Source organism: Strongylocentrotus purpuratus, unplaced genomic scaffold, assembly GCF_000002235.5.
Source record: "Strongylocentrotus purpuratus isolate Spur 01 unplaced genomic scaffold, Spur_5.0 spur5_scaffold_5, whole genome shotgun sequence".
Classification (NCBI taxonomy): Eukaryota; Metazoa; Echinodermata; class Echinoidea; order Camarodonta; family Strongylocentrotidae; genus Strongylocentrotus; species Strongylocentrotus purpuratus.
In genome coordinates this window covers 28,475,682-28,613,414 of record NW_022145611.1, presented here as the reverse complement: position 1 = coordinate 28,613,414, position 137,733 = coordinate 28,475,682, and the positions used below count along the sequence as shown (strand labels likewise).

The following is a 137,733-nucleotide window of genomic DNA, read 5'->3' as shown; positions in this document are numbered from 1 at the left end:
CAAAATCCTCGGGGATCCGTGTAAATTCATTTATATTCCAGTCATAATCGTCATTAAGAAATCAATACTATTAATATAAATATTCATTTACAAATTAGATATGATATAATTAAAAATTGATTACAAAATTCACTGCCATAAACACAAAGAAATTTCCCCTTACAATTCTATGTGAAAGATAAAAATGAATAGGAATTTATGTCTGAACGTCCGTTTGATATGTGCCATTCAGATCTGTATTCATCTAGAGACATATTTATTTTGTTCCGCAATGTAATTTCTTTTTAATTTGGAATTCCTTTTTAGATCCGGGTTAATCAAAGCAAACAAGTTTCTTATGTATAGTTAATACTCTGTTTAGAGTCGATCACATAGGAGAAGGATAGTGGCGTCCTTTCCCTATGCATATGAATGAAATTTTCAGGAAAGTCAACAAAATTGCAGAGCATGTGATCCGGGTATCTGGGCTAGAATAAAAAATACATTATCAAATCGATTCATGCTTGGAGAAACACTAATTGTGTCACACCACATTCAATGGACCAAACACCACCATACCAAGACACCTCCAAAAATAAAAATTGAATTGAGCAAAAATATATATAAATGTATAGACCTATATTTTACTAAAGGCGTCATTAGAGGGACATTTGGATTGAAGAAATTAGTCATTAAGTAGACATTGTCATTAGGAGGACAATTTGGTGTCCTCTTAACGTTGTTTACGTTTTATTTCTCATAGAAGGCCCAATTTTGTTATATATCTCTCTCTATATATGTAATTTTAGTAATGGCGTCATTGGAAGGACATTGGGAGTGAAAAAATGAGTCATTAAGTAGACATCAGGGTTAGGGTTAGGGTTAGGGTTAGGTTTAGGGTTAGGGTTAGGGTTAGGTTTAGGGTTAGGGTTAGGTTTAGGTTTAGGTTTAGGGTTAGGTCTTAGGGTTAGGGTTAGGGTTAGGATTTTTATGATGTCCACTTAATGTACCATGTAGGGTAATATATATATATATATATATATATATATATATATATATATATATATATAGGACCTATATCAATAAATAAATGATAAACAGGCATTCCAAACAAATAAACAAACAACGAAATTCAAAATAGGATTAACTAAACGTTTAGTTATTGAAGAGGTAACTCGATTGCAAAGTTCATTCCCCACCCACTATGTGTTCTGTCCATTTAGGCGTTCCTTTATCATGTTTGCAGACGTAGGAGTTGCGTTTACGATTGACACGAGATGATGAATAAGTGTTATCGTACACAAAGTCGATGCAAGATAAACCGTGGAAAACAATTTGTACAACCTGATTTGGCAAACATCACATATTTCTTGTTATATTCTATTTTGTGCCATTTTTGTACCTAATACGAGTTCTTGAAGCCAATACCCTCATCACCCCCAGAAGCTGAATAAGATTATATCTCTTCTTATCGTGGCATTCAAGTTGTATCCCACCCAACTCTCTTTCAGTGTCGGAACAAAGGATTTCAATGGCTCTCAGATTCCTTGCCGCAAGCCTATTAAACAAAATTAATGTTCCATTCTTCATCTTTGACCCATAATGTGATTTAAAATGTATTACTCACAGGCATAGTCATTTTGTTGTTGAGGGGTAACAATTCCTCGTCCCTGTTTTGGTTGTGGTTATGCTTCCATTCCTGGTTTTAAAAGCAAATCCAATTTTATTCTTAAATGCAAATCAAAATCGACCACGAACATGTTAGACCGTTACAAATCCTATAGATCAACAGCCTGGGACCCGCAATACCGGTCTTATTAATCCTCATAAAAGATGAGAGAAGTTGCACAATACCGACACATTGGTCTCTATAGGCCGTCGGTCTTGCGAACACTCCGGTAACTAATCAAAATGCCCATAGATCTGACATTGTCGTTCTCGTTAGCTGCCGGTCTCTTGGGCCGTCTGTCTTTTGGATAGCAAGCTAAAGGATTACCTGGCAAAATCTTATTCACACCGCTAAATTGACTTTATATATACCGACTACAAACCGACCCATTCTTTGAGATAATTACCAATTGTTGGAATGGTCTTGGTGTCGGTGTAGTTTCGGTCTTTTGGTGTGACTGGATTATAATATCCAATTCACACCGCCGAACCGACTACAAAGCGACAGATTCTTTGAGATAGTTTATGATTGTTGGATGGGTCTTGGTGTCGGTGTAGTTCCGGCGGGTTGGTGTGACCAGGGAGGTGAGACTGGTGTGACTGGAATATAATATCTAATTCACACATCCAAACCGACTACAAACCGACAGGATCTTTGAGATTTTTACAAAATATAATCGTTGGATCGGTCCCGTTGGTGTGCCTGGGGGTAGAAAAGCCTCTTCATTCTATTCATACCTAAGTTACACCAGTGTGACAGACACCCGATCGGCACAAGATCGATAACAAATATCTGCATTAGCCAGAATAGCCAAGAATCGGTCGGCTTGGAGTCGATTTTTGCAGGGTTACTAAGGTATTCCTTTAAAACACGTTGTACATGACGTTACGATAAATTCGTGATAGATGTCAAGGTATCTCGGACACGAAAGACAGTTTTCCTTGACAGTTTTCATTTCTATGAGAGAGAAGACGGTCTAAAGTCCGTATTGCTTCGGGGTGTTTTTCTTTATTACGGACAATGAAGGATGTCAACACATCAGATTTTTATAATAGCAAAAGAGATCACATTGGACTTTTTTTATGTTGGCTTTATTGATCTTTATGAATCAGGAATTTAATTCTAAATGACTGAAACAGGATATTGATTTCTTGTAAAAGACAATTTTAAGTAACATAATGTTAGGCTTTTGTTCTCACAATGACGCAAGTCGTTTTCTATAAGGAGGAGAAAATGCATCCACATTATTTTTTTGGTTTGTATGATAATAAAGTATCGTGAAGTAGAAAGAAGATTCAGTTTGTCTATATTTTATTAGTTCAACATACGGCATCTCTCTTATGCAGGTCATAGCTTTTTAAATTAAATTTATGTAATTTTATTTCATTCAACGATATGTTTGACATAATAACCAAAGAAGAGAAGGTTACTTTGCATTTCAGGAAAAGGTTATCATTGATAATTAAAATGACAAAGTAGCATTTTCCTATTGGACGAATTCGTAAAGTGGACAATCATTGCTCTGGGTATATTGCAAGAGTTCAAAGACTTATATATAATGAAGCATAACTTCCAATGACTTGGGCTAAGCTTTAAAGAAGTAAGTACATCCTTATATGTTAAAGTACTTGTAATAAAAGCAGATAAATGAGAGGGAAAATAAGACGATGCGTGGAAAATCTGATTGAAGTTAAGAAAGATGAATGTTTGTATAGTTGTAATCGGTAAAATGTAAATTGGCAACTCCACAACTGACCTTTCAGTCATCATTTCCGTTTGCATTACGGCATTTTCATTTTCTTGGCTGTTGGTGAAGGATAAGATTTATTTCATAAAGGGCTGGTGTGAAAATAATTATGTGCAATGGATATAATTAGGGCGCATGTGGGTCCTCTGGTGGCTGAAATGTAAGAAAGACCAAGTTTTTGGATTGTTACTATTACCGGTGTTGTGCCTTTGGTCTTTCTTACTGCTCGTTTGACATCTCGAAGCTTCTTAATTATTTTCCCCTTCTTAACAATGGTCTCCATTTAGATCTGTCAGCAGCAGTACAGTCCCAAGTCTGGTAACTGATGCCGAAATCACCCAGACTTCTTGAAGCATCATGGTATTGAGAACATAAACTGACATCAAAGTATTGTTTCACATTACATTTTGTCTGATCCAGGCTTTATTAGGACTACTATTACAGAAATACAAAAACCTTAAATACATTCGGTAACGTAATGGATAAATTAACTTGTCTAGGTATCGTATTGCCAATATATTATTCACGACTCTTTCATGATATAACTTCTTGTCGTTTGAACTTGACTTTCTTTATGTCAGAAGGGAATACGATTCATAAGTGTCACTCTCATTTTGTTATAACTATCATCGATATATTATGTGAAAACATAATATATCGATGATAGTTATAACAAAATGAGAGTGACACTTATGAATCGTATTCCCTTCTGACATAAAGAAAGTCAAGTATGAAAATATGAAATTCATATTTTAATTTATTTTGACGCATGTATAGCATTATTTAGCTGTATCCTATCCGGTTCGTCATAAATTGAAGAATAGTGGTCTTACTATACAGTATATGGCATGTCTTTCTTGCCTAAACTTATCTCCACCGAGACTCATTTACCATTACATAATCCATGTGACATATCTGTTTCAATCATACTCTATTCAGTACATATTATATTCTTGCAAAAATATTAATTAATTAAAACCATTACAAAAAATCTATATACATGTCAGGCACTGTGTTGTCCTTTTTTGTTATAATGGTATATAATTATTAACTTTTAATCATATCTCATTTTAGGTCGGCCACTTATAATGGTCAATCTCATTTTTTGCTGCTACATGCCAGGCAATAGTTTATGCTTTTCGTACTAATTCATTTTTTTTTGTATCAAGTATACATTTCTTGAATTTTTTTTCTTTCTATTTTCTTGTAGTTTTGGAAAAATAATAATACTACTTATTAATAATAACTTTGTTCACCAGTCTTAGTCGTATTATACCCGATTGGCCCCGATCGAGTCAGGCCACGGGAAAGACACGTAGTCTCGCCATGCTACACCCCTTTAAGAGCAAACATTGTGATTCAATCTAAATTTCGAGGATATGTTTTATTTCTAACCTTGAAATCCGTGAAATCATACCCATTCATTAAAAATGAATTTGTCGCAGAACGTGTTATCTATTGCAAATGCAAGTTTCCAAAATTCACAGTTTTCTTTTGGAATGCTCTTTTCCATTTATCGTGAGAAAAATAAAAGCAGAGATAATTTATAGGGATAAAACCACGCCATTGTACTCAACATTGAACAAGGTCTGTATATTTTCTTCAGTAAACTATAATTTAAGCACTTGTTCGGCTTTCATTTATTTAAAAATGTTATATAATGCGGAGCACAATGTGACACATCAAGTAGGACATAATGAACTAAAACTAATCTGGACTGCAATGCTTATGTTGACACACCTCAGCTGTCATCTAGAGAAAAGTATTGTGTAAGAAGAGAGTTTCATTAAACTGCATCGGGAGAATTTACAGCCGACAACACCTACTGAGATAACAAAATTAATGGCCTAGGTATAAAGGCGAAAAAAGGAAAAAGAAACCCGAAAAGGATTAAGGAGAAAAAAAGTATTTTTTAAAAAGATGATTAAAAACAGGGAGAGAGAAATGGGTCGTGTAGGGATATTTATCATAGCAAATTCCATTGTTATTCTCGTTTGCTTTGTAGTGTTTCTCCAATCGTTGTGTTTATTTCTCCATCGGTCTACACTTTTTTTGTTGTTGGGGGGGGGGGGGGGTCTAAAGTTTTGTCTTTGAAGGCAATATTGTTGGCTGATATAAAAGGAGACTAAAAGCATGTGTAAAGGACCCCTCAAAGTGGCCGTAGTTATAAAGGTAACTATATCTCTCTACCTAATTCTCTTATAGTTTGTGAGGTAAAATGTATTCATGTTGCACGTCGTTTCTATGTGGTCAAATTCAAATTTCTGTTTGCATGCCTACTATCCCTTTTTAATCGTAGAGGTTGTGCCTACCCCGCGGTAATAGAAATGAAGATCTCTTTCAATGCGTTATAAGGTAGAGTCCAATCAGAGGGGAAAATTGATTTCAAGGTTTGGCCCGAATCATGCAGAACTGGCTTATCAAATTCCTTTAGTCATAGAACAATGCTATTCACAATGTTTACAGAAGGATCAGCTCCGAAATAGCTTGAACAAAAAAATACTTCATGTCGGTTCCGCGGATATTCATATAAGTTGCAATGAAAACTATCAGCTCACGATTCAGTATTTATATTAATTACGTCATAATAAGAATGATGAACTATAATAGTAGTTTACAACATGTACGGGAATACACCTGCAAAGATCAAATGTACAAACAAAAGCGTAATAGAAAGCACTTCAAACATGTCAAACCTTACACATGAGTGATCCTAACATATTTCTCCCTTTAGATAAATTTCCATGAACTAAATGACATGTTTTCCCCTTGCAATTAATTTTCTCTGAGCAAATAGGATGACAGGTTTCAGTTTGTAACAGCAAAATAACTTCAAAACTCTTATTCAGTTATTCTAATGATCTCTATCAAATGTAATTGGGAATGCTCCCGACTTTTTCGAGAAATACAATAAGGCACTGAAATTGCAATCGTGTTATCCTTAATAATAAAAATGTGCGTTCGATATTTTAAGAAGTTACACATTTAAATAAAAGCAAATAACAACACTTTATAATTATTGACACAATGATTTATATAATGTATATGGTTTATTGATTACATTGTGGTTCAAACAAAAAGATAGATTGTCTTGCTAATGACTCACTAAGGTGTCCTTTAAAAGAACACATAAACTTGTATCAGAAACTAACGAGTCACACATAAAAGTGTGAGGTTATTCATGTACTTGCTCATTTAAAGCCCTCTTTCTTACTCAAGTTCATTATTACATCAATCCCTTTTTTAGACTGTGATTACCTTCGAAAATGAATGTCCTCAGTTTTTGGTATGCCTCGAAGAAATTAACTCTTGTTCGAAACCTGTTTTATCCCTGTGGTTAATGAAAAAAAAATACAGTGACCAAATATTTATTTATTTACCCTTTTGTAAATTAACAGTGAACAAATAATAATAAGTTCAATCTCACTACGTACACAAATATCAGTAGAAGTGAAACCTCGCTAATAGGGACTTTTCGATTTGGGTGGACGTGTGACTTCCTTTTAAGGCACTGGCAGTCACGAGTGACGTCCTTTTAAGGCACTGGCAGTGCCTTAAAGGGATCGTGTAACAATGTTAAATCTGAGATACACGGCCCGACGTGTTATCAGTGTCTGTGATATGGTGTAATATTGAAGCCCTAAAAATATTGCGCTTCAAAATGATCAAGAAGTGCCTCAAAAAAGTAAAAATCTTTCAGTGACCGGTTTTACCATACTCGTTTTCCCCAATAGACTGTAGTGTTATGAAAACCGTCAGGCGAACGGTTTTCAAACTTTGTAATTCCAATCATAAATATCTTTATAATCAGGCAGGCGATCGGCTTGTAAAAGTCATGGGGTTCCTGACTGACCTAAAGGTTTATAATTATCATTGCATCATGAGCTAAATCCAGAATTTTGTTTCAGAATCTGAGACAAAGTTAGTGAAGTTACCGGATCCCTTTAAAGGGATTTCACACGTTGCAGTCCACGTTCTCGTCGTGCAAATCGGAAAATCCCTAGACTAAGGATTACTAACGTTTTAGGCTTAGGATTGTAACAGTTTCAAGGACCAAATGTGGAATTTATTTACTATTTTGGTGGGTAATTGTTGAAAAAAGCTTTGAACCTCCTAGCTTTTGGACCTCGACAGTTTCCCTGATAGAGAAAATCCTGATCATAGTGGGCGCTGTTGAAATTAGGCACATTGTGTTCATGGATTACAATAAAAGATTTGTGTAAGATTGTAAGATTTTATTGACTCCATCGAACCCCTCTCGGGGTATGAGAGTACAAACATTTTTACAACATAGTATCAGTATAACAATAGTATAACAATGATAAACATGTGATAACATGAACAATGATAAACATGTGATAATATGAACAATAACAAACATATGATGATATGAACAATGGTAAACATGTGATGATATGAACAAATAAACATATTTAAAAATCAAGGCGAACTAGGCAATTCACCCTCCCACCGCTACGAGTGTGCTTAGGAACATTGCTTACTTGTGAGCTATCATTTATAGTATTACCATCAACCCTTGGCCCTTTTGAAAAATGTGACATCATTATTCTAATACATTTTGCTTATTTTTTTAGCTGGCAAGCATGAGCTGTATTAATAACTCATTCATGTGCAACGCACTTGGTCTTAAGCTACTACCACACAATTTATTTGATACATACGTTTTTCTCTCGTTTTGAAAGAATGGACATACAAAAATATGATGAAAATCATCACCAATATCTGTTGATGTACGAAGTGGGCACTGCAAATCACGTACTACATTTGCATAAAATCTGCCTTTATTAATTGGTTATTTATGTGTTCGTCATTTAAATTTACTTAAAGTTATTGCTTCCTTCTAACATAATATCTGCAGGTACTTTTCTTTCCATGAATCAACTTATTCTTAAACATCCTATAGTCCGTGCAAATACGATTTGACCAGAAAGCTGCGCTCCATTACTGAATAGACATGTCAGAAAGCCCGGTTTTCATAGTATTCATAATCCAGGCAGCACTATATCCTTCTCCTTGAGCTCGCCAGTCCTACATAATCAAAACTGTCTGCAAGAAACTCAATCCATTGTGACTTTATATTAATTAAACTTTGTGCTTCACTTTGCAACTGGAATAGAAATATAAACAGAACCAATGAATACTTTGATTGCTTCCCTTTAACTAATCTAACCCAATATCAAATCATTCTATACTTAATTTTATCCAATATTTTACCCCGTCCAGTTTCACCATGAACCATGCAGTCAGGTTTGCAATTATTTACAAACAATATTGTTCTTAAAACATGTCTTTGGAAAACCTCAAGTTGATCTATATACACTCATAGCCCCAGACCTCAGCATCATATAATAGAATTGGCAAAACTAAGGGATCAACTAAACGACATTGTGTATCAACAGATAAATACAACCTTTTTGCCTTTACTAACATATATTGCCATTCTAGCTTTTGCGACCTGTTTGGCAATTGCCATTATAATTAAACGTTACTTCTAAATATACTAAGTCATAAACAACTTCCAGAACACCACCATCATAAACGAATTCTGGAATTCTTCTAACTTTCCCACGTGAAAAAACAACAATTTTCATTTTGCTGGCATTAACAGTTAAGTGCCAAGAATCACAAAAATCTTTTACTGCGTTTAGGGCATCAGAAAAAACATCCATCAAAGACAACAACATTAAACTAGATTTGTAATACTTGTTTGGAACAAGTATAGGTGGGCTGATCCAACAAAAAATTGAGACAAAATAAAGGGTACATTTGAAATAGCTTTTTGTCTCAGCTACAACATATTCGGAGTTCAGCGTAAATGAAGCTAAAACGACGTAGATATTGCTCGCGAAAGACGGGAATGTAGAATCAAGTTTTGAGAAAAAGTCATGTCCCATAGAGAATACACGCAAAATGTGAAAAAATTAGCTTGCCTCCTTTAATCGCAAAAATACGCCATGATGCCTTTGTCAAAATGAAAAATTGTGACAACTGGATTTGTAGAGAATTGTCTCAGCTAGAACATATCAAAATTTTAAAGAAAATTAATCAATTTTTAGAAAGATACAATCAATTTTCCAAAAAAATGCTGACGTCATAATAGGCAAATTGAAATTTTGAGTTCGGAGGCCATTATGATGACGTCATGAGTTAATTGAGGGTCAAATGAGACATGAAATCATATCTCTGATTCATACTCGCTCAAAATATGAAAAAAAAATTGGGGTCACCTTGCATCCTAAAGAGCTATAATGGATTTTGCATAGGCATGTTTTTGCCCATATATGCTATGTATTACAAGAGCTCGCGCGCATTGAAATTTATGTTAAACGGTCGATTATTCAATTATTTATAGTCATAAAGAGACAAACATGGTATCAATTTGTTTGTAAGAATATGTGGAATATTATGAAAGAAAAAAAATGGCGATTCTATGGTGTCTAATAGTTTTACGCGCGAAAACGCGCGCGCATGCGCGTGTGCGCGATTTTTAAAAAAATGCTTAGAATGGCCTAAAACGTATGCAAAATGATTTTGAGACGATTTTGAGCATTTCAAAATTTTGCGCGCGCATTGACGCGCGGACGTACGCGCACGCGCGCGTTATTTGACCTGAAATTGACCGGACGGATATTGACCCTGATCATGATAAATATGAATCAGAAATACCTTTTGGTTATGAAGATATGATCAGGAGTTGATTTTCGTAAAATTTTACAAAATGGCGCCTAGATGACGTCATCAGTGAAGGTCAATGTTGAAAACGTTATTGTGCTTTGTACATATGCCTATACATATGTGTGCCAAATTTCAAATTATTTGATTGAGCCATTTCCAAGTTATCTTGCCAACAAAAAAGTGGTTAGAAATAAGAAAAATATACTAGATTTGTAATACTTGTTTGGAACAAGTATAGGTGGGCTGATCCAACAAAAAATTGAGACAAAATAAAGGGTACATTTGAAATAGCTTTTTGTCTCAGCTACAACATATTCGGAGTTCAGCGTAAATGAAGCTAAAACGACGTAGATATTGCTCGCGAAAGACGGGAATGTAGAATCAAGTTTTGAGAAAAAGTCATGTCCCATAGAGAATACACGCAAAATGTGAAAAAATTAGCTTGCCTCCTTTAATCGCAAAAATACGCCATGATGCCTTTGTCAAAATGAAAAATTGTGACAACTGGATTTGTAGAGAATTGTCTCAGCTAGAACATATCAAAATTTTAAAGAAAATTAATCAATTTTTAGAAAGATACAATCAATTTTCCAAAAAAATGCTGACGTCATAATAGGCAAATTGAAATTTTGAGTTCGGAGGCCATTATGATGACGTCATGAGTTAATTGAGGGTCAAATGAGACATGAAATCATATCTCTGATTCATACTCGCTCAAAATATGAAAAAAAAATTGGGGTCACCTTGCATCCTAAAGAGCTATAATGGATTTTGCATAGGCATGTTTTTGCCCATATATGCTATGTATTACAAGAGCTCGCGCGCATTGAAATTTATGTTAAACGGTCGATTATTCAATTATTTATAGTCATAAAGAGACAAACATGGTATCAATTTGTTTGTAAGAATATGTGGAATATTATGAAAGAAAAAAAATGGCGATTCTATGGTGTCTAATAGTTTTACGCGCGAAAACGCGCGCGCATGCGCGTGTGCGCGATTTTTAAAAAAATGCTTAGAATGGCCTAAAACGTATGCAAAATGATTTTGAGACGATTTTGAGCATTTCAAAATTTTGCGCGCGCATTGACGCGCGGACGTACGCGCACGCGCGCGTTATTTGACCTGAAATTGACCGGACGGATATTGACCCTGATCATGATAAATATGAATCAGAAATACCTTTTGGTTATGAAGATATGATCAGGAGTTGATTTTCGTAAAATTTTACAAAATGGCGCCTAGATGACGTCATCAGTGAAGGTCAATGTTGAAAACATTATTGTACTTTGTACATATGCCTATACATATGTGTGCCAAATTTCAAATTATTTGATTGAGCCATTTCCAAGTTATCTTGCCAACAAAAAAGTGGTTAGAAATAAGAAAAATATACTAGATTTGTAATACTTGTTTGGAACAAGTATAGGTGGGCTGATCCAACAAAAAATTGAGACAAAATAAAGGGTACATTTGAAATAGCTTTTTGTTTAAGCTACAACATATTCGGAGTTCAGCGTAAATGAAGCTAACACGACGTAGATATTGCTCGCGAAAGACGGGAATGTAGGATCAAGTTTTGAGAAAAAATCATGTCCCATAGAGAATACACGCAAAATGTGAAAAAATTGGCATGCCTCCTTTAATCGCAAAAATACGCCATGATGCCTTTGTCAAAATGAAAAATTGTGACAATTGGATTTGTAGAGAATTGTCTCAGCTAGAACATATCAAAATTTTGAAGAAAATTAATCAATTTTTAGAAAGATACAATCAATTTTCCAAAAAAATGCTGACGTCATAATAGGCAAATTGAAATTTTGAGTTCGGAGGCCATTATGATGACGTCATGAGTTAATTGAGGGTCAAATGAGACATGAAATCATATCTCTGATTTATACTCGCTCAAAATATGAAAAAAAATTGGGGTCACCTTGCATCCTAAAGAGCTATAATGGATTTTGCATAGGCATGTTTTTGCCCATATATGCTATGTATTACAAGAGCTCGCGCGCATTGAAATTTATGTTAAACGGTCGATTATTCAATTATTTATAGTCATAAAGAGACAAACATGGTATCAATTTGTTTGTAAGAATATGTGGAATATTATGAAAGAAAAAAAATGTCGATTCTATGGTGTCTAATAGTTTTACGCGCGAAAACGCGCGCGCATGCGCGTGTGCGCGATTTTTTAAAAAATGCTTAGAATGACCTCAAACGTATGCAAAATGATTTTGAGACGATTTTGAGCATTTTAAAATTTTGCGCGCGCATTGACGCGCGGACGTACGCGCACGCGCGCGTTCTTTGACCTGAAATTGACCGGACGGATATTGACCTTGATCATGATAAATATGAATCAGAAATACCTTTTGGTTATGAAGATATGATCAGGAGTTGATTTTCGTAAAATTTTACAAAATGGCGCCTAGATGACGTCATCAGTGAAGGTCAATGTTGAAAACGTTATTGTGCTTTGTACATATGCCTATACATATGTGTGCCAAATTTCAAATTATTTGATTGAGCCATTTCCAAGTTATCTTGCCAACAAAAAAGTGGTTAGAAATAAGAAAAATATATAATAAATAATAAATAATAAATAAAGGCAATTCTAACGAAATTATAAGGTGGTCTGTACGTTATACAGCCCACCTGATAATAAATAATAAATAATAAATAAAGGCAATTCTAACGAAATTATAAGGTGGTCTGTACGTTATACAGCCCACCTGATTATTGTACTAATGGAAATAATCGTTTTGAAATAAAAGCATAATCAACAGTGCTACGACCACCATTCTTATCAAAACAGATAACAACTTTCCAATAGTAGGATCACTACCTGTTCTACCATTCACAATCCTTAAATCAAAACTTTGGCACATTTCAATGACTTTCTTGCCATTATTTTTAACAACTGTGTCATTAGTAGAACAAGGAATTAGAATATCTGTATCATGAATGTCCAAGTCATCAACACAAGCTCCTAGGCTGGACTGGTCCATACAAAAAAAATCATCAATTAATCCTGTTCTAGCATTAAGGTCCCGTAATAAACAAAATGGCGCATTATGTTTACTCTTAATATCAACAATGTCATTACATAAATCATCAAACACTTCATGAGAATAATGAATGGATCCCTCTCATGGTAAGTAAATAACACCAAGAATGAACGGAAAGCCTAGAAACTCACTCCTGACCTTTACCCATATGACGGATTCTGAGAGAGTAGGCTGAATTCGTGTTGAACATTCAACAATAGAATTTTTCATTAAAATACACATACCATGATAACCACCAAACTTCCGCTTATTTGAGCTCTTTTGAATGCTATGATGTTTATATTCGGATAACTAAGTACTTAAAAGATCGGGTGTATCCACTTTGTGTTGTGATTGTACGTTTGTCGTATATTGAGAGGGGGTGGGGTTCTTATAAGCTAAGTCCACTCCAAAAATGACTTGCTTTTAATAGTTGCAGAAAAACAGGAGAAACAGAGTAAAAAGGGATTGAGGAAAAATTGGATCACTAATAAGTAATAAGGAAGTTATGCTTCTTTTTTTAAGTATGAAACAATATGGAACAAAGAAAATCACTTACACAAATTGCCAATTTGGGTATCAGTTTGTGACGTCATTTCCTTACTACTTATCAATTGCTTTATATATGTTTATCCCGTTAATTTCCCTTTTTATTCCCAAGAACTTGATTTCCCCATGCCTTTGCCCAGGTTATATGATTCGTATCATATTGCGTGCATGACATTTTACAAAATCTTTTTTGAACTTTGGAGAAATGATACTGGAAGTATGGTTTTTCTGAATATTGTATATCTATAATCATTGATTTTTATATAAATAGTTGATAAGAATTCACAATTTAGCAGGTTAACAGAATTCAAGATTTCTTTCAATGCGACCGACCTTTCGACTTTTAACATCTTAACGCCTGAAAAACTCTATTTCTAATACAATTACCCCTTTGTATTGTGGACGCATTATCTTTAAGGATCGTGACTTATCTTCCCTTCCTCCCTTCTTCTTTCTCTCTATTGCTTTTTCTTTAACCCTTCAAGTGTCCCCCTGCCCCCTCCCAACCTTAGATACGTCACTGCTCCGTTTCGACTATTCTTCCACTGGCGTGCAAGGCATGGCGGGGGAGAAGGGTTGTAGCCCCTGCAAAATAGTGAAATAACCAATATTCATAATTTATCACATACATGTAATACGGCCTATTTGTATTTTTGATTTTGAAGTGGAAATATCATAGTGGTACTATAAGGGAAGGGGGGGGGGCAAGGATAATGTCAGCTATGAAGCCCCATGAAAAGGACCGATTTCGTCGGCAAGTGACGAATCATGAAGATAAATGGGTGGTCTGCTTGAAATAGAATCGGATTGTCATGTTCTCTTGGTAGGGCGTAACTACTCAACACATCATAAGCCGTTGCAGCAGCTGCCTCACTCCCTTCTTCATTGACATCAACAAAGGCCTTGTGGATGACGGCAGAGATGCACAACTCTCTATCACCTGAGATGCCTTCGAAGTTTGCCCTATTCTCATCAAAAGCGTCGGACATTCCCATTCGTTTCAAAACCTCCTTCAGTTGGAATTCTGCTTCTAGTTTGAACTTTGGTAATAGTACGTCCACTTCTCTCCATTCGAGCCCTGCGTCCCAGGATTGCAGGACGTCCACAGAGAGCTTCGTCTCAAGTTGACCAAGGCCATCATCTTTGACCGGAAGAGCAATCAATAGACTCAGATTGCGGCCTTGATAAGGCATCTCTAGCACAAGACAGTCATTGGTTTTGTCAACAGCCAAATCAAATTCATCCTCTTGACTCATAAGACTCACCGGAACCTTCTTTCTCTCATCGAAAACCTTGAATGTTTCCTGTGTAGTATTTTCGACACGAAATTTTGATTCCCAGTTCCCCTTGAAATAGATGGCATTCACCAGGACAAGGCGTGTGAGATCATTTAGGATTCCAGGAGCAATCAAGTTTGTGATTTTATCTTCGGTCTGCTTTGAGACCCAATCATTGATTGATTGAGTGGCAATTGGAGCTGCAAAGTTATCTACTGCCTCTATGGTTGCTCCGTAATATGAAGCAGTTCCTTCAAGAAAAGACTGAACAAAGTTATAGCCAGCTTTGCTATAGAGCCTGTTGACGGCATGAAGTTTGTAACCGCAATCTGTTTGGTAAAGCAAGTTGTTCAGCTCTTTGAATGTTCCATGAAGTTGATCTTGGTCAACCTGATTGAAACGGAAGACATCAGCGATTTGAGTCGCTGTATCCCCACATGCTCCTAGCTGTGTCATAGCCAGAGCGGTCGATATGCTGAGAGGGGAGAAGAACAGATTTGTACCTCTCTGTTCATCTTGAAGAGTTTGATAAAGATGGAGAGCGAATCAAGTGTTAGCACTTGAAAGCTGGACCAGTTGCTCAGATATATCTGACCTGTGGATAATCAAAATATTAATGGATCATTGAAATTGATTAATTTAGTGCTTGTATTTTACTAAATTGTTTTACTTAATTAAATATGTCAATTAATGGAGAATTGAATCAGAGAAGTACGACAATCGTTTGAATGTCAAATACTAGTCCATTGCATAACAAGCCTATCCCCATTTATTTCCAAATAAAACAGCTGCAAAATCACTCTAGTCATTTCAGTCAAGCTACATTACCAAATGTATTAAAATCAACAGACACGGTGGATGGACAAAAAAAGAAGAAAAAGAAATAGCGAGTCGGTAGCATGACTTGATATGCAAATCCCATGCACACAAAGAGTATTATATATATATATATATATCTATGCATGTACCTTATATAGCTATAAACGCGTTGTTCGAAACGATCTTGAGATCTTGAGTAGATCAATATGGATGCCCATGATACCGACCCAGACCCAGGGGCGTCGCTAGACTTTTTTCAGTGGGAGGGGGGTGGGGGGGGGGGGGTGTAGAGGCCAACGATTACCGACAAAACTAGCCACCAATTACCGACAAAATTAAATGTCCCAATATCTACAAATTTAACCCTACAAATCCGGGGCCGAAGCCTAAATTGTTTTTCCTATGAACTATCTATAATACTTGCATATGCGCAAATGGTCATTTTCCTCGACGACATAAATACACGAATTATTTCGTCAACTTAGTCAGCATCATAGCTATATATTTTAATGCAGGCGCCGGTGGGTGAAAGGTCTCCCACGCGAAGCGTGGAAGCTTTGACGTTTCATTAAGTTATTAGAGAAATTAGACGATTCGTTGTACCGTTCTTGACTCTTAATCCTTGTCTGAATTCAGTTTCCCACCTCCAGCGCTAAGCGCGAAAGATTTGACGTTTCCTTAGAATATTAGAGTAAGAAGACGAATCGTTGTACCGTTCTCGACTCTTAATCCTTGTCTGTATTCAGCGCGTAAGCTTTGACGTTTCATTGAATTATAATAGAAAGAAGACGACTCGTTGTACCGTTCGCGACTCTTAACCCTAATTTTTTTAATTGATTTCCCCTTACCCACGCAAAGCGCGGAAGCTTTGACATTTCCTTAAATTATGAGAGAAAGCAGACGATTTGTTGTACCGTTCTCGACTCTTTATCCTTGTCTGAATTCAGTTTCCCCTTCTCGCGCGAAGCGCAAAAGCTTTGACGTTTCCCTAGAATATTAGAGAAAGCAGACGATTCGTTCTACTATTCTCGACTCTTAATCCTTGTCTGAATTCAGTTTTCCCCCTTTTCCACGCGAAGCGTGGAAGCTTTGACATTTCATTTCATTATTATAGAAAGAAGACGATTCGTTGTACCGTTCCTGACTATCAGTCCTTGTTTGAATTCAGTTTCCTCTCCCGCGCGAAGCGCGTAAGCTTTGACGTTTCCTTAAATTGTACCTTTTTCGACTCTTAATCATTGTCTAAATGAAGTTTCCCCCTCCCGCGCGAAGCGCGGAAGCTTTGGCATTTCATCAAAATATTAGAGAAAGCAAGACGATTCGTTGTATATCGTTGTTGACTCTTATTCCTTGTTTGAATTTAGTTTTCCCGAAAATGTTGAACCTCTGATTTCTTTAGCTGATATATTATAGGAAAGTGAAACTTCGAGAAAATACAAGTATTGTAGTTGTAGTCACTCTCGAAGTCGTCACAGCGGATAAAAAGTCACAGTTCGTAGGGGAAAAAAACTTGTCGGCCGACCGACATTATCCATCTCACCGACTTCAAACTTCTGCATTGATATAGTACACGAGGATCGAGCAAGAATACCGACACAGCTGTCCCGACACAGCAACATATTTACGTGTATGCGTGTCTTTCTTGCTCCCTCGGTGAGACGACTGCACCCAACAACCCCCATCTCTCTGTTACTCCCACTCCTCCTCTCTCAGGCTCTTACCTCCCCCTTTCTCTCCTCTCTTTCATCCCCCGTATCTTTTGTTTCCCTTTTCTGTTTTTTCCCCTTTTATTTCTTTTTTTTTCTTTTCCTTTCTTTCCTCTCCCCCCTCTTTTTTTTGTCCTTTCTAATAATAATAATAATAGCTAGTTCTTATATAGCGCTTTTCTATTTCTTTCTTCTCTTTTCTTTCTTTCTTTCCTTTCTTTTCCTTTCTTTCCTTTCTTTTCCTTTCTTTCCTTTCTTTTCCTTTCTTTCCTTTCTTTTCCTTTTTTCCTTTCTTTTCCTTTCTTTCCTTTCTTTTCCTTTCTTTCCCTTTCCTCTTTTTTTTCCCTCCCCTTTTTCTCTTTTTTCCCGACGGCAGTGCAATTTTACCGAAAATATCCTGACAGGTGGGGGGTGTCGCACCCCCCACACCCCCCCCCCATTTGGAGACGCCCCTGTTCATATGAAGGATATACGCTTTAAGCCAGTGTGTTTGGTTAACGTAATGATCTTGAATGCATTACGTGTATTAACTTGAACAGCAGCTTCATAAGCCCAATACTCAAAGAGAACCTTACTAACATAATGTACATGAAATCAAGGAAACATCAGTACGACGAACATTACCACCATCACCACCACCATCACCATCATCATCATCATCATCAGCGTCGTCGCCATCATTAACGTCATCATCCTAATCATCACCACCATCATCATCATTATCATCATCGTTTTCCATCATCAGTACAATACTGAGTCAATTTCATGAATATGTCGAAGATCCAACGATGGAAATGACCGTTCTTTCTCACTTCAATTCCTTGCACGAAGATTTATGGGCCACCATCGAGACTCTCCAGACAGTCTATTTCTGTATTTCACTCCCCATATCCCAGGCCATTAATGTCGACTGAAATGAGTATTTCGTGACGAATGTGGAAAACCACACTCAAATAATATCATGGCCCCCTCCGAACCCTCCTTCCCACTTCCTCCCCAAGATTTAAGGGAAGTGATAGAAACGACAAGCGAATAAAACAAATCATTTGTCATTCCTTACGAGGCTTTTTATATTAGTTCAACGAGTAGACATATCAATTATTAACATCATTGGCTTAATTATTATATTCATTATTAGATGTACTCTAGATAAGGATAACTCTCTTCTACCCTCCAAAATATTTTTTTTTAATTTTCTTACCCCGAGGCAGTGAATGATCTGTCAGTACAATTTATACGATACAAGGAAAAGATTAAAGGTGAAATTCAAAGAAAATCACAAATATGTCAACTAATGTATGACTAGAAACTGGTAATCTAACAGATGGCCATCGTACAAGTTATAGATCATCTATATATCGGGTGATTTATAAAAAATACAAATACAACCAACTCCATAGCAGCTGGGATATACCAGAGATTCGCCGGAAAAATAACGATGTTTTAATGACGTCACTATATGGACCAACACTGCCCAAGCAGACGACATCCCATAGCGAATGAACATAATTGCAAAGCTATTATTTCTCAAATTATAATGAGTTTAGTGTATATAAATGTAATGGCATGTCAAACCATTCAAAAGGGGATATGACCCGATTCTAATAACTAATATCTTTTGCTTGTAAATACACAGGATAGGGGGTAATTAACAATCAAAGAAACCAGACTTTCAAATTGAAAACCCCCTGGAATGATATTAAGGACGGCATTTGTTCCCTCTTGAAACGCCGAACATACCCCGGTGTGTGCAGCTGAATATACAATGGCGTCTTATTTTGTTTACAAGCGACAGATTCCTTTATTTTTGTATCGCTGCATTTGTCATCAAAATAAATCCATGCGCGGGGTTAAGAGTGAGGCAATAGATTATACATTTAGCCTGACGGTAGTGAAGTAAGACAAAGAACTCAAGAAAAGATGAAAACACAGGCACTGAAAATGTGTGAGATGTCATGGGGCATCGTCTGCTTGTGCAAGTCATGTCCATACTGTGATCTCACACATCTCAGCAGCGTTCGGAGAGCTCTTCCGGTGCTATGCCGGGGCTGTATTTAAGCGTTTTGTAATTTATAATAATCATTACTTCGAATGTTTTCAAGCATTGAATTTTGATAACCTTGTCGAATCAAAGTTTCAACTTTGCAATAATGAAAATAAATTTAGTTTTTAAAATCAATGAATATCACCTTTAACATTTTCTTGTCAGAGTAAAATTACATTACTGTGATAAGATAACCAAACCATACTCCATGTTTTCCCGCTTGTATAAACCAAAGAGATTCAAATTTTACAGCTTTTTGTAGTAATTGAATATACCCACTGCTTTTCAAATGCAGAATTATTATGCGATGTGGCTGCCACTGCGTTCAGCAGCTTCTGACATACCCCGTGCTCCTTATCGAAGCATGCGCGTTCAAGTCAGGTTCGAGTCCTTTGAGACAGTGCGGAAACGTGCAGAGTGACTTACCTCCGCGCAACATGACAAGTTTCGACGGATTTGCGACAGTCGTCTGCAAGATATGTGCCTGAGTGAGATGGCGGGAAGAAATAAGACTTTTGACATGAACGACTGAATTGCAAGCCTCTTCTCAAACCTCTTGCCTTTTCTGTATCGATGCAAATGATAACGTATAGAAAAGGAAAAACTGAAAATGGCTAGACATGTACATTTATTAAAGTGCTGTCTCCCTAAAGTATTTCATTTTCATTTATACAAGGACCCATGGTAACGTATGTTACATTGTGAGGCTGGTTTTTATTGAAATAAAGCAGGTGCACATGTGGAGACGCCTAATACAAGTACATGTACGTTCAGAGACAATGGGAAAACTATAAAACTATAAAACAATACAAAATGAAGGTAAAATAGCAGTTAATCATAATAAATCATACCTACTCCTATATCTACATCTACTACACCTACTCCTGCTTCCACTTCTACTTATGTCATTACATACATCCCTACTTCCATTTTTCTTCCGTCTTAAAGATGTAGACTTTTATATAATACCATCTTCTGCTTGTATCTTTAACCTTACTGATCATTTTCAAATTTATATTTCCATGTCTACCTAATACTTCTACTACAGCTCTACATCTACTACTGCTATTAGGTAATCTAGTTCTGATACTGATCCTACTTCTACTTCTACTTCCCCTTCCACTTCTACTTCCACTTCCACTTCCACTTCTACATCTTATTCTACTTCTACTACTTCTACTTCTTCTACTACTACTTCTACTTCTACTTCTACTTCGACTTTAAATTTGACTCTTACTTCTACCTTTACTTCTACTTCTATTACTTTTACTACTTTTACTTCTACCTTCATTTCTGCTTTCACTTCTATTTCTACTTCTATTTCTACTTCTACTACTTCTACTACTTCTACTACTACTTCTACTATTTCTATTACTTCTACTACTTCTACTACTTCTACTACTTCTACTACTGCTACTACTTCTACTACTTCTACTACTTCTACTTCTACCTTACTTCGACCACTATACTCCAACTACTCATACTACTACATGTATTTATATTACTGTTGCTGTTTCTGATACTATTATGCTAGTGAATTAGAGTTTGTAACAATTTTCCTTCAGCCTGCAATGATTTATATTTTCCCTCTCTACGGTAAATGAGCTTCAGAATACTAAATCCCTTTACTCCATAGCTTTAGCATAATGTTCTGTAGTCACGTAACGTTGCAGGATATTATTGGAACCAAGGTGCGAGCGAAAGGGTAATAAATTTTAGCATGACTGCCGAAGAATAAACCATAAAATATCGCTAGCAATTTATTTTGTTTATTTGCATTAATAGCATGTCATAAATAATGCCATGGAATTATGATGAGAGACGTGACATATCATCAATTTAGATAGGGATATTAGAAAGCTATTTTCCTTTATTATTTCCTCTTATCAAATAAGTTCTGTATTGTTTTTAGAATCTGAAAACAAAACTGTATAGATGACTCTCTTAAAATTTCACAAATATGAAAGCAAATGACAATCATTATCATGATTATGGGTATACTTTGCTGACAGTCATATCGTCATTATCCATCGCAGTAAATGCAATACCCAACATAGACAAAGTGGGGATACGAATCAACCTATTTACAAAAAATTGCAGACGGATAATTGTGACTCGAGCATGACATAAATGTAATTTTCCCGTTTGAAATGTCATGAACGTGGGAGGAGTATAGTGTGATGGGTATGGTTTTCTATGAATCTTCAAATCATTTGTGATGGGTATCGGTGAGAAGCATCCTATTATCCCGCAGAGCCTTGCCATTTTTCTGCTCACGAACACACACACACACACACACCCACGCACGCACACACGCACACACACGCATACACACACACACACACACACACACACTCTCTCTCTCTCTCTCTCTCTCTTCTCTTTGTTACGCCCCCCCCCTCCTTAGCGTACATGCCTGGCAAAAATAAGAGCTCTTCAAAACGGCGATCTTCATAAATGCAAACTTTTTACAATGTTTGCAGAGCACTTCTTATGTGGCTGTATTTCTCCCTCCGTATTAATTTCTTTCGTAGGCTGCCTGGTTTCTGTTGTAGGGGAAATCAATTACTAGATCGTGGTGGAACTATAAAGATTGCCCTGATCTTCATGTTTAATCGGATTGCTGTCTGTCCTGGTAATAACCGGCGTGGACTGGAAATACAGAAACTTGAGGAGATAATGAAGGGAAACTGTCAGGAATGATATGAGAAAGGCGAATGTGTTTGAGCAAAGGATTATTTCGATAAGACATTGAGTACATGGAAGGGTGACCCTGTATGAAAATAGGGGCGGAGGAAGACAACTAATGATTAATGAGAATGTTTATGACAAGCACATAAAAGCCTGGAGAAAAGAATAAGCAGAGAAATACTTCACCGTTCAAATTATATTGCTATATGGGTGACGATTATGCAGACGACACAAAACGTAATGTTTAATCCGTATACGTAAGTGATTGTCGTACATCAGTAGAAATAGGCTTACAACAAAAAAGCAAAATCAAAGTTAAAGATCTTATATATTAGAATTGTAATTCTCGAAATTATTAACCTAAAAAGAATAAGCATTATTCTCTCTTGCATACGGATACTTTTAATTAATCACAATTTCGCCATTACAATTATCATAATCCTAGATGTAAAGGGAATATCACGATTCAATCAGAGCCTTGCATGAAGATGGAGAATCAAAACGTAGATTGTAAAAATGAAAAAGGGCGGGAAACTATTTCTATATCCTGCTCACGAATGTGATGTTCATGTCGCCTTTCTGTAGCGCGAATGTTATCGGAGAAGAGAGATACTGGGGCTCATCCATGCAGCGCCATGTTTATGTTAGGAGTTGATGACCTTCTGTTGTATCGTGATGTTTACACGAGATGTCTACATCCATCTAGGCACGAATCGAGATAAGCAGGGGATAGTCAAGAAACTATCTTCAGTGACTTCTCTACAGACGTATGCACTGCAGGATTGGGCGTCGGTACCGAGGGATAGGGACAGTATTTACCCCCTCCAATTACTGCATTAATGACATATCATAATGTAATGTACCTCCTGCCATCCTGAACATTGATTATACAACTTTATAAATGTTTCTAGTTTTGCTTTGAACAAGTATATTATAGATGTTGGTACGTAGATGTTCAATTTATATGTTGAGAAGAAAGTATGAATACATGACTTAGCGCTAATTTAATTTATATTCAGCCCTCTTAATATACCTGTTCATATCTATCTATCTATCCATCTATCCATCATCTATCTATCTATCTATCTAGATATCTATATATCTAAAAATCTGCCTCTTCACCAGGGGCGTCGCTAGACCTTTTTCAGTGGGGGGGGGGGGGGGGGGGGGGGGGGGGGGGGGGTGTAGAGGCCAACGATTACCGACAAAACTAGCCATCAATTACCAACAAAATTGAATGTCCCAATATCTACAAATTTAACCCTACAAATCCGGGGCCGAAGGCTAAATTGTTTTTCCTATGGACTATATATAGTACTTGCGTATGCGCAAATGGTCATTTTCCTCGACGACATAAATATAGAAATTATTTCGTCAACTTAGTAAGCATCATAGCTATTTATTTTAATGCAGGCGCGGAGCTAGGATCTTATTTTAGGGAGCGGCGGTAGTGAGCAAGCGAATCACTTAAAGAACGCGCGAAGCGCGGAAGCTTAGACGTTTCCTTAAATTATTAGGAAAAGAAGACGATTTATTGTACCGTTCTCGACTGTTAATCCTTGTCTGAATGAAGTTTCCCCCTCCCAGTTCCCGCGCGAAGCACGAAAGCTTTGACGTTTCACTAAATTTGTTATAAAAGAAGACGATGTGCTGTACCGTTCTCGACTGTTAATCCTTTTCTGAATTCAGTTTCCCCCTTCCCGCGCAAAGCCCGGAAGATTTGACGTTTCATTAAATTATAAGAAAAAGCAGAAGATTCGGTGTACTGTTCTCGACTCTTAATCCTTATCTGAATTCAGTTCTCCCCCTCGCGCGAAGCGCAGAAGTTATTTTTATTTATTTATTTGAACATATTTCATCAGGATAACAAGATCAGAAAGGACTGGTTTACATCCTGGTCCTGAATATTAAAAGCTTACACTAAAACATCAAAACAGAATAATCATACATATATAATGAGAATTGTTAAAATACTCATGAAGTCATGATAAAAATATATAGTGACCATAATCTTGAGTAAAAACCAAGTCAAAGATACATGATATTTAATTAAATATATAAAAACACAATAATGGAATCAAGTAATCAACTAATCTATTCAAAATCAAAACTCTATCACACTACAAAATGAACTTATATCATGAAGTACCAATTTAAACTTAAAGCAAAAAGAGCAAAAACAACGATGATATTATTCATAATTTGCTGAAATAGGTTTTTTTATACATGTTTTTAAAACAGTCGATGGATTGTGCATTTTGTAGGTTAGAGGGTAAATTATTCCATACTTTGCCGCCTTCGTTACGTAAACTATTCTTGAAAATTTCAATACTAGGCTTGGGAAGGACAACACTCATTGAGTTAGCCAATCTCGTATTCATTGGATGCCGTTCAAAAACCATATCAATAGCATTGCACAAACGTAATGGAGCGTAACCATAGATACATTTATACATTATACAAGCAAGGAAATAGTTACGTCTTTCTTCTAAAACCTGCCATTTCAATCTTTTAACAATATCAAGACCACTTTCATTAAAATCAAAATTCCGTTCAACTATACTTGCTGCTCTTTTTTGTAATCTAAAAATAATGTTCTTGTTGTAAACAGAACAATTCCCCCATATCGAGCATGCATAATCTGATATAGGTTGGATTATACATTTATAAATTTTATTCAACACATTCGTATCGGTGAAATTACTGACCTTTTTCAAAGAAAATATTTTATAAGCTAACGATTTACTGAGCTTCTTTACATGGATATTCCAGGTTAGGTTTTCGTCCAATTCAATTCCTAAGTACCTAATGTTTTTTTCTTGTTTGATTTTATTTCCATCCAAAGAAATGTTTAAATCCTGACTATTTTGCGAGTTGCGTTTCAATAACATACTGTAAGTTTTTTCAGTATTAACTTTTAGTTTATTTCTTTTATACCACTTACTAATTCCCTCTAGATCAGCCTGCAGCTTATCCCTAATAACTTCGATATTCTTATCAGAAATATATATAACAACGTCATCAGCATATATATTGCATGAACATGATCTTAGACATTCACTTATATCATTAATAAAAACAAGAAAAAGTAAAGGACCCAGTGCACTGCCCTGGGGTATTCCAATAGACAGACTCTTAAAATTAGACAGTTTCTCATGACAATAAACAGTTTGTTTTCTACCAGACAAGTAGTTTGAAAACCATATCAACTCATTATTCTGAACACCATATCTTTCCAATTTTTGCAGTAATAACTTATTATCGATACAGTCAAAACATTTCGATATATCGAGGAAACAAGTACCAACCATTTCACGTTCATTAAAAGAATCATACCAATCATCTAAAATCTTATGTAAACATGTTGTTGTCGAGTGGTTCGGTAAAAAAGCATATTGATCAATATTTATAAAGTTGTGTTTTTGAAGATATAAAAGTAATTGACTCTGAATTTCTTTTTCCAGTAATTTAGCTAAGTGACATACCACCGAGATGGGCCTATAATTAGTCATATCACCCAAATCCCCTTTACCCTTATAAATGGGAGTGGTCCGAGCAATCTTCCAGTCTTCCGGTATTAATCCGCTTAACAGACTTTCATTAAACAATACACTCAGAGAGGTACTTATATAAGGCGATGCTATTCTAAGTAGTTTGGTATCAAAATTTAAAATATCAAGACTTGAGTCACTCGATAGCTGGGAAAGGATCTTTCTAACCTTTTCAACTGTAACTGATTGGAATCCGAAAGTGTATGTGCTATCAGGATGATTCCATATAAAAACTTCATTTAGAAATGAATCAGAAATTTGCTTTCCTATATTTACAAAATATTCATTAAAATCATCACCATTCAAATTATTAGGGATATCTGTATTGGTAGATTTCCGTCCTATAAACTTATTTATTTCTTTCCATAATTTCTTACTATCACCTTTATACTTCTCTGTAACAGTACTGAAATATTTTCGTTTTTTATTTTTAATAACTTTAGTAACATTATTCCGCGTCCGACGATACTCAGACAAAATATGAGGTAGTTTGAGCTTGTCACATTTCTTTTTTAAATAATCTCTCTTATACAAAAGTTTTACAACATCAGAAGTAATCCATGGATTGTGACGATCCTTAACTCTACATTCTGTCATAGGAGCATGATTATTGCAAACTTCATCGAAAGAGGTTTTCCATTTGGTCCACATTTCATTTACAGATAAATTGCTGGTAAGTATATCATTAAGGTTTAAACAGTTTTTCAAGTCTTGAATGAAGGTTTTCTCATCAAAATTCTGGTAGTCTCGAAAACGAACTACTTTATGTTTAACTTTCACTTCTTTTTGTAAATTGATACATGTATAAATCAAATAGTGATCACTTAGGGCTATTTTAGCAACATCACTAATTAAGTGCTTGTCCGGTATAGAACTAAGAATGTGATCTAAGCATTTCGATGAGGTACTTGTTACTCTTGTAGGTTTTAAAATCATTTGTCGTAAAGAGAACAAGTTTTCCAGTAGGTTAATAGTATTATCGTCATCGATTTTATAGTCATAGTTAAGATCCCCTAATACAACTATATCGTAATTATCCATACTAGCTTTTTCAAAGATATCAAGCATGCTGTTAAAATAATTCATATCTGAATTTGGTGGTCGATACACACAACCAATCGTAATTTTTTCAGATTTTAGTGATAAATCTATCCATTTTGCTTCTAGTAAATCATTGTTCAAATCACATCTTTCAGCAAAAAATAAAGTATCGCGGATAAATTGACATACACCTCCGCCTCTTTTACCATTACCTCTATCTCTTCTTACCAGAACATAGCCATCAATTTTCACTTCAGTATTACTGATCTTTTCATGTAACCAGGTTTCGGTTAAACAAAGTATGTCAAAGTTAATCTTTTTTATCAAAAAACGTATCTCATCTATTTTATCACTTAAGCTACGAACATTAAGGTGACCAATTTTTAGTCCACTGTATTTGGATAAACGAAAGGCACATTTACAGTATTCACTTTGAGGAGACTTTCCTGAGTTCACTTTCTCTTGTCCATCGACAGCATTTAAGTCAATGGCACACTCTTCTTGGCCATCGACTTAGTATTGACACATTTTCTCTTTGTGGCCAAATTCAAAACATCGTCGGCACTGAAGTTGTATTCCATGTCTACATTTGTGTTCGCGGTGATTCGGTTCACCGCAGAATCTACAGCTTGCTGGAAATTCGTAGAAAGTGGGCGGGGCTCGGACTACTGAAGCATACGACTGTTGTTGATTGCCAAAGTATGGATCTAGGTACGCATTTGTTGTTCCCTGATTGCTCTGTGAGTTGGGGTTAAAGGGTCTTGGTTGAAGAGATGGAGGGGCCTGAGTGCCGTTATGCGACTGGTAGTATGACAATGGAGGTTGCATACGTGCATGAGAGTTGTATTGTGTAGGTCGATATTGAGGAGGGGGTCGAACTGGTCGAGGGGGTGGGGGGTTCGTGTAGCCACTCGTGTGATTCATTGGGCGGGCAGGTAAGACTGGAAAGCTATCCTGTGAACGGGCGATATCCGGTGGAACCTGACTTCTATTTTGTTGTGTCGATGGGCGATTGCTTTGTTGATATTGCTGGGGTGGGTTGATCTGAGCATTCCGAGGATTGTCTATTAATGCTTCTACTGCGTGCTGGACCTTACGTAACTCCAGAGATAACTAATCGATGCGATGATTCATACCCTTACATCGTATGCAAATATGCTCCTTCGCTCTACACTGAGCGCCACATATATGGCATTCTTCGGGCAATGCATCGTTGTCCGGTATTTCGTCAGGTGGTGGAACATTTTCCATTGTAGAATCATTGTAGGGCGGTGACGGTACTTCGTAGTCGGCTTCTTCGACACCTTCGGCATCTTCCGTGTTAGTTCGGATAACAGCAAAATGGCGACAAATATCAGGGTTTAAATGGGGATAAATCTTAGTTAGTTCATCATGTGCAGCATCAATAGGAACATGACCTTCAGGTATTCTTTTTCGTGCACATTCAATTAAGTCTAGGGCATGTAAAATGCATTTCATAGTCAGTCCTTTCGGTAGTTTGTATTTAAAGGAGGATGAACCAGGTTCTCCCTTATACCTGTTTGTCCTAATTCCGTGAGCCATTGGTGGGACTGTGATAAAATGTCGAGTTGATCTTTGCAGGTAAACTTTATTTTAACAGTCCTAAAACATGAGAAGAATCAGTCCGCAAAACTCACCAATTGGTCCAGGCGTCAAATGTATACGTATCCACACAATTATCGTTCACAATATAAAATCCACCATATAGTTCCAATGAAAATATCCGATATTAGTTCTTGAAAATCTGCTCAACCTTTCCGTTTATTCCGTGTATAATTGCATTGTACGTTTCATTAAATTATTAGAGAAAGTAGACGATTCGTTGAACCGTGCTCGACTCTTAATCCTTTTCTGATTTCAGTTTCTCCCCCTCCCGCGCGAAGCGCGAAAGCTTTGACGTTTCAGTGAGAAAAAGCAGACGATTCGGTGCACTGTTCTCGACTCTTAATCCTTATCTGAATTCAGTTCTCTCCTTCCCGCGCGAAGCGCGGAAGTTTGGCGTTTTCGACTCTTAATGAGCCCTATTTGTCTGAATTCAGTTTCCCCCTCTTGCGCGAAGCGCGAAAGCTTTGACGTTCCCCTAAATTATTACAGAAAGCAGACGATTCATTGTACCGTTCGCGGCTCTTAACCCTAATTGTCTGAATTCAGTTTCCCCCCTCTCGCGCGAAGCGCGGAAGTTTGGCGTTTTCGACTCTTAATAAGCCCTATTTGTCTGAATTCAGTTTCCCCCTCTTGCGCGAAGCGCGGAAGCTTTGACGTTCCCCTAAATTATTACAGAAAGCAGACGATTCGTTGTACCGTTCGCGGCTACGTACTGTGTTCATGACAACTCTTGTTCACACGTTCATGCCCCGATAACGCTTAAGAGAAGGCTCTCAGAAGTTTGGTGATTGATTCAATTTGATAAATTTCTCCTACAGAACGCGCAATGGTTACAAAGACTATCTTGAAGTTCATCAATCTCACTAGTGGATAACTGCTCTACAGAGGATATACTAGATCTTCCCTTACTTCCTTTACTCACACTCTCTTACGCGGCTCTTGATCTGTGAAAAACGCTCAAACTTCTGCTCTCATATTTATGAAAGTACTCTACTTAGAAGCCATCTTTATTCTAGGATTCTATGCAATACCCGCCTGAACCATGGCTCTTTGACTCCTCTTAAAAAAAAGTATCTTTCTTTGAAATATCACGTAACAAATGAAGGGCCCTCCCCTCACTATCAGTTGGGACTGATTGCTCCATACGCGCATAATTATTAGTATCAAAATGACTCCCCGGGTACTTCAGGGGGTCCTTTGAATTTCTATACAAAAAATAATGAAACACTTCTCATGAAAGTTAAGGCAGGCCCTTTGGAAATCTGCATCCGAGGAATGCGATGAAGCTCTCCTAACACTCTTGATACACAGTGTAAACTGTCATTGTGCCTAACACTCAACGTTTCCCAAGTTTGACCCCTAATGCCTGGATTACATTTGGCCTGCGATTAGTCTACGGAGCCCGTACCCTGCCCGTATCCCCTTTTCCGTGCGGCCTCCGTACGAAGGCAGGAGGCGGGCGTGAGATTTTCGTACGCGGATTCACGAGCTCCGCGGGGCTCTGCGGCCTTTACGATTTTGTTTCGCTGAAAATTATATAAATTTGAAAAATCGTAAGCCCGTAGTCCGTAAACATGTCGTAGGTATCATTGCACATTCCCCGCATGGGCACCACGCGGAGGACTCGCGCAGATCGTGCAGCAAACGCGCGATTTTTCGGTGAACATGGAGGCAAAAAACGCTTTAAAACGGCACGGCGGCTGCACGGTCACGGCGAAACATTTGCACGGAAGCTGTACGGCCTCCAAATGATTTACGTCCGGAGGCTGCGTAGACTGCACGGCTACTGCATTGAAATTGTACGGATTTCCCCGGCCTGCCCCCTAGGGCCAATAAAAGAAATGGCACGATGCTCGTAGATAATGTAAACACAAACATCGTAGCCTGTAGCCTTCTACGATGCTCCCCAAATCGCATGAAAAATCGTAGACTAATTTATCGTACGGCGCCCGGGGCAAATGTAATCCAGGCAGTGGGGTACGCAGGATTTTTTCAACGGGGGGGGGGGGGGGGGTTAACATTTTGAAATCGGGCCGAAAATTTCGCAACGACTCAGCCAGTCGCTGAATAAGCGGGGGGGGGGTAAGAGGACAAAAAAAAAAAAAAAAAAAAAACAAACAAAAGGGGGGTTTAGGGGGGTTTTAGGCAAAAATACATACTTAAAAATACCAAGGAGGGGTTCAACCCCCTAACCCCCCCCCCCTGCGTACGCGCCTGAATCCAGGCATAATATAAGAAAGCACTGTTTGCTGATTGGTATTGCTACCGTCCAAGGGAACCTGTGTTTTCAAATCCCGAACACGTGAAATCATGGAATCATGAATTGCCAAAAATATATTATTGTATCACCGATTTGGTTCTTAAGAACAAATACAATCAAGTACATGTAGCCCAAAGGCAATGTGTAACAATCTATACTTGCGTGCTGAAAATTTAATACTGAAACTGACAAGATTAAACAATTGAGATCATGACGTCAGATATGTACCACCCTCTAACAATAATTATGTGACATTTTGGAATGACAAATATTCATGATGATACACTCCCTTTATCTTTACAGTATATAAGCGAATATAACATTCGAATATTTACCCAAATACGACAGCACAACTCCGCTTCAATCTGTATGACTCATAATATATTTACAAAATTATATATGATATATAACAGGATATCAGGACCACCGGATCATGTCACCTTCCTGTCAAACCGCACAAAAACACACGCACAAAGTACACACAAGCACAAACCCCCACACCCACGCACAAACACAGACAATTACCAATAATGTGAATGTAAAATGGACATTGTTGCACTTTTGATTTGCATTATTCGTTATCATACGATTCCTGATATGTACTGGCTAAGGCTGAAGGGAGGGTTCGAGTGAGCGATATGAGCTAGCGCCTTTATTATGTTATTTTTGTCATACTGCTTACAGAGCTCATAACGCCCCTCTAGGTTTTTTGACTTTTACGTAGTACACCTTCAACTTATCTCCTCTGTCATGCTATTTCTTATTATGCTTTGATAGTTAATGATTACCTATTTATCAATACGATTCACTGAGAATTAAGACACGATAGGCACTTTTTTGTATAGGGTTCTCTCTGGCATATTGTGATTTGAAAGGACGACGTTTATTTCGTCATTTCTGAAATTCACAAGTATATATTTTCCTAATAGTAAACATCGACATTTTTCCTAGAAACTTTCTTTTACACGTTTACATTCTACTTTATTCTATGTTGCTTCTCTTTGATTATTATGAATTCTTAATACATCCCAATAAACAAAACACTAAAAAGTAACCTCTTTTGGGAGTGTATTTTAAGTGATTTTAAAGTATGGTGCCTTTTGAACTAGATTTAAACGTTATCGACACGTGCCTTCATTTAAACAAAAAAAGGTACTCCTGTTCACGTTTTCATCTAACCTAAAAACCACCAATTTATCACGTGACTGGAGTAACGTGATTCCACTTACCTCTGTAAATCAAGTGTTTATGACCAAATAACCACTTGACCAAGCAAAGAGTTTTGTGCCCGTTAACCGATGGTGGTGATAAATACGTAATTATTTGGTCTTTTAAGCACCTTTATCGATAGGTTTCACAGGTTATCCAAGGTTGATGGTAATAATCACGTTACTTACACCGGCTAATCGTCTTATTGTTCTGTCCGTGAATTTCTGGTTATATTAAATTAGTAATTCTGAGGTGTCTTACACACCTCTTTAAATGGGTTCAAAGTTACCATAAATTACGCAGGGGGGGGGGGTTAGGAGGTTAAACCCCCCCTTTGGTAATTTTTTGTGTGTAAACCCCCCCCAAAAAAAAAAAAAAAAAAAAAAAAAAAACCTAAAACCCCCCCCCCCCCCCCCCTTTTGGATTTTTTTTTTATTTTTTTTAAATTATTTATTTAAAAAAAATTAAAAAAAAAAAAATATTCCCATGGCCGACCTAAACAAGGTGACCTTACTTACCCCCCCCCCCAACGGGTCAAATGTCAAATTTCCAAATTTCGAGACCAAAAAAAAAAAAAAAATGTGTCCTCTTACTCTTAATAAGGGAAACATTAACTATGAACTAAATAATTTCAATAAAATACAAGTATATGAAAAATTTTCGATTAATTAAATTATGTAAGTCAACTTATTACCAATGCCTTTACATTGGAAATACAGACGTACCAGTATTGAAGTGTTGTTGCTGTTCAACTTGTTGGAAGTTTTACGAAATGGTTCTAATGGCTCAGCTAGACCAGCTGAATTCTAACTGGTCTGGATCAACTGGATCATTTAGCCCATTTCAATTTCCAGGGTTACCAGTTGGCATTAACTGGTTCATCAACTGGACCAGTTGCAACTAGCTTTCTCTTCTGGGATGTTTGCAACCCCCCCCCCCCCCCCATCCCCTCTAATCCCAAACTGCTTCCGGCGCGCCTGGACGTAATTATGGAAGATCCAAGACACGATGTTCAGAAACGGGATGAGAACGTCATTATTTTGGTTCATTTATTGTGTAACATTTGCGTAATTATTGGGTTGAACGCGGGTTACAGTAACATATTTCCTCTTCGAGTTAAATTTCACGTGAATGAAGAACATGATTCATGTCAAGTCAGCCTCGATATATTCACGTGAATTTCACGCAGATATTTTGACTAAAACTATCACTAACGCTTCACGTGTTTCTGTGACGCGATAATTTCGTTTATGAAGATGTAATTTCATAACCAAACAAACACGGGAGTATTAGGTTTACAAACCATGGTCTCCTAGAAAGGGATAATCACGTTATTATAATGGTGATATTGCAGTGACAATTGCGTGATTTAGTGTACGTGTGTTTTAAGTTACCTAGTGCAATAAACGTATTAACACATTTACGTAAATGTCCGGTGTTTGAAGAACGTAACTCTCCTCAAGTCGATACCTTGATATTGACGTGATTTTCACGTGATTTTGTTTATTGGGATGTATACTTTTCTTTCGGTTTCTGAGTACATACTTGACCGGGGAGAAGGACCATATCTGTTACGGATGGCTCACTTCTTCTCCAGCAGTAAAATGTTGCTCTCAAATACCTGTTTATAACAAAAAGTTCCCGATTGAATAATATCAATAAATCCATTACTAAGTGGAGCAGAGCAATCCCCCCCCCCCCCCACTAACATCGTAGGGAGGATGACTCAGATTGCAAGAGATAAAGAAATTGTTTCGACGCGAGTTTTCATATTATTTTTTACATTCTATCCTGGCAGTGGCATGAAGGTCAAATAGAGGGCGAGATCAGAAGAATAGGGAAAATTGATTGGGGTTTTTCCAGTCTTTTTTCTTTCTCTCTCTCTCTCTCTTTCCCTCTCTCTCTCTCTCTCTCTCTCTGTCTCTAAGTTGTTCGATTAGTAAACATCTACTGTTATTTTTTCTTCATGCTTTTCGTCATTTTTTAAAATGAGAAGCGGGAACCAAAGATATCGTCGCTGGGAAGTTGCCACCAAGAGGATAGGTCTGTTAATTGGGTTCCTTATGCAGTGTATTATTCGGAGATTTTTTGCCCACTCCCCGCGCAAAAATCATGTACATTTAATTGCAACATAAGAATTTAGTACAGCGGATAAGCTCCCAATATAATGAAAATTGTGCACTTTTTGACAAAAGCATGAAACTTCTAGCATAGTTAGTTTAGACCATAAGATATATTTTCAGATGTGAAGGGAAGTCAGATTTGACCTCTGATGACCCTGAGAGGTCAAATCCAAAATGGCCGTCAGTCCGTATGGTCTAATGTACAAACACGCTTAACTTTTGAACCAATAGTCCAGAAAAACGTTTAAGGTGTCATTTCCAACTAACTTGGGGATGCCAATTCATTTGGTAATACTTTTGAGATCGCCTGAACTCAGGGTTTTGCATTTAGGTCAAGGTCAAGGTCAAAATTGATTTAGAATAGCAAGTTTTGAATGGTTACAAATGAGATTTGTCATTTGTTCTCAAATTTCTTTAGGAATGGTTCCCCTGCATAGTCCTCCACCTTAATCCTTTTCAGGTAGTTAATTTCACATTTTGTTTTGACCTCTGATGACCCTGAAAGGTCAAATCCAAAATGGCCGCCAGTCCGCATGGTCTAATGTACAAACACGCTTAACTTTTGAACCAAATAGTCCAGAAAAACGTTTTAGGTGTCATTTCAAACTAACTTGGGGATGCCAATTCATTTGGGAATACTTTTGAGTACGCCAGAACTCAGGGCTTTGCATTAAGTCAAGGTCAAGGTCAAAATTGACAAAAAATAGCAAGTTTTGAACGGTTACATACAGTTTTTCCATTTATTTGTCCCCCTATATAATGTTCTCAAATTTCTGTAGGCAGGCGCGGATCCAGGATTTCTTAGGGGGGGGCCCAAATTTGAAATTATGCGAGCCAAATATTGGTACGTAATGATGACCAACAGTGACGTAATGCGGGGGGGGGGTCGGTGCAGGGGAGGGGGGGGGGGGCGAGTTTCCCCCTCCGAAACGCGGAAGCTTTGACGTTTCATTTAATTATTAGAAAAAGAAGACGGTTCGTTGTACCGTTGTCGAAAATAATCCTCGTCTGAATTTAGTTTTTTCCCCTCTCGCGCGAAGCGCGGAAAATTTTAGGATATATTAAATTATTAGTGAAAGAAGACGATTCGTTGTACAGTTCTCGACTCTAAATTCTCGTCTGAATTCAGGTTCCCCCTCCCCTACCGCGCGAAGCGCGAAAGCTTTTAAGTTTCCTTAAATCATTAGAGAAAAAAGACGATTCGTTGTACCGTTTTCGAAAATAATCCTCGTCTGAATTTAGAATCTCCCCCCCTCCCGCGCGAAGCGCGGAAGCTTTTAAGTTTCATTAAATCATTAGAGAAACAAAACGATTCGTTGTACAGTTCTCGACTCTTACTCCTCGTCTGAATTCAGTTTACCCCTTCCGCACGAAGCGTAAAAGCTTTTAATATTCATTAAATCATTAGAGAAAGAAGACGATTCGTTGTACCGCTCTCGAAAATAATCCTCGTCGGAATTAAGTTGCCCCCCTCCATCCCGCGCGAAGCGCGGAAGCTTTTACGTTTCATTAAATCATAAAAGATTGGTATTACCGTTCTCGCCTCTGAATTCTTGTCTGAATTCAGGTTCCCCCTCCCGCGCGAAGCGCGGAAGCTTCACGATTCATAAGATTATGAGAGAAAGAAGACGATTCGCTGTACCGTTCTCGATTGTTAATCCTTGTCCGGGGCGGCGGCGAAGCCGGCCCCGGAAGCTCAGAGGTTTTAGGCGTTTAATTAAGGTCATGATTATGAGCATATTTTTTTTTGTATACCTTATTATATCGTGACACTGGCAGATAACTATTTGGCGTTGGGTCCAGGGGGCGGAGCCCAGTGGCGGATCCAGGGGGGGGGGCCCGGGGGGCCCGGGCCCCCCCCCTTGAGAAAAAATCATGTAAAATCACGTGATTTTTACCTTTTTTGGGGGTGGGCCCCCCCCCCTGGCGCTCAAGGGGGGGGGTGCAAATTGAAATTTTTTAGAGGATCAAAAAAAAAAATGTGCTCACTACCCCCCCCCCCCCCCCCCCCCCCCCCCCCCCCCCCCCCCCCCACTGAGCGAATTTTTGGCCGGCGCGTTTTTCAAATTTTCGGGAGCAAAAAAAAAAAAAAAAAAAAAAAAAAAAAAAAAAAAAAATTGTGCTCTGTACCCCCCCCCCCCCCCCCCCCTGAGCGACTTTTCGGCCGGCGCGATTTTCAAATTTTCGGGAGCAAAAAAAAAAAAAAGTTGGGCCCCCTCCCCTAAGAAATCCTGGATCCGCGCCTGGCGGAGCCCCTCCCAAAATCAGGGGTTTTGGGCATTAAATTACCGTCAGATGAGCATCTAAGGGCCCGCCGTAGGGCTCTAGGTGGGATCTAGGGGGCAGAGCCCACGGAAGCTTAGGGGTTTTAGGCATTTAATCACGGTCAGATGAGCATATTTTGATGCCTCATTATTTGTTAACACTGGCAGTTAACTATTCTTTCTTTCTTGCTCTCATTCTATTTTATTTCTCTTTAATACACTCTCTCCAAAAAAGTGGGGTGGGGGTGGGGGGGGGGGGGTAGGGAGCTCGAGGCTCCCGATCCCCGGCGTACTTCGGGCCCTGACATGTATGAATCTCAAGAATCATATTTCTTACCTTGCTGCAAATTTAGGAATTTGTCATTTTCCAACAAACACATACAAACGTATAATTTACTAAAAAGTGAGGAAAAATCTTGGAAATGATGTCATTTCAGTATTATTTGTAATCCACCGTTGTAGAATTAGAAATAAACCACGTTTGAATTTGATTTCCACTAAGCCTCCCCCCCCCTATCAGTACGCCAGTATCTCCTCTTTTCCTTTCCCTTTCCTTCCTTCTTTTTTTTTATGGGGGGGGGGGTGGGTCAACAGCCTGGGAGGCAAGGCCCTTTCGGCCCCCCGATCTCCTTCTTCCCCCTTTTCTTTTCTTCTTCCTCTTCTTTCTTTCCCTTTCTCTCCTCTTTCCCTTTCCCTTCTTTTCCTTTCTTCTCTCTTTTTTTTTTTTTTTTTTTTTTGCGGGGGGGGGGGGGGGGCCAAGGCCCGCTCGGCCCCCCCCCCCCCCTGGATCCGCGCCTGCTTCATGACACTAGTTTCCGTAGGTCGGCGACAAAGATATGACTGTTATGGAGTTGGTTTCATGAAATGGCCCCCTGAGTACCTGACCCCAGATGATTTCCAGTGTGATAAGTAAGCCTATATCATAGAGATATTAGTAGTATATAGCTCTATGGCCTATATATACCTGAGTCCAGGGGGCCGTTTCATGAAACCAACTCCATGATAGTCATATCTTTGTCGCCGACCTACGGAGATGTCATGAAGTGGATAAACCGTTTCACAAAGCCATGACAGACATTATATCGATATATCGCAATACTAGCAGCTTAAGAACATAGTCTTTGTCACGATCCATTTGATTTATCACGAATAACCCAAAACAAGTTTTAGGGCTAAAATTGTTCAAAAAGAAACATAATAATATAAATTATCCTAAAATAAATAATACATAGTGTCATTATCAAATGTAGATCATCAAACGATTTGCATATTTCTGTAAAGATTCTTAAATTGAAGAAAAACCGGTGAGTTTTTTTTCCTCGACAATCCAATCAAAGGGTAGTTGAAGGATACCGTAATGTGATAGTTTATCAATACGTACTTTTTTGTTTATTGTGACGAGAAAGTTGAGGCAAAATACCTTTTCTCAGCCAGTTTTTATTCTAGAGTCTCATAAATACTCGTTATATAATTAATTTGATATTGAAAATCTAATTTGGAAGAAGTTATTAGTGAGGGAATAATAATGCACATAGGCCCCAAAGGTATGATGGTATCCTACAACGGTGTGTAACATTCTTATCTCTTTTATTTATATGTTATAGTTTAATGATTTGTGATTTAATGTTTATATTCAGCTTTTTAAAATGTCTGTATAATTTGTATTATCACTTCTTTACATTTTCATTTCATCTCCCTGTTTCGCTCACTATATTCTCTCTTTTTCCTTCCCACTCTCTCACTTCTACCTCCTACCCCTCGGGATCGCCCCCCCCCACCCCCCCCCCCCTCTCTCTCTCCTCCCCAATCATATGTCATTTTCAGGAGCTCTTCTCGCTAACCATCCGTCACATCCAAATTATCGCAAATTTTGGGCATAAAAATTATGTTGTACTTTCAATCTATTTTTTTTTTTTTTTTTCAATTCCAAGTTCCTTTAGTGATAGATAATCGCTCTTCTTCAAGAAACCACTTCTATCGGCCAGCCGTTCATATATGGGAAATTTTAATAATTCAAGGTTCATTCTCATTAAGCATTTCATGTATTTTTTTGTATTTGTATTTATTAAACATCATTGATGTACATCAATATTCTGTTTATAGACATAGTTATAATCACTTTACAATGTAATGCAACAATCGATATATAAAACATAATATAAAACATTTACAACACCTTTCTAAATAAACAATAAGTCATGCAATACGAAATATGTAAATGAGAACTAAAACAAAAGCATAAGATTGTACACGACTACTTTGTTATAACATATAGTATCTAAAAATTACCCCTCATTGCAATTATGTTTTTGGTGAACAAAGAAAACCTATCTATTACAACTTCATTATCTAATCTCATTATAAATATGAATTTTTCTTGACTATCCAAATTACAAACATTTTCTTCCAGATTACTAATTGTTTCTATAAAATCTACTCGTAAATCTTTATACTTGTCACATTTCATAATTATATGGAATTCATCTCCTACAAGATTCATATTACAGTCTTCACAGAATCGTAGATTCGGGGGAGTTTTTTCTGGTCTTTTATACCTTCCTGTTTCTATGGGTAAGTTGTGCGCGCTTAGACGTAGTTTGGTGATATTTTTTCTTAAATTTATATTTGGTATATGAGATAAATACTTTTCTTGCTTGATTGAGTTTTTAAATTGTCTGAGGGTTCTGAGTTTATTTCTTTTACGGGTATCCCTATCATCAAATAAGTCTAGTTTTAATTGTTCATCAAATCTCCTTTCCAAACAAAGTTTACATAACTCGACAAAATCTTTATGAGAAATTTGTATATTTTCAGGGTCCAATACGGTCTCATTTCCATTATTACAAATATTTAGTGAACTAAAGATATCCCGAATTGACATTAACCAACAGCTTTGTTCGTTATTTACTAATTTTTTGTTTTCTTCAAAAGATTTATAGACAAGGCCATTTTCATCCAAACTCCGTATTCGTATCCAATATTTGAGCATGTTTATTGCAATTTGAATAAGTTGAGGATGCCTTCCAATTTCAGCTGAAACTGCTAAATTGCTGCATTTGCGGTTTACCCCTAAGATATTTTTACAACACTGAATGTGTACTTTCTCAAAATCGTTTTTATAATACAGTCCTGTTTTCCCTGTTTCTATTTGAAGAATTTTCTTCATGTCTATTGCACTAGCACCCCAAATTTCGGATCCATAAAGCAAAATTGGTTGTACAGTTGCATCAAACAGGTGTAATAAGGTTTTAATACTGGGCGTATAATTGCCGAAAGATTTATAAAGTTTAAATAATGCTCTCCTGGCTTTATCCGCTAAGTCCCTTGTCGCCATTTTGAACGATCCATTATTACTAAAAACAATGCCTAAATATTTCATTTCCTTTACCGAGGTAAGTTTTTCCCCGTTTATTTCAAAATCACTCTTATCATTCAACCTGCCTGACTTATTACATATCATTATTTTAGTTTTGGTGACATTAACATTCAACATCCAAGAGTTACAATATTGAGTGAATTTATCTAAACAGTATTGCATTCCTTGAGGGGATCTAGAAATAATTGCTAGATCGTCTGCATACATTATGCAGTTCAAGTCCTTGTCATGTAGCGTTACTGGTTCACTAACTGAGGTATCAAAAATATCTACAACATCATTTAAAAACATATTGAATAATGTCGGGCTAATGACACACCCTTGTTTTACTCCGGTATTCGTATTGAAACACGAGGTGACGCCCTCGTCTAGTTTTATGGATACTTTACATTTTAAATACATGTCATGTAGCACTCTCAGAAAATTACCACCAATACCTTGTTTTAACATTTTATACCAAAGACCATCCCTCCAAACATTGTCAAAGGCTTTCCTTAAATCTATAAAACATATATATAAACCTTTCTTATCATTCTTTGCCCGGCCTCTTACATATTTATCTATTATTGTTTTTAGAACAAACATGTGGTCAGACGTTCTGTAGCCCGCTCTGAACGCAATTTGATTGGGTTTATACAGTTCATTGTCTTCAAGGAACTGTACTAAACGTCGGTTTAAAACCGAACAAAATAATTTGCCAAGACAGCTGGATAGGCATATTCCTCGATAGTTTGAGGGGTCACATACAGACCCACTTTTATAAAGCGGTTTTAGAAGGCTCACTGACCAGTTTTCAGGGAAACAACCACTAATTAAGATTAAGTTAAATATCTTTGCTAAAATCGGTGTCAAAACAAATCGGCTTGCCTTTAGCATTTCGTTTAAAATTGAATCATTTCCTGGGGCCTTATTTCTTTTCAATTTTTCAATACATCCTAGAACTTCATTTGGAGTTATCCTAAAATCTAAAGATGAGAAGTTTTTTTGCAGTATTGCGTCGTCCGTAAAGTTTTTAATTTCTTTTTGTTCTTTTGACAGTTTTGGATTCTTGTTCATAAGGTTCTTGAAATAGTCAAACCACATGTTTGGTTGTATACTGTTTCCAGGTCTTTTCTTTTCAGTGTGTAAATTTTCTAGATCCTTTATCAGATTCCAATATTCCTTAGGGTTTTCACTATACAGAGTATCCAATTTGTCTATGATCTGATTTCTCTCTTTGCGTACTATATCTCTCAACTTCTGTTTTAACATTTTTTTCTTAGCGTAATACAGTTGTCTAAGGCCTCGATCAAAAGGGTTTCTACACACTTGTTTGCACAGCGTCTTTACACGACGCCCTAGGGCGTAACATTCGGCACTTAGTATTCTTCTTCTTTTCTTCCGTTTCTTTCTTACTCTGTGTATTTTTTGCCTTATTCTAGCTTTATCGGCAATTGTTAAAATACAGTTTGTAAAGTCATTCACTGCGCTTTCGATACCTTGACTATTTGGCTCATAAACCATTTCTTTTATTTCTTTTATTTTATCTAATACGAGGGGTATTCCCAGAGCTTTTATAAAAGCTTCGTCGCTTATATGGGGCTCCCATATGTAGGCTTTCGGGTGTGGTTTTAACACCTGGTTTTCAACTCTACATGAATTAGTATTTGTATAGATACTCGATTTAAGGGTTGTAACAATGGGGCAATGATCTGAGAAAATATTCAGGTCTTTCACATAAAAGAAAAGAATATCGTCCATAGCTTCAATTTCAGCTAAAACGTAATCTATTACGCTCGGTATTTTGGCGTTTGACTCGTAGCATGTGAACTTTCCAGTCAGGTCACCCAATTTACGTCCATTGACAATTCTTAGATCACAAGCTTTACAAAATTGGATTACATCTTTTCCTCTTTTGTTTACGGGCCTGGTGTCTTGGTTGCTCCTTGTCATAGACTCAGGACAACTCAATGAATTTGGTAAAGGTAGTGTTTTACTGTCGTCCATTGAGTCGAACTCATTTGCATCAGCTATGGTATTGGTATGTGCATTTAGATCACCAATAACCATGCACTTTCCTTGATTTTTATATTTTGCGATGTCTTTCATTATTGCATCGATTATATCTATGTTTGAAGAAAAGGTAGAATTTTCTGGGCTTATGTAGGCGAAACAAATATATAAATCATCTGATGTACCAGATTTATTTTTATGTAGTTTTATCCAGCAATATTCGCTAGAGGTATTATTGATAATAGCGACGCGATGTTTAATAGCCTGTTTAACATATAAGGCCAAGCCACCAGAGTCCGATTTCGCATTTTTATGCCTCTTTCTGCAAATGATCTTTTCGGTATATCCTTGTAACGACATATTTTCCTTCGGTCCAATTTTCGTTTCTGCCAAACAGATGATGTCAAATTGATTAAAAACGTTCACGAAATCTTGTTCGTCAAGTTTTGAGGAAGATTTTGCCCCATCCCATATTTTGTAAATCCCATTTACATTCCAATAACATATTTCTATGTTTTTTTGTTCAGACATATTTTGTTATTGTATTTCTTCGCATTTCTTTTCAGGTTATGACAGGAGAGACCACCTCCGATAGTAATCTTTGTTTTAATTGGACCGTGTGGCAAATATGTCTTCTCAAAGATCCTTTCACGTTTTGCAATACAATTTATACAATGAATTATCTTATTCGTATGGAACAAAATCTTAACAGTTCTCTTTAAAATACATGTTCTTACAAATACACTTTCCAGTTTTGCAATACAATTCTTACAATACATTATTTGAATCGTTTCGAACGAAATTTTACCATTTCTCTTGAATATTGAGGACAATATGAACCATTCATCGTTTGTTTCGTGCATAACTCCTTTCTACTGCACATCGAAGGTTTCCTGCTAGTACCCTTGTTCCATCCTTATTGAGATGGTAACGGTCATCCTTAAATAGATTACTGTTAATTGTTCCTCGATAAAGTAGGTTTCTATGATGGACAGTTTTCACCCTTCTGTCATATAATGCTTCTGCCATCAACATATTGTTCACAATGTCTACACGTTGCTGGAACATAGGATTATCATCTCGGGGTGTGCCCAATGACACCACGATTTTACATTCTTTGAAAGTCACTTTAATCAAGCCAATAAGCTCGCGCATTCTATTTGCACAATCCAGTGCGCTGGACCTTTTAACGTCATTTGTTATTTCGTGGATGATCACAGTTTCCGCAATTGACATCATTTGTTTTGCTTCCTTTGATTGTATCCACTCCTCAACGTCCTCAATTCTATATTTGGTGACTTTATGTAATTTCACATTTTGAGAAAATTTATCTGGATCTATACCACTTGTCTGAGAGTTTCCTATGATAACTACGTTCTTAATTTTCCTGTCATTACTATCACTATTATACTCTTTTCTCTCTTTGTCCACCGTTTGCTCTCTGTCTCCTTCATTTCTGACGTGTCTTTCGCGTCTTCTTGTTTCGTTGTGTTCATTCATCCTCTCGTGTCTTTCGCTATTTCTTGATTTCGTGTGCTCCTTCCTCTTCTCGCTTCTTTCGTTGCTCCTAAATGGCGATTGCTCTCTCCTCCGTTCAGTGTTCCTCGCCCGGTCAGATGGATGGTCAACGGGGCTTGTGGCGGTGGCCTCGCTATATCTCCTTTGTTCTCTCCACTCTCCCGCTCCTTCACTAGCTTGCCATAGACGTTTGATGTTTATCTTTTCTTCCTTTACTTTATCAGTTTCTTGTTTTGCAATATTCAATTCCTCAGTTGTCTTCTCAAGTTCAATTTGAAGTTTGTTCGCCATCCTTTCTGCATTTTCTTGATATTTCTGATGCATAGCCACATCTTTCTCCTTGTTTTTTACTATCATTCTTTGTTCTTTGAGCAACAACTCATATTCAGTTGCTCGAAGATTCATTTCTGTCTTCAGTTGATGTATGTTTTCCTTCAACATAAATTATGTATCTTCTGTCGTTGTCTGTTTTCTGTTGCTTTCAGTTGATCTTTCTCTGCAGTATTTCTAGTATCATTTCGTTGCTCATGGATATCCCTTATACAGTTTATTATCTCTTTCTCCATATTTTCTATTGCGTCTTTCAGTGGGGTTATATCGCTTTCACCTCCATTTCTATGATTATCTGTTGGGGTTCTTTTAGTGTGTTCGTCACTGGTATTTTCCTCTGATTCATTATTTGTAGATGTATATGTCGTTTCCAATGCTTGGATAATATCATCATCAGCAAGTTCACATTCAGTGCATATATATTTTGCCCCACTTACACGTCTTATATAAGTCAGCATATGTGCGGGCATTCCTGTGCAGGCAAAATGGTAGAAAGACTTGCACTTTTTACTGCTGCATTTTATCATAGCAGTCAACTCGCTCTCTTCGTCGCACGCTTTACAAACTTTCATATCTGTGGTGTTATCATGACTGTCCTGGGAGATTGTTTGAAAGTCTGATGGGGTTTGAAATAGGTCATTTTCGGTCTCATCGTTGATATCCTCCATTGGTCCAAAGGTGCAGTGTAATCAGTATATAGAAGAACCAGTAATGGGATTACTGCTATATACAATAGTCAAGTTAATCAGATTAAAGCATCACAATACATGGTTCTCCAGATGGTTGCACTCGAATAAGGCACGAAAGTACAGCGAAAGTCAACAGAGCTGGTATATAGAATATACCGACTCAAAAGTAAGCGGATGGGACCTAAGTATCCAACAGTATGTTTCACTCAGAATGATCTTCAAAAATAACAATCATATTCCAGAAAATGCATGATATATCCAGCTGAACATACCTTCACAAACTGATCCAGTCCTTTTCCTTAATATTCTCTTGGCAATATCACATTCGAAATATCAGGGTATATATAGTAAAATGATGATGACTGGAGTACATTAATTGGGTCAGTCCATGTCCAATATATTTCGTGAAAACTTGTATATATGTATATATCACTATTTTGTTTTTTATCCTTCCATTCTGTATTTGTATGTTTTAAATGTGTTTATGAAGAGTATTGAATACACTTTGAATTTGAATTGATCAATTGTAAGCTTTGTTTAGCAGAAATGATATGGATACAAAAAACAATACATTGCTGATTGCAATTGGGTACTTTAATTGGTACTTTAATTGGTTTGCTTACAATAATTATGGTTTGAATGGAAGAAGAAAATGGGACTTAAATTTCAAAATTTCTAAGAAAAGTCCACAATATATCTTTTAAGCCTATCCATAAAGTCTACACGTACATGGCTAATTTGGTTTCAACCACCCCTCCCCAAAGATGATAAGATAAGGCAATGATGAGGTCACCTATCGAATATTATTGGAACTAAAATGACAGACAAGTGAACAGCATGAGCCTCGTGGTAGATCAATGCTAATTAGGGAATCATGCTTTATAAAGAATGAGCATCCAAGAGAATTACGTATACCGGAATCATGTATATCTTTCCCACAATGATATTGAAACTAATCGTACATTTCGCGGCCCATGGAATAGCAACAAACTGACTTGTGGTGGCGCTTTACAGCATTAAAAAAGATATGACGGGTTCGGAGCAGTGACAACTCATTGTCGCTGAAGTTGTCGCTCATCTTGGCAAAGACGGCTTCGTGAAACACTTAGCTGACAAGTTGCGCGACAGTGTCGAGATGTCGTTGATCTTGTAGTTATGACGGTTTCGAGAAACAGCCCCCAGATGTATCTTGAAAGACAGTGCTATAAAAGCGTGCCTATCCTATGGAGAAACGGGATTTATAGGACACAAAGTCTGCTCATTTATTTATTTACCCCTATAAAGAAGAAATAATACAATTTATATCGATTGATATAGCCTAGGTCTATATACAAATCAGAGGAACAAAGTTCCCATAAGATAGACTGCTAATATAAAAAATATATTGTTATGTAGAGCTCGTTTTCACTTTTTCTCGAAAGCAGAAGTGTTTTAGGGGCTAAATTTTCTCGTGGTTACAATACATCCACAGGGGCATCCAAATATATCAAAACTGTAAAGAATTACTATCCACCCAATTTTCAAAATTTCCCAAAACTTTGTATTACCGTTAATAATATTAGCTTCCTTATGCTGTGTATCATTCGAACATTTTTTGCCCACTCCCCGCGCAAAAATCATATACATTTGAGTGCAAAAAAAGAATTGAGAGAGTATGTAAAAGGTACTATGTCCCATTTGCAGGCCAAAAAAAAATAAAAGGCTAGATTCCAATGTCATCTTAAAGACAATACTAAATTAGAACGTCCCTCTAAACGAAACGGCTTGAAAATGACTTTTTCTTCTTCTTCTTCTTCTTCTTCACTATAAGTACAGGCCACCGTCGGGTGTATTCTCGTACTGATGTAGGTGCTGTGCAGGTGTAATATATACATGTAGTGTCTCAATAAAAGGTCTACAATGAGCTATGTGCAGTTATAAAAAGACATCCGTAGCTGGATCTTGAGTACCTCTCTCTTAAAGTTTAGCAGAGAGGTACATGTGACGACGGCCTGCGGTAGTGAGTTCCAGAGCCTGGTGGCATCTGGAAAGAAGCTCCTTTGAAGAACTTGTGTCCGAGCATAAATATGGCACTTGGAGTTTCTGGTCGTGGCCTCTTAGCAAAGCAGGTAGTGATGGAGTCAGAACTGTCTGGGGGCTACCAGCGAGTTCTTGAAACTGAACATCATCGCTACCTTCGCCTGGGCTCTCCTTTCTTGCAGAGATGGCCATTGTAGTTGGTCGAGCATGGCTGTGACACTGCTTTTAGTGAGAAAATAACGACCATTAGTTGTCAAATCGACTTAAGTGATTGCAATCACCTTAGTAATAGTCTGATTTTCAGACCATTTTACTGAATGATCGCAAAGTTTTGTGCTGCAAAACGATTCAATCAGTTTAATTTTGGCCATTACAAGAAGTGGGATATTGATGTAGACAAATGCTCATGTACCTGTACATCTCATTTTATGTATGTTATTACCACCAAAAAAAAAATGTTAGTCGATTACTGAATAGTGTCTGACAGTGAAGTCTAGATGGTTTGTTTGCATAACTTGAATACTTGGACACTGCTAATGTTTAAATAACATACATGACATATTCATAATTCCTGCAAAGTTGTACAGAATTTGATGTTGGCTGTAAAAGGGACATAATTAATTAATGTCTACCAATGTACATTATTAATACATGTACTATAATAAACATACCTATGCAAATATAAGACACCAATAATAGTTTCCATAAATGAAGAAGAAAATGTTAAATATTTCACGTATCTATTTATACGATAGCCAGCATTAAACTCCGTAGAACTCTGTAAAGCCGAGTGATATACATGACTTGTGTATATGAGTATATTTATGAATTTTGAGTAATGTCCGCTTTCTCCTACAACATCAATAGGTGATCTTTGTGTAAAGTTCACAATCGAAATAAATAATTTACCCTTTATGAACACGGTGTGTTTGCAACACAAACTGAATTAGACTCACTATTTAAAGTTCAAAAGAAATGTTTAAGAATAGCTACCAATTCTCATTATCTAGCACCATCCGCACCTTTGTTTAAGAAGCTATCGTTATTAAATATACATGATATAAATAAGCAAGAAATCGCATCGTTCATGTACAAATATAAAAACAAGTTGTTACCTGCCCCCTTTTCAGACCTCTTTCAATATAATAATCAAATTCATAATTATAATACACGGCTTTCCAACAAATTTCATTTATGGTCTGTTAAGTCTAGTTATGAAGCTAAATCAATGAGTTATCTAGGTCCTAAACAGTGGAATATGATTCCCCAAGTAATAACGAAATCACAATTCATATCTTCCTTTAGAAAACAATATAAAATCTTACTACCAAATAATTATTAATCAGCACAGTTGTTGATATTTTTTTTCTTTCAAATTTTATATCTGAACCCTCTTTCATTGTTTTCCTTTCCTTTATTTTCCCCCTTTATATATTGTTTTTCTTCTCTCTATTTTACTTTCTCTTGTCTTATAGGAAGTTGAAGTGTTTGTACTTTGCTTATTTTACTTAATTTATTGTTGTATGCTTATAATATTTCTTTTTGGATTGTTTTTCAATCTTTAATAGGCGTTCCAACTTCACAGGTTTTCGCAACCTTCATGGAAAGCCCCGCATATAACCTTTGTAAACATAGATAAAATTTACTGTTACTTTGTATATTTTGATTTTAATATTGCGAAATAAAATTGAATTGAATTGAATTGAATATTACAATCGATATGAATCGCGTCATTTTCTTTTGTTTGGATATTTGCGTCTGGGTTACGTCAGCTGAGAGGGATACTGAAACAATTTTGCATTGTATTCATTGGTTTAGCATAATACAGACCTATTGCCAGCATGCAATACTGCAAACATCGACATGCTCTACGATCCTCGCCAAATGCATACCAATGAAAGATTAAGAGAAAGAGAGAAAGTTATGGAGGAAAAAGGTATAAAAAAAGAAAACACAGAAAGAAACCCTGATGAAATAAATAAAAGAAATAAGAAAGAATGGCAGAGACAATGTTCATGATAGTGTAAGGTTTCGAAAGGGAAAGATACAGAGGGACATTTTGTAGAGACAAATTTTCATTTTAAAAGTACAGTTTATTACATTCAAGATAGACAATAACATTACATTGAATTATCAATCAAATATTCACCAGTAGTTCAATTGAATTCAATTGATTCGATTTTATTCAGTACATATTGCTTTTATTTTACAAGCTAGCGTACAAGGCTTTTATATTAGGGACTTTTAGATTTGCACGACGACATAGTGGACTGCTACGCGTGACGTCCTTATAAGGCGCTGCCGGTGCCTTTAAAGGGCATAACAGTGCATTATAAGGACGTCACACGTAATAGTCCACTATGTCGTCATGCAAATCTAAAAGTCCCTTTTACTAAACAGTCGGGTCGTTGCACAGCTGTGTTTCAGGTATGTTGAATCAGGGGGGGGGGGGTTATAAACGTGTTCCTCATGGGATGTGTTTCCCGATTCCAGGTGCCACCACCCGACTGTTTAGTAGAAGCATACAAGACAGAAGTCTGAAGACTTGCAGGCACATTTTGACGATACAAAAACATAAACTAGTTAATGAATATACGAACATCTTTGTTACGGTTTATCTACATGTACATGCTGAGTCTTCTTACTTCCAAGCTATATATTTTAAGATATATAATTTAAAATTCGATATTTTTCAGTGGGTACAAGGTTATATGATCATACCGTTCAAACATTTACAAACATAATAAATTCTGTATAATGAGCAATGATATGTATTTAAGATATATACATGTAGTTTACTTCAATAGTTTGGATACAAAGATATATGATCATACTGTTAGAATATGTCACAGACACAGTAAATCCTATAATTAGCAATAACGTATCAAATTCAACAAACTACTTATGTAACTGGAGTTTTCAGATAATTACTTGTTAAATTTTAGTCATGTACCTATACTTAGTTTTTTTTATAATAATAATAATAATAATAGCTAGTTCTTATATAGCGCTTTTCAAGACCGAAGGCCCTCTCAAAGCGCTTTACAGATATATATATATTATTACCCCAGTCATAGGATTCAGGCTTACCCGCACACAATGTATACACATTCTCCACTCCCTGGGGAGCATTCCATTCCATTATCACCCATTCTTTAAATTAAAGTTCCATGAGCTGGCTAATTTGAAATAAATGGAGTACCATATATTAGTAATCTATTACCCACAATAATAGGAAATATCACACTACACTGTAAGTATAGAAGTCAATGATTAATTAGTTTGCTCTGCACCTGCAATGTAACCACATAGTTTTTAAATTTCAGACATTGTTTTGTTTTGTTTTTTCAATCACTCCCATGTTTTTTTAATCCTACGCATTTGCATCAATACTGTTGAATAATTTAAATTCTGGGTTCTACGTTAAGTGTGTTGTATAGCAGTAATTTATACCAGTATAACCAGGCAGTGACAATTAGCATACGATTGTAGTGATCTCTACCCATCAACGATAACTTGAGCCTCGCCTGAAGAAAACAAGACAGTGGGTATCAAAACGCAAGAAACATTTATATTGTGTCATGAACTGATTATCAAGCTTACATAGGTTATTCCAAACACATTTTGATTCAACTGCCGAAAGAGAAAATGTAATTTTTGTTAAAGCGTGGACATGGCGGTCCAAATCTAGGAGGGATCCATCATTCGTCCCATGAAAAGGACCGATTTCGTCGGCCGGTGACGAATCATGAAGATAAATGGGTGGTCTGCTCGAAACAGAGTCGGCTTCTCAGGTTCTCTTGGTCGAGCGCATCCCAACTTCACTGCAACAGCCGTTGCAGCAGCTGCCTCACTCCCTTCCTCATTGATATCAACAAAGGCCTTGTGGATGACGGCAGAGATGTACAACTCTCTATCACCTGAGATGCCTTCGAAGTTAGCCTTGCCATCATTAAAAGCGTCGGGCATTCCCATTCGTTTCAAAACCTCCTTCAATTGGAATTCTGCTTCTAATTTGAACTTTGGTAATAGTACGTTCACTTGTCTTGATTTGAGCCCTGCGTCCCAGGATCGAAGGATGTCTGCAGAGAGCTTCGTCTGAAGGTTACCAAGGCCATCATCTTTGACAGGAAGAGCAATCAAAAGACTCAGATTGCGGCCTTGATATGGCATCTCTAGCACAAGACAGTCATTGGTTTTGTCAACAGCCAAAGCAAATTTACCCTTTTGGATCATAAGACTCACCGGAACCTTCTTTCTCTCATCTAAAACCTTGAATGTTTCTTGTGTAGTATTTTCGGCACGAAATTTTGATTCCCAGTTCCCCTTGAAATAGATGGCATTCACCAGGACAAGGCGTGTGAGATCATTTAGGATTCCAGGAGGGATCAGGTTTGTGATTTTATCTTCGGTCTGCTTTGAGACCCAATCATTGATTGAGTGAGTGGCAGTTGGAGCTGCAAAGTTATCCACTGCCTCTATGGCTGCTCCATAATAAGAAGCAGTTCCTTCAAGAAATGACTGAACGAAGTTGTAGCCAGATTTTCCATAGAGCCTGTTGGCAGCATGAAGTTTGTAACCGGAATTTGTTTGGTAAAGCAAGTTGTTCAGCTCTTTGAATGTTCCGTGAAGTTGGTCTTGGTCAACCTGATTGAAACGGAAGACATCAGCTATTTGAGTCGCTGTATCACCACATGCTCCTAGCTGTGTCATAGCTAGAGCGGTCGATATGCTGAGAGGGGAGAAAAACAGATTTGTACCTCTCCGTTCATCTTGAAATGTTTGATAAAGATCTAGGGCGAATCTGGTGTTAGCACTTGAAAGCTGGACCAGTTGCTCAGATATATCTTGCTGCTTATAGAATGCCATGTTTCTGATGTATTCTGACCTGTGGATAATCAAATGGATCATTGACATTAATTAATATAGTGCTTGTATTTCACCAAATTGTTTTACTTAATTAATGTTTCAATTAATCATAGAAGTATGACAATCGTTTGAATGTCAAATACTAGTCCATAGCACAATAAGTCTACCCCCATTAAAATGTCATTGTGACTAACACTCAACGTCTCCCAAGTTTAACCCCTTTAACAGAGAAAGTATGCACGGTTTGTGGCAGGCGTCTAGCGGAACCTGTGTTATCAAATCCCAAAAGTGTGAAATTGAGTAATCAAGCTTGCCAACAACATTCATGATGATGCACTCCCTTTATCTTTACAGTTAATAAGTGAATATAATATTCGAATATTTACTCACATACGACAGCACAATTCCGCTTTAGACTGTAATGGGGAAGTTCTGATGCAGTCACAGTAAGTATACTTCTAAATGGCTCAACTACGTGCGTGATTCATAATACAGTGTTTATTGGATTTCCGGACCACCGGACCATGTCCCCTTCCTGTCAAACCATACAAAAATACACGCACAAAGTACACACACCTTCAAACCCCACACCCACGCACAATCACAGACAATTACCAATAAAGTGGATGTAAAATGGATATTTTTTATTTGCTTTTGATTTGCATTGCTCGTTATCATATCATTCGTGATATGTACTGGCTAAGGCTTATAAGGGAGGGCCCGAGTGAGCAAAATGAGCTAGCGCCTTTATTCTTTTTTTGTCATACTGCTTACAGAGTTCATAACGCCCCTCTAGGTTTGTTTACCTTTACGCAGTACACCTCCAACTTAATATCTCCTCTCTCATGCTATTTCTTATTATGCTGTGATAGATAATGATTACCCATTCACCAATACGAGTCACTGAGAAATGAGACACGAGAGGCACCTTTTATAGGGTTCAATTTCTCTGACATATTGGGATTTGAATAATACAATTAAAAGTTTATTTCGTAATATCTGAAATTCACAAGAATATTGTTCTTTCTTTTTCCTAATAGTAAACATTGACATTGTTCACGTTTACACATTCACATTCTACTTTATTCTATGTTGCTTCTCTGTGAATATTTATGGATTCTAAATACATAACGGTGTCTTCATGATGTATACTTTTCTTCCGGTTTCTGAGTACAATAGTACAATACTTTGTAGGGGAGAAGGACCATATGGGTTACGGAAGGTTCACTTCTTCTCCAGCAGTCAAATGTTGCACTCAGAAAGCTGTTTATAAAAAAAAAAAATCCCGATTGAATAATATCAATAAATCCACAACTCAGTGGAGTAGAGCACACCCCCACCCCCCCCCCCCCCATTTACATGAGGATGACTCAGATTGCAAGAGATAAAGAAATTGTTTCGACGCGATTTTTCATATTATTTTTATTTGAAATCTATAGAAGACACCAATAATATTGATGCAGTGGCATCAAGGTCAAATAGCGTGCAAGATCAGAAGAATAGGGAAAATTTATTGGGTTTTTTCCAGTCTTTGTTTCTTCTCTCTCTCTCTCTCTCTCTCTCTGTGTCTGTCTCTAAGTTGTTCGATTAGTTAACTTCTACTATTATTTTCTCTTCAAACTGTGTGGGAAGTTCACAGTCCCGGTCACCGGTTAGTGAGTTCGGCTTTATGTACACAGTGTGAAATGAATATTACAGTCGATATAATTATGAATCGTGGTATTTTTGTATTATTGTATTATTGTCAGTGGCGGATCCAGGAATTTCTTATCGGGGGGGGGGCACAAAATCGCATGGGGTGAAATATATGAAAAACGATGGAGCGAGACGTCAGCGGCGAGGGAGCGGAGCCACCAAGCGGGGGTGGGTCTGGGAGGGGGTCAGAACCCCCTCCCTGAGTAGGAAGCATTTGCAATTTTAGATCCACATTAGGTGCATTTTCAGGCATTTCCTGGAGTGATATGACGTAAAATTGCCTTTCCTACCCCCTCAAAGAGTAGGGATCCAGGGGCGGATGATGGGATCTGGCTATTTGCTAAGAGGGAGGGAGATTGACCCAATGACGACACGGAGCATCGTCCACGAGCCGCGAAGCGGCGAGGCGATTTTTGTTGTTGTTGTTGTTGCTTTTTTTTAACCCCCGTAAGTGATGTTTTCCTGGCATCTACTGACACAATGGAGACAATAAAAAGCATTGCATGATAATTATGTCTTTTTTAAATCAAGTAACAGTTTAAGGGGGGTCGACCCAAAGACGATGCAGAGCATTGTCCACGAGCCGCGTAGCGGCGAGGCGATTTTTTGGGGGTGCTATTTTGAACCTCCGTAAGTGATGTTTTCCTGGCATCTATATACTAACACAATGGAGACCATAAAAACAGTGCATGATAACGTCTTTTTAAATCAAGTACCAGTTTAAAGGGGTTCGACCCATGACGATGCGGAGCATCGTCCACGAGCCGCGAAGTCCGAGCCGCGTATCGGCGAGGCGATTTTGGGGGGGCTATTTTGAACCCCCGTAAGTGATGATTTCCTGGCATCTACTAACACAATGGAGACCATAAACATCATGTCATGAGAACGTCTTTTTAAATCACTTAAGTAACAGTTTAAGGGGGGTTCTACCCAATGACGATGCGGAACATCGTCCACGAGCCGCGAATTAGTCCGAGCCGGGTAGCGGCGAGGCGATTTTTTTTTGTTGTTACTATTTTGAACCTTCGTAAGTGATGTTTTCCTGGCATCTACTAACACAATGGAGACTATAAAAGGCAGTGCACGATAACGTCTTTTTAAATCAAGTAACAGTTTAAGGGGGGTTTGACCCGGTGACGATGTGGATACTGTGTGGGTCTGGACACATGATGGCGTTTTTCTATTCACATCACATTTTCACTAGGCAGCCCAAGGGGGGGGGGGATAAACCCCCTAACCCCTCCCCATCCCCCACAGATCCGCCACTGGGATCTTTTGCAAACTGGAAGCAATATAAGCATTACATGTGGCAGATGGAAAATGTGCTTGCGAAACGGATAGAAACTTCGCGGCCACAGGGTTGACAGAAAATAATATGACAATGAAACCAGCAACTGTGGCAGGATTAATGGCGGGAACAATCTGCATGCTGAAAGAGCAGTTAGAATAGGTATATAGGAAAATTAATTCAAGACTAAGTTATAAGTTAGAAGTTATAAAGGAGATAAAATCTTTGGTATTAGTCATGTTCGACTTAAAATTGCATGCCCGCTCCCCCCCCCCCCGCCCCTTACCCGCTAAAAAAAACACCTTCTTATAATATCATCCCCTTTTCTTTCTTTTCCCTTCTCATTATTCTCCTTTTCCCCCTTTTCTCTCCTCCGTCTTTCCGCCTTTCTTATTTTTCCGCCTTTTCTCTCCTCTCTCTTTCCCTTTCCCCTCCTTTTTCTCCTCTCCCCTTTTCTTTCCTCCCTCTTTTCTTCTTCTTTCGCTCTTCCCCTTTTTTTCTTTTTCCTCTCCTTTTCTTTTCCCCTCCTTTTCTCCTTTTCTTTTTTTTGGCCGGGGGGGGGGGCACGTGCCCCCTGTGCCCCCCCCTGGATCCGCCACTGATTGTGTTTGGATATTTGCGTCTCGGTGACGTCAGCTGAGAGGGATACTGAAACAATTTTGCATTGAATTCATTGGCTTAGCATAATACAGACCTATGGACAGTATGCAATACTGCATACATCGACATGCTCTACGACCCTCGCCAAATGCATACCAATGGATAGCCTTGGTGAAAGATCAAGAGAAAGAGAGAAAGTTATGGATGAAAAAGGTATAGAAAAAGAAAACACAGAAAGAAACCCCGGTGAAAAAAAAATAAGAGACAAGAAAGAGTGGCAGAGACGATGTTCATGATGGTGTAAGCTAGGTTTCGAAAGGGGAAGACACAGACGGACAATTTGTAGAGACAAATTCCATTTTAAAACCACATTTTATTAGATTCAAGATAGACAATAACATTACATACAATTATCAATCAAATATTCGACAGTAGTACTACATGATTTCAATTGAATTCAATTGATTCGATTTTTATCCAGTACATATTGGTTTTATTATTATACTAGCTAGCGTACAAGGCTTTTATATAACTAAACAGTCGGGTTGCCGGGCAGCTGTGTCTTCAAGTATGTTGAATCAGGGGGGAAGTTAAAAACGTGTTCCTCTTGGGATGTGTTTCCCGATTCCAGACGCCACCACCCGACTGTTTAGTAGAAGCATAGACTCTACAAGACAGAACTCTGAAGACTTGCAGGCACATTTTGACGATTCAAAACATAAACTAGTTAATGAACATACGAACATCTTTGTTACGGTATATCTACATGTACATGCTGAGTTTTCATTCTTCCAAGATATATATTTTAAGATATATAATTTAATTCGATATTTGTCAGTGGGTACAAGGTTATATGATACCGTTCAAACATTTACACACATAATAAAGTCTGTATAATGAGCAATGATATCTATTAAAGATATATGCATGTAGTTTACTTCAATAGTTTAATTACAAACATATTAGGCCGAATTTTCCATCTCTTTCGTTCGTTAGCCTGTTATTGGGGTAGGGTCGGCTCTCTCTTTAGAGACGGAAACCGTTTATACGCATACCCTTGCTAACACCACGGCCATTTTAGGCCATATTTTTATGCCCCGAAAAATCCCCCAAAATGTCATTTTACCTCATGCACAGGCACGTACACAAGGGGGGGGGGGGGGTGGGGGTTAAACCCCCCCCCTTTGGTAATTTTCTGTGTGTAAACCCCCCATAACCCCCCCCCCCTTCGGATTGTTTTTTTTTTTTTTTATAAAAAAAATATTCCCATGGGTGACCTTACCCCCCCCCCCCAAGGGAGCAAAATGTCAAATTTTCAAATTTCGAGACAAAAAAAAAAAAGTATCCTCTTACCCCCCCCCCCTACCCGCTTATTCAGTGGTCGGCTGAGTCGCTGCGATTCTTTTGGGACCCCCCCCCCCTGTGGTAATTTTCTGTGTGTAAACCCCCCCCCCCCATAACCCCCTAAACCCCCCCTTTGGATTTTTTTGTTTTTTTTTGTATAAAAAAAAAAAAAAAAAAAAAGTGTCCTCTCACCCCCCCCCCCCCTACCCGCTTATTCAGTGATCGGCTGAGTCGTTGCGAAATTTTCGGCCCGATTTATAAATGTTAACCCCCCCCCCCCCTTAAAAAATCCTGCGTACGCGCCTGCTCATGCATATGATCCGATGCATTGATTATTCAAAATTAGGCCTAGGCTATAATAAATCGGTTCCACTTACCAACTTGACTGAAATAATCCGTTTAATGGTCCCTTTTTAGGAAATTATGGGTCAAAATCGAAATCCATGTTGAAAATCTTGCAAGACGTATTTTAACTCTCGCTGCGCATGACATCATATAAATCTCATCTCTTCTAGTCTACGCCGAAGGCAAAATGATTATGAAGGAAAAACTGTGCGCGAGCTACACGTTCGTAATGGCGTTATCACAGTTTTTCTTCATAATCATTTTGCATGAGGTAAAATGACATTTTGGGGGGGTTTTCGGGGCATAAAATATGGCCTATAAATGGCCGTGGCGTTAGCAAGGGAATGCGTATAAACGGTTTCCGTCTCTAAAGAGAGAGCCGACCCTACCCCAATAAGAGGCTAACGAACGAAAGAGACGGAAAATTCGGTCTACAAACATGATTATACTGTTAGAATAGTTATACACACAGACACAGTAAATCCTATAATTAGCAATAAAATATCAAATTCGACAAACTACTTAAAAGATGGGAGTTGCTGCTACCTTGTTTGGCGTTCAACAATAAGGGATAGAGCAACGTCGATCTGGCGCTGCTCAGTGGCTGCGGGGCTTACGATCAATTGGGCAAAAAGAATTTCCGTTTCGGTTTAATAAAATTAGTGGACTTTAAAGGATTACAATTATTATTATTATTTAAATGGAATTTTCAGATCATTATTTGTTGAATTTAAGTCATGTACCTATACTTTTTTTTTATCACCCATTCTTTAAATCAAAGTTCCATGAGCTGGCTAATTTGGAATAAAATGGAGTACCATATATTAGATATTAGTAATATATTACCCACAATAATAGGGAATATCACAGTATAGAAGTCAAGGATGAATTAGTTTGCTCTGCACTTGCAATGTAACCAAATAGTTTTTAAATTTCAGACATTGTTGTTTGGTTTTTTCAATCACTCGCATGTTTTTAGTGCTATGTATTTGCATCAATACTGTTGAATAATTTAACATTCTGGGTTCTTCGTTTAGTGTGTTGTACAGAAACAATTTAAACCACTATAACCAGGCTGTGACAATCAGTATACGATTGCAGTAACCTCTACCCTTCAACGATTACTTGAACCTCGTCTAAAGAAAACAAGACAATGGGTATCAAAACGCACGAAACATTTATATTATAATGTCATGGCCTGATTAGCAAGCTTATATAGGTCATCCAAAAACATTTTGATTCAACTGCCAAAAGAGAAAATGTAATTTTTGTTAAAGCGTGGACATGACGGTCCAAGTCTAGGAGGGATCCATCATTCGTCCCATGAAAAGGACTGATTTCGTCGGCCGGTGACGAATCATGAAGATAAATGGGTGGTCTGCTCGAAACAGAATCGGCTTCTCAGGTTCTCTTGGTGGAGCGCATCTCCTCATCATTACAACAGCTGTTGCAGCAGCTGCCTCACTTCCTTCCTCATTGACATCAACGAAGGCCTTGTGGATGACGGCAGAGATGTGCAACTCTCTATCACCTGATATGCCTTCGAAGTTTGCCCTATCCTCATCAAAAGCGTCGGACATTCCCATCCTTTGCAAAAACTCCTTCAGTTGGAATTGTGCTTCTAGTTTGAACTTTGGTAATAGGACGTTCACTTGTCTTGATTTTAGCCCTGCGTCCCAGGATTGCAGGATGTCCGCAGAGAGCTTCGTCTCAAGTTGACCAAGGCCATCATCTTTGACAGGAAGAGCAATCAATAGACTCAGATTGCGGCCTTGATATGGCATCTCTAGCACAAGACAGTCATTGGTGTTGTCAACAGCCAAAGCATATTTACCCTTTTGAATCATAAGACTTACCGGAACCTTCTTTCTCTCATCTAAAACCTTGAATGTTTCCTGTGTAGTATTTTCGGCACGAAATTTTGATTCCCAGTTTCCCTTGAAATAGATGGCATTCACCAGGACAAGACGTGTGAGATCATTTAGGATTCCAGGAGCAATCAGGTTTGTGATTTTATCTTCGGTCTGCTTTGAGACCCAATCATTGATTGATTTAGTGGCAATTGGAGCTGCAAAGTTATCTACTGCTTCTATGGCTGCTCCATAATAAGAAGCAGTTCCTTCAAGAAATGACTGAACGAAGTTGTAGCCAGATTTTCCATAGAGCCTGTTGGCGGCATGAAGTTTGTACCCGGAATCTGTTTGGTAAAGCAAGTTTTTTAGCTCTTTGAATGTTCCATGAAGTTGATCTTGGTCTACCTGATTGAAACGGAAGACATCAGCGATTTGAGTCGCTGTATCACCACATGCTCCTAGCTGTGTCATAGCCAGAGCGGTCGATATGCTGAGAGGGGAGAAGAACAGATTTGTACCTCTCCGTTCATCTTGAAGAGTTTGATAAAGATGGAGGGCGAATCTGGTGTTAGCACTTGAAAGTTGGACCAGTTGCCCAGATATATCTTGCTGCTTAGAGAATGCCATGTTTCTGATGTATTCTGACCTAACCTGTGGATAATCAAATGGATCATTGAAATTAATTAATATAGTGCTTGTATTTCACTAAATTGTTTTACTTAATTAAATCAGAGAAGTATGACAATCGTTTGAATGTCAAATACTAGTCCATTGCACAATAGGCCTTCCCCCATTTATTTCCAAATAAAACAAATGCAACATTACTCCAGTTATTTTAATCAAGTTACATTAAAACAAATATTATCAAATCAACAGACCCAGTGGGACGACAAAAAGACAAGAAATACAATTGTTTGCATTATATAATGATATATGTGTCTGGCTTTTAAAACTTTTTTGTTTCTTCAACCAATTGGTCAAACCTGTATGAAAGTGTTGATATTAGTATAAGCAATAGCATTAGTACTATAAAAAGTATTATATTTTGCATCAAAAATTTGTTGGCTTTTGATTGGTTTAGAGCTCGTCACATGACCAGAAATATTTCAACTATTTTAAGAAAGTACTTAATGAGAGTACTATTTGGGAGTACTATTTGGGAGTTTGAAAAAATTAATTTTTTTAATTTTTAATTTAATTTTGTTTTTTTCTTCAAATCTTAATTTAATGAAAACAAAATATTTTAAATCGTTTTAGATCAAAATTGACATTTCTTTTGTTTTAATTTTTTTCCCAATTTTTTTTATTTTTATAAAATAATTTGTTGATGCAGGATATAAAACAAATATACCATGCCTTCTATTCGAGGTACTGGTTAAAACTATGGGCCTTGGTGACTCCTTAAGTACCATTTGCTTCGGGGCTGCGCTCCTTAGCAAATATTATAATTGGTAAATTGGAGTCAGCTCTTGAGCATAGTTTTAACCAGAAACTCTCAAGATAGTGTATATTTGTATACTAGTAGAAGCATTAGTATTTGTATTAGTATTTTTCTTTGTATTAGTATTAGAATAAGAATTAGTATTAGTATTAGTATTAGTATTAGGATTAGTGTTAGTATAATTAGTATCAGTATTGGTAGTGATATTAGTATTAGTAATTCCAGTGACATCCGAGGCCCTTTACCAAGCTGACAAGTTGGGCTTATACTAATAGAATGACCAAGCAATATATAATAGAACACATATCACTGAAGCTCTCCACCATAGCTAGCAGAGTAAATCGTTCTCCGATCCCATAGAGATTTTTAATTGTGGGAGGGTATACTATTTGGAGTTTCATAAAATAATTGACCTTTGAGAGCGCACGTACGTTTGCGTTCGTGGGCTACATAACTGTTCTCAACAGATGGCGCCTTCTCGTAATATAGAACCGTGCCTTAGAGTAACATAACAGTACACTGAGTATCGTCTATATACACTGTATTCCATAGCACACAAAGTAGAATAATGAAATATGAGGAGAACTTGGTTAAACTAGCACAGCTTAAGGCCCCTCATATTATGTGACAAATGTAACTGATTCACGAATACAAAAAAAAAAAATCATAAATTATGGAAAATATAAAGCCATTTACAAAATACACGAGAACATATACGCCATGATATAATAACAAGTTGGTCAAACTCTGTCTGTAAATGGCTCTGATAAAAAGCATTCACACAATCGTGAGCATGTACAAACGTCCTTCTTTTCATATGGGGCATCAATAGAACACTGGTGAATTTTCTTCTTGTAATTAAAGAATACATGAATATACACAGCGAAGTTCCGTGCAGGCTGCACACCGTGTGTAGCCTGTAGAAGATCTTCCCAAGATCTCAAATCAATTTATGTAGAGCCCGAATGATACTCGGCCAGAGTACGTCTTGCCAGGTATTGATTATGATATTGTATGAAGAGCCTATTAGTATGACCAGCATACGTACATACTGTATGTGGTAACACTAAACGGTTTAGCATAGTTTAGGGTCTAGTCAGACATCTCTCTGAAATAAAAGAAAACTGTTCAGGCGATACGTTCGCCCTCGCGTTTACATACTAGCGTAAAATGGTCGGCATGCAAGAAAATGGGCTCTTGCCTATATAGCTAGACTAGACGTGAAGAATGCATGCTGCACACACTGGGAAGTTGAGTACGCCTTCGCTACATAGGCCGGGAAGTTTGTAAAAAAGTTAATGTACGCTATGTACAAGGAGTAGCGTCGGGCAGTTGGATTTTCTTAAGATGTTTAAAGTATAAAGTCACAGGTACCTCCAATCTTATGATTAGCTAGGTTCTTACCTGTTTTGTATGCGATGATTTGCACGAACTGAAACATATGTTGCGATGTACCAGGAAGTTGTGGCGTATACTCGACTGGACTTTGGTATATAGGCTTAATTATCACGCGCAAATCATCTATCTTATGGTCAGGTACTCAGGTATATCTTGAAAGACAGTGGTACAAAAGCGTGCCTATCCTATGGATAAAAAGAGATATACAGAGTGAGTCAAAAAAAAAGTTTACACCTAGAAAATTGCTAATTATTATATAAATCATATGAACAGTAAATTATTATACATCTTATGAAAGAGTGATTTATCCCGAATCATTTAATACCATTTTTGTGTGGTATGTGTTCACGCTTGGGTGAATAGGAGGCATTGTTTGCGAGAGTGCAAAATCGACTTGCGCCTATGTTGCCTATGTGATGTTTGAATAAAACAATTGGGATTTGGGTATTAATTCGGTCGTTGCAGATCCAAATAACACCCCTAACAAAATTAATCAAGCCACACATATCGAATATCGAATATCAAATATCAAGGAACATTTGTGCGCGTGTCCGTGGGTGTGTGTGACTTTGCCCTTTGCAAAAAACATTATGCAATGCATTTCATTTGATACATTCAATCCATTCTCTCACTCCACTAATCCCAACATAATACATACTGAAGGCAAAACTTTGGCGCAAGTCGATTTTTGCACTCTCGTAAACAATGCCACCTGTTCATCCAAGCGTGAACACATACCACACAAAAATGGTCCCAAATGATTTGGGATAAAACATTCTTTCATAAGATGTATAATAATTTACTGTACATAGATGATTTTTAAAATAATTAGCAATTTTCTAGGTGTAAACTTTTTTTTGACTCACACGGTTTAGTAGACAAAGTCTGCTCATTTTTGTATTTACTTCTGTGCCCCTATAAAGAAGAAATAATACATTTTATATCGATTTATATAGCCTATCAGAGGAACAAAGTTCCCATATACTAGCTGCTATAAAATTAATATAGAAATATATAGGCCTAGTTATGTATATACATGTAGGTATGTTTTTATGTATGTATGTGTTATGGAACAGATGATTCAATTTGAAAATTCCTCTGTCATCGTTAATAACGTCGTTATAGAAATGATAATTAAAACACTGGAAATAAAACTCATTGGTTTCAATTCACTATTGCCGGTTTCAGTCAGTATATGCGCCCTCTCTCCTCTTCTCTCTCACATTCACTCATTCTCTCTCTCTCTCTCTCTCTCTCTCTCTCTCTTTCTCTATCTACAATAACCTCTCTATCCTGCCCCTTTTCATAATCATGAAGCATTTTTCTAGATATTAAGTCACTTATCTGTATGAAATTGATAATCAATTTTTCGTATGTGTGTATGTGGGTGCGCGCGTCTGTGTACAATTTCTGTTTTTTTATGATCACGCACTACAGACTGTGTAATAATTTTATGTTCGTGTGAAGAAGCATCTGATAACATTTCACTACAGTAAGCTCAATTATCAATGATTCTTATATGAAGGGGATACAGGCCAGCTCGTAAATAGCTTCGGAACGCATGACCACCAAATATCCACAGATCTTTTACACTATGGATACGTGGCGTCAAGATTCAAGATTCAAGATTTATTTATTTCTTTCCACTTGCATAAAAAAAACATTTCATTCAGTAACAGTAGTAACAAGTTCATCGTAAACTAGCATAAATACATTAACAATGAAACAGTTATAAAGACTTTAACAAATGTGGAAAAAGAGGTGGTCTGTTAAAAAAGCACAGCTTGTTAAAACACAAATCACCTTTACAGAAACAACGTCCCACTTGTGCATTTTAGAATAATCACTGGCGAAGTGATGGAGGTGCTTCATGAATACCTTTTGTTTGCCCTCTTGAGAAGAATACTTCCACCTGTGTATCAGATAAATGTACTGTCGGTACATATACTAAATACATAACTTTCATGAGCACGATATAGTTATTCGTCTCAATTTGGGAACGAATGACCTTTATCTGAACATGCGCAAATCCTAATTACGAACTCGCTTATTAGATTCTTCAATAAATCACATGTATATGAATTCACCTTTCGTAACCGCGAAACATTGTACATTTACATTAGAGGCGTAGGTAGTATCTTCACTTTTCTTTTTTTTTTGGGGGGGGGGGGGAGGGGGTCTGCGCGATCCCCCCCCCCCCCCCATTTCCCTATCCCATGAGCAGAAATTATTCCCTTCGATATGGATCTGGTTGCAAACATTAAACAAAAATGCTTTATAGATGAAAAATAAAGTAATAGTAATCAGTTTTCTACATTAGAAAAGACTTGTAAACTTTCTTGATGTGAGGAGACATAGACGAGAATTAGAGATTTTACATCAATCCTCCAATAAGAAACCTCATGCTTCAACCAGGGCCTCCCCCTCCCCCTTTTCCCTCTATCTCCCTCTTTTTCTCTCTCTCCCTCCCCCCCCCCCCCCCCTCCCCCCCCCCTCCCCCCTCCCCCCCCTCCCCCCCCCCCCCCCTCTCTCTCTCTCTCTCTCTCTCTCTCTCTCTCTCTCTCTCTCTCTCTCTCGGTATCTTGTCTACCACCGATGTTTTTACACGTGGACTTTTGAGGAAGGAGTGCTGGTGCTGATTTGGATTGACTTGTAGTCCAGTCGTTTTATGGCATCTGAGTTGAACACTGCCGTTGCAATTAACGTCATTGATAATCTTTGTTGCTGATTTAAATCTACAATACACATCCGTGAATAACTATTTTTTCCAATTTTTCTGAAAGTTAACCGGCAAAAATGTACCCAAAACGTGAAGTGTTTATCTTACTTTTCCTGATATGTGTATTCCGCTATGGAGAATCAGGAAAGACAAATGTTGTGAAGATTACAGACAAGGACTGGTCGAGGACACTGGAAGGAGAATGGCTTATCAAATTGTACGTAGATCCCAATTTATTCTGAAAATTTATTATTAGTCCCAACTGTGTCTACTCCTGTTAGTAAGTTCACAGCATTTTGCAGTCGTAATCGTATACAGTTTCAAGTTCAACGTCTTGGCTCTCCTCTTGTCACATCAGTTATTTACAAGATTATATACATTTAGCCAGAATGTTTATTAAAATTTGTATCTGTATTAACTGATTAAGAATCCAAAACTCTACTGCCAGGCTTATTACACGCACTCGTTCTTGTAAACACATCACCCCAGTACTTCGCGAATTGCATAATTGGTTGCCGGTGACGTACCGCATTATGTACAAAATCTTAGTTTTAACTTATAAATGCATTCATGAATTGGCACCAATTTATCTGCAAGAATTAACCGAGGAATACAAACAAACCCTCACGCAGTTTACGGTCATCTTCACAATTAAACCTCGTATCTAGCTGTGTCAACTCTTTCTAATGGTAATCGAAAAGTGGTCGAAAACCCCCTCCTTTACTCTATACACTTTTTCACAGGTTTCACAGGTTTCACGGCAAACCGCTGCACAATACAAGTACGTACCAATTGTGGGTTCTGGGCGGACATGCGCCTGTGTGAAGGTTTCTACCGTAAAGTCTCAGATCCTCATTAGGGTAGATAACTTCACACAGGCGCGTGCGCGCCCGCCCGCAACCCACCATTTTGGATAGGTTTCTGAACAAGCACCGACTAGATCTACCTCTCTTTAGAAATCTAGCCATCTGATTGGTCGAAATTGGTGTTCAAACTTAGTTTGTGGATACCATACAGTGCTTTTTGTCTGGGATTCCCAAATGATTGTAACATTCAGTCTCGGCAAGCCCCCCACCCAGGCGCGCCTCGGGCATCATGGGAGGATGCAACGTCCCCTTGAGCCTATAAAAAAGCCAGTCCTCTCACAGCAGTCGATATATCTATAATATGAAATTATAAGCTGAAGTATAGGTCTAACTCATGACGCTGTGCACATGGAATATGGCAACTTGATTTACATGATATATGCGTTGACCTCTAACCTGTTGGTTTCGGACAGCACTGAAATGTAATGTGAGATGCTGAATTATAGTGCGCTAACGGTTCTACGCCTACTCGCGTTCACACATTGTCATTGCGAGTGAACAGGTATTAGTGCACTAAAATTTAGCATCACCCATGCGTGCATCCAGCTTTCCAAAACCAACAGGCTAGAGATTGATGCTTTTAATATTATCGTGTAGATTGTGCGGTCATATCAAAAGTGGGCAAAGCCCTACATGTTAATCTTGTTTTTTTTAGTTATGCTCCATGGTGTCCGGCATGCAAGTCCATCATGCCAGTATGGAAGGAGCTTTCTGATTGGAGTCAAGAACTCAACACCAACATTGCTGAGGTGGATGTCACAGAGGAACCTGGGTTAAGTGGACGCTTTGCGGTTACGTCTTTGCCATCAATCTTCCAGTAAGTGTGTATCTTCAGAGGGGAAGAGAGTGAGAGAGACAGAGAGAGGGGGGGGGGGGGGGTGGGATGAGAGAAGAAAAAAGAAAGAGAGGGAGAAGAGAGAAAGAAGTTAGGAGATAGAGAGAGGGGAAAGAGACAGAGACAGAGAGAGAGAGATTAAAACCACAGGGTATCATTTCACGAAACAGGCCTAAGTGCAAGTTATCCAACGTCCTATAATTCCTATTGAAAAAAACTTTTGTATTAAAATTAACACATGTGTTTGTTATTTAAAGTTTAATTTTTAAAGCTCTGCTGCATCAGCTCTATCAAGAGAAGTATACAGATTTTATTTTTTCATATTCATTCATCCAGTCTTAACTTGAATTAGTCAATGTTTGCATTAATCCAGAGAAAGATGAATTAATATATTTTTGCCTGTCATATTTCGACTTGGTGTACTTTTTCAAGCGAATCTCAATATTATCTTTAAAAGGCTGTATTAAACTGTTGAACATACATGTTGAAAATCCATTTCAAGGGGCATTGTAAAGTAAAATTATAGGAATGTTGACAAAAATCAAGCAGATATCATGATATCCAATTATCTATATATAAGATTGTGTTACCATCGAGGGACTAAATGATAAGATTTGACCAGAGCCTGTGTATCCTATTCTTGGATATTCACCTGAAATAGAGGGATATCCTCTATTTCCTGGAAATCTGTCTCATTCACAAACTGTTATCTCCTACAATAAAGTTTCCAGTTATTGCTTCCTGCTCTTGAGGATGCATTCATTTCCTGTCCTTATAATGTTGTCAATGATGAAATTCTGAGGGGCATGAACGCCAAAGGGACATTCAGAATGTATCTTAAGATCATTAATGTTATAAAATATCAGTGAGGTGGCCCTGATGGAAGATTTTTAGAGGATTTACCTCCCCTTTTTGATACAGGAGAGTATAGGTCTTGCTGCATCTTTATTCTGCCAAGGAATTGGTCAATTTGGGTGTGTGTGTGTGTGTGTGTGCGTTTCTGAAAAATAGAGTACAAACGTGATTAGTTTAAAAACTTTTTTAATCCTTTGCAGACTCAAGGTTTCATAACTTCGAAAGATCTATGACCCCTGACATGAACAAAATTATGTATTGAACCATGTCACTCCATATTGTAAATATATCAAATATGAATATAAATATTAAAAAAACAACAGTATTAACACTAAAAATGTATTGATTCTCTAATATTATTGACCATTTCATCTTTTTTTTCATTTATCCTGATGTAGTGCGAAAGATGGAATTTTCAGAAGGTACCTTGGCCCGCGCACCAAAGATGACCTGATCAGTCTTGTAGAAGAGAGAAAATATGAGGAAATTGAGCCTGTAGCTGGATGGCAGTCTCCAAACTCTATTGCGTAAGAACAAAAACTCACTTTTTACTCTTTTGCAAGTGGTTTGTGTTGATTGCGCAAAAAAATATGTTGTAAGGCTATTGTACCTTTATTAAGTTTTTCTGACTGCAAACACAGAGAATCAAGATATAAATCCTGAAAAAATGTGAGATGGGTCATGTTTATTTATGGATTGTCTTCACATTTTGTCTATAAAGTGAGCTTTGTTCTTTATTTCATATGAGACTTTAATATCCAGATACATGAAAGAGTTGACCTACCGTATATTACATCACAGCTATATGACCATTTGCCTAAGTCTTTCATTTGAGTTTCCATACACTTTATCCCATTTCATACATTCACATTTGTTATATTTTAATTTCAGTTCACATACTTCTATTTAATTCATTGAATAAAAGACCTGCAACTCCATATAAACTAACTGCATTTGGTATAGCATGAATTATGAATGATAGAACTAAATTTGGTAGAGATTTAAAAAAAAATATATGGGTTTTGTCAAGACATCTTCCTAGGTGTTATAATAATGATTTGGTAGATGATAGAAAACAAATATGCAAGGAAAGAAACAATGGAATAATTATGAATTGCACCATGTACCAACACCAGCTAAAAAAAAACCAAGACAGCGCCAAATACATCGATACAACGATGTGTCTAAGCGCTTTACATATATATTATTACCCCGGTCATCGGATTCAAGGTTCCGCGCACACAATGTATGCACATTCTCCACTCCCTGGGGAGCATTCCAGCCAGTCGCCATTTTACAGTACTTTTTCTTCTATGCATTCAGAAAGAATATGATATTAGAAGACAAAGTTCGAGTCATGGTGATATGGAAAACTGTTTTATATACTTTTTTAAATTCATGTTGTAATTGTTGAAATCTGACTATTTTTATTTTCCAGAATGACGATTCTCTCATGGGTGTTTAAGATGTCCATGCTTGTGAGGGTAAGTCTTTTGACCATTTTCAGGCTATCATGCGAGTTCATGTCCTGATACTTTTCAATGTTATGCTTTCAGACCTTGTGTTGTTTCATATTGTGCAGACTCGGATTGGATTGGGTCCCAACCATACATAGGTTTCTTGGGGAATCTGGCTACCCCCCCCCCCCCTCCCCCGGCCTTCTCCACCACCCCACAATATTTGTCGCATTACTACTTGTATGCCAAAGGATAGGACATATCTGTAATGTGAACAATGTAGGTTTGTCAATCCATGACTATATAAGTAATTTGGTGATTCTATGTTGGCAAGCTACAGTCACACCTGTCTAGATAGCGACCGCCAAAGGGAAACACAAAGGGTGGTCTATGTAGACAGATTCATTAAGTACATGTTTCAATGAGAAACCATTTTCAAGGGAAACAAAAAATGTGGTCTTTGTAGACAGGCGGTCACTAAAGCAGGTTTGACTGTTCTTGCTATATGGACATAAATTGTACCAATCACCTAACAAAATAATTTATGGACATGTAGAATGTATATACAAATTTAAAAATCTCAAAATATTTACCCAGCATATGGGTGAAAGGATAAGGAGTGTGAAGAAAAAAAGAAATGTCAATCCAGCGTGCATAGAACCCAATCAGACTTGGGTTCAATGAGAGCCCTATTCTATGCAAGCTGGTACCCGTGAGTTGAGTAGTCTCAACACACATAGTGTTATGTCAGTTAAGAGTGTATTTAAACTAGCAGTATCTCTTTATATAAGTAGTATTTGAAGCTCATATTTTGAATATACTGTAGCCTGTAGGCTACACCTACTTATTCAAGTTTTGAGTTAAATTCCATAATTAAATTGGTATTTCTGTATCAAGGTCATGATATTAAGTTTCTGCATTTACTCAGAATTACCTCAAATGTATCACCTTTTCATCCTAGATAACACATACAATACTGACAGAGGAGTATGGGTTTCCTTCCTGGAGCTCTTATGGGTTCTTTGCTGTAGTGACTGTCATGATTGGTCTAATACTTGGAATGGTAAGATATTCCCTTCTATTTTATGTTCTCCCTCTTTGCTTGGTTTTATACGAGGGATGGTAAGATCTATCCGTCTTTTCACTGTAAATGCGGAAACTGTGAATTCTGTTTCGAGGTACTGTTTACTTTGGAGAGATTAAAGTTGTTCGATTGTGCATAGATTAGTCTTTATCTGCACTTGGTAATGAAGGACAATTTGCATGTTTTTTATGACCAATCAACTAATATAAATATATATATATATATATATATTTGTGAAGAAAATGGTCTAGGAACGTGAGACGTAGCTGTATTTACAAGTTTATTACGAGCTTTCGGCTTTTGAGGCCTTCTTAATATATATATATATATATATATATATATATATAAACACACAACTTTTCTGCAATCTGTCCCCTGCAGTGTAACTGGGAAAGGCATCATAGAATATTGGAAGGTTATTCAACCTTGTCAGAAAAAAAGTGATTACCTTCTCTTTTGCTAGTTGGAAATTATGTCAAGCAAATTTGATCTAACACCCACTGTCAAGAAATGGTCTTTTGATACCCCTTGGCAATCACATTTAGCCACTGTATTTGATATTACTTTACAAATAGTAACTTCACAAATTTATGGAAAGTATTGGAAACCATAAAGGAATATAGATACAGATACAATAATAACCTTGTCTATTATCTTCTTATTTCTTGTGATGTGTTATTTAGATCCTAGTGATGGTAGCAGACTTCTTTTTCCCTGTGAAGCCTCCAACAAGACAAGAGATCGCATACTCCCAACTCCCTCAAGATGGTGAAGGCACGGCAGATGAAAGGAAAAAGGAAGAGGAAGAAGAGGACAAGGAAGGAGAAGGAGAAGGAGCAATTGATGAAGGGAACAGTGGTGATCAGACAGTTCGGAAAAGGAAATCAGAAAAGGATAACACACAATCGGAACAGACGTCATAACTCTTTTTATAAATGAATTTCTACCTTACCAATTTTTTATTTTTTAGATCTGTGTCATTGTAAGAAAAGGAGAAATTGGACGCTTTTTTCTGAATTATTTCATATTAGTAAAGTGAAATGGAAAGTGAATACCTATGTTGTTGTTATTTTAACTCTTATTCTGCCACAGGGCTAATCCCCATTGTGCCAAGCCCCAAATCCCCCCGTGCCACATTGTTTTGGAGATAATCTGATTAACGCGATGGTTCTATGAATAGCGCGTGCAAAACACTAGGCACAGTCCAATGGGCATGAACAATAACTGCTATTACATTTGCGTGCCATCATGCAAGAAGCAGAGGAGCAATAGCTTGCTAGCGTGTACATGGCACCTTAACAATAGTGTGCATGCAGCCTTATGACAGGCTATGAGTTAATTGCTGGTTTTTGGATTGTATTAAACAACTATTTCAGCAATGGACTAATTTTGTCTAAAATTTTATTACAAATTTGAGTTTAAAAAAAAATATAAACAATAGTTCATATCCAAGATTTCTCTCGCATTTTATTCTAAAATTTCATTTATCATTGTTATATATTTTCTTTTTTCAACTTATTAGAAATACTTTCTTGGCTTCATAGCCACTCTTCTTTTCTTTCAAAGCTTTATAGCAACTCAATACTCACTACTTTGTATGCTAGAAATGACTGTAGTGTCTTTGTCATGATTAACCTTAACATTATAATGCATTAGTAGATTCTTTTCAATTTATTTTACCTTGATTTATAATACACTTAGCAATAGCTTCATATGATGAAGCTAAAAACTCCAAATGTTTTATGATGGTTTTTCAATATCAATTGATTGATACATTTTGAATAACTTGAATATTCTACAAGAAAATGCAGAGAATTGTAATATTTTTTCATTTCTTTATGATCACTTGGATAGAAAGATTAGTGAAGCGTTTTGTGTGTGTGTATGTAATTTTCATAAAGCAAAAGTGAAAAGAGCAAGAACGTGAATACGCAATACAGCATGTAGTCTATTATATTTGCTTCTCAAGTAGTATGGTAATTCATATATTAGATCTTCCATTTGCAATCTTAAAAGACTTGCATCATAAGATGGGCAGGAGGTACTCTTGAAATTATCACCTCCTTTTTCTGTTGCCCTCTTCCACATCAGATGTGCAATTTGTTTTATATGATTTTTTTTTACAGCTTTTTTGGTATGTGTTATATGTTACCTATTATAGTTCCTTTTAAGGATTTTTTTTTCCTTCAATTTTCACAAATATTTTTATTTAGTTTCATTCTGTACCTAGATTATGGTTGAACATTTGAGATTACCCATTATGTATATAAATGCACAATTTTGTATTGTGCTGTAAAGGATTTTGAAGTAGTGTATTCTTGACAATTTTGCTCAGTCATATTTATATCTCTGAAGTGTAATTCAGATTTATGAATAAATGATCACAGTCTTCCCCTGTCCATCAGGAAATTTGACAGACGTAGTTTTAAAAATATCTGTCATTATTTTAGGAACATAGACTGCAGTCTTAAAAAGAATCAGTTAAAGTAGGACGAAAATAACTTCCAAGAGATGTTGTGCTCTTGTGGATAAGTCTCTGGACTGTAAACCACATGGTTATGGGTTTTGAATCCCTTGCAGTAGCACTAATGTCCTTTGGCAAAACATTAATCTTCATTTGCCACACTCAACTCAGGTGTAGTAAGTGGGTACCTAGTAGGGTTTATTTCTTGAATCTATTGAGTGCTACGGTTGCCAGAGCTTAAGCCGGGGTACCAATATCCAAAGTTCTTTTGAAGCAAAGAAGGACGTTTATATCATAATAAGATATATGCACTATACAAGAACAGCATATGATTATAATCATATAGAATCTCTTTGCATATTGTGAGTATCTAGATACCCTGTTGATGTATATTGAGAGGAATGGAACAAGGATACCTGTTCCTAAGAACAAAATGCTTAAGGATGATTAAGTAGTGATATAAATCATCATTTCTATATCACATTTACATGCTTCCACCAAAAAATGGTGATTACAGAGGCATGATGTTTTAGGGTTGTCTGTTTATCCATCGGCCTGCTTTGGATGTTTCTACTTGTGCTCGAGAGACATTTGCTTCAGGCATTGAGCTGAACCCGATTAGAGTTTAGCATAAGTTTAGGATTAATTATGGGGTTGAGGTATATAATAGTCTTAGTTCTAGGGTTGAAGTTAGGACTTCAATTAGTTTTAGAAATTGACTGGGGAGCAATGATGTCGCCAGAGCATGTGTCATCGCTATATGTGGAGAACCCTGTGAGTCGTGAATTTCAGCCTTTGTATTACTAGTATGTCACCATTTACTGCAAAGGTCAAAGGTCATAGAGGTCAATGTAAAGATTTAAGTTTCACTTTCAGTATCACTTTATTTTATTTTCCGTCAATATGAATAAAGTAACGAACAAAAGGAACATGCATGTAAATACAAACTGTAGATTTTAAGTCTTACATTTATATCTCATCTGAGGAACCATTAGTGGTGTATAGTTGTAACTTGTTCTGGCATAGATTGACATAGCAAAATTAGTTCAACAAGCAGTAGGTTCCAAGTTTCGTTTTTGTATCCTGGACCCCTATCTAATAAACATATTTTAATGATCTTTATGTTCACAACACACATTCTTGCATCTCTTATGTATTGAGGGTGGGGGGGGGGGGGGGGATTGAAATCAATCTTAAGTTCAGTTGTAATAAATTCAAATCAATGGCAACTCTTCATAGGATGGGAGTGCGGGGTCTGTGTTCTCACATTTTATGCAATTATGAACCATGTATGTAATTGTAGAAAAGAATAGTGGAAAAAATTGTGTAGTGGCAAACGTATGACAATTAACTTAAAATCCGCAGGGACTTATGTAAAACAGATTTTTCTTCTAGTTTCTGTTGCTTAGCATACCTTGTCAAGTAAAATGTGTCTATATTTTCAAAGCAAATTAAATAGTTTTATAGACAACTATCTAAACTATATTGTAGATTCCAACCAGATCGAACAAAACAAAAACCTTTTTTCTATTTTCTTTTTCTTTTGTTGCTTTAAATTGATGTATAGAACAAGAAAAATGAATGTTTAAAACCAGTATTTTTTATTGAACATTATCTATCAAGGTAAAGTCTTGCCATTTCAGAATAACACATCTCTCGTTGTAGAATAGAATATAGTGTTTATTTTGTTATGATTATCCTTTTTAGAATGATAAATAGATGATAGTATTCATTTTGATGTAATTATCTTTCTTAGTTGAAATATACTACTTTGTTTATTTTGTTATCATTAAAGACCATATGACCTTTAGCAGGACAATATACGCAAACAAGTTGTGTACAACGTCTATATTTGAAGACTTTAAAAAATATTTATGTTCACGTTTTAGTGTAATTATAAATCAAAGGGGTCGAACAAAATAGCTTTTCTGTATTTTTTTAAAATTTATGTCTTTTTAAAACCCTTTTTTTTTCTTTAATGGTTTGTCTACTAATAGATAACTTGAGTAAGAGCTTATGCACTCAACTTTGAATATCTCAGTTGGAAATGTTTCTGAATTAAAATTCACACATGTCTATTATCAGTGCAACAGAAAATTGCCTTTGTATGATATTTTACCTATTTAAACTTTAATTGATCAGTAGTTTTACTAGATATTAGAAGAAAACCAGGTGTTTATATCATAAACATGTACATGTAGATGCCTCAAGAACACTTCTTGACCTGTGTAAGCACTGTTTATTACTTTACTACTTTGTCCATTTCTTCCCTTATCAGCAGCATTACGCATGCACGAACGTTTCAATTAAATACATAACAGTATATGTCAATAATTATTGACATTCGAAGACCATGCCTTTCAGATATTTCAAAGAATTTTTTGTTGTTGCACGCTTTATTAAGTATTTTTTTTTTTTAAAGTCTTTACATTATATATTATATAAGGGATCAGAAGAAAACAAATATATAAGCAAGGATCTCTATCTAAAACTACAAGACCTCTTTTGAAGAAAAAAAAGATCGTGATGGACAGAAGGGGGGGGGGTATTATGCCTCAAATCATTTCTAGGTCATTTGAAAAATTGTTTAATGTACTTTTGAAATTTGTCATTTACATAATGAAACTAAGACATAGATTACATCACTCGATATATACAAAAGGTACGATCTTTTGGTTCATGTCACAGTAAAAAGGGCTATTTTACACTTATTTGTTGCACATGCATTCCATAATTGATATTGACAACATTTTTGAAATTGTTAATAAAACAATATTGTAGTAGAGATTGAGTCTCGTATCTATTTTGTTGAACTATTTCAAGTTTCCTTTTTCGTTTATATTGTGTACCGTGCGAAGAGAAGAGAATAAAAACTGCAAGTCATTTGGGGGGGGGGGGGGGGGACGTATTTTCCCCCAGAAATTATTCATGCCCTTTTGGAAAGAGGATGAATAAAATAATATTTTTAAAGTGTGCATGGTTCATGGAAGAACAGGATCCTGTCTATAAATACACTCTTCCCATTTGCTGTACATGTTTCACCCCAATCATATTCCTTTTACCCAGTTTACGGTTTTGTATCATTTTCTAAAAGCGTTCACAGACGTTATGGCCCGAATTCACAAAGGAGGTTTGTCGACAAACCTTGGTTTTCGTACGTCATATGACGCGTTTTCAATTCGGGCCCTTGTGTTCAATGTACCATTCGTTGATACTGATTTGAGATATATATATATATAATATATATATATATTTTACTAAAGGCGTCATTAGAGGGACATTTGGAGTGAAAAAATGAGTCATTAAGTAGACATATTAGAAGGACAATATGGTGTCCTCTTAACGTTTTTTACGTTTTATTTCTCATAGAAGGCCCAATTTGTTTATATATCTCTCTATAAATATGTAATTCCACTAAAGGTGTCATTGGAGTGACATTTTGAATGAAAAATGAGTCATTAAGTAGACGTTAGGGTTAGGGTTAGGGTTAGGGTTAGGGTTAGGGTTAGGATTTTTATGATGTCCGCTTAATGTACCATGTAGGGTTATATATATATATAGGTATATAATATCTATTTTTTTAAATTCTAGTTGTAAGCCGACTCATTCACCCTGTGCTGCTGGTCAGATTTCACATACCAATAAAAACATAAATACAAAAATAATAACAGCAAGAAGAAATAATGGGGGAAAAAAAGAAGAAGAAAAAGAAGAAGGACTTCCATCCATATTATAATATCTTAAGTTATCGTGCTTTTCTAATCAAGCAAAAAAGAACCAGAATCTGTCACATACTTTTGTAAAAACAATACCAATAAAAATAATAGAATAACTAAGACAAATTGAAAAATGAAAATCCAGGGTGCAAGTATATGTAAAAATTACAATTTAATAAATGCGTCTCAGGTGGTTCGTCAAATTAAGAAGTCCAATTATACAAGACCGTCCGGTAATTATATTCATAGGGTTTCTGGATTTCAAAAAAATTAATAAGAGCAAGGATCTGAGACTTTCAGAGGGGTAATGTGATACGCAAGTCGGGGATTAAATCGTTCTTAGTGAAATGGATTGGAAGTAATTAAATAGAATTACAAGATAAAGTTTTAATTTTAGTAAATTCTAAAACGGAAATTGAAAAAGATTAATTTGATGAATTTACATTTCAAACAAGAAATGTCAATCAGCTTTGTGCTTAAATGATTACTAAGGGGAAAATAAATCTTTTTAACTTGCGGTTATTATTAAAGACAAACCTGGCACTTTTATTATTTTCATTACGCCTCATTATAATCCATAGAATACAATTCAGGTCACTGCAAACGACTCTTTTATAATCAATAATTTTTAGACATTTTTCAATTACTTGGTGGATTATTCGTTTTACCCTAGTTGGAATATTTCAGTATGTAATGAAATGATTTTGTATTTACAAGCGACTATATATTTATTAGCATGAAAGGATTCTCAAATGCACTTGTCGGCAAATTTCAAATCAATGGGATTTTCTCCTTTTTTTTTTGGGGGGGGGGGTAGCTTTTGGTAATTTTCATACGCCTTTGAGTGCAGAGACGTTTCTCCGGCACGTCTCAGTGTTTTTTTCCTTCAAATTCTCATGTAAACTTTTGTTTTATGTTTTATTCATTGATGAGTCACCGACAGGGGTAGACTGACCAATGAGAGATCGTGGAGTTTGCGAACTGTACGTTGGATTAAAGGCATGTCAGTTTGTTGTATAATGGCCAGCCATTTAAGAAGAATACGAGAAAGCTATCTTTTTTAATGTGAAAATCTGCTTTGAAAATTGATGGAAGAGTCCACTTTCACCAAGCATACCGCCCAGTCACAAATACCAATACAATATCCAGCTCGCCGGAGGCTACAGAAACGGTGGAAACCTTTTGTAAAGGGGGTGTGCACGATTGAAAAAATACTGTGAAGTGGTGTAAAGCCAATCGAGTTTCCAAAGGGAGGAGACACGGGTCGACTGTGCTACCCCTCGCTGATTCGGCAGTTGCTCCTGATTGCATTTCAAACTGTAGAGGGTTAGGTATTAGGGTTCGGGTGCAATTTCAGTTTTAGGTTAGGTTTAGCGCAACTAAAAAGTTGAAATAAGTGCTATTCTGTTTAATTGTTATTTAGTAACGGATGCGCCAGAGCGTTGTTTAAAGTGAAAGGGAAATAACCAAAAGTTCACTTTTTAGGGAAAAAAGGCAAAATACAAAGGGTGAAAAGAAGGTGGATATACAAGATTGAGACACTCTATAGCTACTGCCCCGTTCATAGCGGCCCACGATTTGATGAGGTCCACCAAAAATATCGAGATAAAAAATGTTTAGGCTCTTTTTTATGCTACATCATGAATCAGTGAGAGCAAAATCATAACTATCTGTTACCATATCCTTTGTAGGATTGGAAAACATAATTCGAGGGACAAATGAGGATGATATTACTTAGTTACATCTTGCAAGAGAGTCAATGAATTTCTTGATGTTTGTATGTTGAACAACATCTACCCTCTTATTCATACTCCAACACGTGTAACCAATCATTCTGCTTCCTTGTTAGATAATATTTTGACTAATGATTTAGAAGAAATATTTGCAGGTGTTATCCTCGGTGATGTCAGTGATCACTTTCCAGTTTTTTCAATCTCAAATCTACAGTTACAAATAAAAAAGGAAAATGCTTCTGTTAAACGTGATTTTAATGAAGAAAATTCACAGCTTTTTGTAAATAAAATTATGAATGTATGTTGGTCTGTTGAAAATCATGATGCTAATGAAGCCTATAATGATTTTTTGCAAAAGTTTTTAAACATTTATGAGTCATGCTTTCCAATTAAAAAAGTCAGTTAAAAAGAAATTCAAAAATAAATCATGGTTTAATAAACCACTACGTAAGCTCTGTAATAAAAAATGTTACTTATACAGACGATATGTTAAAAAACCAACTCCAGAAAGACATGAAAAATACAAGAATTTCAGAAATAAGATAACTGAAGAAATTAAAGAAACAAAGAGAGCATATTTTAAAGGTAAATTTCAAAATGCTGCAGGTGATATGAAAAACACATGGAAAATAATCAATGGAGTACTGGGTAGGGGTGTAAAGAAGAAGGTGCTACCAAGTTCAATTCAGTGCAATGATGCAATGATAAATGAGACAGCAGCAATGTGTAATGCTTTTAACAAATACTTTGTAAATATAGGCCATACACTGTCTTCTTCTTTTGTAAATTCTGGGGACTGTATGCAACATGTAATAAAAAATAATTCATCTGCATTTTTTACTCCGTGTACACCAAAAGAAGTTATTAATATTGTTTCTAAACTTAAAAATGGCAAGAGTCCTGGTTTTGATGGAGTGGATATCACATTGGTTAAAAATGTTATTCATATTTTATGTTACCCTTTATGTGATATTATCAATTTATCTTTAAATACTGGTGTTGTCCCAGACAAACTTAAAATTGCAAAGGTTATTCCTATTTATAAAAATGGATCAAATGATAATTTATCAAATTATAGGCCCATATCTATTCTTCCTATTTTTTCAAAGATTTTAGAGAAATGTGTATATAGTCGTGTATATAAATTCTTGGAAAAGTGCGATATTATTACTCCCAAACAATTTGGTTTTCGAGCGGGACACTCTACTTCTTCTGCCATCACTGATTTTATTCATAAAGTTACAAATGCCTTTGATAATAAAGAAATAATGATTGGCCTGTTTTTAGATCTTAGCAAGGCTTTTGATTCTCTTGATCACTCAATATTATTAAAAAAATTGGAATGTTATGGTTTTAGAGGTATTGTACTGGAATGGTTCAAAAGTTATTTAAGTAATCGCAAACAATATGTTGTTCTGGAAAAATGTGAATCACAGACAATGGCGATAAGATGTGGAGTGCCCCAGGGCTCAATTCTTGGGCCATTATTATTTCTTTTATATGTAAATGATATTTGCAATGTTTCAAAAGTGCTAGAACTGATATTATTTGCAGATGACACTAGTGTGTTTATGTCCCATCAAGATATTGTATCTCTTCAAAATATTTTTAATACAGAATTTGCTAAACTGGTTGATTGGTTATATATAAATAAACTTGTAATCAATATTAAAAAAACACACTTCATGATTTTTACTAAAAAACACATTGATGTTACCCAAATAAAGGTTAAAGTTAAGGAATCATTTATTGAACACGTTACGCATTTAACTTTTTTAGGGGTCACAATAGACGATAAATTAAATTGGAAGGAACACACTGGTGTCGTCTGCAATAGATTGGCTAAACATGTTGGTATATTTTATAAATTGAAATTTTTACCTAAAGAAATATTGTTAATTTTGTATAATACATTAATATTACCCCACTTAAATTATTGTATTCTTGTATGGGCATGCTCTAGTATGCAAAATACAAATAGGCTTTTAGTTTTACAAAAGAAAATTATAAGAATTATATCGCACAGCCAATACCTTGCTCATACTTTACCTCTTTTTTACAACCTAAAGTTTTTAAAAGTAAACGATATTTATGTTTATCAATGTGCAATTTTTATGTATCTATGCTTTAAAAAACTTTTACCAAATACTATTTTACAATATTTTCAACTTAATAAGAATATTCATGGCCACCAGACCAGGATTTTAAATAATTTTCATATTCCAGGAGTAAGGACACTAGTTTCCCAAAATACAATTTTTTTCAGGGGTCCAAAAATTTGGAATGACATACCCATAGATATTCGACTGAGTCCATCACTAAATAGTTTTAAAAGAAAATTTAAACTGTACTTGTTAAGACAATACTCAATAGTGCAATAACCTATATTCTTAATGTTCATCAGACAGAAAAGTGTGTGTTTGTGTGTTTGGGAGAGAGTGTATGTGTGAATGCAATTTTTTATTTCCCCTTTTTTTACTTACTTTTTATAACAAATACAAAATTTAAATAATGTACTTAGTTTTTTATACAATTACTGGAGACAGACTTTTATATAAGGCCCAGCCTTCCTGTCTAGTCTCCAAATACTTTCATTAATGTACATGTTTAAAATGTTTTTCCCTTGTCCATCATGTCTTCTCCACTTGTGTTATCCTCACGTTATATATTGATACATGTATTATATTCTAACTTTTATATGTTTGTTTTCCTTGTATATTTTTAATGAAAGTATTGAATAAAGTGAATAAAGTGAACTTGAACCTGAAAGGTGTATTTTGGAATTATTTAAGTATACATAAGCCTATGCAGGGGGGGGGGGGGGGGGGAGGAGAATTTAAAACCACCCCCCCCCCGATAATATTGAAATGACCATGTTTAGGCAGTGAGGTGGTCTCTTCGTGTCTTTTTTTTTTTCTTCCTTTTTTTTACTGTCATATAGGGCCTATATTTAATGACGAAAACTACATAATTATCCACTGATTCAATAAAGTGAGAAAAAACCCTGTCATTTAGCTTGATTACGCAATTGAGAAACCAGGACCCCGTTGCATAAAACTTACCATTGATGGCAGGCGCGTACGCAGGGGGGGGGGGTGTTAGGGGGGGGGTGTTAGGGGGGTTAAACCCCCCCCCCCTTTGGTATTTTTATGTGTGTTAACCCCCCTAAGAAATCCCTAAACCCCCCCCCCCCTTTGGATTTTTAAAAATTTTTTTTTTTAATTATTTAAAAAAAAAAAAAAAAAAAAAAAAATTACCCCCATGACTGACCTAAGAAAGGTGACCTTACCCCCCCCCCCCCCAAGGGAGCAAAATGTCAAATTTTCAAATTTCGAGACCAAAAAAAAAAAAAAAGTGTCCTCTTTTTTGGACTCCCCCCCCCCCCCCCCCAAAAAAAAAAGTGTCCGCTTACCCCCCCCCCCCCCCCCTCCCCCCACTGAGCGACTTTTTGGCCGGCGCGATTTTCAAATTTTCCTGAGTCGTTGCGAAATTTTGGACCCGATTTTAAACCCCCCCCCCCCCCCCCCCTTGAAAAAATCCTGCGTACGCCACTGATTGATGGTAACTATTTCCCATCATGGCAACTACCATGGTAACAGGGCTCAACAGCCAATTAAAATCAAGGTTTCCAAGGTTGTTTCCATTGATGGCAAAGTTACCATCAATGGTAATTTTTGTGCAACGGGGGCACGGGGCCCAGGAAGCTGATATTCGGGCAAGAGTTGGCCCTGTACACTTCTTATGTATGTATTTTATCGCAGTGACCAGGGACGTAATAACATAAATATTTCTGGCCCGCGGGACAAATTAAGAATCTAGCCAATAAAGAGGATCCTTTTCGACATAACAATACCTTTACACGGTTCTATAATAAACTTTTTTGCAACTATGTGTAATGGCCATATTATTAATTTGCAAGCGAGCAAAGTGGGCGAGTGAAAATCGTAAGACCATGGGGTTTGCATGTTTTACAGCTATTTAAATGGCGATGACAACCGGATTTCGTTTTTTAAGGGTATTTTATATCATTTAATATTATTTACATACGTGGACCATATAAAGTTTTCGTATCATCTTCTCTGCAATTATTTTTAATGTAACTTTATGTGATGTCTCGTTGCAACTAATCAGATGTTATTCAATAAAATACCGAAAATGGGTGGGGTCTTAGAGTATGCACAATTCTTTTCTCAGTACAATAATATATGAGACTTTTAAGTTACATCTATGACATCATACTTGATATGATCTCCTTAGCTTAGGCTTAAGTCACAATAGGAGTACGATTGGTGGCCGACTCACGACAAACACCGGTCGGGAATTAGTTGTCGGAGGTCACAGAGAGTTTTTTCGCCAGTTTTTAAAAGGTTGTCAGTGATCTCCGGAGCATATTGGTCGGCTGGAGGTTTACGCTGTTTCATCGAAAACATTTTGCCGACCAAAGTGATTGTGGACAGATCTAAACAAAATCACAAGGTCGAACACACATAGCTTTATAAAGAAAATTCTTTCCACTTAGATCATCTTTTCATTTTACCGTGCCTAAGATGGTTCTATAAACGTCAGATATCTTCTTCTACAGACACTGTATTTCGGGCATTTCATGTACCATAGCCCCCAACAGCTTTACAGGACAGGTGTGAGAGTGAAAGGGAAAGATGAAATCCACCATATTCAGCACTAAATGAGCTCTTAGATTACAACCACTGGATTTATTTGATATTCCTTACGGCTTCAATTTGGTTCTGTCTTTAAGATAATTTCTCAGCTTTAGCTGGTGGTATGCGGGTAAATCTTTTGCTTTATCATAAATATTAATGAACGAACAAAAGTATAATTCCATTCCATTACTTTCTCAAATCCATAATAGATAATGAAAATAACAGGGTTCAGAGAAATTCGCCACTGATTAATGTAAGAGTTTTTCGAAATTAGTTTCGTTTTCATTCACCGGCCTGGATTTATTTTTAATAAACCAAAAATACATTTTTAAAATTTCCAATTTCAATTTACCATCGATAAATAACTTAATGTTTCTCATTTTCAATTTTAGGATGTTAATCGTGACAATTTGAATACCAGAAATGTCTCTTATGAATTTGACATAGCTTTATAAAGAAAATTCTTTCCACTTAGATCATCTTTTCATTTTACCGAGCCTAAGATGGTTCTATAAACGTCAAATATCTTCTTCTCCAGACACTGTATTTCGGGCATTTCATGTACCATAGCCCCCAACAGCTTTACAGGACAGGTGTGAGAGTGAAAGGGAAAGATGAAGTCCTGCATTCTCTGCTGGTTTACAAGACGTCTTTTTGCGATCTTCTTTCTGCTCATCTTTTCTCCTTCAACCAACCATTCTGTCGTAAGTAGCGCCATTTGCCCTGAAGAATGCTATTGCACGTCTTCTGACATCAACTGCTACAACAGGTTGCTGACCACAGTACCGACTACCAATGTTTCGTATAATGCTAGAGAGTTTGTCTTAAGTGCTAATCACCTTACCATCATCGAGGATGATACCTTCTCCTCACTCACTAGCCTCAGGAAATTACGTCTGACCCACAATACTATATATACTTTGAAACCGCTAGCTTTTCGAGGTCTTAATCGTCTTATGGAACTCAGTCTCAATAATAACCGTCTTGTTGATATATCCGCCATTCGTAATCTCCCAACTCTTTCTTTACTCCATCTCGAATCGAATTTCTTACAGAGATTTAAACCAGGAGATTTCCATGGCGTATCCCTTGCTAATACCTTGACTTTGGCGTTATCTTATAACTTCATTGCAAAACTGTCTTCGTTGTCGCCACCTGTAAAATATCTTACAGCCATATCTACTGGCTTGACCCTCTTGATCTTCATCTCATGACTCATGCAGATAAATTGCGCCTGGCAGATTTGAGTGAAAATCACATTCGTATCTTACCGGACCTCGGTAACCTGACTTCGCTAGAAAAGCTGATCCTTACGGGGAATCCGATTCACTTGATCATTTCGTCTAGCCCTCCCAGCAGTTTGTACTATTTAGATATAAAATACGCCGATCTTTCGTTTGTCCCGGTATCCTGGGTTGGCCACATCACTTATTTATATCTTGACGGGAATAAATTCAAATCCATACACGATATTTTTCATAATAAAAGCAGCAACATACTTACGTTGTCGTTGGCAGAAAACCCTCTCCAAGATGTAAAAAACACTCCTCAATCAACAGATACACAAGTGAGTGACATATTTACGATTGACCTGCGTATGATGCCTAATCTTCAAAATCTGATTCTGATCAAGAACAAAATCAAGCAATTACAAATATTGCACAGCGATCTTCTACTCGACAGAATGATGGGCGATCACCCACACAATCTCACCTTCCTGTTTCTTAATCAAAACTCAATTACAGATATGCCATTTCTTAGAATATTCTCTCGTTTAATTGGTCTGATTCTCTCTCACAACGAAATCCAGACGATGGATTGGGGACCCTTTGATCAACACATTAGACTACTGTTCCTAGACCTGTCTAACAATCAACTTCCAATTCTAGAAAATTTCACGCAACTGCTTGCCCTCACAAACTTAGATGTATCTTACAATCGCATACGGATGGTCACGAGGGGAGCATTTAATGGTTCTTTTAACTTGATGGTTTTGAAAATCCGCGGCAACTACCTTACAAGGCTTCCTGACTTATCTCATTTGCCTAAACTTCTTCATCTGGATCTCAGTGAGAATTCCATGGATTGTATCCTTCAAGACGATATAAGTAGCCTGACTAGCGTATTGTATTTGAATGTTGCAAAAAATCACATCACCAATGTTTCGATTCCCATTTACAAAAAAATCCAGGATTTAAACTTGCAAGATAATCTTCTAACAACATTGAATGAAATCGGAAATCCAGAGGTTTTAAACGTTGATGGTAACATGATTTCTAGTTTTCGTTTTAGAAATTGCGATGAGCAACCGTTCACTTCCAAAGCAAGACTATTTAACAAAAGCTCGACAGATTTGCGCCTTCCGATGACTACTAAGGAATTTCATTGTTCATACAACCGCATTTTATCTTTGGAAGAAAATTCGATGTTTATTAATAGGAGTATTCAACAATGTGACACTTTATGTAGGCTGAATACGATTGTCTTAGATTGGAATATGATAAGGTATATCGCCCCCAATGTGTTTAGTTCGTGCAGACTGAGTACTTTATCACTCGAAGGTAATCCAATTCACGTAATTCCCAGTGAGTATGTCACATTTCTATCTACTCTTTATTTATCACACACGAATCTAATAACTACATCACGTTCGTCTACGTTCAAAAGCACATCCCTCAGGAACTTATCCCTGAGCAACATCCCGATGTTTCGACATAACCCCGAAACCCTGAGTTTCGATCTTCCTGCGTTAAAGTCAATATTGCTCCTCTGTAATAATGGTATAGTCAACATTCCTAACGTGACAGCCCCTCTCCTTGCGAATCTGATTTTAAGTAAGAACAGTATTGCGTTTCTACCCCAAGATGTTTTTCTTGGTATTCCGAGGGTCTATCATGTCGACCTGAGTAGCAATCGCATCAAAAGTATCTCTGCCCAGAGTTTTACTTTTTGTATCTTCATCAGAGAGCTCAATCTGGAAAACAACCAGATCCAGCACATCAGTCAGTCAGCGTTCATCAATCAGGGTCATTTCATTCTACGACTGGGAAACAACCATCTCGTATCGATTCTACCGAGTTCTCTACCGTTGCTCTCTCGGACCGTCTATCTTGATCCGAACCCATGGCACTGTGACTGTGAATCAACAGCGCTTAGAAGATGGCTCTTGCTATCGGGCGTCCAGCTGTACCAGTGTATGAAGCCATCGAATTTCAGGAACAGGAGTCTCGTAAGTCTGAGAGAGTCAGAGCTGTGTCCTGGTGAGTTAGGTGACTTTGAATCATCAGGGGATATTCCAATCAACAAAACAAACAATGCTTCTTACAATGAACATGGTATAAATAATGCAGCCTTGTTTGTTTATGCAATTCTCTATACTTTGCCAGTTCTTGTCTCTTGTTATCGAGGGGGTAGTGTAAAGTTTCCCATGTTGAGTACGATGTGAATTGATCGGTTTACTAATATATGCATTGCTCTCGAAAATAAATTTTCTCTTGGAAATTATGAAGCTTGCCAGAGGGTTGTCAAACATAGCAAGAGCTATAGTGTACGCAAAGTAGATTCCATCCATTGAGATGTCACTTTACAAAAGGGGGTGTGGGCCCCATCTCCATTTGCCCTTTTTTCTTTTTAATGCTGTATACCACTCTATTGGGACACGTGCCCCCGTGCCCCCTGTAGCTTCGTCACTGTAATCAGAATGCCTTTGCTCTAATACCTCGGTCGTACCAACGAGACCGACTCCATGCAGACCGACCGCTTACGAATGGCCCAAAACTTGTCGGTTTGATGTCGGGTTGAAATCTATTTGGTGACGTGATTGAGGAATGGAGATAGTGTCTAAACTGTACTGTAAGACTTCAAAATGCCAGTTTATCCAACGACCCTATCCTGACAAATATTTTGATCACTTTTATCGTCATATTACTTCCTGGAGTTGACTTACCGTTTTTTTGTTTGTTTGTTTGTTTGTTTGTTGTTTTTTTTTTTGGGGGGGGGGGTTGGGGGATGGGGTAGGGGACTTTGTGGGAAAACTCACCAGCTATTGTTAGGCTGACAAAGTAACTTTGCCGGGTACATTTCGGACGGGATCACACATCTGGGACAGACTACTGCTTGATATGGACGTGGATATGTTTCCCATTTGTTAAACATCAAATGTTTTAATGTTTTCCACCTGGTGATTGTTTCAAGTTGATTGCCCTACTAGACGTTAGGTTATATCAAATATAATATCAAATGATAGTTACATTTGTTCCTTACATTTATTTAGTGAATAGTTTCTTTCTTCTTTCTTTTAACAGGTCATAACCCGTATGAGTTGTTTACTAAAAACGAATGCTTGATAACACTGATGCAATTAGCATGTCCTGAAACAAATTCTGTTATACCGCTGTACAGATATAATATCTCTCATTGATTAGAAAGGTCGATAAAAAGAAAAGTCAAAGATGCCAAGAACCAAAGCTATTCCCACTTATAATTTATGGAGAATATGTAAATGAACTATTAAACCAATAAATTACCTCCAGTTTGTAAAAAAGAAAATCATAATATGTATATTTTTTTAGTATAATTAATAGTCCTAACATAATCGATCGAGAATGCGTCACCTTGATTTTCCTAAATCCAGAGCTGTCGGAACTAGGGTTGGGTATTGGTATAGCAGAGAAGTAGATTGGTGGACTGATAAGAAGATATGTGTTCAAGTTTCCTACGAAGTGCTTTGAGTATGCCGCATTAGTTTGCATCTTGGTTGCAGGACAGGTTGTTGCTCAATTATGGCACAGTAATTCTGATTTGTGTGGGCATTTAAGTGGCTATGAAATTTCATGAGGTGGATTATTTGGCCAAAAGTGAAGACAGACAGTTGAATTGCATTAGTGAGGGTCCATCCTGATTTTGATAGAAAGTTTAAAGGTAATAATATATCTATTGGGAAATGTGTTTAATATAGGCCTATGCAAATGAGAAATCCCTTTCTTTGGTGGTCATAGGTGCTGTTTGTTTTTTTGTTTTTTTAAAGAAGAGCAGAGATATGTGTTAAATGCCAATGTATGCTGTGAATGAGCACTTCACATTAGTCGTGCACAGTTGTAGATATAAGTAGGGACTTGGTACTATAGACGAGGGATGAGTGATATGTTTGTACAAGGGCTTGTGGCGATTGCACTTGAGTTTGTCAGCTATCTTTGAAGAATGTTCCTGGTTGTTTGGAGGTGAGAGGACGCATTGCCTAAAAGAAATGCATCCTCTCACCTAGTGACTTCAAATTTGAAATTATTGGATATTTGGAAATGTGTACATGAGCATTGTAAGTACTTAAACGAGGTAAACGTAGCTACGCGTCCCCTAGGTTTTCCCATATGCAAGGCTTGGGTATCTCGTACGCATCCGGTTGAAGACAATTTTTCCATTGGTGTAGATTTTTTGAGTATCTGGTAGGTGGTCGTCTGCATTCAGGGCATGCCAGAGGTGCTCAAAATGTTTCCTGGCATCTATGTTAGCCTCGTCATGACCACTGCCAGGGAATCGCATCCAGGGTCGCAGTTGGGGGTTATTTGTAAAGTTTGAACCATGGCCACTGTTGTGTCGTTGGAGTCTGCGCTTTAGAGAAGCTGTTTCGCCTCCATATGCGAAATTACGATGGGATTGGCTGACCAACATGTACACCAATATTTTAAAAAATCTTAAAAATATGATTATTGTAACAACAAAAAATCATGAATGAATGACAATGGAATGATCTATCTTTCATTATAATCTTGGCTGTTATGTTGTTTTTTGTTCACCAGAGCACTTAAATCTGTAATTTTGAGCATATTTTTGTGAGGCCCTCTAAGTTATTGGCATGGTTTTTACAATTCCATATTTAGAGGCACTCTAGGGGGAATTAGGACCTCAATAACGTGGAGAAAAACCGCCAGAGTAGTCAGACTTTCAAGCATCATTTTACAAAATTGACAAGAATTTAATCAAAATTTATACCTCAGAGATATACATTTGTGATATATAAACTGCAATAATCAATAACTAATTTTACTCAAAAAAGTTTTTAATTACCGGGTAAAAGAAAAAAAAATCATAGAATCAACCGGCAAGCCTTGTCGTTATCATTGTGTGCATTTGTGTGTTACCGCGGGTGCCGACTTTCCTCAAATGCACCACCCCGTATATGCGCTATTGTCACCTATGGGTATGAGGTCAAAGACTGTCGTGTTTCACCTCGTTGGCACTAGGTCTAGGAGTAGGAGTAGGAGTGTTTAACTTGTTACTTAGACCAGGGCCTTGCATGAATGTGCTCAAGATTGAAGATTTGAGCGCTCTTGTGAATAAAAAATAACCAAACAGCCAAGATAATAATGAAAGACACATAATTCATGAATGAGATTTTTTTGTTACAATAATCATATTTTTAAGACTTTTTTTTAGTATGGGTTGTGTGCTGCTAAGTTTCACTAGATCTACACACAGGGTGGTTTAGCAGTGCGAGTGGTGCAGTGTCACAAACAAATTTTTATAACATGTTGCATGTTGTACTGTATGTGCGTGAGATTAAAAATAATAAAATAAAATAATTTCAGTTTACTTACAAACACACGAGGTTACTTTGCAGACATGTTTCACAAATTTTGGTGCCCGGCGGGTAGCGTTTTTTTTTCTGTACCGCTAATGCCTCAGTCACACCTTTGCGTATTGGGCTTGCGTATTGCTGCGTATTGCCCGAACGCAGACGTAGGCAGTCATACCCAATAAAGCGCAATGAAACGTGCTCACTGCGTACTCAATACGCAGACTAGCGCTAAGGCCTGCGTTTGCCGCTCGCTAGTTTTTAAAATTTTCTAAACTATCGCAAGCAAACGCAGAATTAAATCATCTACGAGCGGATACGAGTGGCAACCAGTGAATGCGAGCAACAGCGAGTGGCTTAGCGCAAGTATACGCAACCATACGCACCTCTTTTTTTTTGGAGCGCGTGTCACTGCACTGCCTATAGCTGCGTTCCCTGCACGATTTACTTCGCAGGAGCTCGTTGTCGTTCGCATGATTGCGCGTATTGTTGCGCTGTTGCTCGCCTACCACTCGCAGCAGCAAGAACTGTTGCAATTGCCGCTCGCTACGCTGCGAGTCTAGTTCGTACGCCGTTCGCTTTAGCTCTCTCTCAATGCTAGCACCAACCACCGTCGCTGCGCTACATAACGTTAATAAATAAACATCATTTGCCTCTGCTTCTTCCAGCTGAACCAAAAGCTTAAGCTTTTGCGAGGCAGAGCTCTGCTCCCGGGCAATTTTTTCATTAGATTGATTTTTTTTTTAGATGTAGACTCGACAGAAGCCCGTAAAATGACTTTTATTTATACGCCGTCGCAGCCCAAGCGAGCTGGTACGCTGTAGAGCGAGCTGGCACGCAGCAGTACGAACAGCAGACGAGCTAAAGCGAGTGAACACGCAGTGAGACGTAACGAGACGTACTGGTGCGAGCGGCTAGCGAGCAGCAAACAAGCAAAGAACCAGTTACATACGCAAAGTGGCGAGCAAACTGCGTATTAAATCGTACTGCTATGAGCAACAGCGAGCTATAGCGTGGTCATAGGCAACCGTAGGCAGTCTTAGTACGAGCGGCATACGAGCTGCCTACGAGCTAGATACGCAATAGTGTGACTGCTACCTTCAAATTTGCCGCGTATTGCTGGGAACGGCTGCGTATTGATATACCCCGTACAGCGCAGCAATACGCAGCATCATACGCAAAGGTCTGACTGAGGCATAATGCGTCGCAGAGGTTATTTCGACGACTTGAATAGAGGCAACATCCGACACACGTTCTGTGGTTTCCCACGGTGAAAATCGCTATTGAATAATGCGTGAGAGAAGTATTATTTGGCTTATAAATCGCCCAAAAAATCGCCAATGACTTTTCTAGCCAAGGGCTTATAAATGGCTTATAAATCGCCAATGACGTCATTAAATCAGACAAAGATTTCTAATTGTAGTCAACGTGGGCAGTTGCGTACGTTGACACGCATGATCAGTCGGCGTTCGTCGTGTTCTCGTCCACTCAATCTGAAAGTCCCTAGTGCCATGGTATAGTGCACTATACCATGGATGACGTCACGGTTACATCATATCAATGTTATGTTGGGTCACATGATGCTATGTTGACCAATCACTTACAAGGATTTCATTGATCAAAAATATAATACATAATATTTCATAACTATTGTTGTGCAGGAGCTAGAAGAATCACATCAGGGGCCCGTTTCATAAACTTTTTATCTATAATAAATGCTAAATTTCTATGACAAATTTGCTCTCGGCCAATCACATGCCATGATTTCAGTAGCTTATAACAGTAGCTTGTTACTTGTTATTGATATCAAGTTTTATGTAACAGGGCCATGAAATGTTAACAGGCAGAGTTCTAACAACATATTTTATTCATAGTGTTTGTGTGTTATAAGCAATCCATTTTGACTTATGAATATTTTCTCTTTCTCCCTCTCTCTAATTTATGTTTAACTTTGTATAAAATTGATGTTAGTATCATACATGTACAATCAAGGATTTTGATCATTGTTTTTCTCAAGAGATTGTAATGAAAATTATTATCATAAATCTTTACCCACAATCTTTTGTCGATCATAAATGTCCTTGATTGTATTTTTTGATGGCCTATGATTTTTGTGGCGCAATAATTATTTCGTAAAATGGACCGTTTAATGTTAAATAGATGAACAAATTTGATAAAGGATCATTACGTTTTTCGCCAAGATTTTTTGTGATGTAAATAAATTGATGTTGATACATCTTTTGCCATGCAAAGATATTTGTCTGTATTATTTTGTTCTCATGTTTCAACGCATCGGCGGATCTAGGATTTTCAAAAAAAGAGGGCGAAAGAAAACGTACGCCTTTTGGTTGGGCCTGGATGGATTCCATAAACCCGTCTTAGGGCCCTATGCCAGGGACCATGGGGGAGGAGCCCCCGGACGCTCACGAGTTTTAGCGATTCAGAACCTTCAAGTTATCCGTCTTGAGCGATGGAAACACACACTCTCTTCTAATGACAATTTTATACACAGGATTGTCTTTGGAAACCACTTCTAACTTTATGGGTGGGATGAAGGGGCCCACCTTAGGGTCTCTGGTGAGTTGCATGGAAAGAGCCCCAGCCGGTTAAGGGACGTAGCCTTCGGACGGCTCGAGTTTTATCCATTCAGAACCTTTAAGGTAGCCGTCTTGAGCAAGAGAAACTCTGATGTATGCTTTGAAATTTGGATTTCCCTTATTGGTTTATCTCGTTGTAAATCTATTCTCTCTTTCTCACAATTACTCTCTAATAATTTTATAGAACAAAGGGTAGTCTTGGGAACCACCTCTATCTAGGGCCCCTTGCGGGATGCAGGGGCATAGTCTTTTGCAGGCGTCCGAGGGACGGAGTCCCGTGAAGTTCTTGAATTTAGAACCTTCAAAATGTCCGTTAGAAATTGTGATTTTCTTCTTAAAAGTCACACAGCCCCTATGATTTCTCTGACTCTTTTCAAGTCTATGTTATAGAACTGTGTTTTTGTACTGTTCTACTTTCGTTTGAAGTCTTCGTTTGCATGTTCTTATTTTTTTCTCTCTCTTGCCCTCTATCTTCTTCTCTTTTGTCTTCTTTTCTCTTTATTCTTCTTTTTCTTCAGTCGCTTAACAAAAAGATATCTTATCCCTTTTTAGGCCGCCAAAAAGGGGAGGTCCGCTGCCGTTTCGCTCCCCCCCCCCCCCCCCCTCCTCCCCCTCCGACCCGCCATTGATTTTATGCACATATTACGCATGGCTTGCGGTGGGGTTTTTAAATCTTTTTTTTCCTCTCTCTCTCTCTCTCTGTTTCTCCTTTTCCTATCTTCTTCTCTTTCTCTTCCCTCCTTTTTTGTTTCTTTAGATGCCAAAGAGAGGGCTGTAGCCGATTCGGCCCCCATTTGAATCCGCCACTGCAACGTAACAATAGAATAAGCACGATTATATAGTGAAATGTGTAGTGGCATGCTCATCTTTTATTCTCCTTCAAAGCAAACAAACGATAAAAAAATATCAATTTTAAATGAAGCATCATTATAATCATAGACATATATTCATATCAGTCGAAAACAATAAAACGGTAATGTCTTTACTACTCATTAGTCATTATAGCATTGCGTACTTGAAATGGGCAAAGGTGTTTAAACATCAATAACCTCCATTTTTCTGTTTTCTGTGTAATTGCCAATAAGTAAGGGTAGTATCTCACAAAGCGACGAACATCTGGCGATTGTGGCGATTCAGCGATTCAAAGAAAATTGTGACGAATTTTTGGCGACGTCATTTGCGTATATCACACAAGCTCCCTGCGGAATTTGGGCCAAAATTCGCCCGGAGTTTGATTACATGTCGTGCGACTGATTTTCGAAATATGACACATGCTATATATTTCTGATTGGGGTTTATTGAGACATATACAGGGCGTATACACAAAATTATACCCATGTTTGGAAGATTCCCATCAAAAATTGAAATCCCGTGTGACCTTGAATTATATCTTATTTCAAAGAGTAATGAATATTCTGCCCGGTGATACCTTATTCATAACTCTGCTGCCCCTGATGAATGAGCAGCAGCCTTTAAGAAAACTGTTGTTCAAATCCTCTTGTGTCAATATTGGGCTGAGGCAATGAATCAATGTCTGTATGGTGAGATGTCAGTCCAAAACAATTGCTGACGTATTCACATTGATTTTGCGCATTTGAATTGGCTTATTCACAAGCAAACTTTATGATATTATCTTTGTAGTGATGACGAAATCTTGGGTTCTCTCGCATCCCTTGTTCAAGGATATTCTTGTCACGGAGTCGTTAATTTTTGTTCTCCATTTTTTGGACCATTTCATTAATCAATCTCTGAATAATATATTTGAATACATGTACAAATGAATGTCATAATACTTCAGAATAAGATATACATAATGAATATCAACAGTAATAAGCGATTACTGAAAGCGTAGCATATTGATAATAATAATATGTTAATAATAATACTGTAAACAGAACATATAATACTAAACGATCAAAATCCTCTCAAAATGTATCAGTTTTGTTAGCAAGTATGCTAACCTGCCTTTTATTTGTGTAACTATTCCTCATATACCGTTTCATTGTCTGAAATGACGGTATAGATTTTTGTATTCGATAAAATATAATTGTTGTTCAGTCCAAATTATTATCCAGTTTAAAGCATCATATTAAAGACAGTTTTATTCTACAGCGTGTACAATGTTTAACCTGTCAGTCAAACGACTCCAAATAAATTTGGTCACGTTACAGGTGTTTTAAAAAAGTGCACCCATTTCTTCTTCTCTTCCACAAAGGGAACAGTTCTTTTTAAGATTTATTCTTATTTTCACAAGATATTTATTCAAATATAGTATCCTATTTAAAAGTCTGTACTGAAAGTACCGAACTATTGTATGCATTGTACAGCGAAACATAACCCTGAAATAATATTGCATATATGTATCATCAAATAATAAACCATCTGCATGCCATCTATTACTTAATATATTCAAATGAGCGTCCTTTTATTTTAAAATGATTTGATTATGTCTACATCCTTGTGTATCTTTCAACAATCATGAAATATATGCAGAGCATAACGGTCTATTTACTCTTATATTACAACTTTCCAATCGGGACTTGTATTTGCATGTAATGATTTGACAAAGTGCGTAATAATGAAGAAACCGTATTTTGACTGAAAACTTTCTAAACAATCTTCTTTTACTGAAATATATCCTTGATCATCTAATAAATCGTTTATAAATTGACTTCCTTTATTCCAACGTTCTTTTAAAAATTTACCCATTCCTCCAATTTTCACCTCAGAATAATACCAAATAGAAATAGCTTGCCATAAAGGAGTAGTACACTGAACATAGCGGACAAAATAAACTAGTATTTGGAAAAAATTCTTTCTAACATTAGTTTTAGCATTAATGATAATTTAGTGAAATATATATCACCTTAACCCCATTTCAATTATGATAATGGTCGTAAGAAAGCGTACATTAAATGGGTAACGTCTTCACATGAATTCAACAATATTTTCCTAATCCAGGTCAGTTTCAAAGTTCTAGAAAAATGTTCAACATCAACCATTTTCGTCAGTACAAACCATCTTTTTTTGCTAATTTTATCAGGTTTCCCTTTCCAAATGAATTAAAGAAAGATACGTTTATTGCTTTGAAAAGATGTTCAGAAGAGGTAGGATTGGACATACAAAAATGGTTAAGTTGCGAAACAAGCATTGATTTTACTAGGACCATGCGACCCAAAACAGAAATGTTACGGTTTGACCAAGGTATCATTTGTCTTTTTAGCTTATCAAATATTCTGTCGTAGTTGAAACCGGGAATTTTTTCTAGATCAATACAAAACTATATTCCTAAATACATCATGAATTCCCCGTTAATCAACGATATGTCAGTCCCATGAACCTCATGTAAATCAATATTTACATTTTTTTTTTCAATCACAATATAAGAATAATAATAATATTTTAAATTCCACTCCAAATTTTATTAAGTGAAACCGAAAATGGAAATTCTTATGCCCAATTGATCGTGAGCCCGGCAGCCACTGGGCAGCGCCAGATCGACGTTGCTCCATCCCCTATCGTTTAACGATTTGTTTTTCTTCTATTTAAAACAAAAATATATTCTATTATATATATATTTTTTCCGTTCGTATTCTTTTTCTAAATTAGGGCTTGTTTGGATTTCTCGCCTTCTAACCTATTTGTTTATATATATGTGTATGTTTAATTTAACTTTGTTTGTAAATCATGTTAATCTATAATGTACACTGTCGCTCATATAGTTGGAATATTTTTGTTTTACCCCAATTTATGGAATTATTTTAAAAACAATTTAAAAATAATAGATCTAAATAATAGTATACATTCTCAGATTTTATTGAATAATAATTTGACAATGTGTGTTTTGCGTGACTGCTAAAGCATGTGTATGCTACTATGCTTATCAACTAGGGGACCTATGCCCTTAAGTCATAAATGACTGTAATGAGGTGTAATGCCCCACAAAAGGGCACTAATATAGCACATCGACACGGTTTTGATCCTTGGGCTTCACAGTTACGATGCCATTGCTTTGTCACTGAACCACTACTGTACGCAGCGGGGGCTAGGGTAGGGGGCAGTTTCCATAAATAAAAAAGACAAAGAAAATGCATTAAATTTTCAATAATTTATTGCATTTTACCCCGGTTCCCAAAATTAAAAAATCCTCTGTGTGCCCATGCCTTGAGCCATAATGCATGGCCGTCCAGAGGATTTCTTGATGTTGGGGACCGGGGTAAAATGCAATAAATTATTGAAAATGGTACATTGGACTTAGTGAGCAGAGAGGACTTAGATGTCGTGAAACAAGAAGTTTGTTGGTTGTTTAAAATATTTAAAAGCTTTCATGTGGATTGAAACATGGTCATGTCAAGCTATGATATATATATATATATATATTCTACCATCGCCCCGCAATCACCTCTGCGATGTATCAACGCCTGAGCTGTCGGTACCCATTTGCTCAAAAAATACACCATCGTCGTAACTGCGGCAGTAGCAGCACCAGTGATCTGTCCGAATACCATTTTCACCTTCTTCTGCAGGGCTTTGTCCTATAACATTTTGAGTTCAAAATGATTGTGATAACCTGAATTCCTTAACTGACAAAGTAGGAAAGGGTGAGGGTAGTTAATCTTGGGAAAGCAAAATAGTTTGAAAGTACTTACGAGCAAAGTATTCACTGAAATATCTCTCGAACTAAGTCTTTAGATCTTGATCTCTTAGCTGATTCCTTAATCCCTATTTGAATCCTCCTCAATTTGCAATAATGTCATCAAAGAAAAACTTACGAACACACGGCTATACAGTATAAGAAGAAATATTCATCAATCAAAATAAATAGCTTTGTAAAAGGAAAGTACACATTCGTACTTCTTTGTTATTTCAAAATGAGGACAAAATGTGAACATCTATAGTAGGGAGGCCTATGCTGGATTTCTCTATTTTGGGAGAAAACTCTTTAATGGCAGTATACGACTCTAGTTTAATTTTACATCAGTCTTCCCTCCTTCATGAAAGCATTATAAGAAGATGGATTCAAGTTTACATCAAGAATATAGGCTTTCGTTTGTGTCAAAATTATGTTTTGACATTTAGATGTAAGTCTTAGAAGAAGCCAAACAAATATTCTGTAAAAAGTAAATATATGAAACACCGATTCCTAAATTGCATTTAACAGATAAAAACAACATATTCCTCGGAAAGAGACAAGAATTGGTAAAATATAGGATATTTCATTCAAAAACACAGCCGTTCCTTCATTACTCCTACTGTTAGAAGCATTGTTTGTTTCGTTGATTGGAATATCCCATGATGGTTCAAAGTCACCTAACTCACCAGGACACAGCTCTGACTCTCTCAGACTTATGAGACTTCTGTTCCTGAAATTCGATGGCTTCATACACTGGTACAGCTGGACGCCCGATAGCAAGAGCCATCTTCTAAGCGCTGTTGATTCACAGTCACTCTTCGGCATCTGTCTGTCTCGAAAGACAATAGAATATTGCGCTATATACTGGTCAGTTTTTTGGTGTGCAGCTCCTGCTGTGACTGAACAGTCCAATCCTAGAGAGACAGGTCCTGTTGCAGTTGCTGCAGATAAAAGTCATTTGTGGCTGTGCTGTTGGAGCCGTAGCTAGCTGTTGTCTTTGTTGTTGTTGTTGTTGTCTTTTCTCCTCCCACTGTTCTACTCTCTTCTGCTCACTCACTGATTCACAGTCACAGTGCCATGGGTTCGGATCAAGATAGACAGTCCGAGAGAGCAACGGTAGAGAACTTGGTAGAATCGATACAAGATGGTTGTTTCCCAGTCGAAGGATGAAATGACCCTGATTGATGAACGCTGACTGACTGATGTGTTGGATCTGGTTGTTTTCCAGATTGAGCTCTTTGATGAAGATACAAAAAGTAAAACTCTGGGCAGAGATACTTTTGATGCGATTGCTACTCAGGTCGACATGATAGACCCTCGGAATACCTTGAAACACATCTTGGGGTAGAAACGCAATATTGTTCTCACTTAAAATGAGACTTAAAAGGAGAGGGGCTGTCATGTTAGGAATGTTGACTACACCATTATTAGAGAGGAGCAACATGAACTTTAACTCAGGAAGATCGAAACTCAGGGTTTGGGGGTTATGTCTAAACATTGGGATGTTGCTCAAGGATAGGTGCCTATGTGATGTGCCTTTTAACGTAGACAAAAGTGATGTAGTTAGTATATTCGTGTGTGATAAAGAAAGAGTAGTTAAAAATGTGACATACTCACTGGGAATTACGTGAATTGGATTACCTTTGAGTGATAAATGACTCAGTCTGCACGAACTAAACATATTGGGGGACAGGCGCGTACACAGGGGGGGTGTTTGGGGGGTTAAACCCCCCCCTTTGGTAATTTTTTGTGTGTAAACCCCCCCTAAATTTCTCTAAAACACCCCCCTTTTGGATTTTTTATATTTTTTATATATTTTTTTTTTATTAAAAAAAAAAAAAAAAAAAAAAAATCCCATGGTTGACCTAAAAAAGCTGACCTTACCCCCCCCCAACGGAGCAAAATGTCAAATTGTCAAATTCCGAGACCAAAAAAAAAAAAAAAAGTGACCTCTTACCCCCCCCCCCCCCCCCCCCCCCCCCCCCCCCCCCCCCCCCCCCCCCCCCCCCGCTTTATTCAGCGGCTGGCTGAGTCGTTGCGAAATTTTCGGCCTGATTTATAAATGTTAAAACCCCCCCCTTGAAAAAATCCTGCGTACGCGCCTGTTGGGGGAAATATATCTTATCATATTCCAATCTAAGACAACCGTATAAAGATAACATGAAGTGTCACATTGTTCATTACTCCTATTAATAAACATCGAATTTTCTTCCAAAGATAAAATGCGGTTGTATGAACAATGAAATACCCGAGTAGTCATCGGAAGGCGCAAATCTGTCGAGCTTTTGTTGGATTGTCTTGCTTTGGAAGTGAACGGTTGCTCATCGCAATTTCTAAAGCGAAAACTAGAAATCATGTTACCATCAACGATCAAATTCAATGGATTTCCGATTTCATTCAATGTTGTTAGAAGATTATCTTGCAAATATAAATCATGGAATTGTTTGTAAATTGGAATCGAAACATTGGTGATGTGATTTTTTGCAACATTCAAATACAATACGCTAGTCAGGTTACTTATATCTTCTTGAAGGATACAATCCATGGAATTCTCACTGAGATCCAGATGAAGAAGTTTGGGCAAATGAAATAAGTCAGGAACCCTGGCAAGGTAGTTGCCGCGGATTTTCAAAAACCCCAAGTTAAAAGAACCATTGAATGCTCCCCTCGTGACCATCCGTATGCGATTGTAAGATACATCTAAGTTTGAGAGGGCATGCAGTTGCGTGAAATTTTCTAGAATTGGAAGTTGATTGTTAGACAGGTCTAAGAATACTGGTCTACTGTGTTGCTCAAAGGGTCCCCAATCCATCGTCTGGATTTCGTTGTGAGAGAGTGTCAGACCAATTAAACATGAGAACATTCTAAGAAATGGCATATCTGTAATTGAGTTTTGATTAAGATACAGCAAGATACTGTCGAGTAGAAGATCGCTGTGCAATATTTGTAATTGCTTGATTTTGTTATTAATCAGAATCAGTTTTTGAAGATTAGGCATCGTACGCAGGTTAATCGTAAATATGTCACTCACTTGTGCATTTGTCGATTGAGGAGTGGTTTTTACATCTTGGAGAGGGTTTTCTGCCAACGACAATGTATGTATGTCGCTGCTTTTATTATGAAAAATATCGTGTATGGATTTGAATTTATTCCCGTCAAGAAATAAATAAGTGATGTTGCCAACCCAGGATACCGGGACAAACGAAAGATCGGCGTATTTTATATCTAAATAGTACAAACTGCTGGGAGGGCTAGACGAAAAGATCAAGTGAATCGGATTCCCCGTAAGGATCAGCTTTTCTAGCGAAGTCAGGTTACCGAGGTCCGGTAAGATACGAATGTGATTTTCACTCAAATCCGCGTGGCGCAATTTATGATTAGCACTTAAGACAAACTCTTTAGCATTATACGAAACATTGGTAGTCGGTACTGTGGTCAGCAACCTGTTGTAGCAGTTGATGTAAGAAGACGTGCAGTAGCATTCTTCAGGGCAAATGTCGCTACTTACGACAGAATGGTTGGTTGAAGGAGAAAAAATGAGCAGAAAGAAGATCGCAAAAAGACGTCTTGTAAACTAGTAGAGAATGCAGGACTTCATCTTTCCCTTTTACCCTCACACCTGTGCTGTAAAGCTGTTTAGTTGGAGGCTATGGTACATCAAGTGACAGAAATACAGTGTCTGGAGAAGACCTTTATAGAACCATCTTAAGCACGGTAAAATGAAAAGATGATCTAAGTGGAAAGTATTTTGTTGATAAAGCTATGTCAAATTCATAAGAGACATTTCTGGTATTCAAATTGTCACGATTAACATCCTAGAATTGAAAATGAGAAGCATTAAGTTATTCATCGATGGTAAATTGAAATTGGAAATTTTGAAATGTATTTATGGTAAATTAAAAATTAATCCAGGCCGGTGAATGAAAAAGAAACTAATTTCGAAAAATCTTTCATTAATCAGTGGCGAATTTCTCTGAACCCTGTTGTTTTCATTATCTTTTATATGGATTTGAGAAAATAACGGAATGGAATTATACTTTTTTTTTCGTTTATTAATATTTATGATAAAGCAAAAGATGTACCCGCATACCAACAGCTAAAGCTGAGGAATTATCATAAAAGACAAAACCAAATTGCCATGAAGCCGTTAGGAATATGGAATAAATCCAGTGGTTGTATTCTAAGAGCTCATTTAGTGCTGAATATGGTGTATTCGCAGCCCAGTGAGACAGGGGCTTAACATGACCACAATTTTCTCGGAAGGTCGACGAATGCTTGGTGAACATGGCGAACACTTGGAGAATATATACAGAACTTTATATAGAACTAAACTTTATGGCGAATGTCTGAAATGTCCTATTCAACGCTTTCGCTCACTGATCGCAACCCTAGTGAGATAACCACTCAACATTGCCATAGCTTGAAAAGAAGTAATCTGCTGGTACATTGTAATCTTCATTGTGCTCTCTATTCCTTCATGATTATCTTGGTGGTTTTAGTGAAGTGCTTCTCCTATATACATACATGTATTTACAACAAGAGAGTCATCGTCTATTGAATGTTGATAATCGAATTAAAATGAACAAGAAGAAGAAGAAGGAGAAGAAGGAGGCAGGCGCGGATCCAGGATTTCTTAGGGGGGGCCCAAATTTGAAATTATGCGAGCCAAATATTGGTTTGTAATGGTGACCAACAGTGACGTAATGCGGGGGGGGGGCGATGCAGGGAGGGGCGATTTTTTTTCCCCTCCCTCCTCCGCGAAACGCGGAAGCTTTGACGTTTCATAAAATTAATAGAGAAAGAAGACGATTCGTTGTCGAGTTCTCGACTCTTAATCCTCGTCTGAATTTAGGTTCCCCCCTCCCGCGCGAAACGCGGAAGCTTTTAAATTTCCTTAAATCATTAGAGAAAGAAGACGATTCGTTGTACGGTTCTCGAAAATAATCCTCGTCTGAATTTAGTTTTTCCCCTCCCGCGCGAAGCGCGGAAAAGTTTACGATTTATTAAATTATTAAAGAAAGAAGACCATTCGTTGTACAGTTCTCGACTCTTAATCTTCGTCTGGATTCAGGTTCCCCCCCTCTCGCGCGAAGCGCGGAAGCTTTTAAATTTCCTTAAATCATTAGAGAAAGAAGACGATTCGTTGTACGGTTCTCGAAAATAATCCTCGTCTGAATTTAGTTTTTCCCCTCCCGCGCCAAGCGCGGAAAATTTTACGATTTATTAAATTATTAAAGAAAGAAGACGATTCGTTGTACAGTTCTCGACTGTTAATCCTCGTCTGGATTTAGTTTCCCCCCCCCCCCCTGGCTACGCGCCTGCGGTCAGATAAACACATTTTGATACCTTGTCTAACCCCGCAAGCTCAGGGGTTTAAGGCAATAAATTACGGTCAGATAAGCACTCAGGGGCCCGTCTAAGTGCCCCTGGTGGGGTCGAGGCGGCGGAGCCGGCCCCGGAAGCTCAGGGGTTTTAGGCGTTTAATTAAGGTCAGATGAGCATTTTTTTGTATACCTTATTATTTTGTGACACTGGCAGGTCACTATTTGGCATGGGGTCCAGGGGCGGAGCCGCCAAAAATCAAGGGTTTTAGGCATTAAATTACCGTCAGATGAGCATCTAAGGTGGAATCCAGGGGGCAGAGCCCTCGGAAGCTTAGGGGTTTTAGGCATTAATCACGGTCAGATGAGAATATTTTTTAACACTGGCAGTTAACTATTCTTTCTTTCTTGCTCTCGTTCTATTTTATTTGTCTTTAATATACTTTTTCAAAAAAGTTGGGGGGTGGGGGGAGCTCGGGGCTCCCGATTCCCACCGTACCTCGGGCCCTGACATGTAGGAATCTCAAGAATCATATTTCTTGCCTGCATGGCTGTAAATTTAGGAATTTGTCATTTTCCAACAAACACATACAAACGTATAATTTACTAAAAAGTGAGGAAAAATCTCGGAAATTATGTCATTTCAGCATTATTTGTTATCCACCGTTGTGGAATTAGAAATAAACCACGTTTGAATTTGATTTCCCCCAAGCCCCCCCCCCCCCTCCCCTATCAGTACGCCAGTATCTCCTCTTTTCCTTTTTTCTTCCCCTTTTCTTCCTTCTCTCTTATTGTTTTTTATTGGGGGAGGGGGTCAACAGCCTGGGAGGCAAGGCCCTTTCGCCCCCCCCCGATCTCTTTCTTCGCCCTTTTCTTTTTCTTCTTCCTCTTCTTTCTTTCCATTTCTCTCCTCTTTCCCTCCCTTTCCCTTCTTTTCCTTTCTTCTCTCTCTTTTTTTTTTTTGCGGGGGGGGCCAAGGCCCGCTCGCCCCCCCTGGATCCGCGCCTGGAAGGAGGAGGAGGAGGAGGAGGAGGATGAGAAGGAGGAGAAAAAGGAGGAGGAGGAGAAGAAGACGAAGTAGAAATGGACTCAAACGTTTATGAATGCAATACATTTTTAGTCACAGGTATACTATTTACATATATTTCAAAAATTATATTTGAAATGTACAAGATTAGTGCTAGTTCAGTATTAATAATCTTTAACAGGTTTGGTCATTTCCTGCAGTACATAATGCAATTTGTCGATAATTACCAAATACATTCGAGTGCTTTAAAATTCCTCCTGCATCTGCACTAAAAATCATTCATGGTCAACATTTAAAGTTTCAATTTTTATTTCTACGTTTATTAAAATCAAATAAAACAATTAACGCGTGTGTATATATATATAAATATTATATAACAGAGATTCAAAGAACGTTTACTACAAACAACGTGGTGGGAATAACAATGGCCAACATACATATCAAGGTAATTACCAGACTAAATAAATTACACAAAATGTTTATTCATCGTGCTGGATTATAATAATGAAAACAAATAAAGGACAATTACAAAATAACTCTCAAAAAAGATGGTTGAAAATACATAAACAGCAAATAAATACAATACAATACAATACGATACATAAAAAGCAAGTTAAAGTAAGTTTAGGTTAAGTTTATATACTATTGCACTATAATAATAATAATAATACATATGATTTATAAGGCGCCAAATCCACTTGATAGTCAAATGCTCAAGGCGCAGCTTGTGCAAAGATGAAATACATACATGATACATTTATACAAAGTGCGATAGGAAAGGTACAGACATGAAAGGTTATGGTAATCAATTATAAGCTAAATTAAACAGATATTTCTTAAGATTGTTTTTTAACACTTCAGCAGAACTGCTATTCTTAATTCACCTTATACGAACCTCACGAACTATGTTAACATTTAGCATATATGTTTTTTAAAACTTTATTCTAAATGTTGAAGATCTATCCAAGGCACGACCCGACGGGGATCCGACTTTGTAGGAAATCATAATGTTGTTTCTTGATATGAAACTTCGAAATCGAAAATGCAATGTATTTCTGATTGGGGTTCATTGAGGCATATCATACAGTGCGTATAAAAAAAGTTATACCCATCTTTGGTAGATTTCCATTAAAAAGTAATATCCTGTGTGATCTTGAAGTATATTTCATTCTAAAGAGTAACTCATATTCAGTGTATTAAGCAATGAATGTGGGTCCATTGTTCTTTCAATCCAAACAACTGCTGACGTATTCACATTGATTGTGCGCATTTCAATAGGCTTATTTACAAGCAAACTTTTGTGATATTCTCTTTGTAATGATGACGCAATATTGGTTTCTCTCGCATCCCTTGTTCAAGGTTATCTTTGACATGGAGTCATCAAAATGTCTTCAATTTTGTTTTCTCATGAAAGTCTTCTGTCAGCAGTTATCAACATGACGTATTTCTTGTATTTCTAAATCTTTGGGGTAAGTAAATCTCTGAGTTTCCATGTGCTGTTCGGGAGGAATACTTTATTCACCTTATACGAACCTCATGCATGTGAAATTGTGCAATGGACGAGTGAGCAGAGAGAACTTAGAAACCATGAGACAAGAAGTTAGTAGGTTGTTTAAAATAATTAAAGGCTTACATGTGGATTGAAACAAAGCCATGTGAAGCTGTGAATATATAGTAAAAGCTATCACCAGGGTCATGTTTTTTTGTCTAAATCATAGGATATTCTATTGTCAATGTGGGATATTAAGCAATGATCCCTTCCTATACGCGGTTGGACAAACTATTATCGCCGAGATAGCCCAGCGATCACCTCTGCGATGGATGGCTCATCGCCAGAGCTGCGGGCAGACCTGTCGGTAGGCATAAATACAACATCCCAAACAACTGCAGCAGGAGCAGCACCAGTGATCTGCCCAAATACCATATCACCTCCTTCTGCAGGGCATTGTCGGATAAAACTTTGGGTTAAAAATGATTGTGATAATCTGAATTCCATAACTGACAAAGTAGGAAAGAGTGAGGGTAGTAAATGTTCGAAAAGTAAAATAGTTTGAAAGTACTTACGAGCAAAGTATTCCCTGAAATATCTCACAAAGGTCATTAGATTTTGATGACATTACTTCCTCCTCAATTTGCGAATACATCATCAGAGAAAGTTTTGCGAATACACGGCTTTATACAAAGTATTAATCATGAATCAAAGTAAATAGCTTTTTAAAGAAAAGTAAACATTCGTACTACTTAACTATTTCAAAGTGAGGAAAATGTGAACATCTGTAGTGGGGTGGGGCTATAAACTGGATTTTTCTATTTTGTAAGTAACACTTTGAAGGCAGCTAAAGTCTCTATAGTTTAATCTTTTTAAACCAGTCTTCCCTACCCCATGAAATCTTTATAAGAAGAGGGATCCAGGTTTACATGCTTTACTTAAATTTGCATTACATCCAGAATATGTATTAATTAATACACAATATTCCTAGGTAAGAGACAATAATTGGTAAAATATAGAATATTCCATTACACGCCGCCGTTCCTTCATTACTCGTACTGTTAGAAGCATTGTTTGTTTCGTTGAAGGAAATATCCCATGATGGTTCAAAGTCACCAAATACATCAGGACACAGCTCTGACTCTCTCAGACTTACGAGACTCCTGTTCCTGAAATTCGATGGCTTCATACACTGGTACAGCTGGACGCCCGATAGCAAGAGCCATCTTCTAAGCGCCGTTGATTCACAGTCACAGTGCCATGGGTTCGGATCAAGATAGATGGTCCGAGAGAGCAACGGTAGAGAACTTGACAGAATCGATACGAGATGGTTGTTTCCCAGTCGAAGGATGAAATGACCCTGATTGATGAACGCTGACTGACTGATGTGCTGGATCTGGTTGTTTTCCAGATTGAGCTCTTCGATGAAGATACAAAAAGTAAAACTTTGAGCAGAAATACTTTTGATGCGATTGCTACTCAGGTCGACATGATAGACCCTCGGAATACCTAGAAACACATCTTGGGGTAGAAACGCAATTTTGTTCTCACTTAAAATTAGACTGTTAAGGAAAGGGGCTGTCATGTTAGGAATGTTGACTATACCATTATTACAAAGGAACATTGAATTTAACTCAGGAAGATCGAAACTCAGGGTTTCGGGGTTATGTCGAAACATTGGGATGTTGCTCAGGGATAGGTGCCTAAGGGATGTGCCTTTTAACGTAGACAAAAATGATGTAGTTAGTATATTTGTGTGTGATAAAGAAAGAGTAGCTAAAAATGTGACATACTCACTGGGAATTACGTGAATTGGATTACCCTCGAGTGATAAAAAACTCAGTTTGCACGAACTAAACACATTGGGGGAAATATATCTTATCATATTCCAATCTAAGACAACCGTATTCAGATAACACGAAGTGTCACATTGTTCATTACTCCTATTAATTAACATCGAATTTTCTTCCAAAGATAAAATGCGGTTGTATGAACAATGAAATTTCTTAGTAGTCATGGGAAGGCGCATATCTGTCGAGCTTTTGTTGGATAGTCTTGCTGTGGAAGTAAACGGTTGATCATCGCAATTGCTAAAGCGAAAACTAGAAATCATGTTACCATCAACGTTCAAAGTCACTGGATATCCGATTTCATTCAATGTTGATAGATGATTATCTTGCAAGTTTAAATAACGGAATTTTTTGTAAATTGGAATCGAAACATTGGTGATGTAATTTTTTGCAACATTCAAAAACAATACGCTAGTCAGGTTACTTAAATCGTCTTGAAGGATACAATCCATGGAATTCTCACTGAGATCCAGATGAAGAAGTTTAGGCAAATAAGATAAGTCAGGAAGCCTTGTAAGGTAGTTGCCGCGGATTTTCAAAACCACTAAGTTAAAAGAACCATTAAATGCTCCCCTCGTGACCATCCGTATGCAATTGTAAGATACATCTAGGTTTGAGAGGACATCCAGATGCGTGAAATTCTCAAGAATTGGAAGTTGATTGTAAGACAGGTCTAAGGTTTGTAGTCTAATGTGTTGGTCAGAGGGTCCCCAATCTATCGTCTGGATTTCGTTGTGAGAAAGAATCAGCCTCTTTAAACGAGAGAATATTCTAAGAAATGGCATATCTGTAATTGAGTTTTGATTAAGAAACAGGAAGGTGAGATTGTGTGGATGATCGCGAGTCATGCTGTCGAGTAGAAGATCGCTGTGCAATATTTTTAGTTGCTTGACTTTGTTATTAATCAGAAACAGTCTTCGAAGATTAGGCATCATACGCAGGTCAATCGTAAATATGTCACTCATTTGTGCATCGGTTGATTGAGGAGTGGCTTTTACATCTTGCAGAGGGTTTTCTGCCAACGACAATGTATGTATGTTGTTGCTTTTATTATGACAAATATCGTGTATGGATTTGAATTTATTCCCGTCAAGAAATAAATAAGTGATGTGGCCAACCCAGGATACAGGGATAAACGAGAGATCGGCGTATTTTATATCTAAATAGTACAAACTGCTGGGAGGGTTAGACGAAAAGATCAAGTGAATTGGATTCCCTGTAAGGATCAGCTTTTCTAGCGAAGCCAGGTTACCGAGGTCCGGTAAGATACGAATGTGATTTTCACTCAAATCTGCCAGGCGCAATTTATCTGCATGAGTCATTAGATGAAGATCGAAGATGGTCAAGCCAGTAGATATGGCTGTAAGATAATTTACAGGTGGCGACAATGAAGACAATTTTGCAATAAAGTTATTAGATAACGCCAAAGTCAAGGTATTAGCAAGAGATACGTCATGGAAATCTCCTGGTTTAAATCTCTGTAAGAAATTCGATTCGATATGGAGTAAAGAAAGAGTTGGGAGATTACGAATGGCGGATATATCAACAAGACGGTTATTCTTGAGACTGAGTTCCATAAGATGATTAAGACCTCGAAAAGCTAGCGGTTTCAAAGTATATATAGTATTGTGGTTCAGACGTAATTCCTGAAGGTTAATAAGTTCGGAGAAGGTCTCATCCTCGATGATGGTAAGGTGATTGACACTTAGGACGAACTTTCTAGCATTATACGAAATATTGGTAGTAGGTACTGTGGTCAGCAACCTGTTGGAGCAGTCGATGACATACAACGAGCATGAGCATTCTTCAGGGCAAATGGCGCTACTTACGACAGAATGGTTGGTTGAAGGAGAAAAGATGAGTAGAAAGAAGATCGCAAAAAGACGTCTTGTAAACCAGTAGAGAATGCAGGACTTCATCTTTCCCTTCTACTCTCACACCTGCGCTGTATAGCTGTTGGATGCTATGGTACATCAAGTGACCGAAATACAGTGTCTGGAGAAAAAGATATCTGACGTTTATAGAACCATCTTAGGCACGGAAAAATGAAAAGATGATCTAAGTGGAAAGAATTTTGTTTATAAAGCTATGTCAAATTCATAAGAGACATTTCCGGGCACAAGTATTCATATTATAACGATTAACATCTCCCTGGGAGATGAAGAGAAACTTTAAGTTATTAATCGATGGGCAGTTGAAATTGGAATGCAGTGCCGTGTTTTATGGTAAATTAAAAATAAATCCAGGCCGGAGGATTTAGATCAAATTAATTATGAAAAGGTCTTTTATTAATCAGTGGAGAATTTCTCTGAACCCTATTATTTTCATTATTTTTATACGGATTTTTGAAAACAATTAAACGGAATTTTACTCTTTTTATTTCGTTTATTAATATTTATGATGATGCCAAAGAATTACTCGAGTACTAACAACTAAAGCTGGGAAACGACCATAAAAGACAGAAACAAGTTGCTATAAAGCCGTTAGCAATATGAAATAAATCCAGGGGCTGTATTTTAAAAGCTCACTATTAAAATGCTGAATACACCCTTTCACGTTTACAAGAGTGCGCACGCGCTGACATTGGCGCCATTTTAAATTACGAGTATTTACGGGGATTTAACCCGGGGGTCTCAGTCAAATATAAATACTGTACCAATAAAACGCGTACAAACGGTTTTCTGAAGGGCTTATGCTAAGGGGGTGGGTAGCGTCGCGTCACGTCGCGTTGACTTGAATGTTGGCTTTGGTTTGTATGTTGGCATATTTTCTATTGCTCGAAACGAGTATGGTATATTATTCCATATTCAGAAGCAGTTACACTAATTTGTATATCGGCAGTGGATAAAGTTAATATGGGATTTACGAGTCTAGAAGTGTTATTTATGGTACATAAAGATGGCAAATATTTTCAATAAATCAACTCAGGGCCCCTAGGACAACTATCTCCCAGACAGCTACCCCCTACGACAACCATCCTCTATATATGACAACTACCCCGGGACAACTATCCTTTAGGGGGTAGATGTTTGGGGGTAGTTGTCCGGGGGTTTAGTTGTCCTAGGGGGTAGTTGTCCGGGGGTAGTTGTCCGGGGGTAGTTGTTCTAGGGGTAGTTGTCCTAGGGGTAGTTGTCCGGGGGCTAGTTTTTCTGAGGGTAGTCGTATAGAGGGTTGTTGCCCTAGGGAATAGATGTACTAGGGGTAGTTGTCCGGATACGCTCTGTAGAAAACAGATGGGTCTTCAGTTTTTTGTTTGTATGCTGGCTTATTTTCTATTGCTCGAAACGAGTATGGTATATTATTCCATATTCAGAAGCAGTTACACTTATTTGTATATCGGCAGTGGATAGAGTTAATATGGGATTTACGAGTCTAGAAGTGTTATTATTTTATGGTACATAAAGATGGCAAATATTTTCAATGAATCAACTCAAGGCCAAATGTGAAACTTAAATCCATTGATATACCAAGATTCATAACACCGGGACAACAATGCGATTTATTTATCACTTACAGTAACATTGTGTGATTATCAGTAGACTATAGCGATTTGACCAACATAATACAGAAAAAAGGGGCGTGGTCGGTACTGAGAGTCTGAGGCTCAGCCAAAACAAAAAATTAGTTCGATTGCTAATATATGGGTGCGTAATATCAGTCGTTATAAGTTGCTATTGTCATATGTACAACATAAACACGATATTTTGCATTTTAACAGTTACCTCAGACTTTAAAACCGCAGGTTGATACCCTAAGATATTCCTCAGTTATCAACTGTGAAATCAATGGAGCCAACGAACACAAGCGCTAGCAGACTACTTTTTGTTTATGTTTTACTGATGATCCTGCACTCGGCAACGTTTTCCATTTCACATGACCATCCTGTTTCACTCGATCCGCTCGGAGAAAGTAATGCGATTAAAATTTCTCAAAATTACATTGAACCAGACTCCAGGAAGTTGCGAATAGTGTTCGTACCTCAAGTTTAGGTAAGTAACCGTGAATATATACATTTTATGATATGTAGAAAGGTTTAATCCAACTTTTTTCATGTAAACATTACCGAGCTGAAAAACATGACACTGCCTTTGCTGTGTGGGGCTCCGGCTTTGATTTGTGTCGAGCAAATTGACCTGAGCTGGGTCGGTCGTCGGTCAGCGATATCATTTATCAAGTACAATACTGCAATTTATGACTGAGGGGGAAGGGGGGGGTGGATATAAGCTATGCAAAGTTGTTATTGTCACAGCACCCTTTTAAGAAATATAAAACGTTCGGTTTGACGCTAGTTCAGAAGTCGAGGGTAGCGTGCCCAGTATTCGGTCCATTCCCAGTAGATCTAGACTAGATTCTAGATCTATTCGGTCAGCTTTACGTCAGACAGCCGTTTCAACAGCTGTAACAATTAAAAAAAAGAAACTTGCACAAATCAGGCAGCTGAACAACTTTTCCTAACTCTCAAAATTAAATCAGATTTAGGGCCTCGGAAAGATCTCCAACTTAGCTCGAAATTGGTCAGTGTCGCACAACTTTCTGCACTTCCGCGTTCTCTTAGCACATGCGCTAACATGCATAGCCATATGTACAAGTCTATTGCGAAACAACTACGTGTGCTGTCGCAATGAATTTAGTATGTGTGCGAAGAGAATCACTTCTGTGTTCGCTCCATCACAACGAATTTGTAAATGACGCACTTGCCGATGTGCAAGAGGTATTTATACGATACCCTTGCCATGCGGTATCACTCGGCCAGTATTTGGTCAACGCATTGACATTCAGTGCTTTATCGGGCAATTGTGTGAAAATAGTGCGCAAATACGCTTCGCTCCTTGGCAATGGAGATACCACGCACAAATCGCGTGACCGAATTCTATTTGGCGCAACTGAATTCTGGGCAGAAAAATGCTCTGTCTTTTTTCGGAAGTATTTTGCTTATCATTATTCTATATTTTTAGTGACTATAAAATCCTGTTTGTGTTAGAGGAATAAATTTCTTTATAAATAAAAGAGGTAAGAATTTAAAACATTATTGATTTCCCCTTAAGTGACCGAATACTGGGCACTCTACCCTAGATCTTTCCAAAATTTGAACCGTATCTCCGGCGTGGAGATGCCCTAGTCTAGACAGAAATAACCATCTGATATGGGTCATTTCTTTAATAAAACTGACATTTGTTGACATTCAAATCGGAGGTCTAGTGGAGCAATAATAATAATAATATGACAAATTTATATAGCGCTTGTGACAAAAGTTTCAAAGCGCTGTACATGTACAAAAATCAAAATTACTTCAAACAAAAATCAATATTACTAATGCCTCCACTCCCGAGTGCGGCCGTCAGCAGAGTCTCAGTGGAACAACCGACGATATAGAGAGACTGAAGCTTTTGGTCTAATAATCAATATGCACTTTCTCACGGGATTCATGGCAAACTGCAGCACAATACAATTGCATACGGCGGGCACGCGCATGTGTTCAGTTACTAGTTGGCTGTAATCTTAGTTAACGTCGCTAACTGAGCAGTATGCACTTGTGTTGTGCTGCAGTTTGCCGTGAATCCTGTGATAAAGATAATTAGATACATTAGAGAAGATATGATATTATGCTGGAACCTCAATGCCCAGAATATGAATACAAAATTGATATATTCTGCCATCTCGATGCAAGAATATAAGGATCTTCAGGCATCTAATTGTCCAGAATCATCCTAGTTATAAATCTTCTAAGCGAGTGAAGCAAACGGGTAGGGTAAAACTGAAAGTTCAATATGAAAATATATAGAACACATTCTTAGGCAACTTGCTGTCAAAGAAATGCTTGTTACCTAATGATGTGAGACTTCAATGCCTGAAATCGTACTATTTGTAAATGTTGTGAGCAAGCGAAGAGCGAAGCGAGCGCTTAGAAATGGCACTTAATTTGTCATTAAAATGTTTGTTTTCTTCATGACATTACTTACATTGTAGCCGTTTCTAATATTTAATATTTGTTCATGAAATTGATTTTTATTTCATAATGGATGGATTAATAAAATAGTCTTGCGGCACCCCTAGAGATGTCCTGATGCCACGGCACCTTGGGTGTGCTGAGCTACACACTTTGTTTTCAGCAGCAGCAAATCCTATAATGCAGAGGTCTAAGCAAATTTCATCTACCTTTATTGGTTCTACATATTTTTGAGGTTAAATTGTTGAAAATATAATATATGAACAAATGTCAAAGACACATTTTTGGACAAACTGAAAGAGTCCTTAGCTTTACTTAAGATACGCAGTATGCACAGGTAATAAATGAATGCAAATCTTGATTTTTAAGCCGACAGCCGACTAATGATTTCTATCTAATGATAATTTTAACAAAAATAAAGGAAACTTAATAGAGTTAGGGATTCTGGCCGGTCCACCATATGCAGTACAAATTCACCTAAAAGTACACAGTATCATCGCATTTAATACCAATTTAAAACACAAACAGTAGAAGCAATGATAAGAAAAGTATCAACAAAATAAGCTTGTACATGTACGTGTTTAACTGTGTAGCTTATGGAACATTTCATTTTGTCAAACAAACTGTACACAAGCGTAAAAAATGCAAAGGGTTATTGATGTTTGTCAGTCATTTTTTTTCCTCCCACAAGTCAACTTCAGGATCTGCATATAACTGATAGAAACAAAAGAAATGATCTTAAATTTATTTAGAGGTTGGATGGCATGTCAAAAAACATCTTTACCTTTTCAGAAATCTACTTGTACATAGTCCTCATCAACTGTACTAAGAAAGTAGGAATCTTCTATATAATATTGTTGATGATCTTTTTCTGCTCACAGGTTAACTGCATATATATCGGTAATGGACCCTACCTCAATTTGCTGTTAATCTAGAACCAGGAACAAGTAGGAATCTTGTGAGCTAGCTTCCAGGGCTTGCTCTGTCAGGGATACTCGGTGATCCACCATGCATGATGCCTATGAAGCACGCCCTATCCTGGAGAAGCTCCCTCTACCTATAGAGTCAATAGCTTGCCATGGTGAGTCTAGCTTGCTCCTGCACATTTTTGTTCTTGAAATACAGGTCACAGATGCATGTATACATATCCTGTTTACTGGAAATTAGCCAGAATTGTAAGTTGTTAGGCAAAATCACAATCGCAGGTTTTAGATTATGACCACCAAAACTAACTGTCGGTATGTATAATAGAAGTTAAAGGAAACTTCACCCCAAAGAAAAAGCATAGTTATGCTGACAGATGAGGTGTATCTCCTGCCTTTTGATGTACAATATTTCTTACTTAAATGTATAAGAGATATATATATATATATAAATGGACGTAACTCTTGGCATGATTTACTGTCTCTTAGCATGACATGGGCACAGTCATTTTCTTGATAATGTGATGTACCAGGGGAACTTCATGCATCAAGCTTGATTTGGAGAGACTTTTTAGTTCAGGAATAAAACTTTTACCTTTCAACAAGGGAAAATTATTGCTTCTAAAATCAAGTTTCCTCTAAAGACATTCAGTGCATTTTGTTGAGTACCCAGTGTAATGTACAATTCGTAGAATTAATTTCGAGAATCATAAAAAAATAGCTGCTCAATCATAGCTTTGTCTAGATGAAGAGCATTTGTTCAACATTGTGCGATCTCCTATCCTTCCCTAACAGGAGATCAATTGCTTGTAGGAACCAAACCAGGACATCTCCTAGTCTACAGTATCACTGGAGGGCAATGTAAGTATGCTTCTAGTTTTATATTACGGAATGACTTTGAGGGGGTTATCAAAATACATTACACAAGCTAGAACCACATTGCATGAGTCAAAGATGAGAAAAATGCAGTTCTGTCATTTGCAGTTTAACCCTCCCCCCCCCCCCCCACCAGATAACGAAAAAAATGTGACATTTGCTTATTATAGTAATTTAGATCCGTCATTGGTGTACCTGTGCTTTGATATGATGATGCTGTTACTAAGAATCTCAATGATAGTTATAATAGTAATATGCCATTCTTGTATAGGGCATATTACATTATGATATAACATCTCTTTGCAAAGGATTTAGATATCATTACCTCTGCTTTAGCTCTGGCAACCGTAGCTCTCATTGCATTCAATGAATGAATCCTACCAAGGACCCACTTACTACACCTGGGTCGAGTGTCGTAAATGCAGATTAGTGTCTTGTCAAAGGACAGTAGTGCCACTGTGGGATTTGAACCCTTACAATGTAGTTCACAGTCCCGGGAATTATCCACTAGACAACAACACCTCTATTTCTTAAATGCTGTTGATCTTTTTATTTCAAACTGGGTTCAGAGTTGATTTATACATGAATGCATGTTGATTGGTGGTAGCTTGCAAGTGACTGACACTACCATATATGGCACATTCACTGACCACACTGGCCCGTATTCTGAAGTCGTGTCTAAGTCGTGTCTAACTAAACAGTTGTTAAACTTTAGACAGGGCTAAAGTTAGACACGACTTCAGAATACGGGCCACTGTATTTAAGAAAAAGTATACCCAAGTTTGGCAGATTCCGATTTCAAAGTTGTAACCTATGTGACCTTGAATTAATTTAAAAGAGTAACCAATATTCTCTCTAATAAAACCTTATTAACTTTATTAACTTTGCAGCCACGGCTAAGTGAGCAGCAGCCTTTTCAATGCTCGTTTGTCAAAATCTGCTTGTACCAAGTTTGGGTTGAAGCAATGAATGAATGTAGGTTGAAAGAAAAATTATGAATAGTGTATTGTTAGACAGAAAACAATCCACTCTTTACCATGAAGTAGATTTAAGGGTCAGGTGAATTTTTACATTTTAATTATAAATAAGCTACTTAAATTTGGTATACTTTGTCTATATACATGTATATATGCACTGTATAGTACAGGTCAAGCCTACCTTGCTATAAGCCATTTTCTGTGTTTTCTCTCTTTTTTTATGGGGGGAGGGGGGCCTAGATTTGTGTTTGTCTTAACTGTTTCACCTGTTTTGCATTTGGATGCTGATTCTTTAACTGTGATACTTGCTATACAGTGCGTCCCGGAAAAAACGAAACCGAGAATTATTGATGTTTTATCATAACTTAATCACAATTATAATTGATAAATGACACATATTTGTAAAGCTTAGATCCTCCTCTTTCATTTGATGCAACTCATATAATGCATATTTCACGCATGAGTGATCAAAATCAATTTGAAGAGAGGAAAACAAAAAGTCATTTGGCGGACGATATCTGAATGTCAAAGAGAAAATCACATTTCTAGAAAGTTGAGTTTCTGCCCTTTCATATCACACCTCAATCAGGAAAAATGAGCAAGGAATAACAAAGTTCTGTTTGTTCAAAGTAGTGCTTGCATTTCCATAATTTGATTAAATGAATTCGTTTTCACTGGCTACCTGCAGTATCAACAAATGAAATTAACAAAAGACTTAACTCCGTTTCGTTGACAATCAGCTGTAGACGAAAGACTTCATGCATGGCTGATTGTCAACAAAATGGAGTTATGTCTTTTGTCGATTCTGCTTTTTGCTACGGCATGCAGCCAGTGAAAACAAATTTGTTTGCTAAAATTATGAAAATGTGAGGGCTACTTTAAACAAACAGAACCTTGTCATGCCTTGCTCATTTTTCCTGATTGAGGTGTCATATACATGAAAGGGCAGTATGGGACGCACTGTGATTTTTGCTAAACCCATTTTGAGGTCATTCAAAAGGACAAACTCAACCACATACAATCATCAACAATAAAGGGAGTTACTTGAAAAAATGAATCTGGGTATTGTAATTTGAATGTGCTGAGTGACTTACAGTATATTCGTGTAGACTGTAGACTTCTTTCAGCCTCATATTTTGTACAATATTATTGCTTGTGTCTTCAGTATTAGAGAAGATGAAAATTAAAATAAATAAATCAGGTACAGTTGCCATTCCACTTTTATTCAAAAGAACTTAAGGTCCATTCCAGCAACTGAGCACCATGTTATTTGCTTGCTTGTTTATATCAAGTATCTTGTCAAATACATGTTAGCATTAAAATGGCTACATGTATGTTTCCAATCCAAGATGTATCCTATTATGTACATATTAGTATATTATATTTTTACATTTCACTTTCTGTAAATCTTGTGCTCAACCCCTAGTGAAAATATCGCCAATTGTAAAACTTACACTCTGTGTCAAGTTAGTGGGCTGCTGTACTTGAGAATTCCATCACATTTCTATTTGCATTGAATATTGAAAGTGCTCATTACTTTAAGGCTTTTAAACATTTTGGGTATATTGTAAGTTTTTTGTAACTTGTAAGTGTAAACAGATGAACAGATGATATGACAAGCAGATTGTGCGTTGAAGCAAATTTGATACTTTATCTCCAATGACAGTAATTCCCTTGGGTATTTCATGTAAGTCATATTCATGTGACTGTAACAGGATTTAGGTGTCAGCTGTGTAGTTAACCAGCTGACTAGGGCTGTATTCACACCATGCTGTAGTTTCCAGAAACTAAAATTTTCTGATATTTTCAATAACCTCAATTAAATTATGGCAAAAAAGATACTTTGCATTAAAGCTAAAGACCAGTTACGGTCATGCGATTGCATTGTGAAAGAAACGTTGTGAAATCGATCAGAAAAGGTTGATCATCTAGCATACTGTACATGTAGATGTACTGCAAGGTTCTGGAATCATCAAAATGATAAGAAATTTGGCCAAGTCTTCATAAAGTTAGAAGCACTGTACACAGAAAGATGTATATGGGACTACACACACATGCGCGACATGTACATTTCATATCTCTCAACAGGCGAGAGATACACTTATTTACCAAATATATCAATTAGTAGGCGGTTTCCCGTCAAAATTGTTATCATCATGTAATATTCAAAACATATTTTTTCACATGATTGGTAATAAGAGCTTCCATTTCACTTTTTGAAATTGGGGCGTTTCCAATACTGGTCTTTACCTGTAAAATGTTTGTTATCATAAGAATGTTAAAGGCCTCTGCATTTATCTTGATTATTTTTACTTACCTCCATACTTTCAAGCTTTCAATTATGTATTTTTTTAAATATTTTATTTTGTGTGTATTAAGTTGTCACTCTTGATGTAAATCAATTATATTATATACTATTATTGTTATTTGAATGTTTTATATTTGATTTATCAATAAATGCAGAAACCTCTGCTAAAAAAAAAAAAAAAAGGTAATACAGTTTTGGGAAATTTTGAAAATTGGCTGGATAGTGATTCTTTACAATTTTGATATTTTTGGATGCCCCTGTTGGTGCTTTATAAGCACTAGAAAATTTAGCCCCTAAAACACTTCTGCTTTCAAGAAAAATTGAATATAAAAATTTACCGGTGCTCCCGGTAAATTTTTGATAAATTTCAAAAAGCGCCTACGGCTGTACAATGGAAGCTGCGACCATGAGAATCTCAGAATGTGTAGTTGTGGTATATAATTTCCGAACGGGAATAGCTAATTGGTCAATTTAAGTCAAGGAACATTGTTTTATAGCTTGATTAATATCTTGACCTTGAGAGGGAGCTACACAACTTAAAGAGTTTATTATTCACAATTTCATAACTTAAGACTCGATTTCAACCGTGACAATCATCACTGAATATTGTAGGATCGCATATGCTTCCAATATGTTCATTTGAACCAAATTCAGGACCCCATACCAAAACTTTGTATTGCCTTTAATTTACATCTGCACAGTTCAACTTTAGTTGATGTATTTAATAATGATTGAGCATCCCATTTTGCTTTTCACATACAAGTCGTTCGTAAAGTCATGCGTAACTTTACGAACAGCTTTATGAAACACCCCCCTGGTCTGACAAGTCAAGTGTGAATCTACCACTTTCATACATAATATACATGGTCTACATGTACAGTAAGTACAAAAAGTATGAAAAGAGGGAATGAATGCTTGTGATTACATAGAAAGGGCTAATTATCATTCTAAATAGGCTTTTCTTTTTTAAATGGAAAATGAAACAATCCTGAATTTTGGCAAATGAAAGTGTTTTCAGTTGTGTCAGATAGTGGCATAGGAAATCATTAAAGGTCAGCTGATACATGAATGCAAATGTACTCTCCTTTGAATGCACGTTTTGGCACATATATCATACACCATCATTGATAAGTACCTCATTGTATTGAAATTCGATAGCATGTGAACAAACAATGTTTTCATAGGATCTCATGCAATTTCTTCTTGAGACCTATAACTACATGTACATTGCATTGCATGTTTTGAAATCTCACTGTTGCTAGCATTTTCTAGGAAACTAGGAGGAATTATGAATACAATTGATATCTTCTTGATATTTAGATCTGTACACAATATGATAGTTTCAGTTGAATAACTTGAACTAAAAGTCATAGGAATATTTGATGTATATATGATGCAAATTGTTGTATTTCATTTGTAAAATATTGTGCAATATGATTTTTCATTACAAAATAAATCATTGATTAAGAGCGTCGTGCCAGGTTAAGAGATAATTCTCATAATTTTTACAACAAATAGTGGTTTAAAAAAATGCTTTGAGTCCAAAATCAAGTGAATGTATTTACAAGTTGATAGACATACTAGAGCTTGGGCCATGGAAAATTATGCTCTTGAATTTTGATAATAATTTGCATGTACTAACATACATGTAAGTGACACAACATAAATGATATGAATAAATTATGCTTTAGATAATAATTTATATTTACATTAACTATCATACATGTTAATGACACAACATTAATAAATAGCATGGACTTTCCCAGATCTGCATTTGTTTTAAAAATGAGACTACCTACATGTAGTAGTCTGATTAAGAGTTCCTGTTTGTAGTGAATATATCCATTCTAGTGATAATTCATTAATATTTACATTTAGATGAAGCTAAACATATTGGCATGTACATGTTCATGGAAGTATGTACATGTACCTCTAGCTTTAGTTTATTGCCACGATCAGTCACTGAAGTAGGTTTGACTGTATCATGATATCTAACTTTCTCGCTTGGTTCCCATTTTTGTTTCTTTCAGTGGGTACATTTAAAGTTGATCTTCTGAAGTCTTTCAAGTCGTTCTCCAAGAAGCCGATTCAGCAACTAGAATGCATTCCAGAGATGCAGATTGTCATTAGTCTTTCAGGTAAGAAGATCGCAGAGTAACATTTCAAGCCAGGGTTGTACAACACCAGGGTTGTACAACACATGCCTGCATGGTGACAATTGCTCCACAGTCAATGCAGGTGGACAAAATACTATTATACCTTACTCTAACCTATCCTGAAATCTTATATGATCCAAAATATTTCTCCAAAAAAATAATTAACAAAAATATTATTTAATGTTAGGGTAGTGATGAGATTTTAGGGGTAAAGAAAATGACCGCTGAACAGTTCCAGAGATTACATGTAAATCATACAGGAAATAAAAGAAGAAAAAAAGAAAGAGATTAAATCATACAGTTGGGTTTTGAACACATTTTGTCAAAAAATAAACCATTCAGAAACCTATATTTCATTGTTGTTAACTATTCATAGATATATTAGGTACAAGTTTTGGGGAGCCTTCTGGCATTACAAATCGTTTAAAAGAAATGTCACGCAGGTCTAATTATTTATATAACAGCAACAAGTTTCTAACAACAGGGATAAGATAAACTAGGCCTTTGTGATTATAACTTCACATGTACTTTTTTTATAGCATTCCTGCTCTAAATTGGTGATTCATCTTTGGTGTACTTTAAAAGTGAAATGTGTCTGCATGTAAGACATGTACAAATTATTGTGTAATTGGCATGACTAATACTAAATGTACCTGGAGATTGCTTGGTTGTTGGTTACAAGCCAGAGAGTCCAGCCTCCGCAGATCTCGTTTGATGCAACCTGGTTACAGGCTTTTAAAAAGTATCTGTCTGTTATGATTCATACAAGTGACTTCTGTGTTTTGGGCCATGTTTAGATGAATGCTATAAAAACATTTGATCAGGGAGAAATCCTGTACTAACGGGTGCCTCATTCTGTTCTGGAACCGCCCCCCCCCCCCCCCCCCCCCCCCCCCCCCCCCCCCCCCCCCCCGAAAAAAAAGGAAAAAAAAAGAAGTACGAATTAAGTTATTGAAAAATGTATAATTTCAAGCTGCTCATTCTGTTTTTATGCAATGTATGAACACAAACAGCTGTGATAGTTTTTACTGCACTGATAGATCAAACAATCGTTCAATGCGGCCAACTGCAAAATTATGGCCACTTCATTTGAATTTGATGTATTCTCATCTCATGGTAACTGGACCACGGCATGTAGGATATTTCACACAAATAAGCTATTTACTGTAGATTGTAATAACAGCTAGCACAAGTCATTATGCTAATGATGCATGTACTGAGCCTGTCTGCTGGATCAAAACTTTGATGTGAATGTGAATGCACCCATACCTGTATGTACATGAGTGTTGCTTTTGATCATTGAACAGTCTTTGACTGACTGCAGGGAATGTAAGATTAACAATGAACTCCTCATGCACAGAAGGGTATGAGTCATTCAAATCTCCAATTGGAGTTGATAATCCCAAGTGTCTCTGACATGGCTTTTAAACAATAACAATTGTGGCTAAAGTTTGAGTTTTGCTAAGTCTGTTGTATTGTTTATGGACGAATACTAAACCCCATTGACAATTACATATATATGTACCTCTCAGCTAACTTTTTTCCTGCTGGGATAACCCCCCCCCCCCCCCCCCCCCCCCCCCCCCCCCCCCCCCCCGACAATGACATGTATCCTACTGATAATTATCTCCTTGAAATTCCTACAACTATATTAACCTTGATATAGGTACTACTTAATTAGGGACAGTTGCCCCAAGGGGGGGGGGGGTGGTCAGGTGTCCTAGGGTAGTTCTTAGGGGGTTAGGGGGTAACCATTCAAGTGGGCTAGTTGTTCCAGGATGAAGGTCCATAGTAGACAGATTTGAAAACCATTCAGAACGTCTTTTGGTAGCAACACTTAGAGACTGTTCACTAGATCATTAGTACTAAAATATATTGAAAAAAGTGTAACATAAGTGTTTGATGTCAAGCTCACAGTGAACGCTAAAACTCTGTGTTGTCTTTCTATATTTAATTACACAGATGCCGTCATCAATGTGCATGAACTGAATCATTTCACACCGATCACAAGCATTGCCAAAACCAAGGGAGCTACCCTCTTCTCCACTGATATGCAGGTAAATTATAATAATAATAATAATAACAATACACAACATTTATTAGGCGCTTAATATGGTTGTTTCTAAGTGCTCCATTGTCTGTCTACAAAATTTATAATGAACACACAAATTATAAATGTGTTCTTTTTTCAATAAATCATGCATATATAATAATAAGAATGAGATCAAACATAAGATCAAACATTATACAACTGTCTGCATCTCCTTTGACCGACTCACAACTGAGCCCATTCTTTATAGGTGCAATGCCTAGTCAAGCAGAGTTCAGAGATAAGGTTGGCACTCATGCTTGATCACCAACATTTCTCAATATATTGTAGGCTTCAAATTTAAAGAAAAAAATGTCAGCTTTGACTATTCAATCCAGACATATCATGATTTGATTGAACTATCAGATCTGTATGGGCAAGCCAAGTTCAGAGTCAGCAATGATGTTATGAATATTATATCCTAGACCGCTACATTGAGACTCCATCACCAAGTCTTTATCGAGTTGATACTGGGATTGGGTAGCTGTGTATTGTTTTAAAAATTGCATTACATCACATAGAAATGAGATTGTGCATAGAAAATGGAGATGCCCTATAATATTAAAACGTTACAACCAACCATAGATCAATAAATCGAATGTGATTCTCCTATCAACTTGTAATTTGAATTTTGTGCAGCTAATGTTACATGTATGACCTACCAGTAATATGATCTGTTTGACAGGATATGCTGTGTGTGTTTAGGTTTCATTTTCTTGTTTTTATTGGTTATCTAAGCAGAAGGGGACTAGTGGAGGAGGTGTCCATTTTACTCTCAAGCTGTGTGTAGCTGTCAAGAGGAAACTTCAACTCTTCATCTGGAAAAACAGAACATTTGAAGAACTCAAGGTTAGTTCATTGAATACAGGTGACTTGTCAAATGAATATTGATTAATCTTAGTTGCAATTTTTTTCATGATTCATGGTTACTGACACTTTACAGTTTTCTCTATGAAATACAAATATTATCACAAATGTGAATTCCTTATACTCAAGAGTTTCTAAGAGATGTTCTCCTTTGAAAGGAAAATCAAAAATGTTTAGTGCAATTAGGTATCACAGAAGAGCTGCGTTGAGTGGGGACACGCAGAGCTCAACCATGCAAATTCTCTCTTTATCAAGGAAGATTTTCATATCATGGAAAAAATTAAAATTTTAAAATTATATGTCTCTCGAAAGCTCAGGATTCTGTCTTTCATGTCATGTCATTTTCATCAAAATCCATCAATTACTTACAACACAGTTGCTTGAGATTTACCCTCTAATTCGTACTGTGTCACTTCGTTTGTCCCCATTTTTATTTGATCGCCGATTTGTATCGCTAGTTTTAGCTCAATGCGCTTGAACACCATTTGTCTTTGAGTTTTAAAAATCCACTGGTTGGAAAGAGCATATCTTAAGCTTTATTTTCATATAAAAAATGATGGGGGTATGTTTTAAAAAGATCGTGAAAAATCAGAGTGAAAAGTTTGAAACAATTTTTCTATATCAGAAAAACATACTTTTAATTCAATTTTGATACGAGAAGAAAGAGAATTTACTGGAGAATACGATCATGTAAATATTAAGAATGACCGCGAGATGGTGCTTGAGCGCAAATCCGATGAATACAGCTGTACCCTGACACTATGATCATGACAGACAAAGAAAGCTGACAAAACAAACAGTTCCTCAGGTAGACAAAGGAACATCCCTTCACTGCTATTATGTAAAAATGTGTAGAACAGGTGAATATGCATGTGACACCTGTTCTACACATTTTTACACAATATCAGTGAAGGGATGTTCCTTTGTCTACCTGGACTTCTTGAAGAGTTTAGAGCCATTTTCAAATGCCATTTAAAATTAATTTAAATGGATTTGATGGTCCAAACTTACAGAAATAATTAATCTTTATATATACCCTAGATATGCCGAAATTCAGCCCCTCTTGATAGACACTCTTAAATCTAGCCATGTTTCAAAACCCATGGAAACTTTTCCGGCGACGCAAAAATAGCCATTTGTCACACGCATCAAAATGGGCTTCATATAATTATTTGAAAAATTCCACACAAAAAAATATTTGTCAAAAGAACCTGAAAAAAATAGGCATGTAGAAATCCATACAGAGAACAGATTTCTTAAAAAGAAAGGTGATTCATCAATTAATTACAAAATTATATCACCTTGAAAATGGCTAATTGTCAGTTATAGCCTAATTACTCAAAATTTGACCATTTCGTCTCTTATGTAAGTGGACGTATTTTCAAAAGTACTTATTCAAATTTGACAAAGGAGGTATCAAAATTCTTCTTTTCATGTGCTCAAAAAGGAAATGGGCAGGGGAAGTGAAATTAAGAAAATTTTAAAATTTCACTGTGATACCTGTTGCAATCATAATATTGAGGTGAATGTTGCATACGGTATTACGTAATTTAGGACATAATAAATATTGACTTGCAACTTCCATTAGTTCTATTTCTATATTTCTATATCTTGGCTCCAAATAAGTGAAAACTGTCAAAATATGTCTTACTTTTATCATCTTATATTACGACCTCTTGGAGAATGACCTGTATTCAAATCTCAGAGATGCTGTCACAGAAATAAGTTAAGCCATTTAAATGTTTGTTTTTTTGTTAGTGCAATTACCAAGGAAGTCACATACGACTATGTTTAATCATTATATATATTTTTCTTCATTTCAGCCTGATCTAGGAGTACCAGATGTTCCTAAAGCAATGTCATGGTGTGAGAATTCACTTTGTGTCGGCTTCAAAAGAGATTACTTCCTCATCAATGTAAGCATGACCTTTCTTCTTCTCTTTTTATTGTAGAGTTTAAGGCAGATCTTTTCTTCTTTATACATAAATGTGATAAAGATCATTATGATGCCTTCAATTCCATAGATGATGTCTTCAGAGTCCTTCTCAGGATGGGCCGGTAGTAGATAATTGTAATCACATGTTTTGCATTCTTAGCAAAATTTTTACCTTGGGTTCATGTTGTTGTACCTTTTATTTCATTGGGCCGAGGGGAAGGCATGACATACTTTTCATGTACAAGTGAAAAAGCTTTTTGCATTTTCCCCATGAGAACTTGGTTTCCATAAACTTCCTGCAGTTTTGAACTGACCAACATTTTGCATATAATATTTATGGACAAAGTAGTACTTGTGTTTCTTTCTCGAAATTTATTTGGGTCTATGACATGTAAACTTACAAATTATGGCACATTATAACTAAGATCAGATAAACAATGATTAGAGGCATTCTGATTGAAATCTTGTTCCATCAATATTTGTAAATGTTGCTAGAGTTGATGTGTTTGACACCTGTCATTACAGATTGACAATGGCCAGCCCAAGGATCTGTTCACAACAGGCAATGCTTCTCAAGCAGAACCCACCGTCACCAAACTCTCAGAAGACATGCGAGCCCTGGGCAGGGACAACATGAGTATCATCATCGATTCAGACGGTCAACCAGCCAAAAAATATGCTCTTACGTGGTCAGACATTCCATTAGTATTAGGTAAGACTGGATACAAGGATAATAATAATGATAATAATAATAATAATAATAATAGTGGGTTCTTGTATAGTGCTCATGTCTGTCAGACTTCAGACACTCCTGGCACTCCACAATTATGTAGATTGTATACAAAGTAATGATTATTTATTGATATGTTTGTTGGAAGTTTGCACTACAAAAAATTTGATAATTAGACTGTTCAAAAACAGTATGTCTTCTACACATTATGACATATATATGTAAATGTACTGTATGTTTAAAGTTTTGAACATATACAAATAAGGTGAACATTGCATGTATGGTATTCAAATTCATAAATTCACTGCTGTTAAATCCATTTTTCATAAACTGTAGCATCTAGACAAAAATAACGTTTCAGTCAATATTGTGGATGGACATCATTTGACGTTTACTGATTGATTATGACCTCATTGGAGAGGGATATTCATTATGAATTAAATGCATATTTCTTGTTTTCCATTCAGAACACGACCAGCCATACATCATCGCTGTGCTTCCAAAGTATGTAGAAGTGAGGACGGTTGATCCTAGGTTACTTGTACAGAGTATAGAGGTAGACAAACCCAAGTACATCACCCAAGGAAGGTTAGTGAGTGTACCTCTCAAAATGCCATCTTGATCTTGTACAGGGGTTATCAGGTATCAGGGGTTACTCAGAAATACACCAAAATACAAAATGTTTTTGTATTATATACCTTAGAAAAGCTCTCCATTGACATCGTCTGTCCAAGTTAAAATCAATAAACTTTTATGACTATCAAATTAGTATAACTCTACCAAAATATAATATCAGTCACAAGGTAATTGTGAATAGAAGAATCATTCATTTATCTGCTGATGACGTATTTAAATATTTTTTTTATGGTTTCTACATTACTATGTATCGTTCAGACTGAAGTTTGACAAACAAATCCTTTTGTGTTTATTTTTGTATCTTGTTCTATGTGCATTATCTCTCTCATAAGGGATTAACATTAGAAAGTAATCTGTTTTATGATTTTTATTCTCTGTCTTTGTTCTCAGTGGTCATGTGTATGTAGCATCTAATAACTACATATGGAGGTTAGAACCTGTTCCACTCCCAAGACAAATACAGCAACTAGTAGATGAAAAGCAGTTTGAATTAGCCCTCCATCTTGCAGTAAGTATGACCATGTATGATATATTATTCACCTACCTTTATGCTTTTCACTGGTCAATTTTGGTGTATGGGTGATCTAGAACATATAGATTATATAATGACTGAAGAGGTTTGTTCTTGCAAACTACCCACTGACAGTGTATTGACAAATATTTGTTTGTTCATCAGTGAGGGTGGTTTTTTTTTTTTTTTTTTTTCTTCCTGAGGTGTCCCAGTGCTGACCCAAGAATATTTGTTTTGTCTTTCGGCAGAAAACTTGTAGTTCCAATGTAATAGACTATCTGATGTTCTGGACATGGTCAATATCACCATGCAAAATAACTCTTCCTTTGACCTTTGAACCCCACAGTATATGACAGATGAGGTGGAAGCAGACAGACAGAGAAGGATCCAACACATTCAGAACCTCTATGCCTTTGAGCTTTTCCAGCAACATCGCTTTGAAGAGTCTGCAAAAATGTTTGCCAAACTTGGGACAGGTAGGCCTTCAAATATCTAGGATTTATTTCCATTTTGTTTTACAGAAATGGCATTCCACTTTTGACATATTTAGTGGTACTAAAGAATTTGGAATGGGTAGATTTAAATTTTGCAATGTTGGTCGTCAAAGAAACACTTTGGCCCTACCTTAACAAAGAGTTGCAATTAGCTTGAATCATCGTCGAGTTCTCTAATTGGTTTCAAACTTATAGTCTCCTATCTCAAATTTTCAGAGTTGCAATCACTATCAATCTCAAGTTATGGTTTGCTCAATTATTTATAACCCTGGGTGTTTGAGTAGTCCATCATTTTTTTCTTTAACACCGAGAGCAACTGTATCTGTTCCAAATAAGAATTTGGTAACCCCATACATTACAAAGGCATCCTTGAATAAGATGCACATTACCACTTTATCACATTATCACATATATTTCCTATCATTGTTGATAGATCCAGCGCAGGTGATCGGTCTCTTCCCAGACCTCCTACCCAAGGAGTACAGACAGGTGCTCCATTACCCCAGCACACCTACAGAGCTTGGTGGAGCAGAGCTGGAGAAGGGTCTGACTGCCTTGGTGGAGTACCTCACACAGAAGAGACAAGATCTAGCCAAGGAGTCCTCTCAACAGGTAACAAGTCCAAGGCCCTGTCGTATAAAGAGTTGCTTCTGATTGATTGATTGCTACTTGGAAATAATTGTAAATCTGTATTAAAGAGGTACGAGTTTGTAAGATTGCAATTGATTTAGAGACTTTTGATCAATGCAGACCAAGCACAACTTTTTATAACATTGAAACACATATAACTGTAATTGGAATGATATATCAAGTGTAAATAGGGGCATTGCTATAAAAGGTGAGGGAATATGATATTTTTTTGTTACCAAATTTTCACCCAACATGTCATCAAATTCATTTTGACACACCACTCAACATTTCTAGCGATGTCCATTAACATAAATCTACTTTCATTACTTGTATTGGAGTTTTGGTGCTGAGTTTAAAATCTTTAAATGTTACCTTTTATGTAAGAGGCTTAATCCTGGAAGCCATTCTAATTTCAAATTTTAAATCAAAGATTAATTCTAATAATTTGTATGTGAAAGCTTTAACAGATGCTGTGTGGTATATTACTTTTCTAATGAACCTACCTGACTTATTTACCATCATGTCTTGTCTACAGACAGCAGCCATGCCATCCACCATCTGTGAAGGATCAAAGATAGTCACTTCAAGGAGACAAAGAAGCCTTATCATAGACACAACTCTACTCAAATGCTATCTACAGGTAAGCCATTGCTCTATCCATGTTTAAAGTAAAGTAGTGCAGGGTACTGCATATAAGTACATCCTTGCAAGGAAACATGATGCTGTTGCTTTTATGTTACTCGAGAGTGTATTTCACTAATAAACAAAACAATTGTTTTTTCCTGACTGGTACACTTTAATATAATGATAATAATTTTGGATATTTATATAGCACACATATCCACCATGCATGGTGGGCTAGGCAGCAGATTTTGGCACTCACAGCATTTAAGGAATTCCTTCCTACCGGTACCCATTTAACGCCTGGTTGGAGAGTGGCAAATGTAGATTAATATCTTGCCAAAGAACATTAGTGCTATGGCGGGACTCGAACCGCGGACCCTGTGATCCACAGTCAGACGACTTATCCACTAGACCACAACACCTCTACAATGTGAAGCAATTTTCAAATTGTGTTTAGTTAACATGGTATCATTGCTTATGTATATGTTCTCTCCCCACACCCAGACTAATGATGCCCTCGTTGCTCCGCTGCTCAGATTGAAAGACAACAATTGCCATCTTGATGAGAGTGAGAGGGTTTTGAAGAAATACCAAAAGTACAGTGAACTAATTATCCTCTATGAGAAGAAAGATCTGCATAAGAAAGGTGAGGCCTCACTTTCATGTTACTTGAAGGTTGCTAACAGTGCTTGAAGTTTGTCAATGGAATCATTTGAAGTGGGATTTTTGTTGTTATAGTATCATCATTACTTTTAGTTACGTGCTGTGGCAGATTCAAAATTGATGCTTGTACTCATGTAAAAGCTGAATTAAATTGAAATGGAAAGAGAATAAAAGATTTTTTGATGGCATATACCATCTCTTGCAAAATATTATTATTGAATTTAAAGCAGATTTTGTCTCCACTTATTGATTTTCTTAATCCACAATTCCTGTGTTTATGAAGCATGTTACCTCTCTTTAGTAACTTAAATTTTGAAGAAAAAAAATGTTGAAGATAATATTAATGGAATTGTTATAAAATTTTACAGCCTTGGACCTGCTACTACGTCAATCACAAAAACCCAACAGCCCCCTCAAGGGCCACGAGAGAACAGTATCCTACCTCCAGAGACTGGGTAAAGACCACTTCAATCTCATCTGTGAATATGCTCAGTGGGTGCTCAAGTCATATCCAGAAGATGGGCTGAAGGTGAGATATGGTACCAGTCTTTATCTATTCCAGCAATAATAACATATTTGTTAATGTTTATTGAATGATTGCATACATGCCAACTGTTCAGATTAAAGAGGAACATTCCTCTTTTTGGGAGAAGATAATTATCATTTTAATGCAGGTGTTCCTCTTCCTGTACAAATTTGTCTGTAGTATTGAATAGGAGAGTTAGGATTGTTCCTCTTTTTTTTGAAAATAGCATAATTTGTACAGATTTCTGATTTTCAAATGTTGGCATGTATGTGATTGATTGATTACTTGATTGATAGATGACAGTGGATTCTAGTGCCATAAGTTGTACACAGGCAATACTAGCTAGATTCTTTATCCTCAAATAGGGAGGGGGGATGATGATAATGAGTTCTATAAAATATGAAAAATCTTTAATGCTTCATATTTGTGTAGTGGAAGAACCTAAAGGTTATCAAGACTCCCAAACTTTCTTAATAGCGATGTTAATTGATCTCAAAATTAAACGTTTATGCTTCATTTATGCTTTGCAACTAAGGAGAATGGAATGTGCACTATTAAGCATAACCACTCTATCCATTACAAGTAAAGAAAGCATCTGAAGAGATACTGATACTTAACATTAAATTCTCTTTGATATTATCAGATATTTACAGAGGACATCCCAGAAGTGGAGGGTTTACCGAGGGACCAAGTTCTGGACTACCTGACCTCGGTAGCTGGAGAGCTAGCTGTACCCTACCTTGAGCACATCATCCTCAACTGTTCAGATGAGACTCCAGAGTTTCACAACAGGCTTGTCAATCTGTATAAAGACAAGATACAGGTTCTAATGGAAGACTATCGAAAGACACTTCCAGAAGGTATGTGTGTTTCAGTTGATATGCTTTAGAATCATTCACACTTAAGTGCTAGATGATCAACCTTTTCTGATCGATTCCACAACGTATCTTTCACAATGCAATCGCATGAAGTGGATGAAGATTATAACTACAATCTTTGTCCAGCTGCAAGTTTATATGGTTGATATTACAAGTCCTCTTTCACATTTATGTTTAGCTACCTAATTGACTTTAGGCAAGTCATTACAGAAGGATGCATGTACAATCTTGTTCCTACCAAAGTCTGTTCTAATCCACAAGGTTTGGGAAGGAAGGCCTATGGGCATGGTTATTTAGTTGAAATATTCCTTCCAAGGCCGCCTGGTCGGTGCACCAGTATCTATGAAATTATTGCCATATTTTGTTTACTAATTTTGTATGTTCTTTAAAAAAATTGTTTAAATGTATTGAAAGTGCAAAATAAATAATAATAATACAAATAATTATTATTACAATAAAGCCATTGTAATGCGTATATGTATATAAGTTAAGTTGATACGGTATCTTTCATATTAAATGATTAGTCTTCTAGGCTATAAAAGGATAAAATCAGTTTAGGCCATCAAACCCTGTTCGCCTTATAGAACTAGTGTTGAAATATAAAAATGTAAAGTGAGCCTTCCCATTATATATTTCACATCATTTGTATATTAAGATGAATTTCTCCTCTAAGTTAAAGATGGATGACTTGATGTTGAGATTTTCACTTGTAAAATCATGAGCCCTGTAGGATGAAATGAGAATAAGTTTGCTTTAGTCATTCTAGAAATAATAAATGAATTTGATATTCTTTCAAATCTTCTCTTTTATCCTCCTCTCAAGGTCAATTATTTGTCCGTGCCGGTACAGAGCCGGGAGAACTAGGTGCACTCAGAAAGAAGCTTCTCTTCTTTCTAGAGACTTCACAATATTACAGACCAGAGAAACTACTCACTAGGTTCCCATTTGACAGTAAGTCATTGCTTTCATTCACCTATTGAATACAGCTTTATTTATGTGTAACATGCATTTTCGATAGACCTTCGCTTGAGACAGCCCAAGATGTCCTGTTCCCATCATCAACAGGTTAATCAGTTTTTGAAATCCCTTCATGTACTTTGGTACATCCTGTTCAGTCATTTGGAAACCTCAGTTAGGAAAATATAATTAAAACAAATTTAGGTTATGATTCCATATGCTCTACTCAAAATAATTTGTCATATAGTATAATTGTTGGTTATTATACTTTCATGTAGTGTCTAATTTGCTATGTTGTACTTGTAATATGGGGGCCTATTGTACCTCTGCAATTTTACACTGCACCTGTGTACTATAATAATGCTATTGGATATTATATCCCACATACTAAGAATCTTGCTCTACGATTGGTCAAAAGTAAATCACGTGATAAAAGATAATTCGCCCATTATTGATGGGAGAAGCAAAAAGTTCATTACACTGTGTAGATAGTATTACTATCTACACAGTGCAACGCACTTTCATTGAAGATAGATGTACTATCTACACAGGGCAACGCACTTTCACTGAAGATTATCTATAAACGCACTACAACAGGCATATTTAAGCGCGCATTACCAATGAGCGCAATTAAAGCAAACACATGCGCACACCATACGCTCAAGGGGTTGGGTTAAACTTAAACTTTTTTGGTGTGAATTTGGGCCGAGGTGTCTTTTATGTAGATGCATACACGTCCTTTTCTTTTTGTAGTAAAAATTGTTTTAGATATGGAATATAAAGCAAATAATCACCTTTTGGTTTCAGGCGATGGCAAACTATCACTTCCTCGTCGATCAGAGTGTATACGCTATCTTTCCTCAGCTTCGCTTCGGAAAGATAGCTACATCCAGATCGCTTCGGAAGTGATAGTTTGTCCCATCACCTTCACCAACGGTAATTATTTGCTTACCATTGATCTACCACACCTCTGATTTGCTATAGTGTATGATTGATCTTCTAAACCAAACATCTAATTTTCAGTGGTAGACTAATGATCTGCTATACTGTATTCCTGTTATGTTGTGATGTACAAGTGATCTGCTCTGCTGTACCTCTGATGTGTTGTGGTGTACCGTTGATCTACTATACTGTACCTCTGATATGTTGTGGTGTACCGTAGATCTGCTATACTAAACCTCTGATGTGTTGTGGTATACCGTTGATCTACTATACTGTACCTCTGATATGTTGTGGTGTACCGTAGATCTGCTATACTAAACCTCTGATGTGTTGTGGTATACCGTTGATCTACTATACTGTACCTCTGATGTGTTGTGGTATACCGTAGATCTACTATACTGTACCTCTGATATGTTGTGGTGTACCGTAGATCTGCTATAATGTACCTCTATTATGTTGTGGTACACCGTAGATCTACTATACTGTACTGCTGATTTGTCATGGTGTACCATTGATTTGCTATATTGTACCTATGATGTGTTGTGGTGTACCCTAGATCTACTATACTGTACCTCTGATGTGTTGAGGTGTACCATTGGTCTGCTATACTGTACCTTTGATGTGTTATGGTGTACCATTGATCTGCTATACTGTACCTCTGATGTGTTGTGGTATACCATAGATCTGCTATACTGTACCTTTGATGTGTTATGGTGTACCATTGATCTGCTATACTGTACCTCTGATGTGTTGTGGTATACCATAGATCTACTATACTGTACTGCTGATTTGTCATGGTGTACCACTGATTTGCTATACTGTACCTCTGAAGTGTTGTGGTGTACCGTAGATCTGCTATACTGTACCTCTCATGTGTTGTGATGTATCGTAGATCTGCTACTCTGTACCTCTGATGTGTTGTGGTGTACCAGTGATCTGCTACACTGTACCTCTGATGTGCTATGGTATACCATTGACCTTGTACGCTGTACCACTGATTTCCTGCAGGTTTCTTTGAGGAGAGAGCCCTCTTGCTAGGCAGGTTAGGGAGACATGAGCAGGCTCTAGCCGTCTATGCACATATACTCAAGGATACAAGACAAGCTGAAGAGTACTGTCGCAGAACTGCCATGATCAGTCGAGAAAGTGAAACAGATGTAAGTTGGTAAAATTCACTCATGCAAAATGCCGTTGAAACCTTACTACCAATTATCCCATTCTTTACGAATTCATTCATAAAAAATATTCCTTAATTCTTCAGTGTTGTTTTTAACATGGTTAGGGGGTGGGGGGGGGGGCAGGCTGCAACAACCTAAAGGCATGTACCGTATTTGCCGGCGTAAAGGCCGCAGTATTTTTGGAAGAGAAAATATCAAAAAGTCGGGGTGCGGCCTATGCGACGAAAGAGTAAAAAAAACAAATTTAAATAGTAAGTCAAAACCAGCACGAATTTGCACATAAGGGACTAGATCTACGAACGGTACAATAACTATACATTTCCACACATTCTTACCGACAATTTTATCTTGCATTGTTGACATGAAGACGAAAATAAACTTCCAAAAACAACATCTGCCGATAGATCTTGATCTAAGTTCGTGTCAATGCATTGCAAAAGTAAAAGAAGGGCCCCTTTAACGGAGCTGCCGCGAAGTATCCAGCACATATTTTGAATCCATTTCAATACACAAGAGAGAGGCGCAATGTATACATCACAAAAAACTACATAAGCTAGCTTCAGTGGCTGAGCGGTCTAAGGCGTTTTTTTTAGTCAAATCAACATTTCTACGCGAGAGATCAAATCCCGACTTCTACAAAAAGTTTTTTTTTAATTTTTTTTTTTATGTCAAAATCGGGGATGCGGCCTATACGGCGCTGCGGCCTTATCGCCGGCAAATACGGTATAGCATTTAAAAACAAAGTATGACTTAGAAATGCACTTAGAATTATATCAATGAAAAGCAATTTTTTACATTTTATCGCAGTAAAATAATGATACCTTTTTTTAGATGTTATCATTTTTCTATTTCCTTTAAATTCATAAAGTAAATTTGTGCCGAAGTTTTAATGATAAACAATGTGTTAAATTTTACCTGTAAACTGAAATTCTGATATGTGTTAGTATATATTTTTTTTTACACTTTTCCTTTACTGAAATTTATTTTCTGTCTTCTTTTCTACCTGTATTACAGGTATACCTTAGTCTCTTCCAAACATACATCAGACCACCAGACCCAGAGTCCATGCGGTTGATGATGCACAACACACCAGCTCCGGAACCCAACATCAAGGCTGCCCTCAATGTCCTGGAGATTCATCATGACAAGATTGATACTGCCAGGGTAAGTACATGGACATATAGATGGAGTCTTAAGATGATATGCCCCCAAAACTCTCAAAAATGTGAACACAAAGCTACCATTAGAAGAGTGTGAAGAAGGTGGTTATGTATAGAATCTGTGAGCACAATTGTTTGATTTCATAGAAGACCCTGTGTGTACAATTTTTTTGTTTGGAGTCTGGCATTGAGGAATGGTCTCCTTACCTCTGTCAGACTTCTATTAGCAGGAAAAATATTTCAATCTGGGGTGGTTACCTGCTTTTAGAAGATTATTTCAAGAAAAGAAGCTTTTTAAAGTTGTACACATTCATCAGAATAGAATCACCCCGGAGATTTCCATTTGATAACAATTAATAACACTATACTTTCCCTGATGTAGCTTGTAACATTTTTATTTGCAGTTTTGGGTGGCTTAGAACAAGATATTTTTTATTGGGCACATCTAGCAATAGTCCTTGACTCCATACTGGGATTTCTATTAAACACCTTTTTGAATATGTCATATCCTTTTATTTTGCCTGCAAAATATCATGTTTCTTAACAATACTAAAGGAAGCCCCTAATAAATAGCTCATGCAGATGGTAAAAGTATCTTCTTGGCTGTTAAGGCAACAGCCAATATTATTGGAGAAACTATTTGAGTGCCAATTGTAGATATTGATAACCTTTGATTGCCTGTACTGTATAGCTAAAACATCACAAGATTGTACAGTAAGAATTGAGCATTTCAACCAAATTTTAATGTTATATGCACAGGTTTTCAAATATTCTTATTCACTTCCAATTAATATACTTCTATCTATTTATTGTCTAATTAAAGTAATTAGAGTAAAGTCCAGTATGACATGATTTTTTATTACAGGCTCTTGAGATGTTGCCTGATACTACCCAAGTCAAGAATATCTGTGGCTTCCTGGAGAAGGTGATGGAAGGAAAGGCCATGCAGAAACGAGACAGCCAAGTCCTCAAGAGTCTCTTCTACTCAGAGAACTTACAGGTAAGACCCTAGATAGGAATGATAAGAATGATGCAGTCAACAGACCAGCTTACTAATGCATACAAATCATTATTCATTAAGAAAGTGGCATTTTGCCTGACATCAAATTGATCTGTGCTTTGGCTGGCATTTAGCAACAGGTGTATTGCTTGATATGACCCAAAACCTACCTGTGATTTGCCTGACATAGCAACAAGTAGTGTCAAAGAGATGCTATCATACCTTTACATAACATGAATGGAAGATTTCCTACCAGGGGTTCTGGGAGGAAACATTTTAGTAAACTGGTCTGTTGAGTCACTTCATCGGTTCATACTGGAACACAGGATAGAGAATATGCATCCTGTGTTCACTTCACACTCATCATTATACCATCAAAACTCCTCTAGCTAGCACCTGTATAGCTGCACCCAAAATAAAATTGCTTTTTTTTTGTGTGGTAATGGCAGGTCTGTGCTTTTATTCTTAGATGAAGCCTGGCAGTTCATGATTGTTGTGAAGTGGATAGAAAGAAGTATATTGTGTCTATCTAAAAATGTAGTGTGATGATGGTGGAGGTGATGAGGCGATGATGAAGGTGATAATAATAAAGTTTGAATGTATGCATACCGGTACATTATATTTATGATAGAGAGAAAGAAATTGAGATGGAGAGAGAGAGAAAGAGAGAGAGAGAGAGAGAGAGAGAGAGAGAGAGAGATAGAGAGAGAGGGGTGGGGGGGGGGGAAGAGAGAGAAGAAATGATACAACTTTCAAATCGAAATTACGTGAGAGAAGAAAATTGTATTCAAAGCATGGAGCATCTTGAAAATGAATGTAAAGGAGTATCTTAGAAGTGGCGCTGATTACACTTGCTTTAAAGATCAATTTAACAGTAAGAGTTTTGCATTTGACATATTCTCTTGAGAACTTTCATTGGGCGAATTAAAACGTTGCTATGAAAAAAATTATAATAGATCTATGTGTAGATGTCGAATATCAAGAAAGATGTGAATGATTTAAGATTGACAATGCTCAATCAAAGCTCCCTGTCAAATATACCCATTGAATGCCGACCTATGTTTGACGCTTTCACAAATTTGATAATATGTTTCTCCAGTTATACATGTTTATTTAGTACAAAAGCTCTTAATAAAGTCGCTATCTTCGTCAATATGCAAGTAGAAAATATAACTGCTATGACATTATTTGATTAATATAAAGCTTAAATAACTACATGTATATTTTGACAAATGTATGCTTGCATAATCAGGTTTTGAAGCCAATCAATTCATTAATGTTATTAGACAGTGAGTATACAGTAGGCTTACGGTTGCATCATTTGAGAGAGAGAGAGGGGGGGGGGGGGGGGGGGAGGGGGGAGGAGTGGGGAGTCCTGAAAAGATATGTCTGCAATCTTTCTTTCTTAAGTGTGAGTGGAGTCAGACATACATGTATATTGAATAGATCATCTCCTGAAAGCCAGAAGGACATTGACTCTGAGGTAAATTTTGTGATTAAATGCCCTTTTTGGCTCTCAGGAAATGATCTTTTGAGAGCTGGAAGGACATCAACGCCCCTGTAGCTCCGAGCATAAGAAATATGATGTAAAAGGCCTTATTCACAGACCATATACGGTACTAAAACAATAATGAATAATGATTTGCACCTTCACGCATAGTCATTCTTATCTAAATTTCTTCTGGAGTTGTCTAATAAGTAAGTGGAATGGGGTGGGAGTGGGGTAGGTATGATGCTAATGTAGTTTATTGGGTTGAGCTATATTTTATCATTAGATGGTGACAAAACCAATGATCCTCATCTGACCCTTGAGCCTCGTTCACATATGCCCGGGAAACCACCACTCAAAATATGTATAGTGTGCTTCACATCTCTGTATCTTGTAACACACAGATAAATGAGTACACTTAGGGGGCTTTGATATGTGCAGATATTTACTCTCATATTTACTCTCACCCCAGTTGCCAAATAAAAGATTTAAAGAAGAACAACTGCTGTGGATTAACCCATTATATATGAACAAGCCTTTATATGTGTGTATTGTTAGATGAAGTAGGACTTCACTGCAGGCCATCATGACAGAAGTAGGTTAGCCCACTACCCCACCAGCTGTCTTGCAGTAAAACAAATTTACATTGGAATCTATCTAAAGGATAAAAAACTAGTGGAGCTATACTGAAGGACAATCTACATTCTGTCCTAATAGTATTTCTTTCTTGTCATGCATATCATGAATAAGACATTGTCTCTGTGTCCTAAGAATAGTCCTGTCTTGTTGAATGTATATATCTAAATGAAACAATGTCCCTTTGTCCAATTAATATTCCTTTCATGCATGAAACGTATATCATTAATAAAACGGGGCCTCTGTGTCTGATTGATTTTTCCTTTCTTGAAAAAAACAATATTTCCTTGTGATTCTAAAGTGTTTTGCAAGCACATTATCAAAGAAGCAACTCATGTAGAACTGATGTTGGAAGATGAATAAGTTATCTTTGGGAAAAAATGCTATGTATCTTCAAATTTAGAGCTCCAGGAGAAAATGAACCATGGGTAGATTCTTTGTTTCTATCTGCTCAATTTATTTCTCATCATAATTCATCAAGCCCAACTTCAACACTTGATCTCTCTTCTCTGATGTCCTAGCCTAGATGAAACAGATCAAATGAGATTTTGTATTATGTAGTTACATGTGTGAGATATATATACATGTACATGTAAGCTTCTAATCACTTGAATCATATACATAAAGTACATATAAATTCATGTACTATCAACATTAAGAAAAGTTTAAACTTCTTATTTCTGTCCTCATTGATGTAAGACAAAATAGGAAAATTCCTAACAATATTAATTAATTATTGATTTAACGATGCAAGGATTTTGTATTCATTTTTAAAACTGTTCTAAATTGTAACAGAGATGTGGATTTCTGAAGCTTTTATTGTAATTGGTGGATTCAGTTTATGTCATTATGTTGCAGTGAATATGCAAAAGAGCTTTTTTCATCTAACTTACATTGTATTTAAGAGAATCGATAATATAACATTTAAGTATAGGATATAAGTACATTGATTGAAGTACAGTAGCAAGGAAGAAATCCAGGGTCATAATCAAATTCCACCAATTACGAATTAATGGAAACTGGCATTTAGCTGAACATGCAACATGAATATTTAAGCCCCCTCTCTCTTTGTAAGATCTACATGTAGCTAGTTTATTAGCATTTCATAAACAAATCTGACTTACAGAATCCAGCATGTGAAGCATAGGAGATATCAAATTGCATTCCTTTGAGTATCATTATGTATATTATCTGATTAAGGCATCAGATTACTCTAGATATGTGCATTATAATGATTAATTCATGAGATTACTTTGGGAAATGGCAGATATTCTTCCAATACCAATTGCTTTTGAAAATATGCAAATCCAAACGGGGTAATGGATTACTCCAGATCTATCTGCTATGAGGTGAATTATGCATGACATTGCCAAGGAAATTGGGAGATTATTATGGTGATGCCGGCTGCTTAAATTGAAAATGTGAAGTGTCACAGAAACTGCAGAGCCATATCCCTCTATGTATGGTGGTATTTTATCGCCATTTTTGCAAAAATGTTTTCAGACACTGTTTGGACAGCAAGGGATTAATATTTTCTCTTGTGATCACATTATTTTCTCAGCGTTGCGCACTTCATGAAATTGGAAACACAGAATGATAAATCTATTTTAAATCAGTGGACATTAGCCTTGGACATTATGTTATTTTCCTTTTGTTTCCCCTAG

The 137,733-nt window shown here is 37.0% G+C and overlaps 5 protein-coding genes and 2 pseudogenes across 6 annotated transcripts; 2 read left to right on the top strand and 5 right to left on the bottom strand.

The window, feature by feature from the left end:
- Window positions 1-14,365: 14,365 nt before the first annotated feature.
- LOC762580 lies at window positions 14,366-18,339 on the bottom strand (annotated as a pseudogene).
- Window positions 18,340-39,679: 21,340 nt separating this feature from the next.
- Window positions 39,680-44,617, bottom strand: LOC115929656. Its single transcript, XM_030999362.1, has one exon. It carries the CDS (start codon window positions 43,626-43,628, stop codon window positions 42,513-42,515), a length of 1,116 nt encoding a protein of 371 aa, XP_030855222.1. The 5' UTR covers window positions 43,629-44,617; the 3' UTR covers window positions 39,680-42,512.
- Window positions 44,618-49,366: 4,749 nt separating this feature from the next.
- Window positions 49,367-51,783, bottom strand: LOC582964 (leukocyte elastase inhibitor). Its single transcript, XM_011667875.2, has 2 exons — window positions 51,485-51,783; window positions 49,367-51,113 (listed from the first exon to the last, which is right to left on the bottom strand). Coding segments are annotated over exons 1-2 (1,203 nt in total). The 5' UTR covers window positions 51,487-51,783; the 3' UTR covers window positions 49,367-49,912.
- A 5,357-nt stretch (window positions 51,784-57,140) lies between these two features.
- LOC582936 lies at window positions 57,141-61,226 on the bottom strand (annotated as a pseudogene).
- A 2,491-nt stretch (window positions 61,227-63,717) lies between these two features.
- LOC582904 (thioredoxin-related transmembrane protein 1) lies at window positions 63,718-74,123 on the top strand. The gene is made up of 6 exons (XM_782837.5): window positions 63,718-63,994; window positions 65,299-65,460; window positions 66,732-66,860; window positions 67,772-67,817; window positions 68,752-68,853; window positions 69,558-74,123. Exons 1-6 carry the CDS (start codon window positions 63,855-63,857, stop codon window positions 69,795-69,797), a joined length of 819 nt encoding a protein of 272 aa, XP_787930.3. The 5' UTR covers window positions 63,718-63,854; the 3' UTR covers window positions 69,798-74,123.
- A 21,994-nt stretch (window positions 74,124-96,117) lies between these two features.
- Window positions 96,118-106,904, bottom strand: LOC105439183 (leucine-rich repeat-containing protein 15-like). The gene is made up of 6 exons (XM_030999156.1): window positions 106,465-106,904; window positions 106,064-106,245; window positions 105,542-105,688; window positions 104,146-104,503; window positions 103,397-103,532; window positions 96,118-96,565 (listed from the first exon to the last, which is right to left on the bottom strand). Exons 1-6 carry the CDS (start codon window positions 106,853-106,855, stop codon window positions 96,118-96,120), a joined length of 1,662 nt encoding a protein of 553 aa, XP_030855016.1. The 5' UTR covers window positions 106,856-106,904.
- A 1,883-nt stretch (window positions 106,905-108,787) lies between these two features.
- Window positions 108,788-134,579, top strand: LOC593654 (vam6/Vps39-like protein). 2 transcript variants are annotated; one of them, XM_030998960.1, is made up of 20 exons: window positions 108,788-108,925; window positions 111,765-111,964; window positions 112,602-112,667; window positions 117,998-118,105; window positions 120,086-120,180; window positions 120,954-121,061; window positions 122,903-122,995; window positions 123,541-123,727; window positions 124,213-124,333; window positions 124,772-124,889; window positions 125,239-125,368; window positions 125,820-125,998; window positions 126,552-126,656; window positions 127,145-127,286; window positions 127,672-127,832; window positions 128,473-128,689; window positions 129,530-129,658; window positions 131,615-131,763; window positions 132,799-132,948; window positions 133,810-134,579. In XM_030998960.1, exons 2-20 carry the CDS (start codon window positions 111,892-111,894, stop codon window positions 133,954-133,956), a joined length of 2,478 nt encoding a protein of 825 aa, XP_030854820.1. In that variant the 5' UTR covers window positions 108,788-108,925; window positions 111,765-111,891; the 3' UTR covers window positions 133,957-134,579. The 2 variants fall into 2 exon arrangements, with proteins under 2 accessions (XP_030854820.1, XP_030854819.1); XM_030998959.1 differs by having other exon boundaries at window positions 120,951-121,061.
- Window positions 134,580-137,733: the final 3,154 nt, after the last annotated feature.

Coding starts and splice junctions, on each gene's coding strand:
- LOC115929656 (XM_030999362.1), bottom strand. CDS start 43,628: ATGTTGAAGGAAAACATACATCAACTGAAGACAGAAATGAATCTTCGA.
- LOC582904 (XM_782837.5), top strand. CDS start 63,855: ATGTACCCAAAACGTGAAGTGTTTATCTTACTTTTCCTGATATGTGTA. Junction 63,995..65,298: donor GGAGAATGGCTTATCAAATT/GTACGTAGATCC, acceptor TGTTTTTTTTAG/TTATGCTCCATGGTGTCCGG. Junction 67,818..68,751: donor AGATGTCCATGCTTGTGAGG/GTAAGTCTTTTG, acceptor TTTTCATCCTAG/ATAACACATACAATACTGAC.
- LOC105439183 (XM_030999156.1), bottom strand. CDS start 106,855: ATGAAGTCCTGCATTCTCTACTGGTTTACAAGACGTCTTTTTGCGATC. Junction 105,689..106,063: donor CCGATCTCTCGTTTATCCCT/GTATCCTGGGTT, acceptor TCTCGTTTAAAG/AGGCTGATTCTTTCTCACAA. Junction 96,566..103,396: donor ATCGCAGAGGTGATCGCTGG/GCTATCTCGGCG, acceptor AGGTATTCCGAG/GGTCTATCATGTCGACCTGA.
- LOC593654 (XM_030998959.1), top strand. CDS start 111,892: ATGCATGATGCCTATGAAGCACGCCCTATCCTGGAGAAGCTCCCTCTA. Junction 112,668..117,997: donor CAGTATCACTGGAGGGCAAT/GTAAGTATGCTT, acceptor TGTTTCTTTCAG/TGGGTACATTTAAAGTTGAT. Junction 126,657..127,144: donor TACTCAAATGCTATCTACAG/GTAAGCCATTGC, acceptor CCCCACACCCAG/ACTAATGATGCCCTCGTTGC.